The sequence below is a fragment of the Octopus bimaculoides genome, chromosome 6 (genome assembly GCF_046866305.1).
Source record: "Octopus bimaculoides isolate indiv1 chromosome 6, ASM4686630v1, whole genome shotgun sequence".
Lineage (NCBI taxonomy): Eukaryota > Metazoa > Mollusca > Cephalopoda > Octopoda > Octopodidae > Octopus > Octopus bimaculoides.
Window position 1 is genome coordinate 9145377 of NC_142933.1, and position 144179 is coordinate 9289555.

Sequence of the window (144179 nt, forward strand, 5' to 3'; positions counted from 1 at the left end):
AAAGAAAGAGACCTCGATATTATGCAAATAGAGGAATTTATCTGTAAAAATATGTGACACTTATTCAGTAGCGATGATAAAACTCCGAGTTTCGGATGCCAGGGTGGGAGCCCACGCCAACATCTCTTCAGTTATCCGGATAACTCCCACCCTGGCATCCGAAACTCGGAGTTTTATCATCGCTACTGAATAAGTGTCACATATTTTTACAGATGTATATATAGTAGAAGGACCCGAACCCTTCAAACCCTTTAGCATCCGAGTTAATCTTGTGAATTTTCCGAAGTCCTCTCCACCATGCCCATTGCTTTCTGCACATTTTTGTTTTCAGATTCGTTTCCTGCGTGCGGGTGATGTAGAAAGATATCCATTTTCCTCAAAGTTACGAAGGAAAAACATTGCGTGTGTGTGTATATATATATATATACACACACACACACACACACATATATATAGTAGAAGTAAGGACCCAAACCCTTCAAAGGGATGTTTAACATCCAAGTTCCTGAGGAAAAGCCGAATTTGTGGTTTCAAAGGGATTATATTTTCCTCAAAGTTACGAGGGAAAAACTCGGATCTTGTGAATTTTCCGAAGTCCTCTCCCCACCCCCTCAGAAAAGATTTTCCCGGCAAAGCTCTTTATAATCGTAATCTATGACTGAGGACTGGTGGTGTATGTGGTTTTAGAGTCAAGTTTTGACTGCTATATCTAGCATGATAGTATCTTTTAGATACCCTTTATTATAATTATATATATATATATATATATATATATATAAGAAAGGTTGAGTTCAATTAGAACAGTTTTACTTTGTGGGGCCCAGAGTTAGATTTCTATTAAAGGTTCTTCATATTAAATTTGTAGCCTGCTATTGCAAGTATTTCATTAAAAATATAAAAATTATACAAGTATATGGCGTATTATGTGCATTTATAGAATACAGTCCTTTATAAACTCAAGAAAACTATTAAAGATTGAGAAGAAATATTAAGAGTTTGATAACATTTTAGTCCATGCATACGATCGTTTCAAATGGTAACAGCAACATGGAAGAGATTAAATTAATTATAATTAATTTAATTACATGTTACCATTCTCGTCAGTGCAAAAAAAACAAAGGAAACATGAGAAAAGTCGTAACAGAAGAAGAAATATGTTGTTACAGGATCCTGCATTAAGTCCGTCTCGGATAACTCATTCGGATGTTAATGAAAAAGAATTTGAAAGATGAAATATAAGATATAAAACTTGGGTGATTTTAGCCAACCAACAGACAGCGTGACATTAGCTGGAAGGCCACATTATTATAGTCGATTTTCAGATTTTTTACTGTCTTTTAAAGAAATGCATATTTTGCGAATGAAAAAACTAGATCCACTATTTCTGACGCTTGCCAAGGTTGCAGCCATTAACTTTGCAGTACTATTAACCTATTGCAAATAGCAGCGAAATCTCCCTCATTGATAGTGGCATTTTAAAAAGGGAACAGCACATTTGATAACGTAGATCTTGACGCGCAGAACAAAACTCTGGAATGGTATAATGGACGGCAGCGGAGAAATGAGGTGCTGTAATAATGTAAAATTAGCCTCATGAATATACAAATCATGCAGCAAGGCGAATTTAACAGTGACGGGGAAATAACTTCAGTCATACATAGGTACAGGTTCCACATGGTTCCGGGTTCAGTCCCACTGCGTAGCACCTTGAGCAAATGTCGTCTGCTATAGCTTCAGGTCGACTAAAGCCTTGTGAGTGGATTTCGTTGACGGAAACTGAAAAAAGCTCGTCGTATATATATGTATATACACACACACACACTTTGTGTGTCTTGTTTGTCCCCTCACCGTCGCTTGACAACCGCTGTTGGTGTGTTTACGTTCCCGTAATAAGTACTAGGCTTACAGAGAATAAGTCCTGGGTTAATTTGTTCGACTAAAGGCGGTGCTCCAGCATGGCCGCAGTCAAATGCCTGAAGAAAAGAAAAGAATACCGTAAATACGTGTAAGTTATTTCCCTTTATTATTTTAATGAAATAATCCACCGAGATTTGATAGTTTTATGTTGCTTTGCGCGTGAGGTAAGCCAGCTGACAAAATGCTTTTGGTGGCATTTCTTCCGTCTTAATGCTTTGAGTTCCAATTTCACCGAGGTCAACTTTGTCTTTCTTCCTTTCGGGATCGATGATGTAACTACCAGTGGAGTACTGCTGTTCATGTGATCGATTAGGTACATCTCCCCACAAAATTTCAGGCCTTTGGCCTATAATAGAAAGGATTTTAATACCCATCTCTACTTATAGAAAATGGCATACAGCGGGCTATAAAAACACCCATACAACTGAGGACAACCCAAAGAAGAAAAAGGAACAAGTCATGCCCTTTATAGTGACACATAACCCATGTCACCAGAATATCTTCAACATTGCCAAAGCAAACCTTCCGATCATTACTCAAAGTAATGAATTAAAAGATATAATCACATATCGAGCTGTGGTTCTTAGTAAAAGACAGCCTAAAACCTTGAAGAAATTATTAACAAAGGCAAAGCTTGACCTTAGCAATAAAGACCAATCATTCATTGTATCTGAATGCAATGATAGCCGATGTGGCATATACCGATTCATACATACCGGCCAATATATGAACACAAAAACCGGGAAAATATTCAGAAACGCAAATATGAACTGCAAAAGCGGGAATTTAATTTACTGCATCAAATGCCCGAATTGTGAAGAACTCTATGTAGGTTAGACTGGAAATGCACTATCAGAAGGTTCACGTGTGTACCGACAGCAAATTAGAGATCCAGATGTCCGTCAGATACCTTTTGAGTAACCATCTAGCAACATGTGGTCGGAAAATATATTTCCATTCTACAAACTACACAGTCCAAGTGAAATTGAGAGAAAAATCAGAGAAAAGAACTTTATTAATAAAATTCCAAGCCAAGCTAAATAAACAATAATACTAATACTTAGAAGCACTGTTTCTACTGCTACGACTACTACCACTAACAGCAACAACATTACTAAAGGTGCTCATGATGACGATAACAGGAAAATACTAGCTAAGGCAAGAGAAAAGTCAGTAAAAATAATCTTATTTGGGGGTTTAAAGTTCTATAACCACAGCTACTACTACCACCACTACCACCGACAACAACAACACAACAACAGCAATGAAAACTATAGTAAAGGAGATTATAATGGTGATGATGATAATTGAAATGTAAAAATCCCTGGGAAATGTTGTTTACAACATTTCTAAAAATAGCCCAACAATTACTGCTTTGGCCAGGGTCAAAATACAGGTCTCTTCAACAAAACGTGACGCCTAAACCAAACACCAATCAACTTAAGTAATTTAGTGAAGCCACACACTGATTGGTCAGAATACAGTTATCAAAAATTCACATTCTGGAGCCTATACAAATATATTTAAGGCACACATTTTAGCCATCTCACTACAGTTGTAAATTGTGAAGCATAACTGTCACCACTACTATATGAACCTGAAGATTGCATAGTTTAATGCATGAAAGTACTAGTGCAATCAGAATGGACATTTGATATTCTATCATTTCATTATATCATATTACCTTATAATATCTTATACTATATTATTATAAGTTTGTTTTGTAAATAAAACGTGAAAATCATACAAAGTTGGAATTTCTTTAAGTAATATACATACATACATGTCATTATTCAGTTTATTTCAAGATTTCTCACCAATAGAGAAAGAACCGGTTTCTAACGTAGATCCAAGGCTCCTTCATTGGAATTTCAACATCAACAACAGGATATTTTTATATGTATGTATGTATGTATGAGCATATTCATATGTTTTATTTATCTATACATATAGTTCTCATACATATAGTTACTATGTATCTATACATATACATTCTCATACATATAGTTACACATCTAGACATGCTCATATATATTTAAATGATAAACTTCTGGAAAGTTTTACAGATTTTTACAGTTCCTATGATGGATTGGATCTGTAGTTTTCGAATCAGCTTTCTCCTTTCTGGTTTTGAGAAGCCTAATTTCCCAAGGCCCTAATAATTACAGGTATAAACCTGAACTTGTAATCTGGATAGAGTAACTGCAGATTTCTCAATAGTTCAGCGTAGGTGTTTTCTTTTTCACTGATCTGCAGCTTTATGTTGACATCCGCTGGGCAGTTAATTTCCACAATTGTGCACAGTTTTTCTTCTCGTTCTCTCTAATTCGCAGATTGATTCTACTCAACAGGGTGTCATCAGAAGAAAGAGACGACCTGCAGAGCGTAGCAAAATGAATTCTATGATCAAATTATATAAAATTATGTAAATCTGCATCGTACAATGCAAATAACACTTAACTGGACATTATCAACATCGTTTTTTTAACGAGGTGTACATGTAATGTAAACAATCATACATACACATACGATTGAGTTGTTTTGACTCTTATTTCTAGCAATGCTGGTGCCGATTAGTGACAAATATATTTCTGCTATTAGGTTGTAAAATTGCAAATTAGCCGCCCATATTTTATGCAGCGATCGTGTTCAACTTGCATTGCCATGTTTAAACCGGTTTGAAGAGTGCCGGATATACAGCACCAGTTCCAGGCTTTTCTTGAAGAAATTGATTCTGAATTCTGTGACTTGCCTTATCACACAGCAGTGAGGTGAGTCAGCTGTGGTAAAGTCTTGTTTCATTTTTATAAACTCCGAAAAGAACAGAGCTGATCCACTTCTGTCAGATCCTACCTTGCCGTCAAAGCTGCCATTTTTGATTGACATCACATCCCTCATGAATGGATTAGACTTGAAACTTCTGGGAAAGGATAACCTTATCTGTGATCGCTACAGAACCACCAAAGGATTTCGAAAAACGCCATCATTGCTTGAAGCACAACTAGAAGGAGGAAACTTCTCTCATTTTCAGTGTTTTAAAGAGCTTCACGCTGGAATCACAGATGTCAACTTCGAGTTTCCGAAGAAGATTATTCGTGACTTAAATAAACATTTTTGCAAAAGATTTTCAGATTTCGACAGAATTGAGAGTGACATTCTTCTGTTCCAGAATCCGTCTGATTGTAACCTTGATGTCGTGCCACTGGAACTACAGTTGGAGCTCATTGATGTGCAAGCAAATGACTTGTTGAAAGAGAAGAACAGAGAAGGAAAACTTGTAGAAGTTTATCGCTGTTTACCTGATGATGAGTTTTCAAAGTTGAAAAAAATTTGCCTCTCTAATGGCATCAGTGATTGGAACAACTTATGTCTGTGAGCAAACATTTTCAAAAATGAAGAATGTGAAGTCAGTACACCGAACGAGGTTGACTGATGAACATCTGAAAGCAATTCTCTTTGTTGGATGCAACAATTCTAAAGCAAATATTGATATCTTAAAAGCTAGACACCAATTTCACAAACTTTTCTTACTGCTTAGTTTGTGAGATTCTGATGTGTGTGCACTGGGTGTGGTATAACTGTCTTATTACTAATGTCGCCTTCTTTGATAACTTTTTGGTAGACAAATATGTTGGTAGTCTTTATTTTATTGTGCATTCACTGTATTGTTTTGAACAAAGTGGTTATGTGGCCCGTGCTCGTCATTCTCTGTCATCTAGCCCGCTGTGAAAAAAGTTTGGTGACCTCTGAACTAGATGATAGTAGTTGGTTGCTAACTAAACTGGTTGAGTTTGTGATGATCCGAATTAGCCACCAGTGGATATTCTTTTACTCTAGGCACAAGGCCCGAAATTTTGGGGGAGGGAACCAGTCGATTAGATCAACCCCAGTGCGTAACCGGTACTTATTTAATCGACCCGGAAAGGATGAAAGGCAAAGACGACCTCGGCGGAATTTGAACTCAGAACGTAACGGCTGAGCATTTCGCACGACGTGCTAACGTTTCTTATTTCTTTACTACCCACAAGGGGCTAAACATAGAGGGGACAAACGGATTAAGTCGATTATATCGACTCCAGTGCATAACTGATACTTATTTAATCGACCCCAAAAGGATGAAAGGCAAAGTCGACCTCGGCGCAATTTGAACTCAGAACGTAGCGGCAGACGTAATACAGCTAAGCATTTCGCCCGGCGTGCTAACGTTTCTGCCAGCTCGCTGCCTTGCTACCTTTGGATATTGAATGTTAGCAGCTGTAAAGCATATATTACTGTAGAGTTACCTCCCTTGCACTTTGTTCCTTCAAATGGTAACGGATATTTTTCTAGGATATAAAAATCTTTTACCGAGACTAAGTGTAACTTTTGTAATGAGAGAAATGGTGAGGTGGTTTGAGTGTGTGACATACATGCCGTTCTTGAAACCGTTAACCGTTTCATGACGGGAAACCGAATTCCCGATCTCGAATCGCCTGTGACCCATTAGATTTTTCGATCAGTCTTTAAATATCAACCTAATGAAAAACAATAATAGTAGTAGTAGTAGTAACATCAGCAGATTTCAGCATCAAAAACTGTTGACCCTTTACCTTTTGCTTCATTCATTGGACTGCGACCATGCTGGGGCACAGAAGAATTTTTGCTCAATGAATCTACCCCAGTAATATTTTTTTTAAAGCTTAGCACTTACTGTATTGGCCTCTTTCGCCAACACCAACACCAGTTCTCAAGCAGTGGTAGAACACATACGTACACACATAAATATATATACACATACTAAGGGTTTCTAATTTCTTTATTGTCCACAAGGGGCTAAACATAGAGGGAACAAACAAGGACAGACAAAGGGGTTAAGTCGATTATATCGACCCCAGTGCGTAACTGGTACTTATTTAATCGACCCTGAAAGGATGAAAGGCAAAGTCGACCTCGGCGGAATTTGAACTTAGAACGTAGTGGCAGACGAAATACCGCTAAGCATTTCGCCAGGCACACTAACGTTTCTGCCAGCTCGCTGCCTTTTTGAGGCAGATTTTCTATGGTAGGATACTCTTCCTGTTGCCAACACTAATCCGTTTCCAAGTATAGTAATATTTTCCCCCAAAACAGACATCACCTGTATACACACATATATTTGAAAGGCTTCTTTCAGTTTTTGTTTTCCAGATATACTCCCAAAACTTTGGTTGGTTCAAGGCGAAACAGAAGACGATTGCTGAAGGTGCCATGCAGTGAGATTGAACTTGGGACCATGTTGTTGGAAAGCAAACATTTTATCACACAGCTACGCTTGCACTTAAATATATAAGAAAATAATCTTGACTGGGCTTGCAGTCCAATGGGAAGAAGGGTGTAACCGGGCATACAACTGGGAACGCACCAAGTAAAGGGGCCTTCTGTAGAATTGCAGGGAGAAGGGATGGCAGTCATGGTTTTTCCCAGTTGAGGTTTTCTGTAGGGGATTCCTTGCCCTGTTGGTATGGAGGGTGCTTACAGCCATTGGGATGAGAGGAAAAGAACAAAAGGAGACTGAGCACAGGATGGGAGAGGCAGCAGAAAGATTCTTATTGGTTATGGAGCAAGCGAGAGGAGTTAAGCTGGAGGCCTGGAAGAGATTATGAGCAGTGATTTGGCCATGTCGACTGACCCAGCGATGGGAGGGTGTTGAAACACCTGATGATCTTTGGATACTGTCTGATGATATCGATTCCTCTTGGCCAAAGCATCATTCACTTTGGCGAGTAGAAAAGAACCTTCTTCTAGGTATTATCAACAACACATCATCATGACTAACATCCGCCTTTCCATGTGTGCCGGCATGGGTCAGACAGATCTTAGACAAACAGCTTTTCTACAACCAGATGCTCTCCCTGTCACTAACACTCACCACTTTCCAACCTTCCAATCCTTTGAACAACAAACAGCAACAATGGTTGGATGTGTGTTAAAGGCCGGTTGTAAACACCATTGTACAACCAGTGACCTTCATTTTTATGCATACAAACAACATCAAGATGAAGGAATGCCTCACGCATATACAATGACCTTGTTAAACTTTGTCAATCAAAACCATCAATCACAAGCCATGGGTTCGTCTGAAGCCAAAATAAAAGACATCTAGTCATGGTACAATAAAGTGAGAATGTATCTGAAACTACATTTATTCCCAAAGCATGCAACTGTGGACAAGCATCAATTATGACCCTTGACTGACCAATGCATACAAACTATAACAATTGTATTGTATATTTTGTACATAGATCTTTTGCATAGTATCATCATCATCGTTTAACGTCCTCTTTCCATGCTAGCATGGGTTGGCCGATTTGACTGAGGACTGGTAAGCCAGAAGGCTGCACCAGGCTCCAATCTGATTTGGCAGAGTTTCTACAGCTGGATGTCCTTCCTAACGCCAACCACTCCGAGAGTGTAGTGGGTGCTTTTACGTGCCACTGGCATGAAGGCCAGTCAGGCGGTATTGGCAACGGCCACACTCAAAATGGTGTACTTTATGTGCCACCTGCGCAGGAGCCAGTCCAGCGGCACTGGCAACGATCTCGCTCGAATGTCTTTACACGTGCCAGGAAGATGACGCTGGGCACAGGTACCATCACAATTTTGCTTTCACTTGCCCCAACAGGCCTTCGCAAGCTGAGTTTCGTGTCCAATGAAGGAGATCTATACAAATCATTTCACTCTACGTCAGCCCTGATCTACAATGCCAAATGATCCGAGACATTCCAACTGTGACCATCTCATCTATTCAGATAGTGTATCAAGGTGACCTCACCTTTTTAAGACAGGTATGGTTTTATGGAGATCATCATCGTCGTTTTAACATCCATTTGCAGGAGTTGATCAGAGCTTACTGAGGCAAATTTTCTCTAGTTGGCTGCCCTTCCTGTTGCCAAACCTCACCTGTTTCCATGCAAGGTAATATTTCTAGTTGGCTGCCTTTCATGTTGCCAAACCTCACCCGTTTCCATGCAAGGTAATATTTCTAGTTGGCTGCCTTTCCTGTTGCCAAACCTCACCTGTTTCCATGCAAGGTAATATTTCCCCACAGCCAGACAGGTTTTCCCACACGACTGGCAATGAATGACACTGCCTGTATAACAGTGACACTCATTTACACCTATCACATGATGTTAAGACAGAAGCATATATGTACCCCACACACAATAGGCTTCTTACAGTTTCCATCTATCAAATCCACTCACAGGGCTTTGGTCAGGCTGGAGCTATAATAGAAGACACTCGTCTAAAGTGCCACACAGGCGACTGAAACTAGAATCTTGTGGTTGGCAGGCGAAGTTCTTAACAACACAGCTATGCCTGCACCTGGAGATATTTTAAGTAAACCATGATGTGGTCATATACAGGTCCCCATGTTGGCATTGCATGTTCTTGCACAAGTAGCAGCTCTTTACTTCTGGGTAAGACAAAAACAAATATTTTTTTTTTTTCAAAAAAATGTAATAACACACACATAAAACCTGAATTTTTAAAATATATTTCTGTAGTCTACATTAAAAGTAGATCACATATTTCCTTAATTTTTTAATCTTTTTGGGGTTTTCTTGTTTTTTCTTTATGGTTTAGGGAGAAGAGGAAAGGTAAAAGGACAATACCTATGACCTTTAGTGGAATCTGCTCTGTTGTTGAAAGCATTTGGGTCAGGTCCCATGTCTGAGGATAACTTCTCCGTTTCTTCTGCCAGTCTTGAAGGCCATAAAAACAGGTCATGGGGAAGTGATTGTGTTAAAACCAAGCACCAGATTAAGTCACCCACCTACAAACGGGAGTGACCTCCTTCAAACAGGTCTTCACACAGTTTTTGTCAACCAAATTTCCTTTACAAGGCTTTTAGTCAGCACAAGGCTGTGGTAGAAGATACTTAGCAGTGTAGTGGGTTTGATCCCCAAACCATGTAGCTATAAAGCAAACTTCTTAACCATAATGCCACGACTGGGATCGTACGAGAATCAAAAATACATATGGCCAACAAGGAGAGGTAACTGTGTAACATATAGAGTCCTGGTTTTATTTCAGGTGGCATGTTGCTAATTTGTACACCTGTAATTAATTGAATTGGCCCCAATGTGTTTAGAGAGATGTGAAAAGTGAAGTTAAACCTGGCAGAAATCTAACGCAGAACATAAATGTAACAAACTAAATATTATTTTGTGAGGAATTTAGCAGAGGACGTTACCGTTCCTCAACTTTCTTAATGAACTAATTAACAAACTTTGAAGAAATTATCCTTTGTTTGTTCTTTGAAGTGTTGTTATATGGTGACCATATATGACCATCCAAACATACATCTGTCCATATTATCACTACTATAGTGAGCAATTCAGCAGACATCTAACTAAAATTGCCGAACAAACAGCATTGTTGCTAAAATATCTGCCATTACAAAGCAAGAATTATTGCTGTGAGCAATGAAAGGAAATTATTTGAGTGAAAATGAACAAATTAAACAAAAAAAAAGTAACAACTAATTTAGGCCATTTCCACAGGAAGAGGAATTTTGCAAGGAATTCTGCAAGTCTGTAAGAGGTGCAGCTGTTGTCTCTGATGTTGTAGGCTTAAAGGGAGAATAATGTCATTGTTACAGAACTGTCTTCAGTGGAAAGCTTTATAGGGGAGAAAGGGGGAATAGCAATGAATTGCAGACGAATATAAGAAAATAGGGGGTCGACTGTTTATGTTGAAATTAATCAGGGGGGAAATTAAAACAGGGGAGGAGAGCAGGAATTTTGTTCTTTAATGCTGGGGATCTTTTTTTTTTGTTCATCAAAAATTTAAATAAATATATCTTCTCAAATAGTGAGAGGGGGTGGGGAGGAGGAGGAAGAGTAAACTGATAATTGTGTGGGAACACTTTTCAGCTTTTTTTTTTTAATGTTTTCATGGGCGGGGATGGGGGAGGGGGGGAGAGAATCTTTTTCATGGTACATTGTCAGTTTTTGATTGCATAGTTTGGTCAAACTGCAAGTAGTGGTGGTGGTGGGCATTATATAGTAGGTGTACACACACGTGTGTATATGTATATGTGTGTGTGTGTGTTTGTGTAATATGTGCATTTGTGAGATCTGTATAAAAATGCAAAATATGTGGATGTGTATATATAAGTGTGCATGTGTGTGTGTGTGTGATATGTATGTGTATACCTGTAAGTGTGTGTATGGATGTGTATGAAATTGGTCTGTATGGAAGATGTACAATGGCTTTATTACAGTGGAGACTTCATGATTTCAGTATGGGCCGCCCAAGACGACTGAAGACCCCACTGCTGTCACCATTGAGAAGTTCTGTGTCTTGTGGATCATCCGCAGTGGAGCTTACTTCTGAACATCGTTGGAGTCCAAGACGGGATTTGACGCCTGTTAATGAATAATAAAGCAAAAATTTGACGTTTGTTAATAATAATAATAAAAACTGGATTTTGCACATCATCATCATTTTAACATCCATGTTCCCATGCTTGAATGGAGAGGATGGAATTTACTGAAGCATATTTTCTACGGTCAGACGTCCATCCTGTCGCCAAACCTCACCTATTTCTAAGCAAGGAAACCTGTGTGTACTGGGTGCTTTTTCTGTGGTACCAGCACTGGTGAAGTCGTTCTGCAGCTTGCAAGTCAATAAAACCCTAAGAGGGGTGGGCACCCCTTATGTTAGATGGGGGTTTAAGGTGTGAGAGAAGAACTTGGTGTGGAACAGGCTCTTGTGGAAAAGCTACATGGCCATTCACATTTAAGGGACAGAGTGAGAATGAAACAACGATAGGGGGGGGGGGGGTCGAGGTAGCACCTTAAAGTATGAAGTGAGGAGTAGTGAGTGGGGACAGAGAAGCTAGGAGTGTGTATGGGTGTGAACTTGCCAGAGCAAAGGAGAGATAGGAGCAATTATAAGAGAGGAAGATAAGGCAACGTTTGAGAAGATTGGGAAGGGCTGAGGGGCAGATGGTTACAAAGATGGGAGATGCACAAGTTGGAGGAAGTAGAAGGGATGCTAGCAGCAGGACAGTAATGAAGATACAGTTGAAAGGGGGAGGGAAAGAGAGATGTGTTTGGGTAGGTTGCAGGGGCAGCGAGGGGCACAGTGCACGAGAAGAGATAATTTGGTGGCCCGAAGAGTTGTGGGACGGCTGTAATAATGAGTGGGTGTATTAATGGATGAAGAATGACTAACAAGTGAAATGATGCTGGATAGTAAGAGAGAGAGACATGGTATCAAGAGGGAGGGTGACTGTGTGGTTAAGAATCTTACTTCCCAACCCTGTGGTCTTGGGTTCAGTACCATAGTGTGACACCTTGGGCAAGTGTGTTGTACTAAGGTCCCAGACCAACCCATGCAAGCATAGAAAAGTGGATGTCAAAAGTGAACATTTATATCTTTAAGTTTGGCGAAATAAACAGGAAAAATACAATTCAAAACATGGATTTGGTAAATGCCAAAGCACAAAACTCCTGGTTCTTGAGTCCCTCAGCAACAAACAAACATCCGTCTGTCCATCCATCCATACCTTAGCATACAAACATGGCATTACATATGAATTTATAATGGACACAACAACTCCTGGAATAATATACTATCCAATAACATCATGAAACGATATACTGATTGGGTTATTGTGTTACTGAGTTAGTATAAAGTCGATACTACCACAAGAACAGAGCATCACAATTCAGAAAATACTTTATTGGGTCATTTCATGAAGAAGCACTAAGTCTAAACAGAACACAGCAATAAACCGGACTCAATATATTGTTTGTTTCTATGCGTGTATGTATGCAGATTTGTATGTATTCTCATGCATATAGTTGCATATCTAGACATGCTCATATATATTTAAATGATAAACTCCTGGAAAGTTTTACAGATTTTTACAGTTCCAGTGATGGATTGTATCTGTAGTCTTCAAATTAGCTTTCTCCTTTCTGCTTTTGAGAAGCCTATTTTCTCAAGATTGATATTAAGGCAGTGTGTTACATATCCTAGGGCTCCAATAATTACAGGTATGTATGTTTGTATGTGCAAATCTGTATGTTTTATGTCTCATGCATATAGTTGCATATCTAGACATGCTCATATATATTTAAATGGTAAACATTTTGAAAGTTTTACAGATTTTTACAGTTTCAGTGATGGATTGGATCTGTAGTTTTCGAATTAGCTTTCTCCTTTCAGGTTTTGAGAAGCCTAATTTCTCAAGATTGGTATTTAGGCAGTGTGTTACATATCTCAGGGCCCTAATAATTATAGGTATAAACCTGAACTTGTAATGTGTGTGTGTGTGTGTGTGTTTATGTATGCATGTATATATTTATGCTTATTTTCATGTCGAGTTCTATATATAAAACAATTTAGTATTAAACTGAAAAATTACACAATACTTTTAGTAGAATACATATTTATTAAATATTTACAAAGAAAACGTTGACAGTAACTTCAAAGTTTTGGCTTCCTTGCATTCATCAAACAGTTTGACAAAGGTAAGAAAGCCAAAACTCTAAAGTCACAGTGAAGCCTTTCCTTTTAAAAGTATATATATATATATATATATATATTGATTTAAAAGATCAATAAAGATCAGGGCACATCAAAGTGAAGCACACCACATTAATGACATTACTGATTATATGGTAAAACACAAATTAACAGGTAAACAATCCAGAAAGTCCACAGGTGGTGGTTGGTAATCTTCGATTTTAAGAGTATCCAATGCTGAAGAGAACTTCAGTGTAGTGGAGAATAACAAATGACTGGATTACATGGTATCACTACAATCATTTCTTTGGGAGATTTTGTTGTATTGTAACATCATACATGTATGAATTGCAACACCTATAATATACTGCAAAACGCAACAGAGAACCTCTCAAATCATCAGGCTACACCATGTTACGTAAGTGCAAATATTGATGTGCTGCTGGATAGCATAGCACCACAGACACAAAATGGAACGAGGTTATAATGAATGTAACAAGCCATCCTTAACTATTATAGTTTATTTATTTAAAATAAATGGTAGTCTTATGTCCACTTGACACCCCTCAACACTTTTAAGACCAATCCACGTGAGACCAACAGGTAATCTAAATTAAAACCTTCCTTCAACATTCTATCTTAATTTATGTTCCAAACACCAGCTGAATATTAATTATTTTACTAAATTCTTTATCATTTACAAAATTAATTGAAACAATGGCAATGTGTTTCGAATGGCAATGTGTTTCGACAGAAATATAGTAACAAAAGAATAAAACTAAATTAAAGTAAGTTAATAAAATTGAATAGCTATAGGTGCAGGAGTGGCTGTGTGGTAAGTAGCTTGCTTACCAACCACATGATTCCAGGTTCAGTCCCACTGCATGGCACCTTGGGCAAGTGTTTTTTAGAATAGCCTCAGGCCAACCAAAGCCTTGTGAGTGGATTTGGTGGATTTAGGTAGATGGAAACTGAAAGAAGCTTGTCGTATATTTATATTGAAAACTGGTGATGGTGTGTTTACATCCCTGTAACTTCACAGTTCAGCAAAAGAGACTGATAGAACAAGTACTAGGCTTACAAAGAATAAGTCCTGGGGGCAATTTATTCGACTAAAGGTGGTGCTCCAGCATGGCCACAGTCAAATGACTGAAACAAATAAAAGATGTTCTCTTTATAAATACTGCTTGTGGCACACTTCTATTTAGCGCCACTGAGAGTAATTAGTATATGCTTACTCTTTGCGATGTCACTACAGTCATTGAAAGTTTGAGATAAGAACTCCCTCTCATCTTTTCTCTATTCTTTCCCTTTTGTTTTTTATTTTCTAATTAATAATATTTCATCACCAGTTCCTTGCACATCTGACCCTGCCTTTTTCCGACAGCCTAACCGAACTACATATCCTTCCAATTGTCCTGTAACATTCCAGCCTCTTTCCATTTATGCACATCACCAGCAGTTCCATGCTGGCATGGGTTACGAAGCTCTGTTCCAAGAGAGAATCTCACCAAATGTTGCCCTCGTCAGCTTTATGAGGTTCGAAACTCTGAAATTAGCTTTCACCACTTCTTCCTTGGCCTTATTTCTCTGTAGGGCTCTTTCAGTTGGACCATTTGACCCTTTGTCATCGAACTGTTAGCCATCAACACAACACACCTGTGTGTCAGCATATGATAATACTCTTTTTAGAAATAATACATTTCTAAATATCTCAAAGAGATTTATGCAGTAGAGATACGATGAAGTAGTTGTATGCTATCAACTTAATGTGACAGTCCCCTGAAGGGAATAATACTACTGTTGGTTAAACCTAGGAAGCTGCACCACTTCCTGTCGGCCTTGACACATTTCCCGTGTCCTTATGTTTACAAGGGGGAGACAAGCACCTCTACCCAGCTACGTCTGCATCCAGAGACATGCTTCTGAGTCTTTGCTCATCATCAGTCTCAAAGACTCAGAAACATGTCTCTGGATGCAGACTTAGCTGGGTAGAGGTGCTTGTCTCCCCCTTGTAAACATAAGGACACAAGAAATGTGTCAAGGCCGACAGGAAGTGGTGCAGCTTCCTAGGTTTAACCAACAGTAGTATTATTCCCTTCAGGGGACTGCCACATTAAGTTGACAGCATACAACTACTTCATGTGATAATACTATTGTTAATAAGAGCAAGCAGATTCTAAAATGTCAATATCTTAGTAAAATGTGAGCCATGACACAATAAACCAGCAATTTATTAGGAATGGCAATATCTTAGCAATACTACATTCCAATATCATAGCAATATTTCATTCCAATAATACAGCAAAACTACATTCCAATATTATTTCCTGTTCACATGATATACTTACTGAAATTAAAACCAGAGACTAAGAGACTGAAAGTAAAAAACACATAAATAAAATAAAATAACAATAATAATAATAATAATAATAATAATAATAATAATTATAATTTCTGCTGTAGGCACAAGGCCTGGAATTTGTGGGGAGGGGGATAGTCGATTACATCAACCCCAGTACTTGACTGGTACTTAATTTATCGACCCTGAAAGGACGAAAGACAAAGTCAACCTGGGTGGAATTTGAACTCAGAATGTGCAGATGGACGAAATGCCACTAACCATTTTACCTGGTGTGCTAATGATTCTGCCAGCTTTCAAGTTTTGGCACAAGGCCACCATAATTAACGATAATAATAATAATAATAATAATATCGTAGCTATGGCCAGTTCCCACTGACTGGTTCCCGTGCCGGTGGCATGTAAAAAGCACCATCCGAACGTGGTCGATGCCAGGTCTGCTTGACTGGCTCCTGTGCCGGTGGGATGTAAAAAGCACCAATTGAACATGACCGATGCCAGTACCCACTGACTGGCCCCTGTGCCAGTGGCACGTAAAAAGTACCCACTACACTCTCGGAGTGGCTGGTGCTAGGAAGGGCATCCAGCTGTAGAAACATTACCAGATCAGAATGGAACCTGGTGCAACCACTGGCTCTCCAGACCTCAGTCAAACCGTCCAACCCATGCCAGCTTGGAAAACAGACGTTAAATGATGAATGATAATAATAATAATAATAATAATAATAATGCTTTCAAGTTTTGGCACATTGGCACAAGGGCAGCAATTTTGCGGGAGGAGATGAGTCAATTACATCAAATCCCAGTACACAACTGGTACTATTTTATCGAGCCAACCCCACCAAAAAAAAGCTGAAAGGCAAAGTCGACCTCAGTGGAATTTGAACTCATAATGTAAAGATGGATGAAACTTTGCTAAGCATTTTACCTGGTGTGCTAATGATTCTTCCAGCTTGCTGCCTTACAACAACAACAAGAACAATAATAATCCTTTCTACTACAAGGGGAAGGCAGAGGACATTGGTACAAGTGTGAAGGTAGAACATCTACAAAAATCAGCATTACTTGGAACTGCAAGAGTTCTTCGCAGAGTTCTTGAATCGTGACCAGTAAAACAAGTGTCACCTTAGTCTGCTGGCTGAGGAGAGCTGACACTTTCCATCCTAAGCTGAGAGGTTTCATCAAATAATAATCCTTTCTACTACAAGCAGGAAACCTGAAATTATTATTTTTTTTTGGGGGGGGGGGTCTAGTTGATTACATTGACCCCAGATTGTAAGGGAAGGTGCCATACTTAATGACTGATGTAGCAGCATTACAAGGGTAAAAGAGATACCTTACATAGATGTAATTATAAAGGTATCAAATTGCTAATTAAAGAAATATAGAGGTATCAAATTGCTAATTAAAGAAATATAGAGGTATCAAATTGCTAATTAAAGTGATTACAGAGGTATCAAATTGCTAATTAAAGAAGTGATTATAGGGGTATAAAATTGACCAGGTCCTGTAAGTTACAGAGAGTTACAGTCCAATTAGTTTGAAAGAGGATTAGACAAAATGAAATACAGTTTGGTCTTGTGCAAGAGAGAAGTACCACCGATGCCCTCTTTCGAGTAAATGGCAAATGCAGGAGAAATATTTAGCTAAAAGTAAACCATTGTATTTCACATGATCAATTTGGAGAAAGCCTTCGAAAAGAGACTCTCACTCTGTGATCTGGGGAAGGTAGAAGATGAATGTCTTGCGAGAGCCAAACATGCCATGTACAAGGGTTATGCCAGTAAGGTGAGAGTCACCCATGCGTACAGCAGCAAAAACAAGGACCAAACTTATAGAAATAAATACAGGGGTCAATTTGTTTGACTCAACTCTTCAAGGCAGTGCTGCAGCTTGGCCACAGTCCAACAACCAAAACAAGTAAAATGAAGATGACTCAAATTATTTCGAAAAGGACATTATTTAGTCTCATCTGATCCCTGAAAAAAAAAAAAACCCCACATTTTTAAACTAAACAATAAATTTTACCTTTTTTTGATAAAACATCAGAAGATTCTGATTTTTCAAAATTTTTTTTGGATGTCGTACTTGTTGCCGGCGCTGTGGTAATCTTGCCTAGTCTTTGTTTCACACTCACAGATTCCAAAGGTTTGGCATCAGGTGATAGAATGCCAGCTGTTGTTATTGGAGTATCCAGACTAGAAGAAGCTAGGGAAAACAAAAACAAAACAATAAAAAAATATATAGAAAAAGAAAATGAATAAATTATTGATTTGGTTAACTTTTTTGTGACTATATTTCCTTTTGAAGAGGAGACAACCTGTGTGTGTGTCAATTAATTTTAAAACTAATTAAAATTTTATCGTTAACTTATAATATAGATGCAGGCATGGCTGAGCAGATGGAAAGTGCACTTTGCAACCATGTTTCTTGTTCAATCCCGCTGTGCAGCACCTGTTTGGACAATAAATTTTGCTTGCGAAAACCTGTTCAGGCAAGTGAAATCAAAATTGCTGACATGGCTGATGACAGTATCGCCTGATTGGCATTCATGCCAGTGGAATGTTAAAAGCACCATCTGAGCATGATCGTTGCCAGGACCGCTTACAGCCTCCTGTGCCGGTGGCACGTAAAAAGCACCATTCGAGTGTGATCGTTGCCAGCGTCGCCCTACTGGCACATGTGCCGGTGGCACGTGAAAAACAACATTTGAGCATGGTTATTGCCAGTGCTACCGGACTGGCTTCCATGCAGGTAGTACAAAAAAACATCTTTTGAGCATGGTTGCTGCCAGTACCCGCCTGACTTGCCCTCATGCCGGTGGCATGTAAAAGCACCCATTACACTCTCGGAGTGGCTGGTGTTAGGAAGGGCATCCAGCTGTAGAAACTTTGCCTGATCAGATTGGAGACTGGTGCAGCCTTCTGGCTTGCCAGTCCTCAGTCAAACCGTCCAACCCATGCCAGCATGGAAAGCAGACGTTAAACAACGACGATGATGATGATGATGATAAATGAACTGATTAGTGGACAGTGGCTGAATATTAAACTACATTGATATGGTATCTCTTCCTGAGAGCAAGATGAACTGAGGTTCTGCCCCCACCAAAACAACAAAGTCCTTAAAGCATAATGAGGGTATACGCGAACTTATGGTCTCTAAGTAAATAGTTCCATAGTTCAACCACCTAACCATGCTACCTAGATGGTACCTATTGACAGCTAAGTAGACTGAAACACCTGAGAGTGAAAATTCTAAACCATTATATAAAGTCAGCCTTTTCCTCTTGGTATTCAATGCATTGCTTTTCCCCCTCCTAGTGTTTTCAATCCGGGTTTTGTCCCTGTTAACAGGGGTGGTCAGATCTACCTCAATGCCATAGCAACCGAAGTAGCAAACCGTCCAACCCATGCCAGCATAGAAAGTGGACGTTAAATGATGATGATGATGATATGTATAATAAGCTTCTTTTAGTTTTTATCTATTCAAATCCATTCACAAGGCTTTGGTTGGCCTGAGGCTATAGTAGAAGGCCCTTGCTCAAGGTGCCATGCAGTGGGACTGAACCCAAAACCAAATGGTTGGAAAGCAAAACACTTCTTACCACACAACCACGTGTAAATATATATATATATACATATATATAATGTAGGCACAGGAGTGGCTGGGTGGTAAGTAGCTTGCTTACCAAACACATGTTTCCAGGTTCAGTCCCACAGTGTGACACCTTGAGCAAGTTTCTTCGAATACTATACCTTCGAGCTGACCAAAGCCTTGTGAGTGAATTTGGTAACTGAAAGAAGCCCATTGTATATATGTGTGTGCGTATCTGTGTCTGTCCCTCAACCATCGCTTGACAACCCAATGTTGGTGTGTTTACATCCTCAGCATGGCCGCACATGCCAGTGGAGCACTAACAGCACTGTCGAGTGTGTTCATTCCCAGAGCAGCTGTCTGGCTTCCGTGCTAGTGGCCCGCAAATGGCACCATTAGAGCATAATCGTTACCAGCGTTGCCTTCTAGCACCTGTGCTGGTGGCACGTTAGAAAATCATTCGAGCAAGGTCGTTGCCAGTACCGTGTGACTGGCCCTCGTGCCGGTGGCACATAAAAACACCCACTGCACTCTCGGAGTGGTTGGCATTAGGAAGGGCATCCAGCTGTAGAAACTCTGCCAGATCAGATTGGAACCTGGTGCAGTCCTCAGTCAAATCATCCAACCCATGCTAGCATGGAAAGCGGACGTTAAACGACGACGATGATGATGATGATATGTGTGTGTAGTGCCCCTGGACTGGCTCTTGTGCGGGTGGCACATAAAATACACCATTTTGAGCATGGCCGTTGCCAGTACCGCCTGACTGGCCGTCGTAGGATTTTCGAGCGAGATCGTTGCCAGTGCCCCTGGACTGGCTCTTGTGCAGGTGGCACATAACATGCACCATTTTGAGCATGGCCATTGCCAGTACCGCCTGACTGGCCTTCGTGCAGGTGACACGTAAAAGCACCCACTAGACTCTTGGAGTGGTTGGCGTTAGGAAGGGCATCCAGCTGTAGAAACTCTGCCAAATCAGATTGGAGCCTGGTGTAGCCATCTGGTTTCACCAGTCCTCAGTCAAATTGTCCAACCCATGCTAGCATGGAAAGCGGACGTTAAACGACGACGACGACGATATATATATATATATATATATATATATATATATATATATATATAAAGTGTAGTATATTGCCACTTAAGTGTGGCTGACCCCTAGGGGTGGATGTTACTGTTGCTTTTAGCCCCAGGAGGACATCTCCTCCAGCTGGCTTATCGACACACGACTGTGTCCTGTTTGCCAAGGGAAGTTATCCCTCTCACCTCGATCTGCAGCACGAACGTATCCGGATTTCAGGGTTATTTCCCTTCGTCGGCGTCCGACAGCTGATGACCTTGGTGAGAGAGACAAAAACCTGGCAAACTTATATCTTCTTTTCCAGTGAAATTCTTCACTGATATTGAAAAGGTGAAAACAAGCAATGTTAATTCTCTAAATGAAGTATTAACAGTAACTGCACGATAAAGTGTAGTATATTGCCACTTAAGTGTGGCTGACCCCTAGGGGTGGAGGTTACTGTTGCTTTTAGCCCCAGGAGGACATCTCCTCCAGCTGGCTTATCGACACACGACTGTGTCCTGTTTGCCAAGGGAAGTTATCCCTCTCACCTCGATCTGCAGCACGAACGTATCCGGATTTCAGGGTTATTTCCCTTCGTCGGCGTCCGACAGCTGATGACCTTGGTGAGAGAGACAAAAACCTGGCAAACTTATATCTTCTTTTCCAGTGAAATTCTTCACTGATATTGAAAAGGTGAAAACAAGCAATGTTAATTCTCTAAATGAAGTATTAACAGTAACTGCACGATAAAGTGTAGTATATTGCCACTTAAGTGTGGCTGACCCCTAGGGGTGGAGGTTACTGTTGCTTTTAGCCCCAGGAGGACATCTCCTCCAGCTGGCTTATCGACACACGACTGTGTCCTGTTTGCCAAGGGAAGTTATCCCTCTCACCTCGATCTGCAGCACGAACGTATCCGGATTTCAGGGTTATTTCCCTTCGTCGGCGTCCGACAGCTGATGACCTTGGTGAGAGAGACAAAAACCTGGCAAACTTATATCTTCTTTTCCAGTGAAATTCTTCACTGATATTGAAAAGGTGAAAACAAGCAATGTTAATTCTCTAAATGAAGTATTAACAGTAACTGCACGATAAAGTGTAGTATATTGCCACTTAAGTGTGGCTGACCCCTAGGGGTGGATGTTACTGTTGCTTTTAGCCCCAGGAGGACATCTCCTCCAGCTGGCTTATCGACACACCAAGGTCATCAGCTGTCGGACGCCGACGAAGGGAAATAACCCTGAAATCCGGATACGTTCGTGCTGCAGATCGAGGTGAGAGGGATAACTTCCCTTGGCAAACAGGACACAGTCGTGTGTCGATAAGCCAGCTGGAGGAGATGTCCTCCTGGGGCTAAAAGCAACAGTAACATCCACCCCTAGGAGTCAGCCTCACTTAAGTGGCAATATACTACACTTTATCGTGCAGTTACTGTTAATACTTCATTTAGAGAATTAACATTGCTTATATATATATATATATATATATATCTTAAACAAGAATACTGACAGCAACTTTGAAGTTTCAGCCAGCTAAGCCAACGATGATGGCTTATACACACACACGCGCGTGTGCACGCGATGGGTTTCATTCATTCATTAGGTGTACAAAAATGGCCATCAACTCTACTCACTGTTACATTTCTGTGAAAGAGAGACACTAGAGTTCGAAGAATTTGTCGTTGACACAGCAGCAGCACTTTTTAATTGAGACGTAATTTTCTTATACACAGCACCAGTCTTGTTAATAGATTTAGTTTGTTTCGCTTTTTTCGGTTTCGACTGACCAGATAAAGATTTTAAAATTCCAGCATATTCCAGCGGTGGGCCACTGACATTATCATCTCCGGATGTCGAACTTGCTGGGCGCTTGAGGGTCGGTTTGTCTCCAAGACGAGCAAAGACAGATGAAGGTGTGGAACCACCTGGAGGTGTTGTCGTCGATGATACCTGTGGAGAGAAGAGAGAGAGAGGGATACAAAAAAACCAGGTGTTGAAAACTAAAATATCACAAAAAAGATAAGGGAAATATTCCTTTTACATGTGGTTGTATTTTTTTTTTTTTTTTACCAGAACTGCAGAGATTGGCTGCCAGAAAGTAAAGAATTAATAAAATACTGTGTAGATGTGTAGAATTTAGATATGTAGGGTGTAGATGTGAATGCTTAAAAATATTATTCTTTTCTACTCTAGGCACAAGGTCTGAAATTTTTGGGGAGCCAGTCAATTAGATTGACCCCAGTATGCAACTCGTACTTAATTTATCACCCTGAAAGGATGAAAGGCAAAAGTCGATTTCAGCAGAATTTGAACTCAGAACATAAAGACTGATGAAATACCGCTAAGCGTTTTGCTTGGTGTGCTAACATCTTTTATTTCTTTACTGCCCACTAGGAGCTACACAGAGAAGGGACAAATAAGGACAGACAAACGGATTAAGTCGAGTATATCGACCGCAGTGCGTAACTGGTACTTATTTAATCGACCCCGAAAGGATGAAAGGCAAAGTCGATTTCGGTGGAATTTGAACTCAGAACATAGCGGCAGACGAAATACCACTAAGCATTTCGCCCGGCGTGCTAACGATTCTGCCAGCTCATCGCCTTCAAATACCGCTAAGCATTTTGCTCGGTGTGCTAACATTTCTGCCAATGTATATGTGAGGAACAAGAGTGATTGAATGTGTACAAATGTAAAAAACCAGATATTGATTGGGTAGATTATGAGGAAATCCATACTGACATTACAGCTGTGAGGAATTAGATGCCAGCTGTGTAGCTGGAGATGGAAACTGAAAGAAGCCCACCATCTGTGTGTCTGTGCATCTGTATGTCTAGATATCATATGATGGTTGAATATGAGCATCACTGTTATACAAATGAGGTTGGTTGTTTCCAGTCTTCCCTGAAAAACATGACTAGCCATGGAAAAATATTACCTTGTTTGGAAACAAGGGAGAGTGGACAACGGGAGCTGTAGGAAATCTGCTGCAACAAATTCCATCTGACCCATGCAAGCATGGAAAAATGGACGTTAAATGATGATAACAATGATGATAAAAGAGCCTAGTTGGGTCTCCTTCTTCCACAACATCCATCCCCTTTAAGTGATCAGCACTTCATTATCATCATTTAATGACCGTTGTCCAAGCTGGCATGGACTGGACGGTTTGATTGGGCTGGCACACTGGAAGGCTGCACCAGACTCCAGCCTGATTTGGCAAGGTTTTCTAGGGCTAGATGCCCTTCCTAACGCCAACCGCTCCGAGAGTGTAATGGGTGCTTTCATGCACCACCAGCACGGGTGCCATTTGTGTGCCACCAGGGTGCGTTTCCGTGCTACTGGCATGGGTGCCAATTTGCATGATACCAGTATCTGCCACGACTGCAATTTTGCTCGTCTTGATGAGTCTTGGTCATTGCCTACTTCTTTATGCAATTGTCCAAGCAATCGGCAAAAGTCCTTGTGATGGCTAAGACATCTTTGGTTTTTTTAAATAACATAGTATACCATTTCTATACCATGTCATATGAAGATTTAAACCATAAATGAACATAAGCAAAAATTTAGATATTGACCATAATAACATGAGGAATTAGGATGAATGACCACCAGGTACATGTGACTAAGGTGGAACATAAGTGACAGAGACATATAAACAAGAAATATATTTACAAACCTTTGAAGAACTCGTACTTCGGACAATGACATTACCGGAACCAGTAAGAGTAATTTTCGTAGACCCGGAACTGTTGTTGCTGCTACTGTTGATGCTGCTGCTACTGTCTCCAAGACGTTCAAACACAGATGACTTCCGTGAATTCTTCCATTCTATAAAAGAGGAAAGTGGAGGATCTTAGTTCACTGAGGACACTTTCTTTATAAAGTGTGTGTGCGCATGTGTGTGTAAAGGTTTTTGTGCAAGCGTGTGAGAGAATGTATTGCTATGTGTGATATGTATATGTATATGTCTATGTGGTGAATGTGGTCATGGCAATGTTGTATGAAGTTTACTTCCCAACCATATTGTTCTCAGTTCAGTCCCACTGCATGACACCTTGGGGAAGTGTCTTCTAATATAACCTTGGGCCAACTAAAGCTTTGTGAGTGGATTTAGTAATGTGGAAACTGAAAGAAGCCCATCATATACACAGTGTATTTGTCTACTAAAGCCACCACCACCACCACCACTTGACAACCGGTGTTGGTTTGTTTATGTCACTGTAACTTAGCAGTTTAGCAAACAGAGACCAATATAAGTACCAGATTTTGAAAAAAAAAAAAAAAGTGATGTGGTCAATTTGCTTGACTAAACTCTTCAGGGCGGTGCTTCAACATGGCTGCAGTCCAAAGACTGAAACAAATAAAAGAAAACAAATGGTGTCTGTGACTAATCTAGGCCTGTGCATGTGTTTGGCTCTGGAGATGGAAACGTGGTTGTGTCTGTGTGAGTGTGTGTATGGCAGACGACTGCGTTCTTCAGAGTCCAGGTGAGGAAGTGAGGTCAAATTGCAGAGTAGTTAAGGGATTAACCCATTTGTTACAAACCCACCTGAAACCACCCCTGGCTCTGTAGTACAAATGTCTTGTTTCCATAAGTTTTGAATTAAAATCTTCCACCAAACCTTAGTCACAATTTATGTTCCTTACATAAGCTGAATGATAACTAATTTATTTTACTAAATTCTTTGTTATATTTAAAATTAATTGAAAGAACACAGAGTACCTCAACAGAAATACAGCAACAAAAGGGTTAAAACGCATGACTCGTATAGTTTCATGAGAAATATGCTTTGCAGAAGTTTAACCCTTTCAATACCAACTTGGCTGAAACCACCCCTGGCTCTGTAGTACAAATGCCTTGTTTTCATAAGTTCTGAATTAAAATCTTCCACCAAACCTTAGTCACAATTTAGATTCCTAACATTAGCTTAATGATAGCTAAGTTATTTTACTAAATTCTTTGTTATACAGTTCTATATTTAAGAGATGAGGAATTATTTAAATTAGACAGATATTTGTCCTCATCTTGTGTGTTGATAATAACGTTTCAGCTGATGTACCCTCCAGCCTTCATCAAGTGTCTCCGGGAAATTTCGAACCTTGGTTCTTATTCCTAAGGTATTTTTCGGTTGTTGTTGTTGTTGTTGTTGTTGTTGTTGTTGTTGTTATTACTACTATTATTATTATTCAGGTCACTGCTTGGGATCGAACTCGGAATCTTGGGGTTAGTAGCCCGTGCTCTTAACCACTACACCAGGATATGAGGACAAATATCTGTCAAATGTAAATAATGTAAATAGTTCTTTGTTATATTTAAAATTAACTGAAAGAAACACAGAGCGTTTCAACAGAAATACGGTAACAAAACGGTTAAACTATCTTAGGTTGTCAGTTCAAATCCACTAAAGCTATTTCTTGTGTATTTAGACAGCATCCATAATTCTGCATGGTACCACATGACCACCAAGCCATGAGAAAAAGGCAGCAACAGGGGACCTGTGAGAAACAGGCACCACAAGATCTTCTGAGAAACTTACCGATGACAAATAAGAAGCATGGAAATGGAGCGAATCCCCTGCAGATTAATAATGTTGATGACAGAGAAGAGGGAAGCTTAGGAGGGTAGTTTAATTGTTAGAGTAAGTGATTTTGGTAGCCAAATGGATGGCCCTTGCTACTATTGACCATTCAGCCATGAAAAGAATTTGGACTTTTATACCAGCTAAAGCATAAGTACCAGGCTCAAAGGAACAAAATGGCTTAAATATAGAGGCACACACTGGCTAATGTAGTCCTAGAAACTTTATGCTTGAGAAAAGGACAAGATTGTCATAGCTGGCATGCCTTTGATCAAATATCTACACAATCCAGAGCTGACATGGGGCTAATAAATTAACAACACTTATGATATAACAATTATTCCAATAACAGATTATTAAGGTTACACTATATTCATTATGCACACCAAAAGTAGTATTAGTTTAAAACAGCCATCTGTGTATCATACTTAAAGCCAAATTAACAATGGAATTCATCCTGAGATAACATCTCATAGGGACATGCTCTGTTGAAAAAACATAGATATATATCAGTAGTGGACAAAGATCATCCAGCAGTGATAGTGGTATAGCTAGATGTGCATATCTGCCTTTGGGGTTTTGTCTGTAGCATGTACCCACTGATAATTATGAAATTAAGGAACTGACCATACAGTCACAAGTTACTGTATACATAACACTCTTCTACTGTCAGCATAGAGATATATACACATGCATCGTTGCATATATACGTCTGGCCATATAGCCTTCTTGTTTGTTCTCTCTGTTTCGTTTTCCTGTTTTGTTTTGTCCACCACTACATTCCTCCATGTTACAAATTTAATTTGAATTAAATTTAATTTAAATTTAATTTGTGGTCCGTGGGAAGAGCCGTTTTAACGATGCGCCTTGCCCTACTCTTCGAAACGCCTGTGATAGAATGGGGGCAGCTGATGAAGGAGATGTCCTCTATGTGTTTTCTGTACTCGTTTATCATTTTGTCTACGCTTTGTTTACAAGGTTCTGTACCCAGATATGCATCTATATATACAGGTAGATGTAAGTATGTACATACATGTATGTATATATGCATATACTCATTTATTATTTGTATTATATATATATATATATATATATATATATACACACATAAGGTAATACCTTGCCATATTGTGATTCACCTATCGCGGTTTATTTAAGCTTACATCGATTCCTCCATGGTGTTGTCTTGCATTTATAATAAAATAAATATATACAAATTATAATAATAATAAAAAATACACAGTACAGTACTGTTTCTACTTCATGGATTTTCACCTATCACGGGGGGTTTTGGAATGTAACACCTGCAATAGACGAGGGATTACTGTAGATCTAATTAGAGCAGATGAGAGAAAGGCAAATAAAAAATAAAAAAGCATTACTTTCTGATGAAGAGACATCATCGTAGAGTTTAGCTGGCTGCTGCTGATTCATAGGGACAGCGTTGGGATCTTTTCCTAAATAATAATCCACAATCCGACTTGCAGCTGGAATGAATAAAAAAAACAAAACAGAAGTTGCAGACTCAAAAATTTCAGTTCAAAATAAATACGTAACATGTCTGGAAAACACTACAACAAAACCACAACAAAAATACCACTAAAATAGCAATAAGAATCTTGCCAACTGTGTAATTTCTGTGACCTGATGTACTTTCGACAGCCTCATTAATGTCTCATAGTTATCTCCTGTCTCTTACTAATTACCTCCACCTTAACGAAGGCGGAGGTATTGTTTACAGTTGTGTTTGGTTGTTTGTCCGTGGACAAGATATCTCAAGAACCACTGGATGGATTCAGATGAAACTTTCAGGGATGTTTGGCCTCGTGACTGGCACGAACTGATTAGATTTTGGGACAAGTATTCTGGATTATTTTTGAGTTTGCCTTTTTTTTCTACTATATATCAAGACCTGTTGAGGCAAGTGAAATCGAAAACTAAATTTGACGACTGGTACCCATGCCAACGTTGTCTCCTTCATTGGACACGAAACTCGGCTTGCAAAGACCTGTTGGGGCAAGCGAAAGCGAAATCGTGATGGCACCTGTGCCCAGCGTCGCGTGCCGGTGGCACATGTAAAGACATTTGAGCAAGATCGTTGCCAGTGCCCCTGGACTGGCTCCTGTGTAGGTGGCATGTAAAATACACCATTTTGAGTGTGGCCGTTGACAGTACTGCCTGACTAGCCTTCGTGCCAGTGGCACGTAAAAGCATCCACTACACTCTCGGAGTGGTTGACATTAGGAAGGGCATCCAGCTGTAGAAGCTCTGCCAAATCAGATTGGAGCCTGGTGTAACCATCTGGTTCACCAGTCCTTAGTCAAATCGTCCAACACATGCCAGCATGGAAAGCGGACGTTAAATGATGATGATGATGATGATGGTATTGAACCATCAGATCAGTTATAAGGTAAGTATATCTCTATGTTGTATATATTTGAATTGAATTGCGCTTGGGCATAACAATTTTAATTTTTAAAAAAATGTTCCAGACTTTTGGCCATGACAGTATATATGTACGATAGGCTTCTTTTAGGTTCCATCTAACAAAACGATTCACAAGGGTTTGGTTGGGCCAAGGTTATATTAGAAGACACTTGTCCAGTGTAATGGAGTGGGACTGAACCCAAAAACCATGTGGCTGGGAAGCCACTTTCTTACCACACAGCCACGTCTGTGTATAAAAAGAAACTATAAAAATGCAAAAATGTAATTTATTAGGTTGCTAATAAAATTGGCAATGAAATTAAAAGGGAAAACAAATTAAAAGGAATCTCTGTGATGTGTAATGTTTTCTTACCTGTCGACCTCCGTGGAGTAGCAGGAGATGTCGTGCTATTACCAGTATTTGCTGAACATTTCAAAGCTTTATCACGTGCTTCCTAATGAAAGAAAATATAATTAAAGATAAAAGTAGTTTGTTAACGAGAGCAGAGCAGGTAGACATAAGGCGGTAGTAGTAATAGTAGTAGTAATGAAAGAAAATATAATTAACGATAAATCGAAATCGAACTAAATTCGACGACTGGTACCCATGCCAACGTCGTCTCCTTCATTGGACACTAAACTCGGCTTGTGAAGACCTGTTGGGGAAAGTGAAATCATGATGGCACCTGTGCCCAGCGTCGCCTTCCTGGCACTTGTGCTGGTGGCATGTGTAAAGACATTCGAGCAAGATTGTTGCCAGTGCCACTGGACTGGCTCCTGTGCAGGTGGCACATAAAATACACCATTTTGAGCGTGGCCGTTGCCAGTACTGCCTGACTGGCCTTCGTGCCAGTGGCACGTAAAAGCACCCACTACACTCTCGGAGTGGTTGGCGTTAGGAAGGGCATCCAGCTGTAGAAACTCTGCCAAATCAGATTGGAGCCTGGTGTAGCCATCTGGTTTCATCAGTCCTCAGTCAAATTGTCCAACCCATGCTAGCATGGAAAGCAGATGATGACGATGTTGATAAAAGTAGTTTGTTAACGAGAGCAGAGTAGGTAGACATAAGGAAGTAGTAGTAGTAGTAGTAGTGGGGAATGCACTGAAACAGCACAACTCTGCATCCACCATATGTTGGTGATCTCCTACCATTCCTGGTGGAAGATGCCTTTGCACCACTCAAGCAACGACCCTCCAACCCTTGGCTCTGTGGCTCTGTTTGGGTAGTCATTGATGGTAAGGGATTTATGAGGTCGGAGTGCAAATTCTACCTCAAACTCTTTCCATTGCCTTTTTATGACATGCAGAGGAAACGGGCCTATTCTTTGACATGCTGGTCCCCACACAGGAAGTAGGTCACAGAAAATAGAAATAACATCATAAGATATCGTTTAACCAAATCTTTTTCCAACATTAAACTCTCAAAGTCTTGCAGTGATTTCTTTAAATAATTCTCTCAACCCTCTAAAAAACTGGAGATTTTGATGAAAATACAGCTAGTCCAGTATAAAAATCCTCATATTTACGATCAGCTTCAATGTCTGTAAGTTTAGCGACATATATTTACAGGAAGAATAAAAAGAAAAAGCATTAAAAATATAAAAGATCAAAGGTCTGAAATTTATAGAGAAGGGGCCAGTCAATTAGATTGACCCCAGTATGCAACTAGTACTTAATTTATCGACCCCGAAAGGATGAAAAGCAAAGTCGACCTCAGCAGAATTTGAACTCAGAACGTCAAGACAGATGATATACCTCTAAGCATTTCACCCGGTGTGCTAACATTTCTGCCAGCTCACTGCCTTAATAATTGTAAATAATCTTTTCTACTTTAGCCACAAGGCCCAAAAAATTTTTGGGAGGGGGCCAGTTGATTAGATTGACCCCAGTATGCAACTGGTACTTAATTTATTGACCCCGGAAAGATGAAAGACAATGTCGACCTTGGCAGAATTTGAACTCAGAATGTAAAGACAGATGAAATACCGCTAAGCATTTTGCCCAGTGTACTAATGTTTCAGCCAGCATGCCGCATTATAAAAGATCAAATTATTGAGAAAAGAAATAACCTCCCAGAGCTATCTCACCAAGGAAACAGAAAAAAAAAACCAAAAACAGAGGGGGGGAGAGTTATAGGTTGCATACTCCAGAATAAATAATAATAACATAATAACAGAACTGAGCCAGACATAGTAACAGAACTGAGCCAGACAGTAACAGCACTGAGCTGGACATAGTAACAGAACTGAGCCAGACATAGTAACAGCACTGAGCCAGACATAGTAACAGCACTGAGCTGGACATAACAGAACTGAGCCAGACATAGTAATAGAACTGAGCTAGACATAACAGAACTGAGCCAGACATAGTAACAGCACTGAGCTAGACATAGTAACAGAACTGAGCTAGACACAACAGAACTGAGCCAGACATAGTAACAGCACTGAGCTAGACATAGTAACAGCACTGAGCTGGACATAACAGAACTGAGCCAGACATAGTAATAGAACTGAGCTAGACACAACAGAACTGAGCCAGACATAGTAATAGAACTGAGCTAGACACAACAGAACTGAGCCAGACATAGTAACAGCACTGAGCTAGACATAGTAACAGCACTGAGCTGGACATAACAGAACTGAGCCAGACATAGTAATAGAACTGAGCTAGACACAACAGAACTGAGCCAGACATAGTAATAGAACTGAGCTAGACATAACAGCACTGAGCTGGACATAGTAACAGCACTGAGCTAGACATAGTAACAGAACTGAGCTAGACATAGTAACAGAACTGAGCTGGACATAGTAACAGCACTGAGCTGGACATAGTAACAGCACTGAGCTAGACATAGTAACAGAACTGAGCTAGATATAGTAACAGCACTGAGCTGGACATAGTAACAGCACTGAGCTAGACATAGTAACAGCACTGAGCTGGACATAACAGAACTGAGCTAGACATAGTAACAGCACTGAGCTGGACATAGTAACAGCACTGAGCTAGACATAGTAACAGAACTGAGCTAGACATAGTAACAGAACTGAGCTGGACATAGTAACAGCACTGAGCTAGACATAGTAACAGAACTGAGCTGGACATAGTAACAGCACTGAGCTAGACATAACAGAACTGAGCCAGACATAGTAACAGCACTGAGCTGGACATAGTAACAGCACTGAGCTAGACATAGTAACAGCACTGAGCTAGACACAACAGAACTGAGCCAGACATAGTAACAGCACTGAGCTGGACATAACAGAACTGAGCCAGACATAGTAACAGCACTGAGCTAGACATAGTAACAGCACTGAGCTGGACATAGTAACAGCACTGAGCTAGACATAGTAACAGAACTGAGCTAGACATAGTAACAGAACTGAGCTGGACATAGTAACAGCACTGAGCTAGACATAGTAACAGAACTGAGCCAGACATAGTAACAGCACTGAGCCAGACATAGTAACAGCACTGAGCAAGACATAGTAACAGCACTGAGCTGGACATAATAACAGAACTGATCAAGACATAGTAACAGCACTGAGCCGGACATAGTAACAGCACTGAGCCAGACATAATAACAGCACTGAGCCAGACATAGTAACAGCACTGAGCAAGACATAGTAACAGCACTGAGCTGGACATAGTAACAGCACTGAGCTGGACATAGTAACAGCACTGAGCTGGACATAGTAACAGCACTGAGCTAGACATAGTAACAGAACTGAGCTAGATATAGTAACAGAACTGAGCCAGACATAGTAACAGCACTGAGCCAGACATAGTAACAGAACTGAGCCGGACATAGTAACAGCACTGAGCCAGACATAGTAACAGCACTGAGCAAGACATAGTAACAGCATTGAGCTGGACATAATAACAGAACTGAGCCAGACATAGTAACAGCACTGAGCCAGACATAGTAACAGCACTGAGCTGGACATAATAACAGAACTGAGCTAGACATAGTAACAGAACTGAGCTAGACATAGTAACAGCACTGAGCCAGACATAGTAACAGAACTGAGCTAGACATAATAACAGAACTGAGCCAGACATAATAACAGAACTGAGCTAGACATAATAACAGAACTGAGCCAGACATAGTAACAGAACTGAGCCAGACATAGTAACAGAACTGAGCCAGACATAGTAACAACACTGAGCCAGACATAGTAACAGCACTGAGCTGGACATAATAACAGAACTGAGCTAGACATAATAACAGAACTGAGCCAGACATAATAACAGAACTGAGCTAGACATAATAACAGAACTGAGCCAGACATAGTAACAGTACTGAGCTGGACATAATAACAGAACTGAGCTAGACATAGTAACAGCACTGAGCTGGACATAATAACAGAACTGAGATAGACATAGTAACAGAACTGAGCCAGACATAGTAACAGCACTGAGCTGGACATAATAACAGAACTGAGCTAGACATAGTAACAGAACTGAGCCAGACATAGTAACAGCACTGAGCCAGACATAGTAACAGCACTGAGCCAGACATAGTAACAGCACTGAGCTGGACATAGTAACAGCACTGAGCTGGACATAATAACAGAACTGAGCTAGACATAGTAACAGAACTGAGCCAGACATAGTAACAGCACTGAGCCAGACATAGTAACAGCACTGAGCTGGACATAATAACAGAACTGAGCTAGACATAGTAACAGAACTGAGCCAGACATAGTAACAGAACTGAGCTGGACATAGTAACAGAACTGAGCTAGACATAGTAACAGAACTGAGCTAGACATAGTAACAGAACTGAGCTAGACATAGTAACAGAACTGAGAACGAGCAGGAATCTGCAATTAATCCAAACTGAAATATCTTTTGGCACTGAAAAGAAAGATTAGTTTTGAGTTTCCGTTTTAGCTATGTCATATTTGTCGTATGATCAACAAGAAAGAAAAAAATGGTTTTACAAACCTGAGCATGGACTGATTTAGCATGACGCAAGATGGAGATGACATCACCCAGCAATGTGATCCCCATATCTTTGAGATATTCTTTTGTCAAGTCAAGCAGCATGTCCTTCTGTATGCGGTTGTCAGTGAAAGTTACAGCATAGTTCGTAGCTTCTCCAGGAGGAATTCCAGCATTCACAAAGAAGTTGAGCCAATATGGCATCTGAGAAGTTTCTGAACAAACAAAATCAAATACAGCAACTGAGTTTTAGAAATATCCATCCTACAGAAATATTTTACATAGGGGGAAAAAAACAAGAAACAAAAAAGCTAAAACGTCAAATGAATAAAGGAAACCCTTTGTGGTTGCTTGCCAAATCTCGTTCACATGAAACCTTAACAAAAGTAAAACAGGATGACTATTCACTATAATATAGTCATGTTGCTGTTGGCACTCCGTCGCTTACGACGTCGAGGGTTCCAGTTGATCCGATCAACGGAACAGCCTGCTCAAGAAATTAACGTGCATGTGAGCTGAGCACTCCACAAACACGTGTACCCTTAACGTAGTTCTCGGGGATATTCAGTGTGACACAGTGTGACAAGGCTGACCCTTTGAAATACAGGCACAACAGACACAGGAGGTAAGAATGAAAGAAAGTTGTGGTGAAAGAGTACAGCAGGGTTCGCCACCATCCCCTGCCGGAGCCTCGTGGAGCTTTTAGGTGTTTTCGTTCAATAAACACTCACAACGCCCGATCTGGGAATCGAAACCGCAATCCTATGACCGCGAGTCTGCTGCCCTAACCACTGGGCCATTGCGCCTCCACAATATAGTCATACACTTGGAACAAAGATAAATGGTCATGGCTGGAATACATTCAAGTATAAAGTTTGTTGCAACAGGCCTGACCTGGGGTTAAATGACGACTAACTTTAATAATAATTTAATTCATTTCACGTCCCTGAGAAGAAAGAGCAGATGGTAAAGCATCAAGAGACGAGGGGAGGCATAAGACCTGTTTAGACAAGAATGATAATGAATAGAAAGAGGCTTGAAGAGGGTTACATCGAAAAGTGGATTGCTATATCCTAAGACAAAGAGAAAATTGATAACATAAGATATGTTTCTGTGTTATTGGATCTCATCAGTAAACATAGTAGAACCCGGTTCAAACTTCATCACTCATACTGTACATATCTCTTGCACATCGTTTTTGCTGGCCTTAAAGGTGGGAAAATAAAAGTTTGAGAACACATTGTGCTTTTAAACTTTTACACCCATAATGAAATCTTGGTGTTTGTTGCTTGATTTTTTTAAAAGTTTACTTTAATTTCGCTTATTTAAGATAGCAATAAAAAAAGATTAAAAAAAAAACAAAATTATTTAAAATTCATCGGAGTGATTAAGGGTAATATACAAACAGCTGGGAATATATGAAATCAATTGAGGAGTTAATATTAATCATTTTTTGAAATAAAGTAAAAAATCTAAATATATGAAAAAAAAATCTGGATAAATTTTATATACTTTAAAACAGACAGAATGCAGTTAAAATACAATTGACAAGAGAAAGGAGTAGAAGAGATATAGAAATCACGAGTTTTACAAGATTAAACTCCATCCCTTTATGTTCTGAATTCAAGCTTATCTCACCTGGATCAATTTTGGTTTTCATACCTGGGGGGGTCGATAAATTTACCAATATAGATAGATTAAAGCGATTTATATTGAAGATCGTTTTTTTCTCTCTCTCTCTCTCTCTTTCTGTCCTCTGTAAAATATTTGTCTTCAAGTCAAACGAGAAAACCCTTTAAATAAAGTGGTCGCTCGACCGGGCGACCCGCCTGCCTAATAACGCCGTAAGTCAACTCAAAAGAAAATACAAACAGAAATCAGAATAACAGAATACAAACACGAATATTGTTATATTTTCTAAACAAACAAGAATCCAAACACGTAGAGTCAATCATGCTTACAGTATTATTATTTAAGTATAAATATATGTAATTTATATAATGTATATTTAACATGGTTATTTTTGTTTAATCTAACCTCGGATGTTTGTATGAAACAGATTATTTAATATACAAGTATTATTCTTTATTCCTTAAGAATATCTAATGATGTTCGTGTTTGTATTTTATTCTGTTATTCTGGTTTCTGTTTGTATTTACTGCTCAAAAAGCCATAATGGGAAGGATCGGTCACCGACCTGTTAGAAATAGCAGCGAATTCGTCGTCAAATCACACACTAATATCTTTTAAAAAAACCCACATCATATTCTTTAATGTAGTTCTGGGGTACACAATGACTAAAAATAAAAATGGGATGGTTACGACTGGAGTGCTTTTGAATATAGGTTTGCTCATTCAGAACTGATTTAGAGTTAAATAATAACATTTGTCTTGTGCCGAATCGGAACTATATTTATCTATCTACGTGCAGTTGGGGGTAAATGTTTTCAAGAAGCACCTGGATCTTCTGCTGTCCAAGATCCAAGATAAACCTATATCAATGCAACAATATCAAACTGGCTTATTCACTAAAAAAAAAGCCAACTATTTGAAAATGGCCATTGAAAAAAGTGATGAAATGGTAATGCCCCAGCAAGGCCACAACCTTTGGGTTGGAACACTCAAAGAAATATATATATATATTCTAACAAAACTGTCCGATGAACGAGAACGTGAAACTCCGAGTAACAGTCTTTTGTTATATTTCTGCTGCTTTTAAATAAAGTATATATATATATATATATATATATAGCAGTAGGGAGGCTCTCGTCTTTATGAAGCTAAAATATCTCTGGCTGTTTGTTGTTGACATTTTAATGTTATTGTTATTTTCCTTTCTTACTTATGCTTGGAGTTGTTTTTAGTAAAAAATCGTTTCTAACACAGACAGAAGGCAATAAATGTGAGATTAGGGAACAATTAATTCAATCGACTTCAGTAAATATTTATTAAACCCAGAAGGATGAACGAAGCAGAGGCGACTTTATGAGAAATATGAACGTAGAAGGAGACAAATATAACGAAATCTTGCAGTATAATTAAAATTAAGAATAATAATGTATATTTTTAGAATGTTATTTACGGTTTCTAAAGTATAATGAAGATAAACCTTCCACACCATTATAAATTAAATAATTAAAGCTAATTATAAATAAAAAATAGTTGGATGAGAAATAAATATTTTAAGCTATGAATAAAAACATTTGAGAAAGGTGAATGAAAAAAAGCTGACTTTTGGGCAAATACGAAATTCAATCGAAACATAACAACGTGGAGATTTGGAGATATTAGTAGGGTAAATAAGTGTGAGAAATAAAGAGCCATTTGGGTGGTTTATAAGCTGGGAAAATGTGGAAAATTAGAGAAAGTTGATAATTTTACCTCCAGCCATGTTGAAAGACGGATGCCGATTCTAATTGAGTTATAATTATGTGCAGCAGGAGATTGTAGACCAATGTGACAAAAGACCTTTAAATGAATACATTTCGTTGTTGTTTGATTTATGGAGGTATCATACCACACAAGGTTAATTTATTTTTACAAAGAGATCTCAAATTACTAATATTTAATCTAAGGGTCATGAAAGGATGAAGGGACAAGAAAATCGTCACAGTATTTAGACGTAGAATTATGTTAGGTTAAAATTAGTGACGTCTTTAGCTTATCTGACACTTGTACCACTTCTTTCTCTACTCAACATACGCGCATTGCTTTCTAAAACGTGGACACTAGAGAAATAAATATAAGATGGGATATAGATTTGGTGGAGTTGGAGAGGATACGTAGGTCGTGTGGGACTCAGAACATTCACAATTTAATTCTTTTCACACGTAGTAACGTATGTGTCAGGTGAATCGAGACGAACGACTGGATTTTGATCTTTCATTGTTGCAGGTTCAAATTATCGTATTTGAAGGCATATACGACACTTAAAAAACAAACAAAAAAAACTCTTGAAAAATCACTCCGGATCCGACATACGAAGTTTCTTTAAATATGGGGTTTACTGCACTAAAAATTTTTTTTTTTCCTGAGTACATGCTGCTGAAATTGGGGTTCGTTACGCTCCTCTGTTTTCTTTCTTGAATACATGCTTGTTCCTCTTTGGTAGGCAACGTCCTCTCCTTTCCAACATGGACTGGTTCCAACAGGGAGATGGATGAAGCTCTGTTACAGTGGAGAGAATACCGATCTTAACTTGAGGCCCAACACTCAAAAAGTGCTTTTAACACGCTACCGGTACGGGTGCCAATTATGTGACACCAGCATCAGTCACAACTGGTTGGCTTGACGGGTCTTCTCAATCATATTACTGAAAAATATTTATTACTCCATGGAATTTATATACTTGTTATCAATACTGCTCATTGAGTGCATTTATTTTTCTGTCAAATGCACTTTGTATTGTGGCAGAACTAACAAGCGGCATGGTATACTGGTCAACTAATTCTTCTGGATCCTATTGGAACAGCATCTTCATTTTACAATTTTTGAAATTACTCATTTAAACAAATATTCATTTTTCTCTAGCTCTGCTTCAAGAGGAAATTAGTCAAGCAAAAGTGTCGTAAGACCCCAGTGAAAATTTGAACTATAGCTGTCAGACTTACCCAATCTGCAATCATTGACTAATGTATCTCCATAAAAGGAAAAATGTTGCCATAAAAGTATTAATGCTTGTATAATAATATGACTTGACAAATCAGTATTAACTGATTTATTATAGCTAAGGTGGCAAACCTCAAAAGAAGCATGCAAGTTTTCCCACCAAACAGTTTGGATGAAGATTCTAGAACTTTTGGGCTGACAGTAATAAATAGGCAAGTGAATTCAACTTTAGGTAGTGCTATCCCTGACCCTATATGGTAGTCTTTCACCTATTTAAAACAGGACCACAGGCTAGAGAGTTACAAGCCATTAGTTGTCTCAGGGAGCTGTTCTCTCTTACCCTTTCCTTGTTTAACAAGATTATGTCATACTTAACAAAAAATACCAATCTTAACTTGTAATGTCAAGCAATGCACATTAATTATATGCAGCACTTTATATTCCTTGCAATACTTTCATAATATTATCCAGTAAGTTATATATTGAAGATGCAGACTGTATGACGCATGCGTACGAACAGCCATGCTACATGGCAGTGAAACATGGGCTGTAACTGCTGAGGACATACGTAAGCTCGCAAGGAATGAAGCCAGTATGCTCCGTTGGATGTGTAATGTCAATGTGAATACCCGTCAGAGTGTAAGTATCTTGAGAGAAAAGCTGAACATTAGAAGCATCAGTTGTGGTGTGCAAGAGAGACGATTGCGCTGGTATGGACATGTGGTGAGAATGGATGAGGATAGCTGCGTGAAAAAGTGCCACACCCTAACAGTTGAGGGAACCCGTGGAAGAGGTAGGCCCAGGAAGACCTGGGCTGAGGTGGTGAGGCAAGACCTTCGTACATTGGGCCTCACCCAGGCGATGACTACTGACCGAGACCTTTGGAAATGTGCTGTGCGTGAGAAGACCCGGCAAGCCAAGTAAGATCGTTGCCAGTGCCCCTGGACTGGCTCTTGTGCGGGTGGCACATGAGATGCACCATTTTGAGCATGGCCGTTGCCAGTACCGCCTGACTGGCTCCCGTAGGATTTTCGAGCGAGATCGTTGCCAGTGCCCCTGGATTGGCTTGTGCGGGTGGCACATAAAAGACACCATTTCGAGCGTGGCCGTTTTCGTGCGGGTGACACGTAAAAGCACCCACTACACTCTCTGAGTGGTTGGCGTTAGAAAGGGCATCCAGCTGTAGAAACTCTGCCAAATTAGACTGGAGCCTGGTGTTGCCATCCAGTTTCACCAGTCCTCAGTCAAATCGTCCAACCCATGCTAGCATGGAAAGCGGACGTTAAACGATGATGATGATGATTCCTAACAGTCGTGCTCATTGAATGCTGTTCCATTAACTGTACATACAACAATGCAGGTTAATAAGATAGTTGAAAACTCAATCAAACTTTAGTGTAGTCATTGTCTACACATGCAATCCACATAACATTGTGAACAGTCTAGACTGACCACACTAGTGTAGCTAGTTGGGGGAAGTAGGGGTGGTTCACCCTGAGCAGTACTTTTGGGTCTGCTGTAGGCAATATGTGCCTTTTGTTGGGTCTGGGGGTGGTAAACAGAAGGGCTGCCCCAGGTTATGCTAGTGACAGACTATCACACTTAAAAAATGAAAATGTTAACTGAAAATCAGTGTCTCATGAGGAAAGTGTGTGATTGTGTTTCTCAAACAATAGCAACAACCCATGATGATGGCAGTTATACTCACCAATTCTGTCATTAAGTAACTCCATCAACACCGCACCAGATATGTTGAAGAGGAAATGGAATGATAACAATTTCAGAGCCTTCAATAGAAACACCAACAATGATAGTATCAACAATGCCTCCACCAACACCATGGCAAATTATATTGCTGACACAAATGCTAATAATATTGGTTTCAAATTATGGCACAAAGCCAGCAATTTCAGGGAAGGGAGTAAGTTGGTTATATTAACTGTTATTTCCAACGATAACTCTACCTTGTTACTATTTAGTATTAGTTTTCACAACTTGTTGGAAATGAGTCACTTCCAATTTGTATCTGGGATCGAGGTTGTTTTGTTTTCAGAAAAAGAGGTGGGGTCCCTTTTGTGTCTGTCTACATCTCAGAAAACCTGCTGTCATCCCTGAATGTTCTTCTTCTTTGGTTATTTCATGTTCTTGTGAATGTGGCTTTGTACCAGTGTGACCGATTTTCTGCTGCTTCTAGAATCGACCCCAATTACAGGCACAACAAAAACAGAAAGTAAGAGCGAGAGAAAGTTGTGGTGGAAGAGTACAGCAGGGTTCACCACCATCCCCTGCTGGAGGCTCATGGAGCTTTAGGTGTTTTCGTTCAATAAACACTCACAACACCCGGTCTGGGAATCGAAACCGTGATCCTATGACTGCGAGTCCGCTGCCCTAACCACTGGGCCATTGCGCCTCCACAGAAGCATACACTAAGGCTGCAACAAAAGCAGAAATTCCTGGGTGAGAGAGCATAATTGTCATTTGTTGCACCTTATTTGTCTGGTTGAGTTGCATCCCAAGTCAAGCAAAGACATTCAGTTTTCTACTAGTTGGGCAATGCAACCAGTGGCACAGCAACCCTTGCTTTCTCTAGAGAGTTAATGACAGGTATGAGCAACAATATTCTTTTCTACTCTAGGCACAAAGCCTAAAATCTTTTTTTTTTGGGGGGTGGATTCGATTAGATCGACCCCAGTACGCAACTGGTACTTAATTTATCGAACCCGAAAGGATGAAAGGTAAAGTCGACCTTGGCGGAATTTGAACTCAGAACGTAAAAACAGATGAAATACTGCTAAGCATTTCACCTGGGGAGAATCTAAGCATCACTAAAGATCAACTGAACATCCTATTGTGGAAAACTTTCAGCCTGTGTGCCATGGGCAACTTCCAGAAATCTATGGTATTGCCGGTTTGGAATAGATTGTAAAGACACAGCAGTGCTATCTTTCAGGCCTGTTTCAGATGCAGACATGATGACAAAACTCTTATGTATGTACTTATTCCAGTATCCAAGCATTTCTGATTTGTGGAATTATGTCAAAGACTGTTGTGACATGTTGGATGGATCAATTCCATTTTGTGCATCACCTCACCACTTTCCTTTCATTCAATAGAGCAGGAAATTTACCTTTATCTGGTGGCCATGGCAAAAGTGATTATATGGTGGAACTTGTTTGGAGGAATGAAGGCAGTTACCTTCCTCTTCAAGTTACATTCCTCTTAAGTGGAACTTGAAAGAGTGGAGAGAGAGAGAGAGGGTTGGAGGGAGTGTAAGAGAGATACAATATCCTCTAGTGAACTTTCTCAAAAGTAGGTGAAGGAGATAAAAATGTCCTTCCTCTCAACATGTGCCTGTTACCCAGAGAACATGGCTGGAACTGAGCACTTACTCTTGAATATTAGCATGGGCTTTGATCAGTGGAATTCCTTGACTGACTATTGATTGGTTCCCTCCATTCCATTGGGAAGTTTCATTTCAGAAATTTGCATAATTTTGTTCTTCATGCCTCTCCCACTCACCTTTTTTTATATCTGGTTTTACAAAGCCCAAACTTTTTAATACCAGTAATTGTACTCTCTCTTGGCTAAAACAAAGAAGACAATATTATAACTAAATCACATTGATTGCAACTTTACCTTTCAAATTTCCGAGCAAGGCCTCTGCCAGGGGTGTAGCCAGCCCACTTATGCGTACCTTCCATCATGGACACTAAACTCCGTTTGTGAAGACCTGTGAAATCAAAATTGAACTAAATTCGATGACTGGCACCCATGCCAACGTCATCTCCTTCATTGGACACTAAACTCGGCTTGTGAAGACCTGTTGGGGGCAAGCGAAAGCGAAATCGTGATGGCACCTGTGCCCAGCGTCGCCTTCCTGGCACGTGTAAAGACATTTGAGCGAGATCATTGCCAGTGCCGCTGGACTGGCTTCTGTGCAAGTGGCACGTAAAATACACCATTTTGAGCATGACCATTGCCAGTACCGCCTGACTGGCCTTCGTGCCGGTGGCATGTAAAAGCACCCACTACACTCTCAGAGTGGTTGGCGTTAGGAAGGGCATCCAGCTGTAGAAACTCTGCCAGATCAGATTGGAGCCTGGTGTAGCCATCTGGTTCACCAGTCCTCAGTCAAATCGTTCAACCCATGCTAGCATGGAAAGCGGACGTTAAACAATGATGATGATGATGATGATGTTACTGTGATCTCATTTTACAATAATATGTGAATATGATGCGGTTCAAGACCAACAATAAGAGTTGCATGTAGAAGTGGATGCAATGAAATTTAAGACCAACAATAAGACTTGGCAACCAAAGTGAGATCGTAGTCACGTACGTCCAGCCCAGTTAAGAGTAGCTCTGATGTGTCGTGAGATATGATATGCTTGAGAAGATCTGTTGAGTCAAGTAAAACCAATATCGTAGATGTGGCCAGTGTCCCCTGATTGGCTCCCATGCTGGTGGCATGTAAAAGGTATCATCTGAAAGTGGTCGATGCCAGGTCCACTTGACTAGCTCCTGTGGTGGTGGCACATAAAAAGCACCATATGTACATGGTTGATGCCAGTACCCCTTGACTGGCCCCCATGCCAGTGGCACATAAAAAGCACTATCCAAACGTCGCCGAAGCCAGTACCCACTGACAGGCTCTTGTGCTGGTGGCACGCAAATAGCACTATCTGAACGTGGCTGATGCCAGTAACCCCTGACTGGCTCCCATGCCAGTGATATGTAAAAAGCACTATCTGAGCGTGATCGATGCCAGGCCCACCTGACTGGCTCCTGTGTTGGTGGCACATAAAAAGCACCCAGTACACTCTGTAAAGTGGTTGGCGTTAGGTAGAGCATCCAGCTGTAGAGACCATGCCAAAACTGACAATGGAACCTGGTGTGGCTCCTGTCTTTGTCAGCTACTGTCAAACCGTCCAATGCATGCCAGCAGTGTGGTGTGTGTGAGTTATGGCGCTTGAAAGTTTAAAAATATACATACATATCTTAACAATTTTGCCACCACTACAATAGTATGTGGCTCAGTTAATTCACTTATTGTTTGTTCTATATTCATTCGGTATAGATAACTTAGATAGGTTTCGGCCATTATCAGCCCAGGCCATGACAAACTCAATAGCACCACCTGGAAAAAGTCAATTAGTTAATTATTTCGGGACACCATAGACCACTTAAACAGAGCTGTTGTTGGTTGAGACGTATCCAGGTGTAGGTGATTTATCCGGTATTTCCTGGAGGAAGTTGTCCAGGTACCGTTTGGAAGTTGTGGGGTTTTCTTTTTCTACTTTAATTTCTTTCGGGATAACATTGAAAAGTGCAGGACCATTTGCAGTGAAGAAATTGTGTCGCAATGTTGTGATGTGATCTTGACTTTTGTAAGGGGATGCATTGCACAGGGGCCAAGTCTTGGGTGAATTGTAAACATAATACCGATATCATTTGGATAATATTGGTGGACAAGGATTATGTATATAGTTTGTGGCTAAGTTAATTCACATACTATTTATACCAACAGGAAAACATTATGTTGAAAGAATGCGATGTGGAAAAGTCATTTGTGATGAGAGCAGGGGAGAGAACTCTAAGAGTAAGAAGTTTGGTAGTTTGGGAAGTTGAAGTGAGCAGAACCTGACCAAATGCCAGATAACAATAAAACTGGTCCCTGCCAGCAGCTGGAACGATCCCTGTGGGTTTCATTTCAAGCTGAGAATAAATGTGTATGGATATGTGTATGCATATTGATATAGTAATACGTTGTTGTTGGCACGTCTTCGAAAACGACGTCGAGGGTTCCAGTTGATCCGATCAACGGAACAGCCTGCTCGTGAAATTAACGTGCAAGTGGCTGAGCACTTCACAGACACGTGTACCCTTAACGTAGTTCTCGGGGATATTCAGTGTGATACAGTGTGGCAAGGCTGACCCTTTGAATTACAGGTACAACAGAAACAGGAAGAAAGAGTGAGAGAAAGTTGTGGTGAAAGAGTACAGCAGGGTTCGCCACCATCCCCTGCCGGAGCCTCGTGGAGCTTTAGGTGTTTTCGCTCAATAAACACCCACAACGCCCGGTTTGGGAATCGAAACCGCGATCCTATGACCGCGTGTCCGCTGCCCAAAGCACTGGGCCATTGCGCCTCCACATAGTAATACGTAGAGTCTGAGGAAACTAATGATGTTCTGCTGTGTTGCGAAAGAATAAAGATAACAGTAATGCAAACTGGTAAATACATTGTATGTTGTGAAGAAACAGAAATAACAAAACATAAAACAACAAAGGCACAAAGAATGTTCACAGCAAACACACACACACGTACATAATATTCAAATTTACGAAACAATGTTGAATAAAGTAAATTTTTATCTTAAAAAATGTTTTTTTTTTAATATACAATGTTAAACTTTCCTTCAAAATATAATTTAGAAAACAAAGTATTTATCTTCAATTCCTGTAAGAGATTCAAGATTCCCCTATCAAAATCGAGGAGATTAAATTCTCATCTAATTTATCTAACGATGTACATCGCATTGGTAGGGTTTTCTGTTCGGGACATTTATAGTTTCCCTTCTTGAAAATAACCATATCGTCTTGAATGTCAACAGAATGAAGTCGACAGAGAGATTTAGTTAAGTCATCGTTGTCGATGTTTAATATTTGAGTTAGTTTATGGATAGGATACCTACATTGCTTACTGCTGTATGCCACAGACATGGTAACAAGTGCTTGTTTCCTGACAGGAAGGAAATGTTGATGCAGAGCACACCGAGATATCACATCGCTAAAACTCTGAAACTGACGAAACACACGAATATAATTGTTCAAGTGATAAGCAATACTCGTTTGATAAGCAATTTTTAAAGGTGCCTTATTCCTAATTTCTGAATCGAGTTCATAATAATGGTTCAACGCTTCTGAATGTCCGAGGTTGATGATTTGATACAGACTTTCGAATTCGACGCGATTACGGCAAGATTCCAGTGTTCCTTCTTCGTATAAGGACAGCAATCTTTTGAAGCATTCCAGTAAATGGGTATTATTGATGACAGGATCGAACTTCTGTCCTGCTTTCTCATCGCACAGACGATAAGCTGAGTAAACAAAGAATCGGACCATTTTCTCCAAAATGTCAACGGCCGGAGATCCGATGATGTTTTGTATAATCATATCTTGACGGACAGCACGTAAACGATCGAACACATATTCGTAAATATCAAGCCAGCAAGACCCAAACTTCAGCTCAGTTTCAATTAGGCTGCTCAGTAAATAATCTACGGTCTTCTGTAAAATTGGTGCCGGTCTGAGTTGGCAAGGTTTGTGGTCGGCTTTCCCTGCAGCGGCTCTTGAATACTCTTTCACCATCTTCGAACGTTCAGCGCGTAATATTCCACCATTAATATCACTGTCTCTCTTAGTTTCAAATCGATGTAACAATCTTTCTTTCTCTCTGAATATTATTTCCTTGTGGGGACACTTTGTAAGACAAGTCCCAACAATGTAATCACGCACCTCACTCCCCATTATGACACCAGAGGATGTTTTCTGTTTACGATTTGAACACTAACAACGTCACTTCCGGGGTGAAACTGAACAGTGAATATATATACACATATATACGTGCGTGTAGAGGCATAATGGCCCAGTGGTCAGAGCAGCAGACTCGCGATCATAGGATCGCGGTTTCGATTCCCAGACCGGGCGTTGTGAGTGTTTATTGAGCGAAAACACCTAAAGCTCCACGAGACAGGGGATGGTGGTGAACCCTGCTGTACTCTTCCACCACAACTTTCTCTCACTCTTACTTCCTGTTTCTGTTGTGCCTGTAATTCAAAGGGTCAGCCTTGTCACACTGTGTCACTGTGTCACGCTGAATATCCCACGTGTCTGTGGAATGCTCAGCCCCTTGAACGTTAATTTCACGAGCAGGCTGTCCCGTTGATCGGATCAACTGGAACACTCGTCGTCGCAACCGACGGAGTGCCAACAACGTTTATCGGTCAGTTTGGTCTTCACTTCCGGTCAGCCATAACACGCCTTTTAAAGAAGTTTGGAAGCAGACAGATCCTTTATACATATATTTATATACACACCCCTCCCTCTGCGTATATATATATATATATATATATATGTATGTATATGTGTATGATAGACGCACCTATGAGGACACGGTGTAGCATGAGAAAGTGTTAAAGAGGAGTGTTGAGGACATGTAAATTGCAAAAGGGTGTGATGATGTTGAGGTAAGTTAACTCTAGTTTAATGTATATAATTGTTGTTTAGTCTCGTGTAGGCTCTGATCCAGCAGACAAAGAATCGAACGTGTTCCTGTCTTAGCATTCCTTTTAACTGTATGTAAGTAGTGTATATATATTCTCAGGCCACTTTTATCTAATGTTATCCGTGCTGTTGCTGTTTTGTCCCATTTGTGTTGTGATCCAATAGACATAGAATCGAAATCGTTCCAGCTGTGATCATTAACCTTTTTTTATTTGCATAGAGTGTTTATCATAATGACGATCGGATGAGATTTAACTGCTGTTTCTAGCAGGTCAAGCAACCATGTAGAGACTCACTCGCTGGTTCCAGTAAATGTTGTCAGTTTAAACTTATAATTTCATAGTTATCTTGTGTGTTTTAACGATGCTTTGTGTATATATATCAGGAAAATGACTTTATCGATAGTGGTAGCTTTATAAGGCTGCTTATTTCACAATATTTTTCGAAATAATAACCTGTCTTCTTGCCGGGCACCATCTCGAATAAGGTCCTTGACAATCGATCCCTAATATTTATTCCAATCTGTTATTTTTTTAACGAATAGCTAAGTTACGTATCTGATATTAAAAAAAAAACCCAACTTGACATACTGTTTATGTGCTGGGTGAGAAAATGTGAGCTTCCGTACAGTTTCCGTCTCCCAGTATTCTATCTACTCAGTAGGTCTACACAAAGTTATTGTGGTAGAAGGGGAAGATTCTTGCCCAAGGTGCATTACTATATATATATTACATTATGCATTTTACGGTGTTCCCAAAGAAGAGAATCAGAAATTATTTTACCATTTAGTGTACGTAAAACCTTAATTTCTTCCGATGTTTGTTTTAAACATTGTAGGTTAAGAATTCCACCAAAAATAAATGAATAAAAATGAAAGGGGGGGGGGGTCCCGCTTTTCTGTAAGTGTCAAGTTTTGTTTTTTTCCTTATTTTTTTCTAAAAATTTATGTTATTCATATTTTTTTTTTAAGAATGTTAATCTAGAGTCTTTAAAACAATATCTTTTAATTGTTTCAATCATTGGACTGCGGCCATGCTGGAGCACCACCTGGAAGGGTTTTAGTCAAACAAATCGACTCCTTGTATTCTTTCTTTCATATTGTTATAATTTTTAGTCAATTCTATCTGTTTTTCTCTTTTTCTGCTTTTGCTAATTACTTGTATTGTGTATCATGTAACACACTAATAACTTTTATTAATTTAAATCATCATCATCATCGTTTAACGTCCGTTTTCCATGCTGGCATGGGTTAGACAGTTTGACAGATCTGGAGGGCCAGCATCTGCACCAGGCTCCAATCTGATCTGGCAATGTTTCTACAGCTGGATGCCCTTCCTAATGCTATCCACTCCGAGAGTGTAGTGGGTGCTTTTTACGTGCCACCAGCACAAGAGCCAGTCAGGTGGGCCTGGCATCGATCATGTTTGGATAGTGCTTTTTACGTGCCACTGGCACGGGGGCCAGTCAGTGGGAACTGGCATCGGCCACATTCGGTTGGTGCTTTTTACATGCCACCGGCATAGGAGCCAGTCAGGCAGGCCTGGCGTTGACCACATTCAGATAGTGTATTTTATGTGTCACTGGCACGAGGGCCACTCAGGGGGTACTGGTATCGGCCACATTCGGTTGGTGCTTTTTACATGCCACCGGCATAGGAGCCAGTCAGGCGGACCTGGCATCGATCACATTTGGATGGTGCTTTTTATGTTCCACCAGCACAGAATCGGAAACACTGATATAGTATAAATATGTTGATAAATTACACAGTTGAACACAGTATATTGATCACTTAGTGTGTATCATATATCACAACGATCACTTACATTGTGTAACATAACATAGTTATCACTTAGTGTCCTCATCCTCATCACTTAACACCTGTTTTCCATGCTGGCATGGGTTGGACGGTTTGACAGGATCTGACAAACCAGAGAACTGCACCAAGCTCTACTGTTGGCTTTGGCATGGTTTCTATAGCTGGATGCTCTTCCTTGTGCCAACCACTTTACAGAATAAGACAAAGTCCCCTCAACTGAGTTGGGGAGTGGTTTTTGAAGGAAGTGGCTTTGCCAGGTGATGAGAGGTTAAACTATGACAGACGGACAGAAACAGGTGTCTTGCTGTAGAGGAGATACATGTCTACCCTAGTTAGAGGAGAGAGAGAGAGAGAGAGGATGGTAGTGAAGATTTGCTAAGCCATACCCTCATGGTACAAAGAGGTGAATATAAGTGGAGTGGTACAGAAGATTGGACAGGGTGAGTGAGCAAGGAAGTTCACAAGAGTGTAAAAGGAGAGTGGGAGAGGGGGCAGGAAAAGGGAATGCAGTGATTGGTGCACACAATGACCATTTGGTGTGTGTAACAAAACACTATGAATACTTCTATTGTTTAACAGAATATACTGATTCCAAGTACTGTATTAATGTAATATAACACAGCGATCATTTAATGTGTGTAATAAAGTAATTACTTAATGTGTGTCACACAACACAGTGATTACTTATATTGTGTAACGAACTATACACATCACTTTTTATCTAAATCTTTTTCACCAGAGGTCAGTAAGTTGAGTTTTTGGCCTGCGAAAAGGGTTGTGGGTGCTGTCCTTCCTCCTATAATTAAGCCATTGAAAATAAATCTCCTTAGATATATGCACATACATATAAACACACACATACTAACTGCTAACTACACACCTTGTTGTAAGTTATCTGTTAATAATTTTTTTCTTTAATTTCAGAACATTTGTATTGACCAGTGGAATTCTGCCAAAAAGATGTCATAATTTGGCAGTGTTTACTGAAATGACCAGTTTTTACTAAAGGTGTCTGAGAGTAACGATATGATCTGAGACAAACCCATGTACAACACACAGTTATAATATGACTGCCAGTTGTGTTGGAAAGTCATTTCATTATAGGTGTATCTTAAATTGACACACACCAGTTCACAGGAGGGAACAGCTGACTAGTGAGACATTTCTTTTGAAGAATATTATACAATCAGCATCAACTGATTCAGTTTTGAAATCTGTTGGAAGGTTTTTTTTGTTTGAGAAAAAATTTTATTTTCATAGCAAGATTATTAAAAAAAAAAAGATTGTAAAGCAGAATTGTCTGTGAAATCTCTATTGTTTGGAAAATGTTAGAGACAGAGGAGAAACCTTACATATGTGATGTCTGTGGGAAAATATTCTCCCATGAAGACCACTTAACGATTCATGTTCGTATTCACACAGGTGAAAAGCCTTACCCATGTGATATTTGTGGGAAAGCGTTTTCTTGTAACAGTTACTTATCACATCATAAACGTATTCACAAAGAAAAAATACACCACTGTGAATTTTGTGGGAAATCATTTTCTCGTACAAGGGAATTAATTTATCACATACGTGTTCATACAAGAGAGAAACCATATGAGTGTGATATCTGTGGGAAGGCTTTTTCACGTAATAATAAATTATCAGATCATAAACGTGTTCACAGTGGGGAAAAACCATACCAATGTGAAATTTGTGGGAAAGCATTTTCTCAGAAGAGTACATTATCAAATCATAATTACATTCACACAGGAGAAAAACCATTTCAGTGTGACGTCTGTGGGAAAACATTATCGTCTAGCAGCACATTATCATGTCATAAACGTATTCATAAAGAAAAACTGTTTGCTTGCCAGATTTGTGATAGAAAGTTTTCTCGAAATAACGAACTAATTTATCACATACGTGTACACACTGGAGAAAAACCATACGAATGTGAAATCTGTGGGAAGGCTTTTTTACGAAACACCAAACTATCTGTTCATAAGCGTGTTCACACAGGAGAAAAACCATACCATTGTGAACTGTGCGGGCAGACATTTGCTTGGAATAGTCAGTTAAAAATACACAAACATGCTCACACCGGAGAAAAACCATACAAATGTCCAACCTGTGGAAAAGGATTTTCTTGCAGTAGTGGCTTATCAGATCATAAACGGGTTCACTCTGGAATCAGGCCATATAGCTGTGAATTTTGTGGGAAAGCATTTCCTCGAAATAGTGCATTAACAGATCACAGACGTATCCACACTGGTGAGAAACCTTACCACTGTGAGATCTGCGGTAAATCATTTTCAAGTAGCAGCAGTTTATCAGGTCATAGCCATATCCATTCTGCCGAGAAAGCATTTCAATGTGAAGTTTGTGGGAAAGGGTTTTCTCGGAAGAGAAACTTATTTTCTCATTATCGTGTTCACACAGGAAAATAACTACACTGCTGTAAAGTTTGTGATAATTTTTATCAAAACACAATATATTTTAGACCAGTGGTTCCCAAACTTTTGCAGGCTGCTGGCCCCTTGACACCCAGGCCACATTCCTAGCTCCCCCACCCCAATTAACCCTCACAAACATAGACCTCTTTCTGAAGCAAATCCAAAGCAACTATATTTCACAAATAAAACTTAACCTAAAGAACCCATTATTTTGTTGTTTTTTTTTACATGAATTGCTACCCCTTTATTGCCCCACTTTGAACCCCCCCTCTCCGGGGGGTGCAATACTGCCCACTTTGGGAACCACTGTTTTAGACTGAAGAAAAATGTAAATTGGATAATCGCTCTAAACTGCCTCTATTTAATATCTTTTATCTTTTACTTGTTTCAGTCATTGGACTGTGACCAAGCTGGAGCACCACCTTGAAGGGTTTTAGTGGAATAGATTGACCTCAGTGCTTAACATTTTAAAAGAAGTCTGGTGCTTATCCTGTCAGTCTCTTAGCTGAATGGCTAAGTTATGGGATGTAAACCAACCAACACTGGTTATAGAGCAGTGGTAGGAACAAACACAGGCACACACCCACACACAACAAATTTCCACATGGTTCCCATTGACCAAATTAGTTCACAAGGCATTAGTCAGCCCAAGGCTATAGTAGAAGACACGTGTCCAAGGTGCTGTGCTGTGGAACTGAACCCAAAACCACATGGTTGCAAAGTAGTCTCCTTAGCTACACACAGTCATGCCTGCACCTGTCTTTTTAATGGAATGTTAAGTTTCTAGAAATAACGAGTAAAGATAAAGTATAATTAAAAATATAAAAAATGTTTTAGATCATTCCCTGATTTTATATGGCATAGAATTTTATTAGAAAATTACTATTTTTAAATCTCACAACGAGAGATATTCAGCAACAGTACTTTGTAGTAAAGATTGTTTGCCAGCATAACATGGCAGTCCTGGTTTAGGACGAATGTTGCTGTAATTTAGCCCCAGGAGACATCGTCTCCAGCTGGCTATACAACATGATCTGTGTCCTTATATTTTCAAACAAGGGAATCTAGTACCCCCACTCAGCTCAAAACAATATCTGTGTATTGCGATTTCTGGGTTATTTCCCCTCATCAGCACAATAATTGTTCAGCTAAACCAGGACTGCCGTGTTATGTTGGCAAACAATCTTTACTACAATAGAATTTTATGTTGTTCCTCAGAACCTTGTAGAGGAGACACTGACTATATCTAGCCAGTAGTGTTTGGTTTTCCCCACTAGTTCCTGCTCTTTGCCCAGAAGTGTTGTGACAATCCAATTCCTGACCACTAACTGTTGTTCTCTCCAGGACTTGCTATGGGGTCCCAGGACACGCGTTCTTTGTGCTCCCACCCCACATCTCTCAGAACAAGATGCAGGCTTATTGCTGGTTGTACTAGCGTTGGGTGGAGACTGCAATATATTTTTTGAATGGACCCCTCTATCTATGATCTGAATATATTCCTAATTAACCCAGGACCCTATAGAGGCGATGCCTGAGAACTGTACCCCTACAGCCCTCTCAGGAATACTGGGTGGAGAAAATGGCTGGATGGATGGGTTTATCTATATACGGTAGTTCTGATAAAATAAGATTTCTGTCACCAAAACTCCAAGATATACATTCCAAGAATTGAAATCTTGGATTATATTTGCATTGAAACAAAATTATTTCTAAATGACTGACTGGTACTTATTTGTGTGTAGCATTTCCTAAAAAAAAAAATAGATAAATGTTATAGGTTCGGGTATGACTGTGTGGTTAAGAAGCTTGTGGGTTCAAGTTCAGTCCCACTGTGCACATCTACTATAGCTCTGGGTCAGTCAGTGACTAATCAATGAATTTGATTGAAAGAAACTATGGAAACCTATTGTGGGTGTGTGTGTATATATATATATATAAAGAAGAATAATAAATGGAGCAAAATGCATATAATCAATAAGTTCCATTTATTATTATTCTTCATATCTACTCAAAATACATCACTTTAACATGGTATTTCTACCTATTAAACGGGTATGATATCCTAGTTTTGTGTGATTTTTGCTACCCTGGTAACTATTAACATATTTACATTATCAAAGTTTTTTCAACCGAGATAATATTAATATATACATAGGAAACAACTTCTATCTCATTCCAGGGTGAAAAACTAGAGGTAGTCGATAGCTTCCGCTATCTGGGCGACCAAGTTAGTAGTGGGGGTGGGTGCGCTGAAAGTGTAGCTGCTAGAATAAGAATAGCCTGGGCAAAGTTTAGAGAGCTCTTACCCCTGCTGGCGACAAAGAGACTCTCACTCAGAGTAAAAGGCAGACTGTATGATGCATGCGTACGAACAACCATGCTACATGGCAGTGAAACATGGGCTGTAACTGCTGAGGACATATGTAAGCTCGCAAGGAATGAAGCCAGTATGCTCCGTTGGATGTGTAATGTCAATGTGAATACCCGTCAGAGTGTAAGTATCTTGAGAGAAAAGCTGAGCATTAGAAGCATCAGTTGTGGCGTGCAAGAGAGACGATTGCGCTGGTATGGACATGTGGTGAGAATGGAGGAGGATAGCTGCGTGAAAAAGTGCCACACCCTAACAGTTGAGGGAACCCGTGGAAGAGGTAGGCCCAGGAAGACCTGGGCTGAGGTGGTGAGGCAAGACCTTCGTACATTGGGCCTCACCGAGGCGATGACTACTGACCGAGACCTTTGGAAATGTGCTGTGCGTGAGAAGACCCGGCAAGCCAAGTAAGATCGTTGCCAGTGCCCCTGGACTGGTTCTTGTGCGGGTGGCACATGAGATGCACCATTTTGAGCGTGGCCGTTGCCAGTACCGCCTGACTGGCTCCTGTAGGATTTTTGAGCGAGATCGTTGCCAGTGCCCCTGGACTGGCTTGTGCGGGTGGCACATAAAAGACACCATTTCGAGCGTGGCCGTTTTCGTGCGGGTGACACGTAAAAGCACCTACTACACTCTCTGAGTGGTTGGCGTTAGGAAGGGCATCCAGCTGTAGAAACTCTGCCAAATCAGACTGGAGCCTGGTGTTGCCATCCGGTTTCACCAGTCCTCAGTCAAATCGTCCAACCCATGCTAGCATGGAAAGCGGACGTTAAACGATGATGATGATGATGATGATGATATATATGTGTGTGTGTGTGTGTGTATCTGTGTTTGTTTTGCCTCCCCACCTGTGCTTGCCAACCAGTGCTGGTTTGTTTACATCCCCCATAACTTACCAGAGACTGCTAGATAAGTACCAGAATTGAAAAAAAAGAAAAAAAAAAGTGAAACAACAGAATCGATTTGTTCAACTAACCTTCAAGGTGCCTAACCCCAGCATGGCTGCAGTCCAATGACGGAAACAAGTAAAAGATTAAAAAAAAGATGGATGATAAATCTTTCTGGTAAAAAAAAAATGTTATCAATTGGAAACTAATTTATAAGAAATGAAAAAAAAGAAAAAAACAAACAAACTCATGACCAATTTAATTGCTTACCTGTTTTAACTGCAAACAAATGATGTTTTATAAAAAAAAAAAAATACCATTTCGTGATGTATTTTGTATTTTATCTACAATCCATACTACATACACATGGCCACAGAAACATATTGACTCTGTAAATATTAGATATGAAGAGACCCTTGTTATTTTGGTATGGGACTTAACACCATTTTTACTTTGTTTAACCCTTTGGCATTCAGATTATTTTGTCAAATGCAATGAGTTTTCATTGACATTGTTTTTAGTTAATCATGCATTATTTTGTAGCTTTGAAATTTTAATGATGTCATAGTATATTTTATAATGGTATTGAAGGGTATGTGTGACAAGCAGGATCTGGCTGTTAGAACATTAAACAAGTAACATATTCAGGAAGGATATGGCTGGTTTGAATGCTAAGGGATTAAACACTGCATCAATACTTCAGCATTTAAACTGGCCATACCTGACTTAGATATTCAAAGCAGCCAGTTCTGACCTCTCTCATCTACCCTGCAATGCCATTCTAGAAATATACAATTACATCATCAAATTGTTGAAGCTTTGAGATTGTTGTTGGCACTCCGTCGCTTACGACGTCGAGGGTTCCAGTTGATCCGATCAACGGAACAGCCTGCTCGTGAAATTAACGTGCAAGTGGCTGAGCACTCCACAGACACGTGTACCCTTAACATAGTTCTCGGGGATATTCAACGTGACACAGTGTGACAAGGCTGACCCTTTGAATTACAGGCACAACAGAAACAGGAAGTAAGAGTGAGAGAAAGTTGTGGTGAAAGAGTACAGCAGGGTTCGCCACCATCCCCTGCCGGAGCCTCATGGAGCTTTAGGTGTTTTCGCTCAATAAACACTCACAACGCCCGGTCCGGGAATCGATACCGCGATCCTATGACCGCGAGTCCGCTGCCCTAACCACTGGGCCATTGCGCCTCCACAAAGCTTTGAGATAAATAAGAATTACATTTGATGGAGTAAGCTGAATGTTGAAAAAGTTAATTGTTTCATTAGCCTATAACTTTGGTAATTTACCATGCTGTCTCTTCTATTTTACATTATCACATGACAGCAGTAACACTAAAGTGTCAGTAATTATTTATGAAATATATTTCTGTTTCTTCAACAGTAACAAATGCTGAATGTATTTTCAAATAAAATAGCTAATTATTTCTTGAATACTTTATATTCAGTTACCTCTGGCTACTAATGTTTCTGCCAGCTCGTCGCCTTATAAATACTTTTCTACTCTAGGCACAAGGCCTGAAATTTTGCAGGAGGGAGCCAGTCGATTAGATCAACCTCAGTACACAACTGGTACTTAATTTATCCACCCCAAAAGGATGAAAGGCAAAGTTGACCTCGGCAGAATTTGAACTCAGAATGTAAAGACAGATGAAATATCGTTAAGCATTTCGCCTGACCTGCTGACATTTCTGCCAGTCTGCTACCTTCATCATCATCATCATCATCGTTTAACGTCCGTTTTCCATGCTGGCATGGGTTGGATAGTTTGACTGAGATCTGAAGAGCCAGATGGCTGCACCAGGCTCCAATCTGACCTGGCAATGTTTCTACAGCTGGATGTCCTTCCTAACACCAACCACTCTGAGAGTGTAGTGGGTGCTTTCACACGCCATCGGTACAGGAACCAGTTAGGTGGGCCTGGCATCGATCATGTTCAGATAGTGCTTTTTACGTGCCACTGGCACGGGTGCCAGTCAGGAGGTATTGACATCGGCCATGCTTTTCACATGCCACTGGCACAGGAGCCAGTCAGGCAGACCTGGCATTGACCATGTTCGGATGATGCATTTTATGTGCCACAGGAATGGGGGCTAGTCAGGGGGCACTGACCACAGCTACGATTTTGGTTTTACTTGACTCAACAGGCCTTCTCAAGCATATCATATCGCCCGACGCATCAAGGGTACTCTTAAATGGGCCAGATATGCAACACTGGCATCAACCACGGCTGCGATCTCACTTTAATTTCCGAGTCTTCTTAATCACAGCATATCTCCAAAGGTCTCGGCCCTTATGAGTCAAGCATGGCTTGAGAATGAACAAACAACAACAGCAACAGTGCCTAAACTTTTGTCAATCATGACCCCTTTTTTCATTATGAGATTTTTTGCGACCCCATGTATTAAATATGAAATAAAACATACAAATAAATACATAAATCATTGTTTTACTGAACAATATACATATAAAAAAAGGCGTTATATTATTTGTCAAAATAAAAGTAATTTTAGGATTTGTTTTAAATACAAAAAAAAAAAAAAAAGTAAAAACCAATATGGTGGATGTACTTGTTTTTTGTTGCATAGCAAATTAAACCTTGGTGTAATATTTGACACTGCTGGACGTAAAGCATCTTCTACGCTTTACAGCATTGAACGATATTTGGTTTTAATAAGGGTTAAAGCTGAAAAAGTTATTTCACATAAGGTTAGCTGCGATGAAAAAGTTATTTCACATAGGTATTTGGTACTAAATGACAAAAGAACATGTAATGTCATTTCAGAAATAATAAACTGAAATTATCATCATCGTTTAATGTCTGCTTTCCATGCTGGCATGGACTGGACAGTTTGACTGAGGACTGCTAAGCCAGAAGGCTGCACCAGGCTCCAATCTGATCTGGCAATGTTTCTACAGCTGGATGCCCTTCCTAATGCCAACCATTCCAAAAGTGTAGTGGGTGCTTTTTATGTGCCACAGGTATGGGAGCTAGTCAGGTGGCACTGGCATCGACGACATTTGAATGGTGCTTATTACATGCCACCAGCACGGGTGCCAGTCAGGCGGCACTGGCATAGACCATGACTATGATTTCACCTCGCTCAACAGGTCTTCTTAAGCACAGTGTATTGCCCGGCAGTTCTCCATGGTACACTTAAATGGGCTGGTTATGTGACACTAGTATCAGCTATGGCTGCGATCCTACTTGCTGGGTCTTCTCAATCACAGTATATCTCCAAAGGTTCATTTAAACTGAAATTTATGAAATAACATATAAACAGAAATTCAAGTGTTTGAATTTAATTTCCACGACTCCAAATTGAGTTGTGACCCATAGTTTAAGAAGTGCTGATATAATATGTTGTGACTGTGTTGTTAAGAAGTCTACTTCTCAACCATGGTTTTGGGTTCAGTTCCTCTGTGTGGCTTCTAAGTGTCTTCCACTATAACCCCTGGTTGACCAAAGCCATGTGAATGGATTTGGTAGACAGAAACTGAAAGAAGCCTGTTATATATATTAAAGAACTGTATTAATTTGTTTCTGTATCTTTTAAGTAAATTCATGTCCTTTACTTTTCTTCATTTAAACTAACCAAAATATTCTGTTTTACGCTCAGACTAGCCAGATCTGGCTTTTCACACCAACCCTATAATAGCCTTCTAAAAATTAACAGATAGCTCATTAAAATCTCAAAGCTATTAACTACTGCATGATTAATTCAAAACAATGTGAATAAATAAGGATTACTGTGATAATCTGCATGCTAAAGGATTAATTTTCATCTTATAGACATAGTTTTATTTTTCAAAATTAAGATTAACAAAGTTCTTTTTAAATCTAAAATTTACTCTCCTTCATTTTCTACAATGCTCTTCCCTCTATCTGGTAGACTTGCAAGGCCCCTCTCCTAAAATTCACTTGCCCATGATGAAAAATACTCCTCCAGTACTGTTCTAACCTCATCTACAAATTCATATTTTTTCCGTCCAAATGATTTTCAAGATTGCAGAATAAATAATAATCAGATGAGGCAATTTCCGGAGAATATGGTGGGTGGGGCATCATTCTCCATTCAAACTGCTCCAGCCTTTGGAATGTCATCCTCGCTGTATGTGGCTGAGAATTATCCTGATGGAAGAATGCCTTTCATCTTGAAACCAAAGATGGTCATTTTACTTCTATCACTGACTTGAATGACCAAATCCAAGCTTCTCTCCAAGTTCCTCAACAGTTGCAATGGAATTTTGTTCCACCAGGGTTTGCAGGATGTCCTTGTCGAGCTCTACAGATCTTCCAGGATGAAGCTCGTCTTCTAGGCTGTAGTTTCCGGCTCGGAATTTCTGGAACCACAGTTGACTCTGGCTTCTGCTTATTGTCTGATCCCCATATACCGCATTAATATTTCTTGCATGTTCTGTTGCATTTATTGAACTCATAAATCAAAATATGCCGAATCTGCTTCTTTGTCACTTCCATTATAGCTTTGAAAAAAATAACTGTTAAAATCGAACTGCACTCTTCAAAACCTGCCCTAAGTATGTTGTTGTTGTTGTTGGCACTCCGTCGCTTACGACTACGAGGGTTCCAGTTGATCCGATCAACGGAACAGCCTGCTCGTGAAATTAACGTGCAAGTAGCTGAGCACTCCACAGACACATGTACTGTTAACGTAGTTCTCGGGGATATTCAGCATGACACAAAGGCTGACCCTTTGAATTACAGGTACAACAGAAACAGGAAGTAAGAGTGAGAGAAAGTTGTGGTGAAAGAGTATAGCAGGGTTCACCACCAGCCCCTGCTGGAGCCTCGTGGAGCTTTTAGGTGTTTTCGCTCAATAAACACTCACAACGCCCGGTCTGGGAATCGAAACCGCGATCCTATGACCGCGAGTCCGCTGCTCTAACCACTGGGCCTCCACTGCACTAAGAATAAAAACAAGGTAGAATTACTACCTGCTTTTATAGGAAGTTGATGCAGGTAGTTTATCCTGTCCCCCTCTGACTGTTATTCCATGCAATTGAAACCAACTGCATTATTCATGGAATGACCCACCACTTTAAGTGGACCAATAAACAGGTATGCAATAGTTTGGTCAATACAATGATAGACCTTTGGACTGACCGAGACCTTTGGAAATGTGCTGTGTGGACTACTGACCGAGACCTTTGGAAATGTGCTGTGCGTGAGAAGACCCGGCAAGCCAAGTGAGATCGTTGCCAGGGCCCCTGGACTGGCTCTTGTGCGGGTGGCACATAAGATATACCATCCTGAGCGTGACCGTTGCCAGTACCGCCTGACTGGCCTTGTAGGGTTTTCGAGCGAGATCATTGCCAGTGCCCCTGGACTGGCTCTTGTGCGGGTGGCACATAAAAGACACCATTTCGAGCCTGGCCGTTTTCGTGCGGGTGACACGTAAAAGCACCCACTACACTCTCTGAGTGGTTGGCGTTAGGAAGGGCATCCAGCTGTAGAAACTCTGCCAAATTAGATTGGAGCCTGGTGTAGCCATCCGGTTGCACCAATCTTCAGTCAAATCGTCCAACCCATGCTAGCATGGAAAGCGGACGTTAAACGATGATGATGATGATAGACATATTTTACTTTTTTCAGGTTTCAGGTCGTGGAGTCTTGACTATGCTGGGGGCAGCCCATTGAAGGGTTTAGGCAGTCAAATTGTTGACCCAGTACTTATTTTATTGCACTCTTCTTGCTGAACTGCTACATCATGGGGATGTAAGCACACCAACACCAGTTGTCAAGCAGTGGTGCGAGACAAACACAGAGAAAGAAGCACACACATATATATATTCAACAGGTTTCTTTCAGTTTCCGTCTGAGGCTATAGTAGAAGACACTTACCCAAGGTGCGATGCAGTGGGACTGAACCTGGAACCATGCAGTTGGAAAGCAAACTTTTGACCACACAGCCATGCCTGCACCTATATAATAACAACTTTACATTAAACTGAGCACAATAACACAATACTTTTTGTATAGGACATATTTATTATATTTTTACTTGAAGCATGGTAACAGTGGATTCAACCTTAGTTTGAAGGTTAGCAGGCTGAAACATTAAAGTTAATGTCACACTCTATTGGTATATATATCATCATCATCATTTAACGTCCATTGTCCATACCATGCTGGCAATGGGGTGTACAGTTTGACTGGGCTGATACGCTGGAAGGCTGTACCAGACACCTGTCTGATTTAGCATGGTTTTTTATGGTCGATGCCTTTCCTAACGCCAACCACTCCGAGAGTATAATGCTTTTATGTGCCATTTGTGTGACACCGGGGTGCCTTTACATGCCTCCGGTACGGGTGCCAATTTGCGTGACACTAGTATCTGTCACAACTGCGATTTTGCTTGGCTTCATAGGTCTTTTTTTCAAGCATGACATAATGCCAAAGGTCTTGGTCATTGCCTCTATGAGGTCCAACACTCAAAAGGAACTCAACCACCCTGCCTCCGTGAGGCCCAACATTCAAAAGATGTTCTTTACATGCCACCATAATGGGTACACTTCGCTTGATGAGTCCTCTCAAGCACAGCACATCGCCAAAGGTCTCGGTCACTAGTCATTGCCTCTGTGAGGCTCAAAGCTCATGCTTCACCACCACGTCCCATGTCTTCCTGGGTCTACCTCTACCACAGTTAGAGATCAGCACTTCTTTACACAACTATCCTCATCCATACGCATCACATGACCATTCCAGTGCAGTTGTCTCTCTCGCACACCACATCTAATTCCTCTTATGCCTAACTTTTCCCCTGGGATGCTTACACTCTGTCGAATATTATGCACGCTGACATCGCACATCCAGCGAAGCATACTGGCTTCATTACTTCCAAGCCTACACATGTCCTCGGCTGTCATACCCAATGTTTCACTGCCATGCAGCATAGCTGTTTGTACACAGGCATCAAACAATCTACCTTTCATACGTCCTAGGTTTGACAGGAACCGACCGGTCAGCCACGAGCATCGGCAACCTGCCTGACCTGTCTTGTAACACTGAGGAAAACGGACGTTAAACGATGATGATGATGATGATGATGATGAAGGTTTTTACCATCAATTTTACATTGATATGGCTTTGCTCCAGTTTCACCAATATTGTGTTTCATTAAATCATATTCACACCTGAAATGCTCCATTATAAAAGTCACAACAGTGTGGACTATCTTCTGCATAGATTTATATACTGTTGTCTTAAAGTCACAATTTATATAAGAATGTTTTACCACAAATTTCACAAAAAAAAGACAGAGAAAGAAAACTTCTTTATCAATAACTTTGTCACTTTAATGAACTTTGTCACAAATATCACATTTACCTAAACTGGAATAAAGCAGCCAAGAGGCTGACTGATGATCGTTACATCAGGTAGAATGCATCGTGGTATCTATCCTGGTTTTGCACACTGATTTCAAATCCAAACGAGGTAAAATTTACCTTTCATTCTTTCATGGACAATAAATAATGTACCAGCTCAGTGCAAGCCCCAACTCTTTCTCTCTCCAGATGTTACATACTGGATGTTCCATTAGATCATGAGTGGGAGATCCAAGAGAATGTCCACGTCTACATGGACACTTAAAGCAATCACCAAAAACCTGATACATGCTACCAATGGTCATCCTTGATGGCCACAGTTTTAATGACCCGGAATATGTTTAGGTAGCTACAAGATAACAATTTTGAAACACAGATTTCACACTATTGTGCTAATGCTTCTTTTCTGTGTTGTGTTTTATGTCTCTTTAAGCTACGGTCATGTGAAAATGATTTAATGCAGAGGTCACATTTATATGGTTTCTCGCTAACATGAATAATTTTATGATCTTTTAAAAGAGAATGACTTAAAAATGTCTTACTACAAACATTGCACTGGTGCGTCTCTTCTGCATGAGCATTATCATGCATAGTTAATCGGTCCTTTCTTGAGAACGCTTTACCACATGTCTTACATTTATAAGGTTTCTCTCCCTTATGTGTCACTTTATGCTTTTTCAAGTCACTATTATTTGTGAAAGTTTTATTACAAGTTTCACACTTGAATGGCTCTTCAACAATATGGAGCATTTTATGTATCTTTAAGTCACTATTGTACAAGAATATTTTACCACAGATATCACATTGGTGAGATTTCTCTCCAGTATGGACTATAATATGGCGCTGTAGTCTCTTCTTCACATAATATGCTTTCCCACAAATATCACATTCAAATGGTTTTTCTCCAGAGTGGATTACTTTATGATCTGTAACACTCTCTTTTCTTAAGAATGTTTTACCACAAATATCACATTGGTGTGGCTTCTCTTCCGAATGAACTATTCTATGTCTTTTTAAGATACTATTTAAATGGAATGATTTACCACAGATATCACAGATATATGGTCTCTTTCCAGTGTGCACCACCTTGTGGCGATTTGCATTGCTTTGTCTTGAAAATAATTTACCACAAATGTCACAGCTGTATGGTTTTTCTCCAGTATGAACCACTCGGTGCATACTGAGTTGTGAATTACGTGAAAATTTTCTATCACAAATTTCACAATGGAATTGTGTTTTCACTTTAACCTTTCTACCTTCCATTGAGCTCATGTGTCTCTCTACAATTCAACTAAAATATTCATAAAAGTATGATAGCTTGTAGCAGAAGTTACCAAAATTACAAAATTCTCATTGAAGTTCTCCTCATGTTTTTCACAATCAATATCTTTCAAAATTTTTGGTGTCAAAATTCCAATGAACACAGTTTCATAGTTTCAATATAATCATCTTCGTTTCAATATGCAGGAATATATTTTCATGATATGAGATTTCCTGAAATAAAATAAAACAAACATTAAAATAGAGTTAACTATATTATTTACATTATTTACATTTGACGGATATTAGTCCTCATCTTGTTCGTTGTTAACACATTTCGGCTGATATACCCTGCAGCCTTCATCAGGTGTCTGGAGGAAATTTCGAACCTGGGTTCTCATTCCTAAGGTATTTTTCAATGTTATTATTGTTATTATTATTATTCAGGTCACTGCCTGGAATCGAACTCGGAATCTTGGGGTTAATAGCCTGTGCTCTTAACCACTACGCCATCTTCTTTCAGTTTCTGTTTACCAAATCCACTAACAAGGCGAAAGGAGAAGACACTTGCCCAAGGTGTCATGCAGAGGGACTGAACTTGGAACCATGTGGTTGAAAAGCAAGCTTCTTACCACAAAGCTATGCCTAGTATCAGAACTGTGACCTCTCAGATCTGAAGTAGTAGTAGCTTGGCCTGGAAAAACTCCCTGATCACCAAGCTTTGCACCCTGTTGAGTGATGTTACTCTGGAGGTCCTTAGAGGAACCTCATTCCAGCTGCTTGTCTGATATAGAATCAAAAGAACTTATTCAGCAATGATACAAAGAATGGTTTCTCAGTGTGGCTGTATACTTTGCCTTCATCTTTTACTTCTTTCAGTCATTGAACTGTGGCCATACTGGAGCATCACTTTGGTGGGTTTTATTTGAACAAATCAAACCCAGGACTTTTTTTTTTTTTTTTTAAGCGTAGCACTTACTTTCACAGAATTGTTAAGTTACAGGAATGTAAACAAACCAACACTGGTTGTCAAGTGGTGGAATTACAAATACAAAGGCTCATATGATAGTAAATTGGTGTCGGCACCCCGTCGCTTACGACGTCGAGGGTGCCAGTCGATCCGATCAACGGAACAGCCTGCTCGTGAAATTAACGTGCAAGCAGCTGAGCACTCCACAGACACGTGTACCTTTAACGTAGTTCTCGGGGATATTCAGCGTGACATAGTGTGTGACAAGGCTGACCCTTTGAATTACAGGCACAACAGAAACAGGAAGTAAGAGTGAGAGAAAGTTGTGGTGGAAGAGTACAGCAGGGTTCGCCACCATCCCCTGCTGGAGCCTCGTGGAGCTTTTAGGTGCTTTCGCTCAATAAACACTCACAACGCCTGGTCTAGGAATCGAAACCGCGATCCTACGACTGCGAGTCCGCTGCCCTAACCAATGGGCCATTGCACCTCCCATAGTAAATTACACGATATAAAAAGACAAACCAGAGAATATAACATTTAAATAGGCCTTCATCACTAACTTGGTCTCAAATGCAGATTTGATGACAATAAGTGTGCCAGTGAGCCTATAGTCAAAAATTATATAGTTTGTCAAAAACGTTAATTCTTGGATTTACATGTTTTAAAGATCACAGATTACAATTTTGCGAAAAAAAAAAAAAAAAATTTCAAAAACTGAGTTTTAATAAAATTTTGCCTCTTTACTTTTCAGTTTTGACTTTTTTTTTTTTTAGGTAATTCTTTTTTCAGATTTAAGTTTTAAACACCTGAGATTGCGATTGATTATATTTTAAAAATCCACTTTTTCCCAATGCTCTCCCCTTCCTCTGTTTTTCGTCTGATTTGAGATTTTTTCAGGTTTATAAATCAGATAATTTCCTCTAATTCAGTTATTTAGTATCTCTTTTAAATCTCTCTCTCTCTCTCTCTCTCTCTATATATATATATATACATATATATATATATATATATACACACACAGACGTGAACAGGTAACAAAAGGAAAATAATTCTTTTGCAGAATCGTAATCTCCTCTGTTTAAAACATACAAATACGAAGATAATACGGTTTTCGGCGAACTACATAATTTCAGACTCTATTCTATAGGCTCAGCGAATATTATATATGTCTTGTAGTCTAGAACAACATTTAGTGCCAGATACAGATTTAGTACAATACCTACTTCAGAATTTTTCTAGGCATTCCGGGTGCTCAGCATGTCGTTTCTATGCGGTCTCTTCTGTTGTGTAGTGTGTGTGTGTGTGTGTGGGGGGGGGAGTCGTTGTTTACGTACGTGTTCGACAACTTTACCAAGATACCAACGCACATACAGAGACCCTCCCAGCATATTGGATCTATATGTGTGAGCCTTAGAAATGTGTTTCTGCTAATCACGAAAGATCAAGCAATGTTTATATAGTTTGTATTTGTTGTGTCATCAAGGTAAACAACGATTATTCTGCTGGAAAGGCTCTGCAACCAGCGAGGTTACTGTTAACAAAATACACGATATAAAATAATTAGACATAGCTAAACCTAATAATAAACAGCAAATTTGGAGTGGCTGTGTGGTAAGTAGCTTGCTTACCAACCACATGGTTCCGGGTTCAGTCGCACTGCGTGGCACCTTGGGCAAGTGTTTTTTTACTATAGCCTCGGGCCAACCAAAGCCTTGTGAGTGGATTTGGTAGACGGAAACTGAAAGAAGCCCGTCGTATATATGTATATATATATATATATATATATATGTATGTATGTGTGTGTATATGTTGCGTATCAGTGTTTGTCCCCCACCAACATTGCTTGGCAACCGATGCTGGTGTGTTTACGTCCCCGTAACTTAGCGGTTCGGCAAAAGAAACCGATAGTATAAGTACTGGGCTTGCAAAGAATAAGTCCTTGGGGTCGATTTGATTCGACTAAAGGCGGTGCTCCAGCATGGCCGCAGTGAAATGACTGAAACAAGTAAAATAAAAATAAAAGAAAAGATAAAAACTAACTTACTTCAACAAAACCATTTCTCTCTCTCTCTCTCTTTCTCTCTCTCTCTCGTTCTTCTAAGAATCTCCTTTAATGTTCAAGACACCTGCGATTCCACAGAAAACAATAACAATCGTCTACTGGGCATATCTTTGACTACCGCATGTATCGGCAGAAATGCAATGAATTAAAGATAAGCAAAGAGAATCGTGGATTCTGATAAATGAAAAAAAATTTGTTGAACTAAAATGAAACAAAAATAATAAACAAATTACGCAAAAATTGATCGAATTGGTTGATTTCCGGTGAAGCAGGAACTAGAACTCTTTTATAGGCGGAATGAAATACTGTGGAGAGTACTTCTTGTGGCTGATGTAAGGGAGCTCACTGGGTCTTAGTCGTGATGGGTCCGCTAGTGATAGAGTTATCCCGTGTGGAGGCGCAATGACCCATTGGTTAGGGCAGCGGACTCGCGGTCATCAGATCTCGGTTTCGATTCCCAGACCGGACGTTGTGAGTGTTTATTGAGCCAAAACACTTAAAGCTCCACGAGGCTCCGGCAGGGGATGGTGACGAACCCTGCTGTATTCTTTCACCACAACTTTCTCTCACTCTTTCTTCCTGTTTCTGTTGTACCTGTATTTCAAAGGGTCAGCCTTGTCACACTGTGTCACGCTGAATCTCCTCAAGAACTACGTTAAGGGTACACGTGTCTGTGGAGTGCTCAGCCACTTGCACGTTAATTTCACGAGCAGGCTGTTCCGTTGATCGGATCAACTGGAACCGTCGTTGTCGTAATCGACGGAGTGCCAACAACAACAGAATTATCCCGTAATATTCTTATAATTGTTACTTTCTTTTTTGTTTTACCATCATCATCACTATTATAGTAACTTCATAATGTGATTTTTATGTATATATCTTACTATTATGGGGTTGGTATACGCGCGGGTAATCTTCCAGTTTCGAGAGGTTAAAGAAGTAAATAAAATACAAGGGAAATAACTGAACGTCTTACCAGTAGTATCCGTACTACTTTGTATATAAATAAATCACGTGATTTGATTGACTTCAACTGTTTATATATAAAGCACACACGTGATTGAATATCATAGTTTCTTATGAGAAATCGAAAATGCCTCGTGGAAGACCGGCTGCACAACATCTAACCCTAAACTTTTATTAAAAAAAACATTTTAAACTTTTATGAAAAAAACATTTTAAACTTTTATTTAAAAAAATCCCGTCGCATGCTGTTTTAGAGAAAAAGTAGTACGGATAATACTGGTAATTCGTTCAGTTATTTCCCTTGAATATTTTTATTTATTTCTTTTACCTCTCGAAACTGGAAGATTGCCTATATATATATATATATATATATATATATATATATATATATATATATATATATATATAATTAAAAAGCAGCAAAAATATCACAAAAACTGTTACTCAGAGTTTCACGTTCCCGACGAACGGGAACATGAACCTCTGAGTAACAGTTTTTGTGATATTTTTGCTGCTTTTTAATAAAACATATTACTCTACCTCTGACATTCGAGTATTATTATTTTCCCTTTTTTTTTTCGCATCTATGTGCTTACTCTTGTGTATATATATATATTAATATTAGGGATAAAAATCCAAAACTACAGGTAAAAACGCAATTAAAATCAATTTATTAAAATTTAAAATTGAATTAGGTTTCACGGTATTAAATATACACACACACACATATATATATATATATATATATATAAACGATATATGAGTATATGCATATATATGTACATGTATGTATGTGTATATACACATATATATGTATATATGTGTGTGTGTATCAGTATGCATGTATATGTGTGTGTTTGTGTATGTGTATTTATGTATGCATGTACGCTCTCACACATTGATTGGTATGTGTTGTCCAACCCACTATCCGGCAGCGTCCAACTCTCTAACGGTTTTTTTCAAATGAATCAAGTTATGACCTTATCCATCTATTGTTTTCATAATCGGTCATAATGTCTTACGTTTAAGATGATTCCCATGCTTCCCCTGATGAGAAGGTTACAATTTTAATATCAAAGATCCCTATGGATCACACAGGTTGTAATCCTTTGAAACATATGTAGGAATAAAGTATGCAATTATAACATGCGTTTTCTCCAATCCTTAAATTCTTATTACCCCTGAAATAGAAATAGAAACTAAGACTATGGAGAGCATCCAGCAAATAGCTAACTCCATCCACCAGAGTATTAAAGTTACGATAGACTACCCTACTAAACACCCTAACCATAGATTACCTGTATTAGATACTGAACTCTGGCTAGAAACTAAGAACAATAAAACCAGAATCCTCCATTCACACTATACAAAACCTATGGCCTCCAAATACCTGATCCACCGGAACTCGGCTATTGCGGACAATGCCAAATTCAACATATTGATGGCAGACCTCATCAGAGTAATGCGAAATGTCTCCTGCATGTGCGACCCTACAGAATTAAAGAGACATATACGACATTTCATCCACCGCATGCAGTTCTCAGGTTACAGCCATAAAGAAAGGATCAGGGTATACAAAGGAGCTATGAAGAAGTTTGAAACAATCAAACGCAACGATAGGAATGGTATTTGCCCACTCTATAGGAGCAAATCATGGAACACCATAGAAAGGACTAAGAAGAAAATAGGGAAGGCAAGCTCATGGTACGATAGCCACAAGTACCAGAGCGTCATGTTCGTCGACACCACCCCTAGAGGCGAACTGGCGTACCGCTTTAGAAGGGCCCTAGACAAACTTAAGCTAAGAATTAAGGTTGTTGAAAGGCCAGGCAACCCTATTAAATCCCTTATCAGTAGAACATACCCTTTCAGTAGAACCCCCTGCACTGATAGGAACTGTATCGTATGTAGATTTAGCCCACAAACGAACTGCAAAACCAGAAATGTGGTCTATAGTATAAGATGTACAGAGGGACGATGCAGAAATAAGACAATGACATATGTAGGCGAAACAGCAAGGAGCATAGGGGAGCGGGCAAACGTACATTGGAGGGAACTTAAGGAAGGGAAGAACTCATCAGTTCTGTACCAGCACGCTGAGCAAGAACATAGAGGCTCAATCAACAACATAGAAATTAAAATCTTATCTACACATAGCAGTGATGCAGCACTTAGACAAATTACTGAAGCTACACACATAATAGAAGAGAAACCTAGCCTGAATAGGAAACTAGAATGGAACACTAACACACACCACTAACAAACCACAAACCACAGCATGTGACAACATGTTACCCATAAACCAATAATAATATGAACAAAGTATAATACAATACATAGATAAACAAATGGAATTAAATATTACATACGTTAACAAAATTTAATTAAACACAAAAAAAACAAAAACACACACATGAACAAATAAATAAATAAAAACAAATACAAACGAACACGTATTAACAGAGTATATAGGTGATACAGACACTCCCCATACACACATGCACTTACAAAAGACACAGGCACATTGAAAGACACGCATGCGTAGACACATACAATAGGAATACAAAATACAAAATGGCTGATATTTAGCAAGGTGAGACACACATAAGAAGGAAGGAAACAAAGGACCACTGATGAGGTCACAGAAGTGTGACGAAAGAACTCTGGCCGAAATAAGATTAAGATTAATGTAATATAAAGCTGAAGCAAATTAACACCAAATATACAGTGCGTGTGTTTTTATTGGCTAAACTGGCAATATGACCATCCCCAAGTACAACAACAACAATATATATATATATATATATATATATATATGTATGTGTGTGTGTGTTTGTGTGTCTGTGTTTGTCCCCCCACCATCGCTTGACAACCGATGGTGGTGTGTTTACGTCCCCGTAACTTAGCCGTTCGGCAAAAAGAGATCGATAGAATAAGTACTAGGCTTCCAAAGAATAAGTCCTGGGGTCGATTTGCTCGACTAAAGACAGTGCTCCAGCATGGCCGCAGTCAAATGACTGAAACAAGTAAAAGAGTAATAATATATATATATATATATATATATATATATATATATATATATATATATATATATATATATATATATATATATATATATATACATATATATATATATGAAAGAAGGTTTGAAAATGCACTTAACCGGTTTCACTTTTTTAGAAAAAGATTATCAAAAGTCTTTGAGAATAATAAAAAATGTTAAAAAACAGTTTGAGTATTAAAATACATATATACATTCTTTGATGATAATAAGAGGAATATATTTTAAGTATAAAGCTTTGTATGAACTTTGTAGTGTTACATACTGATTATCACACATTCTCTGATAATAAGATGAAAATGTTAAAAACAGTGTAAGTATGAAAATACATATATGGAAAAATACATATACACATTCTTTGATAATCGAATAGAGTTGAGGAGGAACTGACCTGGCTTTTTTCTCTTGTGTATATTGAGGGAATGTTTTGCTGTCTTAAGAGACAGTATGACTGGCTAGCTGGGGTGGGAGGGAAGAAGAGTTAAAATGGATTTTTTTTATTTTTGGTTGGTCTGTGACTTAGTCTGTCATGGTTCACTGGTTTTTGGGACTGGTTTTGTGCACATCTCTATGTGTGTGTGTATATATGTGTGTTTGTGTGCCGTTTTTATTGTTCCCAGAGTTTATTGTGGAATGTGTGTTTGAGTGTTTTTTGTGTCGGTGGGGATGTTAGGTGTGTGTACGTGAGAGTGTGCGTATATCTCTTTGTCTGAGTATGTATGTGTTGTTTTGATCGTCCTTGTGGTGTGTGTGTGTGAGAGAGAGCAACCGTATGTATGTGTGAGGGTGTGTACATATGTGTGCGTCTGTGTGTGTATGCATATGTGCATGTGTGTGTGTGCGTGGGAGTGTTTTTTGTGAGTGTGGGAGTGTGTGTGTGTCTCTCTCTGAGTGAGTGTGTTGTTTTAAATACCCTTGTGGTGTGTGTGTGTGTGTGTAAGCAACCGTATGTGTGTGTGATGGTTCATATGTATGTGTATGTCTGTATGTGTGCGTATGTCTATTTATGTTGTGTGTTGGTGGGGGTGTTATGTGTGTGTACGTGAGTTTGTGTGTGTCTCTAAGTATGTTTGTGTTTGAATTGTCATTGTGGTGCGTGTGTGTGTGAGGGAGCAACTGTATGTGTGTGCATGAGGGTGCATGTGTGTGTGAGCATGTATGTGTGTGTTGTATTTATTAGGTGTCCTTGTACGTTGGGTTTATCCAGGTGATGTGTATGTGTGTGCATGTGTGTTCCGTGTATGTTGCTACTGGGTATGCGTTTGTATGTGTGTGTATGTGTGTATGTGGGTATGGTTTGTGTAGTTTCCTGGTGTATATGTGTACATGTGTGTGTGCGCTGTCATTGTGAGTGATTAGTTTTGTCTGTATTGTTAGTACAGTATGTGTGTGTATACGTGTGGGTGTGTTTGTGTGAGTGCGTCTATGTGGCTTGTATTTGTCGGGGAGGTGTGTCATTGTGTGTGCATGCATGTGTACTTGTGAGTGTTTGTTGTGATTGTTGGGATTGTATTGTGTGTGTTTTTCTTTTGAGTGTGTGTGTGACATTTTTACTGGGGAACAGGCGTATGGTGTTTGTATGTGTGTGTACATATGTATGCAAATATGCGTGTGTGAATATGATTTGTGGTTGCCGGAGTGGTGTGTAGGTGTGTGCATGTACCTGTTTACATATGTGTGTATGGGTGTTGTTTGTGGTTGCTACAATTGTATTGTAAGTGTATATATGCATGTGTTTTTTCTTGAAATGTATGTGGGTTTGTGCTCTAGTGTGGAGATATTGTGATTGTGTGTGTGTGTATATATATGTGTGTAAGTGTGTTCGTGTCGGAGGTTTGCATTGTATTGGTGTGTGTGTGATTTTGCGTATCTGTGTGTCTTTGTTTTGGGCGTGCACCTGGGGAGGGGCTTATGTTAGAGTATGTTGAGCTGTGGTCTGTATTTTTGAATAAGATTATTTTCCCTATTCGTGTTTGGTCAGTGGTGTTGTCTGAGCATTGGTATAATGGGAAAACTAGGAATTTGGGGGACTTGTTTTGTGCACAGAGATCTAAGTGCCCACTGAGTGGTATCTGTCTTGTGGTGGGATCCCTCAATTGTTGGCGGTGGACTGTCATCCTTTCTATGAGAGTAAGGCTCGTTTGCCCTATGTATTCTTTGTGGCACCCTTCACACCTTATGGCATAAAGTAAATTTTTTGATGCGCAGGTGAAGTTATTTTTTATGACAAAAGTGTGTCCCGACTGGAATCTGTATATTGTTCCTTCCATGAGGTGGATGCAAGTCCTGACAGTCCACCGCCAACAATTGAGGGATCCCACCACAAGACAGATACCACTCAGTGGGCACTTAGATCTCTGTGCACAAAACAAGTCCCCCAAATTCCTAGTTTTCCCATTATACCAATGCTCAGACAACACCACTGACCATATATATATATATATATATATATATATATATATATATATATATATATATATATATATATATGCATATATACATACATACATGTACATACTTACATATATATGTATATACATATGCATATATGAGTACAGGACGTCAAAAAACGTAAACAACATGAAAAACGAGAACATGAAATACAAAAACATGGTAAACGAAATTTTTTGCGAACAACGAAAGAAACAAATAGAAAAGCGAGACAGGTAACATAAAAAAATAATTCCTTCGCCAGTTGTCCACTGTTTTATCTACTCATTTCGAGCGTTAGGACAAGATGCGTCTTCGTCAAAACAGTCGTTCCCGCAAAGCAAATTAAATAAAATTTGGGATTTGCGGAGGGTCAAAGTTGGTAATACATACAGAACATTTAAAACAAGCGGTAAGGACTGTTAAGCCATAACGAGGTGAAGTGGTGAACACTAGAGAAACAAGCTTTGACAGGAGTGTTTCTTTATTTCCTACAAGGGGCTAACAGTGAGGGGACAATACAAATACATGTGGGGACACATAACACGAAAAAACAAATAAAACTGAAAAATTTAAATTAAAGCGTATGATAACATGAATGATAATATGAAAATGAAAAATGAAGATGTGCAGCTTGCCCCACCTCAAGCAGCATCTCTTACTTCCGTTTGTTTTTTTTTGTACTACGAGTCTTTCAGAATATCCATGCCGTATGAGAAATTTCGGACGAGAAATGGTCCATCTGTATCGACATAAAAGAAAATACAGTTCTATATTTAAGAGATGAGGAATTATTTACATTATTTATATTTGACGGATATTTGTCCTCATCTTGTTTGTTGTTAACACAACCTTTCGGCTGATATACCCTCCAGCCTTCGTCAGGTGTCTTGGGGAAATTTCGAACCTGGGTTCTCATTCCTAACGATGTTACTATTATTATTATATTATTATTATTATTATTATTATTACTATTATTAATCAGGTCGCTGCCGTGAATCGAACTCGGAATCTTGGGGTTAGTAGCCCGCGCACTTAACCACTACGCCATATGCCCACGGGCATACTAACCCCAAGATTCCGAGTTCGATTCACGGCAGCGACCTGATTAATAATAGTAATAATAATAATAATATAATAATAATAGTAACATCGTTAGGAATGAGAACCCAGGTTCGAAATTTCCCCCAAGACACCTGACGAAGGCTGGAGGGTATATCAGCCGAAACGTTGTGTTAACAAACAAGATGAGGACAAATATCCGTCAAATGTAAATAATATAAAAGAAAATATTTCATGTTAATTGAAACCAACGATTTCAAGTGAAAGTCTTTCTGCCGCCAAAAAAAAAAAAAGTAATGATTACAGTCTGTAGACCACGTGACTCGAAGTGACCAATAGAATTCATATAACATCTGAGTTTCTCGCAAAACATTTAGCGAAGCTGAGTCGTTATGGCAAGTGCTATAAATGGTTTAGCAGCTGTTGTTTATAATTGATGCTAACAATGGGTAGCTATTCAGGAGAAGCAATATATTAAGGTAAGATAATGTTTATTTATCTATTGTTTGTTTGTGATTAAAATAGATAATTGTGGCGGAGGTAAAGACAATGGATCGCACCTGCTTTGGGAAGGGTTTTGTTTTTTGTTTTTGTTTTTGCAGGAACCCACTATATCGAGTGCAGAGATTCCGAATCTGCAAAAAAAAAAAAAAAAAAAAAAAAATCTGCATTTCAAAATTTTAATCCCCCACCCCTCAATTTGTTCAAAAATACGCAGAAAAATACGGAGATTATGATTCTGAAAAAAAAAAAATTGTAAAATTTCAATTTTTCAAAAAAAAAAAAAATGGTTATATTTACATATGTTTCTCTGGCCCGTTTCATTAGAATGTTTCGGGACCTTGTCACAAAAATGTCAAAAATTTACTAACTTAATCGATTTGTGACTAAACCTTCATTTAATTTCATTTTATGCTAACTTTATTATCAATTATAGGTACTACTAAAGCAGCACGGTCCCGAACGCGCAGTCACGCGTCCGCGCAAGCTAGTCTTGAGTGGTCGATCCTAACCCTAACCCGCGTGTGCAAATGAATACGTGTTTAGGGTTAGGGTTAGGATCCACCACTCACGACTAGCTAGCGCGGACGCGCGACTGCGCGTTCGGAACCGTGCTGCTTTAGTAGTACCTCAATTATATAGATAATTGCAATTATGGTCTGTAAAGAAAACTTGTTTATCTGGACATGTTCATAAATGTTTCACTTTTGCGATCAATGTTACAAGGATCGCAAAAGAGAGAGAGAGGGAGAGAGAGAGAGAGAGAGAGAGAGAGAGAGAGAGAGAAAGAAAAACTGTCCAGATGGACTATATGTAATCTGAACCTTTACCCCCTTATTTTTTTTTTATGGAATCCCACGTTTTAGGCTATGGAGATTCCGATTCTGAAAAAAAATTTTTTTAAATCTCAATTTCAAAATTTCGCCCCCCCCCCCCGGTTTTTATATAGATCCACAGGGTAAACCTAACCCTAACCCTGATCCTAACCCTAACCCTAACACTAGTTTTGTGAGATTTGGCTGTTATTTCTAGCATGTAAATAGCCTGCTTGGTGGTGGTGGTGGTGGTGGTGGGGGGGAATTGAAATTTTTTTTCAGAATCAGAATCTCCATAGCCTAAAACGTGGGATTCCGTAAAAAAAATTAATAAATAAGGGGGGGAAAGGTTCAGATTACATATAGTCCGTCTCTACCAGAAAAACAAATCCCAAAAGGGGTGCGGTCCATTGTCTTTATTTCCGCCGATAATTCTTTCCCATCCTGGGTCGATATAAAAGGCTTTCTCTTAATTAAGAGTCAACCCAATTAACTAACCTCTCCTATGTAAATTACTATTATTTATGTTTGATGTCGGCCGGTCTCTTAAACACTCGGCTGTCGTGGTTCTGTTTCCAAAGAATTAACCGGGCCGTGAACGGCCGTCTCCCCTTCCGTTTATCTGATTGCAGGAAAGAGAAATCGATTCCAGTTCTTGATTTGTACTTTGTTTATCGTCCCAGACAACATGACAAAGTAAACTGGTTAGATTTTAAAGTCGGTGACCTTAAATCCAGAATACATACACCGTTTTCGACTTTTCCAATTTACTGCCTTGTATACAGACTCTACAAATAATAGATACCTCTTATCTCATCAACGTCTTCCCATAGGACGCCCCAAGACTGTTTCCACATGTTTTCCCCATTCATCTCGATCTTCCATAATGGTCCTCAGCTCTTGTACCCCTTCCATACCAATATCCTCCAGCAAGTTGTCGATATAGGTCGTCTTCCTCTCTTGGTTCTTCCTTCTGTTGATTTCCAGAGCACTCGCTTGTTAGCAATTTCATCGATGTGTCTGATGCAGTATCCAGCTAGCCCCATCCTTCTATGCTGTACCTTCAATGTTACTTTTGATAGTCCCTGGTGTAAGTCGGCGTTTGTTGTATGACTCTTCTAGGAGACATTGAGTGCCATTCTAAGCATCCTCGTATAAGAACCGCCCAACTGCTTCCTCAATGCTTTAGTGAGCGTCCATGTTTCAGCCCCATATAGAAGAACAGACTTCACTGTTGTCTGAAACAACCTCACTTTCAATTTCCTTGCTAACTTAGAATTCCATGCCTTTCTCTATTTATGGCATGCACTCCAGGCAGTAGCTTTCCTTGCTATGATGTTTTTTTTCAGTACTTTGTGTTCACGCACCAAGGTATTTGAAATTTACAACTACCTTCAGCGACTTACCGTCTTTCACTTTCACTGACACAGGCATTTCGTGGTTGAATACTTGCAACGCTGTTTTGTTTGCGTTACGGTACAATCTTGCCTTCCCCGATTCCTGCTCTAATCTGCTCAGCACCTCCTGTGCCTGATTTGTCCTATCTGCTAGTAATGCCAGGACATCAGCATAATCTAGGTCAGTGTGTTTGAAAAACAGGACTGGTGTTGAGTTGAACCAAACCTTTCAAAGCATTACCCCAGCATGGCCACATTCCATTGACTGAAACAAGAAAAAGATTGATGGAATCTGTTCTATTTCAACTAAATCAAACACTAACTGTTACTATATTTCCATGACATTTTTCTGAGATTCTTAGACACATGATGATGATGAATATATTCGTCTCGTTGCAGGGATTTATGTAACATTTGTGTAATTGTCATTAGTATCTAATATTTATTTTATTTTATTTCAGGACATATTTCCATTTGAAAGAAGATTTTCTGCAGAGAATACTGCAAGTCTGCCGTGTGTGGGTACAGATTTATCAACCAATTAATGTCTTCATAGAGTGAAAGAATAAAACTAAAATTTAATGGAGAGAATGTTTCAGAAAATGAGCAAACGTTACAAATGCAGTATTTGTGGTAAATTACTTACTACAAAATCTAATTTAGCTATTCATAGGCGCACTCATACTGGGGAAAAGCCATACCACTGTGAAGTATGTGAGAAAGCATTCTCTGTAGAATCTTCTTTAACAGGACACAGACGTGTACACACAGGAGAGAAACCGTTTCACTGTGAAATATGTGGAAAATCATTTTCTACTAAAGGTTATATAAAGACACACAAACGTATTCACACTGGAGAGAAACCATACCACTGTGAAATCTGTGGCAAAACATTTTCACAGTTTAATGGTATAAGAATTCATCAGCTTATTCACACTGGAGAAAAACGATACCATTGTGAAATTTGTGGCAAAAGATTTTCTCAACTTGGTGATTTAACAAGACACAAACGTATTCACACTGGGGAGAAGCCATACAAGTGTGATGATTGTGGGAAAGCATTTTCTAATGTCAGTAACTTTGAAAGACACAGAAGTGTGCACTCAAAACCTTACCACTGTGAAATTTGTGATAAAGCATTTTCTGTAAAAGAGTCTTTAACAGTCCACAAACGAGTTCACACTGGAGAGAAGCCATATGATTGTGAAGTATGTGGGAAAGGATTTATAGGGAGTATTACCTTAAGAAGGCATAAACGTGTTCACACAGGGAAAATCGGACATGACTGTGAAATCTGTGGAAAAGCATTTCCTGAAAAATATCTTTTAACATTACACAAACGAATTCACACAGGAGAGAAACCATATCACTGTGAAGTTTGTGGAAAAAACTTTTCTGATAGGTGCGGCTTAAAGAAACACAATCGTATTCATACTGGAGAAAAACCACATCACTGTGAAATCTGTGGCAAAGCATTTTCTGAAACTGGTAGCTTAAAAAGTCACAGACGTATTCACACGGGAGAGAAACCATATCGCTGTTTAATATGTGGAAAAGAATTTTCACATAAGAGCAGCTTAACAGAACACACACGTATTCATACTGGAGAAAAGCCACACTAATATGATATATGTGGGAAAGCATTTTCTAAAAAGTTTGTGCTGTTAATTTATAAATGCACTCATACCGGAGAAAAACCACATCACTGTGAAGTTTGTGGCAAGAATTTTTCCAATAGTGGCAGCTTAAAAGGGCATATAAGTACACTCACTGGAGAGAAAGCACACCACTGTGGAATCTGTGACAAAACATTTTCTAACTTGAGGTGTTTAATAAGACACAATCATACTCATACTGGGGAAAAACCATACAGCTGTATTATTTGTGGTAAATCATTTACTTGTAGTGATTATATATCTACTCATAAATGTACTTTTAATGATGGAGACAAACCTGATATAAACCTTTATATGAATGTTATTAAATTACTATAAATGTTTCCGATATGTAAAGTGTTTTCTTGGAAATTGCAGTAAATTTATCTTTTTAATGTTACTTGTTAAGTCGCATGTATCATACAATATGGTTAGAGTGAGAAAACTATTGTTACTACTACTACTACTACTACTACTAGCAATGCAACAGAATTAGTGAGACAACTGCATGTACTTCTCTCGATACTGTCAAAAGGAGAGGATGAAAGTGTAGAAAGGAGCCAGGGCTAAATACAAGGCCATCATAGAGAATGATGCAACTTGGGATCTGTCCCCTATAGACAAGTAAATCCTGGAATAGCATGGAAAGGATGAAGATCGATAGGTAAGGCCAACTAACTCATGGTATGATAAGTAAAACTATGAAAGTATTATGTTCGTTGATGCTATTCGTGTAGGTGAACAAGCATATGCTTTTGGGAAATAGATGAATCTATGGATTAAAGTAGTAGAAAGGCCAGGGACCTCCATAAAATACCAGATCAGTAGAGCATATCTATTTGAAAAAAACACCTATAAGGAGAGCAACTGTATAGTGTGTAGGATGAACCCTCGGATAAATAGTAAAAATTGGAATGTAGCATATAGTGTAAGGTGTAATGAGGTATGGAAGAGAAACAGGACAACAACATACATTGCTGGAAGCTGAAAGAGGAGAGAAGCTCATCAGTGCTCTACCAACATGCTCAATTATGATAGGAAGGCTTGGTGAATAGCATTGATTTTAAGATGTTAGAAGATATTATCACATAGACCAGACATGAGACTCAGACAGATTATAGAGGCCACAGATATAGTAGTGGGTGGACTGAACCTCAGAAGGAAACACGAATGGTTTAACACCATCACCCTTACTCCATCACACTGCACATGATGACTAAAGATAAATACAGTATAATACATAAATCCAAACACACACACATGACATGTCAAAGAAGAAAAATAAAATAAAAAACAGGTACACACAATGTAGTAAGCATACACATATGCACACAAAATATACACCCAGATACAGATGCAAATTGTTGTGCATATATGGATGCATAGCAGAGAAAGACAAAATGGAATAAGCAGAACAAGAAGAGACATGGGATAGAGAGTTACTGAAGAGGTCACAGGATGTGGGATGAAAGAACTTTAAGAAAGAAACTAGAATAATGATATAGCATTAATATATATTAATCTTTATATCTTTCTCATCCTGCAGACCCAACCCATAGAGTTATCTTTGCACTTCTTAAGTCAACTGATCACCTTTTTTTTTATCATCAGAATAACCTGAACCTCCAAGGAGCTGATGTAAGCTGAATAGCCAAAGCTCCATTAGTTGTGTTAAATTACCCTGGTGTCAGGTTTCACTGTTGATCCATCAGAAAGATCAAGGCTGGTGACTGCACTGATCCTTTTAGGCATGTCCATCCATGACCCACACGGCCCCGAATGCTTTACTCATAGCATCACTACAGCCGTTCAGACACAAAACAACAACTACAATGCTTGAACCTAACCACGCATCCCTGCAAAGTAGATAATCCTTACCCAGTTCCTAAACTCCATCTGATCCTTGTATACCAAAAGGATCACTACTGACTATGAACAATCCTTGTTCCCTTCATCTCTCAAACAATGTTGTTCTCAGAGTAGTTCTGTGGAAAAGGCTCTGCAACCAATTCCATTGTATAAACCGTTTCTTCCCATTCCACCATGCACACACACACAGAGGCTAAGACCTAAAATATCTCTGTTTGCTGCAAACATACCAAGGGCAATAACTCTAACAAAGTCCCTTGAGTTACTTTCTATCACAACCTCACTGAAATATTCCGTTTTCACCAAACTATTCCCTTCAAATCTTTTTCTCTCTCTATCTTTCTGCATGTATCCTGATTAATGTTTAACTTTCTGATCCTGATGATAAGCAACTACTTCTGAAAGGAAAACTCCAACCTATTACCACTTCTCCAATGCTCAGACATGTGCTGAGAGCTGCCAAACTTTGGTTACAACTAATTGAATGATGCTTCTTTATTGTGAGCCTTCTCTTGATCTAATTTACCTTCTAACCACTTTCTTAACCCAGTATCAATTTGTACTAACTCTCTAACTACACTTCTGTTTTCAAAAGGTTTCCTACAGCCTTAACTACTCATGTGCACAATCTTCTCATAATGAACTAGCCACCTCGATAGGTGTTTAAAGTTTTCTAATCAACAACAAAACTCCAATAGTATTAATTAACCTGTTGTAAAGACAGGATCCACTTCACTTGTACATTTTCCATATTTCCCAAAGATTTCAATTTGATCTTAATGGAAAGAAATTGTCTGTTGTTTTCATCAATATTCCATCCTTTGATACAGGGACTTTACGTGAAGATGAATCTCTCCAAATTTAATTTTAGTCCTGAAAAGCTCTGTCACAATACTAGTACAGATTCTCTTGTGTGGAAACTAAAGGTTTTACACACCAAATGTGATAGTCTGGAGCGACACTTATGAACTCTTTGCATCAAATGTAGCCAGATGAATAAACTGTGATAATATTTAAAAATCTTTATTCCCTTCAGTGTGAACATTCATAGATTTACGAGTCGTTTAGTATGTAGACGTCTTGTTTAATGTGGATTTCCCCATTATCCTAACATAGCAAGCGATATTTTCCTCATAATTATGGTAAGTTGGTTAAACGTGCATGTACTTTACTAGGCTAGACCTCTGGATTCACTTTAATGGTATGCCTATCTGTTCAACCTACTATTAGAATTTTGACTTGAAAGTCGCACGGATAATCGACGACTTCTATTCGAGGATATGGCCTACGAATATATTGTACTACTATTTCCAAAACCCAAAACGCGCCAGCTCCTAAGGGATTCCGGCAAGAAATGGTATATCTGTATCGGCACAATAAGCAACACAGAAAATATTTCACACTACTCGAAGGAAATTTGGGTCTGTAGACCACGTGACTTGAAGTGACCAATGGATTTCATCTATAACACCGCCATTACACTTAGCGAAGCCGATTCCTCGTTGATGGCGATATAATTATTTGTCAGTTGTTGTTTCTGATTGATACTAAGAATGGCTAGTTATTCAGGAGAAGAAGAAATGTATTAAGGTAAGATAACTTTCATTTATCTATTGGGTAATCTTTCAGTATCTGGTGATTAAAGAAGCGGGAGATAATTAAGTTGTCGTTCTTCCACCGAAATCCTTCTGCAAACTTGGCGGTGTTGATAGAAATGGGCAACGACGAGCTGTAAAGTAAATGTTTTTCATGGAAAGTGCCATTGCGGTGAGTGGTGCCCTGGAAAGGGATTTCCTGATTCTACCGTTACAGACTTGCTCTATTCTGCCAGGGAGTCACATTGTGAGTGATGCTAATAGCAATATTGGATGCTTCTTAGATGACGTTCTGTTCTCTCACGAAATGATTGTGCATCAAGAGGAGTTTGTAGATCCGACGAATAAGGACGTCCACACGCAAAATGTGGAGAATATTTGGATGCGGGTAAAAAGAAAATTACGACGTCAGACAATATTGTTTCATATTGACACAAACTTATATGGAGGAATTCCGGACCAAAGAGAATGCACTATACTAGGCCTGTGGGTTCACTTTAATGGTATGCTTATCTGTTCAACCTATTTTTTGCTGCCTATTGCCAAATCAACGTTGTTTAACAGTCAGTTGAATTATTTTCTCTTCAATTTCTATTTCTTTTATCACAAGATACTGAAAGATTATCATCTATTGTTTCTATGTACACAATGGGCATAACTACAGGGTTTTACCCCCCAGACTTTGGGAGGTCATAACTTTCAGAAAAATGAATATTTTTTAATGAAATTTGCTATGCATATAGTATTTACTATGTAGAATCCGATTAATCCCAACAAAATAACATAACCACCTTTAAAGTGAAACAAAAAAAACAAAACCGACGTATACGACAGGTGTGTAAAATATATTTGTGTACTTTTTCTGTTTATTCTTAATCTTCGTGTTTTTGCACGATTGAAATAAAAGTTTCGGAAAGCTAACATTTTAAAATTCTTCGAGAAGCGACACTGTGATAGTTTCTATATTTAACCGTGCGTGTATATTCCTATTTTTGCTCCTGTTCTCTTCTACTTCTCTACTAGAAACGTTTACTTTGGAATTTACTTCTATTGAGAAAAAAAAATCGTGTGCATGTTATTTTTAACGAAAGTTTTCTTATGACGGCTTCTCTTTACTGTCTAGAAATCTACGGATGCACATACGCACATAATAGGGAAAAATGAAGCAAATATGGACGACTTGCTCCGAAACACCACCGAGTGGGGAACGCTTCTCAAAAATAACCTGCAGTTGTTTCCTTCAAAATTCCTACATGCTCGAAATGTACATGCATCAAGGTATATTTGTAGAAAATTTCACGAAAAATTTTTAATTTTCCTGGAAGTTAAGAAGAATTTAAGTGGACTCTGTTGGAATTTCCGAAAATTGTCCCCCACCCCCATTCCAAAACACTTTCACCGGATTCTGCATAGTAAATACTATATGCATAGCAAATTTCATTAAAAAATATTCATTTTTCTGAAAGTTATGACCTCCCAAAGTCTGGTGGGTAAAACCCTGTAGCAAATTTCATTGAAAAATATTCATTTTTCTGAAAGTTATGACCTCCCAAAGTCTGGAGGGTAAAACCCTGTAGTTATGCCTACACAATGGACATATTAGTTTTGCATCCTGTGTCAATATAAAAGGCTTTCTGTTAATCAAGGGTCAACCCTATTAACTAAGCACCCCCCCCCTCCGTAAAGTACTTTTATTCATGTTTGTGGGATCAAGTTTGTTTCATTCGCAAAATATACTTTCTGTAGAAGACAGTAAAAAATTTGAAAATGGCTTTAATAATGTAGCATTCTACTCACGTTGTTGTGAAGGTATGATGCTATGGAGAAGAAAAAGTCGGAGAAAACAGTTACAGGTTTATAAATGTAAGAAACTGGGTATTTTTAGCAAGACAGAATTTTTCTGTGTTTAATGGAGCGGTGTCAACTTTAAGGATGTACCCTGTGAAATGTTGTAGCGTCTGTACTGTTCCTTCTGTTTTTTTTTTAATGCTTCGATTTGTTAACTACGATAAGAATAACACTGGTCAGCAAAGAACTTGTCCCAAGGGAAAGAATACCTGTATCTTATAAGTTGTGATTCGCTGATCTATGATTACGAGATATTGATGATAATAGTGCCAGGTTTCTGACACTGACAAGGTTACCAATTATGTGACACCGGCATCGACCGCGACAATGTTTATATATATATATATATATATATATATATATATATATATAGTAGACTTACTTGTAAAATAGGACGTGTGCGTTCAATAATGTAATAATACAAAGAATATATATACATGTATACACACATATATGTACATACTTACATCTACATGTGTATATACATGCATATCAGGGTACAGGACGTTAGAACAATACACTACAGACAACGGAACGAACTGTTTTCACTGTCCATTTTTTCCTGTCTTGGTTTGTGTTTGCCACCTTGGAATCCTCTGTGTAGTTGGTTGATCCACTACTCAGGAAGAGACTATTCTAGAGTACGTCCTGTCTGGTCTTCGAAACGTCTAGATAGAATAGAGACAGCTGATGAAGGGATATTCCAAGGGGCTTTCCGTTTTCCTATGTGTTCGTTCCGTTGTCTGTAGTTTATTGTTCTAACGTCCTGTACCCTGATATGCATGTATATACACATGTAAATGTAAGTATGTACATATATGTGTGTATACATGTATATATATTCTTTGTATTATGTACATATATATATATATATATATATATATATGTGTGTGTGTGTGTGTCTGTCTTTTCTATTAGTTCCTCACTATCACATGACAGCCAGTGTTGGTTTGTTTATGTCACCATAACTTCCACTTCCACTAAAGAAACCAAGAAGATAAATACTAGTTTTTAAAAAACCGTACTGGTGTTGTGTTGAACCAAACCTTTCGAAGCATTACCCCAGCATGGCCACATTCCACTGATGGAAACAAGAAAAAAATTAATGGAATCGGTTCTATTTCAACTAAAACAAACAATAACTGTTCCTATATTTCCCTGACATTTTTCTGAGGTTCTGAGACACATATGAATAGTTAAGGACAAATATATTCGTCTTGTTAGATGGATTTAAATGTAATGTTTGAAACTTTGCTGACTATAATTATGTGAAACATTAATACTGAATGGAAATAATCCAGTGACCATGGGCCCATGACACTACCTCCAAGAGAGTATTATTTAAACACTGTCCCAAACAGCAGGAATGGTTTTTTGGTAATTCTTCAGTATCAAGTATATCTATAACAATGATTTGATTCTTTACACATATCATGTTTTCTTCTCATCTCTCTTTCATCAGGAGACTGAGGAAGGAAACGGATTTCATTCTGAAGAAGATTTGCATTTTTTCTGTTTTCCAAATAACAAAAAGCAATGACTTCAGATTTTGGCAAAAGGCCAGCAATTTGAGGGATTTACATGAATAAAAGTATTCAGCTGGTATTTATTTCATTGACCGAGAAGAATGAAAGGCAAAGTTGACCTTGTCGGAATGTGAAGATGGATAAAATGTCACTAAGGGTTTAGCCAGGTACACTCAGGATTCATTGAAAGGTGGTAATGGAAGAATTCTGCATATTTCTTATGAAGCTACTTGTGACCATGTGAAATGAAAACTTCTGTTTATCTAATTCTGCCGAGTTTGAATCTTATGAACAATTGATCAGTTTGTTTAATCACAGACATATTTAAACAGGTGAAAGAAGCAGACTCTGAAATTTGTAGGAAAAGCATTGTTAATTATTGCTGTGAAATAAGATAACAACACTCTCACCTACAACAAATGAGGGAAAGCATTTATTTGAAATGTTTACTTAGAGGAGAATATGTTATACACTCTGGAAAGTGGTTTGCATTAGGAAGGGCATCCAGCTGTAGAAACCATGCCAAAACAGACAATGGAGACTGTTGGGGGCCCTGCTGGTTCCCATCAAACTGTTCGACTCTCGCCAGCATCAAAAACGGATATTAAATAATAGCAATATCAAAGGAAGGTCAACTAGGAAGTTAGTTTTTGTTTGCAGCAGATGTTCTGGAGCTATAAATACTGGGAATGTGCAGAAAACAACTTCTGCCACATTCCAGGGAGAAAAACTAGAAGTGGTTGATAGCTTCCGCTATCTTGGTGATCAAATTTGCAGTGGAGGTGGGTGCGCTGAAAGCGTAGCTGCTAGAATTAGAATAGCCTGGGCAAAGTTCAGAGAGCTCTTACCTCTGCTGGCGACAAAGGGTCTCTCTCAGAGTAAAAGGCAGATTGTAAGATGCATGTGTACGAACAGCCATGCTTCATGGCAGTGAAACATGGGCCGTGACTGCTGAGGACATGCGTAGGCACGCAAGGAATGAAGCCAGTATGCTCCGATGGATGTGTAATGTCAGTGTGCATACTAGACAGAGTATCAGTACCTTGAGAGAAAAGTTGAACTTACGAAGCATCAGTTGTGGTGTGCAAGAGAGACGACTGCGCTGGTATGGTCATGTAGCGAGAATAGATGAGGATAGCTGTGTGAAAAAGTGCCACACCTTAGCAGTTGAGGGAACCTGTGGACACAAAACCCCACTTGCGAAGACCTGTTGAGGCAAGTGAAATAGAAATAAATCGTTGCCGGTGCCCCTGAACTGGCTCTTGTGCGGGGCCGTCGTAGGATTTTCGAGCGAGATCGTTTCCAGTGCCCCTGGACTGGCTCATGTGCGGGCGGCACATGAAATCTTTTGAGCGGGATCGTTGCCGGTGCCCCTGGGCTGGCTCTTGTGTGGGTGACACATGAGGTTTTTTGAGTGAGATCGTTGCCGGTGCCCCTGGACTGGCTCATGTGCAGGCGACACAAATCTTTCGAGTGGGATTGTTGCCAGTGCCCCTGGACTGGCTCATGTGCGGGCGACACATGAAATCGTTCGAGCGGGATTGTTGCCAGTGCACCTGGACTGGCTCATGTGCGGGCGACACATGAAATCTTTCGAGCAGGATCGTTGCCGGTGCCCCTGAGCTGGCTCTTGTGACGGTAACACATGAGGTTTTTCGAGCGAGATCGTTGCCGGTGCCCCTGAACTGGCTCGTGTGGGGCCATCGTAGGATTTTCGAGCGAGATCGTTGCCAGTGCCCCTGGACTGGCTCATGTGCAGGCGACACATGAAATCTTTCGAGTGAGATCGTTACCAGTGCCCCTGAACTGGCTCATATGCGGGGCCGTCGTAGGATTTTCGAGCGAGATCGTTGCCGGTGCCCCTGGACTGGCTCTTGTGCGGGTGACACATGAAGTTTTTCAAGCGACATGAGCGTGGCCGTTGCCAGTACCGCCTGACTGGCCTTCGTGCAGGTGACACGTAAAAGCACCCACTACACTCTCTGAGTGGTTGGCGTTAGGAAGGGCATCCAGCTGTAGAAACTCTGCCAAATCAGATTGGAGCCTGGTGTAGCCATCTGGTTTCACCAGTCCTCAGTCAAATCGTCCAACACATGCTAGCATGGAAAGCGGACGTTAAACGACGACGACGAATGATGAGGACTTTGGGAATCTTCTATTAATCCTGAACAGAGACAACATAAATAAAAGTTGTGATTCGCTGATCTATGATTATGAGATATTGTTGAGAATAGTCAATCACAAACAGCCACTCATTTCACAACTTTTTGGTTGTTAGTATCTAATATTTATTTTATTTTATTTCAGGACGTATTTCCATTTGAAAGAAGATTATCTGCAGAGGATACTGCAAGTCTACTGTGTTTGGATAGAGATTTATCAACCAATTAATGTCTTCAGAATGAAAGAATAAAACTGTAAAATACAACTGAGAGAATGTTTCAGAAAGTGAGCAAATGTTACAAGTGTGATATTTGTGGTAAATTACTTACTACTAAATGTAATTTAGCTATTCATAGGCGCACTCATACTGGGGAAAAGCCATACCGCTGTGAAGTATGTGAGAAAGCATTTTCTACAAAAGCTTATTTAACAGAACACAAGCGTACACACACTGGAGAGAAGCCATTTCACTGTGAAATATGTGGAAAATCATTTTCTTATAAAGGTTACATAAAGATACACAAACGTGTTCACACAGGAGAGAAACCATTTCATTGTGAAATCTGTGGCAAAGCATTTTCACTGTTTAATAGTTTAAGAATTCATCAGTTTATTCACACTGGAGAAAAACGATATGATTGTGAAATATGTGGAAAATCATTTTCTAATCAAGGTTACATAAAGATACACAAACGTACTCACACTGGAGAGAAACCATTTCATTGTGAAATCTGTGGCAAAGCATTTTCACTCTTTCATACTGCAAGAATTCATCAGCTTACTCACACTGGAGAAAAACAATTCCATTGTGAAATATGTGGCAAAAGATTTTCTCGAGTTAGTAATTTATCAAGACATAAACGTACTCACACTGGGGAGAAGCCATACAGGTGTGATGATTGTGGGAAAGCATTTTCTAATTTGAGTGAATGTGAAACACACAGAGGTGTGCATTCGAAGCCTTTCCACTGTGAAATCTGTGATAAAGTATTTTCTACAAAAGAGATTTTAACAGTACACAAACGTATTCATACTGGAGAGGAGCCATATCATTGTGAAGTATGTGGGAAAGGATTTACAAGTGGTGGCAACTTAATAAGGCATAGACGTACTCACACAGGGGAAAAGCGACACTGCTGTGAAATCTGTGGAAAAGCATTTCCTGAAAAATATGTTTTAACATTACACAAACGAATTCACACAGGAGAGCAACCATATCACTGTGAAGTTTGTGGAAAAAACTTTTCTGGTAGGTGTGGCTTAAATAAACACAAATGTGTTCATACTGGAGAAAAACGTCATCACTGTGAAATCTGTGGCAAAGCATTTTCTGAAAGTTGTACTTTACAAAGACACAGACGTATTCACACAGGAGAGAAACCATATCGCTGTTTAATATGTGGAAAAGAATTTTCACTTAAGAACAACTTAACAGAACACACACGTATTCATACTGGAGAAATGCCATAACTAATGTGAAATATGTGGGAAAGCATTTTCTGAAAAATCTGTTGTGTTAATTCATAAATGCACTCATACTGGAGAAAAACCACACCACTGGAGTTAGTGGCAAGGAATTTTCCAATAGTGGCAGCTTAAAAGGGCATATACGTACACACACTGGAGAGAAAGCACACTACTGTGGAATCTGTGGCAAAACATTTTCTAATTTGAGGTGTTTAATAAGACACAATCGTGCTCATACTAGGGAAAAACTGTTATTTTGGGGACATTATGCATTCGTATGATTATATATCTACTCATAAATGTACTGTTAATGATAGAGATTAACCTGACTTTTGTAGGAAAGTATAATATAAAACCATATTGTGATATTTGTATTAAAGAATGTATTTATAAGAATGTTATTAAAGTGCTATAAATGTTTATAATATGTTTTGTGTATCCTTTGGAAATTGTAGTAAATTTATCTTTTTAATGTTACTTGTTAGGTCACATGTGTCATACAATATGGTTAGAGTGAGAAAATTGTTGTTACTACTACTAATACTGTTAGCAAAGCAACAGAATTAGGGAGACACAGAATACTCCATCCACTGCACACAGTTACCTAGCTGCTGTCGAAGAGATAGTATTAAAGTGTAGAAAGCCAGGGCTAAATACAAGGCCATCATAGAGAATGATGCAAATTGGGATCTGTCCCCTATAGACAAGTAAATCCTGGAATAGCATGGAAAGGATGAAGATCGATAGGTAAGGCCAACTAACTCATGGTATGATACCTAAAACTACCAGAGTATTATGGTCGTAGATGATACCCCTGTAAGTGAACTAGCATGTTTTTCGGAAAACCTTAGATAAAATGAATCTCTGGCTTGAAAAAGTAGAAAGGCCAGGGACCTGCATAAAATACCAGATCTGTGAAACGTATGCATTTGAATGAACCACCTGTAAGGAGAGCAACTCTATAGTGTTTCGGATGAACCCACAGATTAAACTGTAAAGTGAGGAATGTAGCTTATAATATGAAGTGTAGTGAGGTATGGTAGAGAAATAGGACGACAACATACACTGCTGGAAGCCGAAGGAGGAAATCTTATCAATGCTCTACCAACATGCTCAATGAGGACATGAAGGCGTGGTTAATAACATCGATGTTAATCTATTTTCACATTGATCAGACATATGGCGGCCGCACATACAGTAGTAGAAAGACAGAAAACATGAATAGAATAACATCAGCTCCACTCCACCACACTGCACAACCTGATGTTGAGAGAGCGAATGAGAAGGAAAACTGAAGGAGTTCCATCTCTTAAACATTGTAATTCTCAGAGTAGTTCTGTGGAAATATCTCTACAAACCTTTTCTTCCCATTCCACATGCACACATACAGGCCGAGACCTAAAATACTTCAGTTTGCTGGAAACTTACCAAGGGCAATAACTCTAACAAAGTCGATTCAGTTACCTTCTGTCAGTGCCGCACACAAATGTTTCTGCTGCTGTTATTTCTGTCAATATTATTTTTCAAGCCTCTGACTGGGGTTGAACTTAGAATCTGAGGGTTAGTAGCTTGTGCTCTTATCCACTATGCTATTTGCCTCATCCCAAAATATACAACAGTATTACCTATGATAATATTTAAAATCTTTATTCCTTTTAGTGCGAATATTCATAGCTTTACTAGTTGTTTGGTATGGCCTATGAATATATTGTACTACTATTTCCAAAATCCAAAACGTGCCTGCTCCTAAGCGTTTCGGACGTCAAATGGTATATCTGTATCAACACAGAAAATATTTTACTCTAATTGAAACTAGTGATTTCATGTGAAACTCTTCTGGCGGATAAAGAAATGAAGAAAATTACTACAGTAGACCATGTCACTTGACGTTACAAATAGAAATTGTATTTCATCACCATCTTAGTTTCTTAGAAAACATTTCTGTAAATTAAGGGTCAATCCAATTGATAACCCCCCGCTTCTCTCTCCGGCTGGGTAACCTTGAACTTCTACAGCAAGACACTTCTGTCTCACTATAACCTTTCATCATCTGACAATGCCCCCTCCCCTCTTGTAGGTTTTTGTTTTTGTCTTGCAAGTACGTGTTAACACTTTCAGTGTAGGTGCCACTTAAAAGTACCGGATCTATACTGTGAAGTGGTTGGTATTAAGAAGGGCATCTAGCTGTAAAAGCCTTACCAAAAGTGACCTCACCTGTGCTTCTGCCACATAAAAAGCACAAAGACCACTCTGCTGAATGGTTGGTGTCAGGAAGGGCATCCAGCTGTAAAAATCCTGCTAAAACAATCACAGAAATCTGGTGCAAGCTTCTGCCTAGCTAGCTCTTGTGAAACCATCTCGCCCATGCTAGCACAGAAGTTAAACAATAATGATGATAATCAATTGGTCATTTTCTTTAATCACAGATGTATTGAAACAGGTGATAAAAGCAGACTCTGAAATATGTAGGAAAAGCATTGTTAATTATTGCTGTGAAATAAGATAATAACACTCTCATCCAAAACAAATGGGGAAAGTATTTATTTGAAATGTATACTTAGAGGAGAATACGTTATACACTCTGGAAAGTGGTTTGCATTAGGAAGGGCATCCAGCTGTAGAAACCATGCCAAAACAGACAATGGAGACTGTTGGGGGCCCTCCTGGTTCCCGTCAAACTGTCCGACTCTCGCCAGCATCAAAAACGGATATTAAATAATAATGATGAGGACTTTGGGAATATTCTATTAATCCTGAACAGAGACAACATAGATAAAGGTTGTGGCTCGCTGATCTATGATTATGAGATATTGTTGAGAATAGCCAATCACATACCACACAAACAGCCACTCATTTCACAACTTTTTGGTTGTTAGTATCTAATATTTATTTTATTTTATTTCAGGACGTATTTCCATTTGAAAGAAGATTTTCTGCAGAGGATACTGCAAGTCTACTGTGTTTGGATAAAGATTTATCAACCAATTAATGTCTTCAGAATTAAAGAATAAAACTGTAAAATTTAACTGAGAGAATGTTTCAGAAAGTGAGCAAATGTTACAAGTGTGATATTTGTGGTAAATTACTTACTACTAAATGTAATTTAGCTATTCATAGGCGCACTCATACTGGGGAAAAGCCATACCACTGTGAAGTATGTGAGAAAGCATTTTCTACAAAAGCTTATTTAACAGAACACAAGCATACACACACAGGAGAGAAGCCATTTCACTGTGAAATATGTGGAAAATCATTTTCTTATAAAGGTTACATAAAGATACACAAACGTGTTCACACAGGAGAGAAACCATTTCATTGTGAAATCTGTGGCAAAGCATTTTCACTGTTTAATAGTTTAAGAATTCATCAGTTTATTCACACTGGAGAAAAACGATATGATTGTGAAATATGTGGAAAATCATTTTCTAATCAAGGTTACATAAAGATACACAAACGTACTCACACTGGAGAGAAACCATTTCATTGTGAAATCTGTGGCAAAGCATTTTCACTCTTTCATACTGCAAGAATTCATCAGCTTACTCACACTGGAGAAAAACAATTCCATTGTGAAATATGTGGCAAAAGATTTACTCAAGCTAGTAATTTATCAAGACATAAACGTACTCACACTGGGGAGAAGCCATACAGGTGTGATGATTGTGGGAAAGCATTTTCTAATTTGAGTGAATGTGAAACACACAGAGGTGTGCATTCGAAGCCTTTCCACTGTGAAATTTGTGATAAAGTATTTTCTGCAAAACAGTCTTTAAAAGTACACAAACGTATTCATACTGGAGAGGAGCCATATCATTGTGAAGTATGTGGGGAAGGATTTACAAGTAGTGGTACCTTAATAAGGCATAGACGTACTCACACAGGGGAAAAGCGACACCGCTGTGAAATCTGTGGAAAAGTATTTCCTGAAAAATATGTTTTAACATTACACAAACGGATTCACACAGGAGAGAAACCATATCACTGTGAAGTTTGTGGAAAGGACTTTTCTGGTAGCTGCAACTTGGTAAATCACAAGCGTATTCATACTGGAGAAAAACCGTACCCCTGTGAAATCTGTGGCAAAGCATTTTCTGAAAATAGTAGTTTAAAAAGACACAGACGTATTCACACAGGAGAGAAACCATATCGCTGTTTAATATGTGGAAAAGAATTTTCACATAAGAGCAGCTTAACAAAACATAACCGTATTCATACAGGAGAAAAGCCATAACTAATGTGAAATATGTGGGAAAGCATTTCTGAAGAATCTGTCCTATTAGTTCATAAACACACTCATACTGGTGAGTTTGTAGGAAAGGATTTACAAACAGAGGTACCTTAATAAGGCATAAACGTGGTCACCCAGGGGAAAAACGACACCAATGTGAAATCTGTGGGAAAGCATTTCCTGAAAAATTTAGTCTAACATTACACATATCACTGTGAAGTTTGTGGGAAGAAATTTTCCAATAGTGGAAGCTTAAAAAACAAAGAGACCTATACACTGGAAATCTGCAAAATCTGTGGCAAAATATTTTCTAACTTGAGGTGTTTAATAAGACACAATCATACTCATACGGGGGAAAAACCATACAGCTGTGTTACTTGTGGTAAATCATTTAGTTGCAGTGATTATATATCTACTCATAAATGTACTTTTAATGATGGAGACAAACCTTTCCACTGACTTAAGTATAGTATAAAAGCATCTTGATGTGATATTTGGATTAAAGAATCTATGTATATGAATGTCATTAAAGTGCTGTACATGTTTATAACATGTTTAATGTATTCTTGGAAATTGCAGTAAATTTTTCTTTTTAATGTTACTTGTTGAGTCACATGTATCATATGATATGGTTAGGGTTAGGAAACTGTTGTTACTACTACTACTAGTAATACAACAGAATTAGGGAGACATAGAACACTTCATCCACTGCATGCAGTTCTCTGGCTGCTATCAAAGTGTAGAAAGGAGCCAGGGCTAAATACAAGGCCATCATAGAGAATGATGCAACTTGGGATCTGTCCCCTATAGACAAGTAAATCCTGCAATATCATGGAAAGGACAAAGAAGATAGATAAGGCCAACTAACTCATGGTATGATAAGTAAAACTATTAGAGTATTATTATTATTTTTTTTTCTGTTGACTGAATTCCAGTGACCTAATATGCTACAAAACCCTTTTTTCTATCTAGAAGACGGGGTGGGGGTGGAACCTGCGGAAATTTCACCTCCACCCTCATTTTGAAATATTTTTCGCTACTTCTTTCTTTACCCATAATTTTAGATAACATATTGCAGAAATACATTTTCAAGAGATTGTGGATTACATTAGATTGAAAATTCAAAAAAGTTTGAAATGAATAAGTGAAGATGCAGAGGTTATAGAAGTTAGCAGAGACAGAGGATAAATTCATCTTAACAACAAAGATTAATTTTCCCATCCACCTTTTTTCCGAACAAAAATAAGGAGTTTGCAGCATATTAGGAGGTCAGAGTGCTTGATTCCACACAAAAAATCTGATTTTTTTTTTTCTTAGTGAAAATCGTGCTGGTGAAAGGATCAAATGATACCAGAAAAAGACTTTTGTTCACTTTTTGCTGGTTATTGCCAATGTCACAACTTTTTTATCACCAGATACTGAAAGATTACCATCTATCGTTTCTATGTACCTAATATAATCCAGTGACCATGGGCCCATGACACTACCTCCAACAGAGTATTATTTAAACACTGTCCCAAACAGCAGGAATGGTTTTTTGGTAATTCTTCAGTATCAAGTATATCTATAACAATGATTTGTTTCTTTACACATGTCATGTTTTCTTCTCATCTCTCTTTCATCAGGAGACTGAGGAAGGAAACAGATTTCGTCCTGAAGAAGATTTGTGTATTTTCTGTTCTCAAAATAACAAAAAGCATTGATTTCAGATTTTGGCAAAAGGCCAGCAATTTGATGGGAGGGGCCAGTGGATTTACATGAATGCAAGTATTCACCTGGTATTTATTTCATTTACCGAAAAGAATGAAAGGTGTGATGTAAAGGAAGAAAAAGATGGAAGAGGGAATTACAGTAGTCTAACCAGTCGGACCAGAAAACAATGGTCACTTTCAACGTCTCCCTGTTCTATCTCAATCTGCAAGGTTCACTCCATGTCCACGTTGCTATCCGTCGCTGTCTGCTCTGATGTGCTGTCCGTCATAAACTGCCCATCGTGTTTCACTGACCCCGCATGCCTGCTGTGGCACTTCTGGTGTAATCCACAGACCCCACTTCTGGCAGAACATACCTACATACCTACTCCCTCACTTCTAATCCTGAAGAGAGACAACATAAAAGTTGTGGCTCGCTGATCTATGATTACGAAATATCATAGTGTTGAGAATAGCCAATCACATACCACACAAACAGCCACTCATTTCACAACTTTTTGGTTGTTAGTATCTAATATTTATTTTATTTTATTTCAGGACGTATTTCCATTTGAAAGAAGATTTTCTGCAGAGGATACTGCAAGTCTACTGTGTTTGGATAGAGATTTATCAACCAATTAATGTCTTCAGAATTAAAGAAGAAAACTAAAATTTAACCGAGAGAATGTTTCAGAAAATGAGCAAACGTTACAAATGCAGTATTTGTGGTAAAGTACTTCCTACAAAATGCCATTTAGCTATTCATAGGCGCACTCATACTGGGGAAAAGCCATACCACTGTGAAATATGTGAGAAAGCATTCTCTCAAAAAGGAAATTTAACAGAACACAAACGGACACACACAGGGGAGAAACCGTTTCACTGTGAAATATGTGGAAAATCATTTTCTTATAAAGGTTACATAAACACACACAAACGTACACACACAGGAGAGAAACCATACCACTGTGAAATCTGTGGCAAAACATTTTCAGGGTGTAGCAGTGCAAAAAGTCACCAACTCATTCACACTGGAGAAAAACGATACCGTTGTGAAATTTGTGGCAAATCATTTTCTCAAGTTGGTAATTTAACAAGACATAAACATACTCACACTGGAGAGGAGCCACACAAGTGTGATGATTGTGGGAAAGCATTTTCTAATGTCAGTAACTTTGAAAGACACAGAAGTGTGCACTCAAAACCTTACCACTGTGAAATCTGTGATAAAGTATTTTCTGTGAAAGAGTCTTTAACAGTCCACAAACGTGTTCATACTGGAGAGAAGCCATATCATTGTGAAGTATGTGGGAAAGGATTTACAAGTAGTGGTACCTTAATAAGGCACAATCGTTCTCACACAGGGGAAAAGCGACATCACTGTGAAATCTGTGGAAAAGCATTTCCTGAAAAATATGTTCTAACATTACACAAACGAATTCACACAGGAGAGAAACCATATCACTGTGAAGTTTGTGGAAAAGACTTTTCTGGTAGCTGCAACTTGGTAAATCACAAACGTATTCATACTGGAGAAAAACCACATCACTGTGAAGTCTGTGGCAAAGCATTTTCTCAAAATGGTAGTTTAGTAAGACACAGACGTATTCACACAGGAGAGAAACCATATCACTGTTTAATATGTGGAAAAGAATTTTCACTTAAGACCAGCTTAACAACACATAACCGTATTCATAGAGGAGAAAAGTCACTGTAATATGAAATATGTGGGAAATCTGAAAAATCTGTCCTATTGGTTCATAAACTTACTCATAGTGGAGAAAAACCACATCACTGTGAAGTTTGTGGCAAGGAATTTTCCTATAGTGGCAGCTTAAAAAGACATATACGTACACACACTGGAGAGAAAGCACACCACTGTGGAATCTGTGGTAAATATATATTCTAATTTGAGGTGTTTAATAAGACACAATCGTACTCATACTGGGGAAAAAGCATACAGCTGTGTTATTTGTGGTAAATCATTTACTCATAGTATATCTACTCATAAATGTACTTTTAATGATGGAAATAAACCTTGCCACTGACTTTTCTAGGAAAGTATATTATAAAAACCATATTGTTGTGATATTTGTATTAAGGAATTTATGTATATGAATGTTATTAAAGTGCTATAAATGTTTATATCATGTTCAGTGTATTCTTTGGAAATTGTAGTAAATTTTTCTTTTTCAAAGCATCCAGCTATAGAAACTTTGCCAAATCAGATTGGAGCCTGGTGTAGCCATCTGGTTCACCAGTCCTTAGTCAAATCGTCCAACCCATGCTAGCATGGAAAGCGGATGTTAAATATCATTAATATATATTAATCTTTATATCTTTCTCATCCTGCAGACCCAACCCATAGAGTTATCTTTGCACTTCTTAAGTCAACTGATCACCTTTTTTTTTATCATCAGAATAACCTGAACCTCCAAGGAGCTGAAGTAAGCTGAATAGCCAAAGCTCCATTAGTTGTGTTAAATTACCCTGGTGTCAGGTTTCACTGTTGATCCATCAGAAAGATCAAGGCTGGTGACTGCACTGATCCTTTTAGGCATGTCCATCCATGACCCACACGGCCCCGAATGCTTTACTCATAGCATCACTACAGCCGTTCAGACACAAAACAACAACTACAATGCTTGAACCTAACCACGCATCCCTGCAAAGTAGATAATCCTTACCCAGTTCCTAAATTCCATCTGATCCTTGTATACCAAAAGGATCACTACTGACTATGAACAATCCTTGTTCCCTTCATCTCTCAAACAATGTTGTTCTCAGAGTAGTTCTGTGGAAAAGGCTCTGCAACCAATTCCATTGTATAAACCGTTTCTTCCCATTCCACCATGCACACACACACAGAGGCTAAGACCTAAAATATCTCTGTTTGCTGCAAACATACCAAGGGCAATAACTCTAACAAAGTCCCTTGAGTTACTTTCTATCACAACCTCACTGAAATATTCCGTTTTCACCAAACTATTCCCTTCAAATCTTTTTCTCTCTCTATCTTTCTGCATGTATCCTGATTAATGTTTAACTTTCTGATCCTGATGATAAGCAACTACTTCTGAAAGGAAAACTCCAACCTATTACCACTTCTCCAATGCTCAGACATGTGCTGAGAGCTGCCAAACTTTGGTTACAACTAATTGAATGATGCTTCTTTATTGTGAGCCTTCTCTTGATCTAATGTATCTTCTAAACACTTTGGTAACCCTGCATCAATTTGTACTATGTACACTTCTGTTTTCAAAAGGCTTTCTACATTCTGAACAAGGCATAAAAATATTTACAGCAAGTCATGTGCACAATTCTCTAGCAATGAACTGGTCACCTCTTCAGGTGTTTAAAATTTCAAAGCAACAACAAAACTCCAATAGTATTAATTAACCTGTTGTAAAGACAGGATCCACTTCACTTGTACATTTTCCATATTTCCCAAAGATTTCAATTTGATCTTAATGGAAAGAAATTGTCTGTTGCTTTCATCAATATTCCATATTTTGATAAAAGACCTTCACGTGAAAATGAATCTCTCCAAATTTAATTTTAGCAATGAAAAGCTGTTACACTGCAAGTACAGAATCTTTTATGAGAAAACTGAAGGTTTTTCGCACCAAAGATTGCATATAACACCAAATATGGTCGCTTGGAGTTACACCATTCATTCTTTGCATCAAATATAGTCAGACGAATAAACTGTGATAATATTTAAAATTTTTATTTCGTTCAGTGTGAACATTCATAGATTTACCAGTCGTTTGGTATGTAGACGTCTTGTTTGTTGTGGATTTCCCCATTACCCTAAGCAAACAAGTCATATTTTGCTCTTAATTATGGTAAGTTGGTTAAAACTTACATGCACTTTACTATGCCTGTTAGTTCACTGTAATGGTATGCTTATCTGTTCAACCTATGAAAAGGATTTGACTTGAAAGTCGCACGGGATAATCGACGACTTCTATTCGAGGATATGGCCTACGAATATATTGTACTACTATTTCCAAAACGCGCCAGCTCCTAAGGGATTCCGGCAAGAAATGGTATATCTGTATCGGCACAATAAGCAACATAGAAAATATTTCACACTACTCGAATCCAGCAACTTCAGGTGAAACCCTTCCGTTATATAAAGAACGAAAGGAAATTTGGGTCTGTAGACCACGTGACTTGAAGTGACCAATGGATTTCATCTATAACACCGCCATTACACTTAGCGAAGCCGATTCCTCGTTGATGGCGATATAATTATTTGTCAGTTGTTGTTTCTGATTGATACTAAGAATGGCTAGTTATTCAGGAGAAGAAGAAATGTATTAAGGTAAGATAACTTTCATTTATCTATTGGGTAATCTTTCAGTATCTGGTGATTAAAGAAGCGGGAGATAATTAAGTTGTCGTTCTTCCACCGAAATCCTTCTGCAAACTTGGCGGTGTTGATAGAAATGGGCAACGACGAGCTGTAAAGTAAATGTTTTTCATGGAAAGTGCCATTGCGGTGAGTGGTGCCCTGGAAAGGGATTTCCTGATTCTACCGTTACAGACTTGCTCTATTCTGCCAGGGAGTCACATTGTGAGTGATGCTAATAGCAATATTGGATGCTTCTTAGATGACGTTCTGTTCTCTCACGAAATGATTGTGCATCAAGAGGAGTTTGTAGATCCGACGAATAAGGACGTCCACACGCAAAATGTGGAGAATATTTGGATGCGGGTAAAAAGAAAATTACGACGTCAGACAATATTGTTTCATATTGACACAAACTTATATGGAGGAATTCCGGACCAAAGAGAATGCACTATACTAGGCCTGTGGGTTCACTTTAATGGTATGCTTATCTGTTCAACCTATTTTTTGCTGCCTATTGCCAAATCAACGTTGTTTAACAGTCAGTTGAATTATTTTCTCTTCAATTTCTATTTCTTTTATCACAAGATACTGAAAAATTATCATCTATTGTTTCTATGTACACAATGGGCATAACTACAGGGTTTTTAGTTTTGCATCCTGTGTTGATATAAAAGGCTGTTAATTAAGGATCAACCCTATTAATTAACCTCTCCTCTGTAAATTACTGTTATTCATGTTTGTGTAATGTCGTCTGGTTTCTTCAACACTTGACTGTCGTGGATAGGTCTGATGGTTCTGTGTCCAAAGTCGGTGCCCTTAAATCCAGTGGACTAATGCAGAATCGCAGCTCTCCTGGAAAATGCATTAAAAAGGTTTTTTCCTTTTTTTCGGATTCCCAAGTTTTAGATGTCGGAGATTACGAATATGCAAAGAAAAAAAATGTTGGTAAATTTTTAGAGTAACACCCGCACGATTTTTTCACGAAAAAAAAAAAAAATCGGATTTTTTTGCGTGAAATCAAGTACCCTAATCTCCTAATATGCTGCAAATCCCTTATTTTTGTTCGGAAAAAGTGGGGTGACGAGGGGAGAACCCCTCCATCCCGGAATCATTGGAAATTTTTTTTTCTTTCGTATGCTACAAATATAAAGATTTCACTCTGGGGCAGAAGAAATAACAAACCAGCCTGCTGAGTGTTAACAAGTATGTAGAAAACGAATATGGAAAAAAAAAAAAATGCGTGCTGATGACCCTAGGGACTTTCGGAAAATTCACAAGATGCGATTTTTCCGTCATAACTTCCGGTAAAATGGATATATATTGATTTTTTTTTTTATAGAATAGTACGTTTTTGGTTATGTAGGTCCCTATTGCTGAAAAAAGAATTCCAAAAATCGCACTTTCTAAATTTGAAGGTCCATATTTCGGATTGAGTATGTTATCTCAGTTTTGTGAGATTTGGCTGTTACTTCAAGTATGTGGATAGCCTGCTTGAAGGCCTGAGTGGATGACATGCTGAACCTCTACAGCTCACTATAGGTCTTAATAGAATACTATCCTTGTGAATCTTAGGAAGACCATACATGTGTGGTAGTTTACTGTAGTACTGAGTCAGTTGTCTGTACTTCATTGGTGTAAAGTGATCCTTGTTCTTGATCAAGATCTGTGACAACTTCCTCTCTGTTTTCAGAGTTGGTTCTTTTCTTTGCTGTAGCTACCATCACTCATAAGACTTGCCAACTTTTCAGAGTAGTCATGTCATCCACTGAGCCGCTTCCTTGTGGATATAATCAGTCCATTAGCAGGAAAGTCAACATTGTAGGTGAGGAATTCCACCCACTTCACAGAATTGATCAAGGATATCCCCATTGAATCCAACCAGATGGTGAGTCTAGATGTGATAAGCCTGTTCACCAAAGTCCCAACTGGTGAAGCACTCTTGGTGATACAAGAAAAACTAGTGACAAACACCCATCTAAAAGAACGCACTAGTATACCAATAAGAAACTTGATGGAAATGTTGACGTTCTGTGTAGAAATTACCTTCTTCAGTATGGACACTGATGTATATCGACAAGAGAAGGGTTTAGCTATGGGTTGGTCATTTTCACCGGTAATAGCCAATATATACATGGAATACTTTGAGAATTTGGCTTTAGGATCAACACCACTAAAACCAACCCTATGGCCGCGATATGTTGATGACACCTTTATACTCTGGCCCCACCAGGAAGCTAGATCATGTGAACTCAATAAAGCCATCCATACAGTTCACAATGGAAAAGGAAAAAGACAATCTGCTGGCATTCCTGGACGTATTAATAACACGCACCAAGTATGGATTCAGGACATCCGTATACCACAAGCTGACCTTTACTGGACAATACCTCAACTTCAATTCCCACCATCCATACAGTGTAAAGAGAGGGATTACTCAGTGCCTAAAACATTGTGCATAGAATATAAGTATCGATCGTGATACACACCACAAAGAAATGATCAAGCTCAACAATGATCTGTTAAGCAACAACTACCCCCAAAGCATACTATCCACTCCAATTATGAAGAAGAGAGTGGACGAGACCAATAAACTGTCCACAGTCTGTCTACCCTATGTGAAAGACCTCTCTGAAAAGATATAAAAGATATGCAGCCCATATGACATCAGGACAGTATTCAAGAGTAATACAACACTTCACAAATATCTCCTTCGAGTGAAACCACCAATAGAAGAGAATATGACCAAAGACTGCATGTACTCCATCCCATGCAGCTGTGGTAGGTTATACAAAGGCGAAAAATGTCGCCCTCTCATAATAAGGGTAGATGAACATTGCAAAGCTATGACACGAGGAGCTATTGATAAATCGGGTAAAGCTGATCGTGTATGGAAACATGGAGACCACCTCCCCATGTGGGATGAAGTGAAAATAATAGACAAAGAACACCACTGGAAAATACGAAAACTAAGAGAAGGAGCACATATGCTAGATCACAACAACCTCTCCTAAGCAGACCAAGTGCAGATATGAATAGCATATAGGAACCAGTATTAAGGAAGGATAGAAAAATATTAGATTTATAAGCCCTAAAATTCACTCCATAATTGCTCACGGGCATATAGCGTAGTGGTTAAGAGCATGGGCTACTAACCCCAAGATTCTGAGTTCGATTCCAAGCAGTGACCTGAACAATAATAATATTATCAAGAAATAGCTTAGCAATGAGAACCCAGGTTTGAAATTTCCCCAAGACACCTGAAGAAGGCTGGAGGATATATCAGCCGAAACGTTGTGTTAACAACAAACAAGTGGAGGACAAATATCTGTTGAATGTAAATAATGTACATAATTCCACATCTCTTAAATATAGAACTAATATCCAGTTAATGCTGAAATATTGTGTTGTTGAGAATAGTCAATCACATACCACACAAACAGCCACTCATTTCACAACCTTTTGGTTGTTAGTATCTAATATTTATTTTATTTTATTTCAGGACATATTTCCATTTGAAAGAAGATTTTCTGCAGAGGATACTGCAAGTCTGCCGTGTTAGGTTAGAGATTTATCAACCAATTAATGTCTTCAGAATTAAAGAATAAAACTGTAAAATTTAATGGAGAGAATGTTTCAGAAAGTGAGCAAACGTTACAAGTGTGATATTTGTGGTAAAGTACTGACTACAAAATCTAATTTAGCTATTCATCGGTGCACTCATACTGGGGAAAAGCCATACAACTGTGAAGTATGTGAGAAAGCATTCTCTGTAAAAGCTTATTTAACAGAACACAAGCGTACACACACCGGAGAGAAGCCATTTCACTGTGAAATATGTGGAAAATCATTTTCTAGTAAAGGTTATATAAAGACACACAAACGTGTCCACACTGGAGAGAAACCATACCATTGTGAAATCTGTGGCAAAGCATTTTCAGAGTTCAGTAGTGCAAGAAGTCATCAACTTATTCACACTGGAGAAAAACGATACCGTTGTGAAATTTGTGGCAAATCCTTTTATCAAGTTAATAATTTAACAAGACATAAACGTATTCACACTGGGGAGGAACCATTCAAGTGTGATTATTGTGGGAAAGCGTTTTCTAATGTCAGTAACTTTGAAACACACAGAGGTGTGCATTCGAAGCCTTTCCACTGTGAAATCTGTGATAAAGTATTTTCTGTAAAGGAGTCTTTGACAGTCCACAAACGTGTTCATACTGGAGAGAAGCCATATCATTGTGAAGTATGTGGGGAAGGATTTAGAACTAGTGGTACCTTAATAAGGCATAAACGTACTCACACAGGGGAAAAGCGACACCGCTGTGAAATCTGTGGAAAAGCATTTCCTGAAAAATATGTTTTAACATTACACAAACGTATTCACACAGGAGAGAAACCATATCACTGTGAAGTTTGTGGAAGAGACTTTTCTGGCAGGTGCAACTTAGTACATCACAAACGTATTCATACTGGAGAAAAACCATATCACTGTGAAGTGTGTAGCAAAGCATTTTCTCAAAATGGTAGTTTAGTAAGACACAGACGTATTCACACAGGAGAGAAACCATATCGCTGCTTAATATGTGGAAAAGAATTTTCACTTAAGACCAGCTTAACAACACATAACCGTATTCATAGAGGAGAAAAGCCATAACTAATAGAGGAGAAAAGCTATAACTAATGTGAAATATGCGGGAAAGCATTTCTGAAAAATCTGTCCTGTTAGTTTGTAATAATTCGACCGTGCGAACCAAAGGAGATGGTGACGTTGACGGAAAAGGCTCCTTTTTACCATGTCGCACGGTCGAACACAAAACAAGATATATAAGATAGAAGGCTCGTCGTGAGAGATATACGAGCCATAGTGCCAGTAAAAGAACTTAGGACAGACAACTGATATATATATATTGAGAGTAAGTTTATTAACATAGTGAAACTGTTTGTGTCTGTGTGCATGCATGTGACATATATAAATAACACAGTAGATAAGTCAGGCCTTCGTGTACAAGAGAATGTATACAACAATGTGAAGTAACGGACAGTCGTATAAGCAATATTGTGTGTACAATATGTGAGAGTACAATATGTGTGAGAGTGAGAGGAACACAGATCATAGAAAGAGTGTCTGTAACATAGACTGTAAAAAGTCTTTAAACACTGAGATAGAGTAAACCAGTTCGTATTAGAGTTACACAAGATTTGGAATGTTCATACGCAGGAAGTTGTGGCCAAGTAGCAGAGCTGTGGTATCACAATATGTGTTGAGCGTCGAATGCTGTGACCGTTTACCTGATACGGAATATTCTTGCTGGTTAGTTCTGACTGTTGCTTGTGGTGGAAACAATCCACTCAAACAGTGTTGATATAAAACCGAGTGTGTTGATATTGGTGTGTACCTGGTGGTGGGGTTGCTAGCACACGACATTGTGGTAGACAGTACATAGGTGGTGAAGACGTCTGCGCTGGAACTGGCTGTAGCTGTGTTCTGTATGTGTGTGTGTGGTCAGCGACCAGACCAGTGAGAGATCTGAAATTGAAGACGACTACCGTCGTTGGATCGGGCTTATTTATAGCTGAAATAGGGCTCACCGGAAACCCAGAAAAACTCTCTCTCACGTGACTTTATCTGAAAACCATGATTGGACGTAATCCACCCTTAGCAAGCAGAACATGGGGACAATTGCCGCGCAAATAAGAACCAATCAGAGTGGTGGACAGAAGGGTCCAAGGCAGCCTAAGGCTAGATGTTAGCAGCTTTGTTATCATTTATGATTGAATGCCCGAGAGAGAGGTTTCACTACAAGTTCATAAACTTACTCATAGTGGAGAAAAACCACACCACTGGAGTTAGTGGGAAGGAATTTTCCAATAGTGGCAGCTTAAAAGGGCATATATGTACACACACTGGAGAGAAAGCACACCACTGTGGAATCTGGCAAAACATTTTCTAATTTGAGGTGTTTAATAAGACACAATCGTGCTCATACTGGGGAAAAACCATACAGCTGTATTATTTGTGGTAAATCATTTACTCGTAGTGATTATATATCTACTCATAAATGTACTTTTAATGATGGCGATAAACCTTACCACTGACTTTTGTAGGAAAGTATATTATAAAAACCATATTGTTGTGATATTTGTATTAAGGAATTTATGTATATGAATGTTATTAAATTACTATAAATGTTTATAACATGTTCAGTGTATTCTTTGGAAATTGTAGTGAATTTTTCTTTTTAATGTTACTTGTTAAGTCACATGTATCATGTGATATGGTTAGAGTGAGGAAACTGTTGTTACTACTACTACTAGTAATACAACAGAATTAGGGAGACATAGAACACACCATCTACTGCATGCAGTTGTCTGGTCTCTGTCAAAGGGGCAGGATCAAAGTGTAGAAAGGAGCCAGGACTAAATACAAGGCCATCATAGAGAATGATGCAAATTGGTGTCTGCCCCTTTTACACAAATAAAACTTGGAAAGGACAAAGAAGATAGATATGGCCAACTAACTCATGGTATGATAAGTAAAACTATTAGAGTATCATTGCTTGTTGATACTATTCCTGTTGGTGAACAAGCATATAATATTGGGAAAACCTTAGGTAAAACAGATCTATGGATTAAAGTTGTAGAAAGAACAAGGATCTCCATGAAATCCCAGATCAGGAGAGCAACTGTATAGTGTTTAGGATGAACCCACAGATAAACAGTAGAGTTTGGAATGTAGCATATTGTGTAACGTGTAGTGAGGCATAGTAGAGAAACAGGATGATGATATACACCTGCCGGAAGCTGAAGCAGGATAGAAGCTCATCAGTGCTCAATTTGAGTATGAAGGCTTGGTTAATAAGTAGATGTTAAGACTTTATCACATAGACCATACATGACACTCAGATCATGGAAGGTCCACATGCACAGTATTTGATGAACTGAGCCTGAAGGGAAAATCTGAATGGTTTAACAACATCACCCCCCACTCCATCACACTGCACAGCCTGATGACTAAAGACAGATACAGTATAATACATGAACCCATATACACACACACAAGACATAGTAAATGGAAGGAGAAAAGAAAAAAAGAAAAGACCCACATACAAACAATGTAGTAACGAAACGCATATGCACACAAAACACACTCAGATACAGATGCAAATTGTTGCGCATATATGGATGCATAGCAGAGAAAGACAAAATGGAATAAGCAGAACAAGAAGAGACATGGGATAGAGAGTTACTGAGGAGGTCACAGGAGGTGAGATGAAAGAAACTAGAATAATGATAAAGCTGAGGAGAAGACCAAATATATAGTGTGTTATTTCTTTACAACCCACAAGGGGCTACACACAGAGGGGACAAACAAGAACAGACAAATGGATTAAGTTGATTATATCGATCCCAGTGCATAACTGGTACTTATTTAATCGACCCCGAAAGGATGAAAGGCAAAGTCAACCTCGGCGGAATTTGAACTCAGAACGTAGCAACAGATGAAATACCGCTAAGCATTTCGCCGACGTGCTAACGCTTCTGCAAGTGTGTGTTTAATTGGCAATATATGTATGTTAATATACCAAATTTTAAAATTTTCGGTAAAGTTTAATTTTTAGCTGTTTGGCAAAAGAGACCGATAGAATAAGTACTAGGCATCCAAAGAATAAGTCCTGGGGTCGATTTACTCGACTAAAGGCGGTGCATCAGCATGGCCACAGTCAAATGACTGAAACAAGTAAAAGAGTAAAAAGAAAGCAAAAAGGAAAAGATCCTTAGGATCTATTTTAAAACGGGGGCGCCAGTATTTTCTTAACGAAACACTTTGAAACTTGGGACACTGGTAGAATGTGTCATATAAAACATCTTTTACTCTTAGTCTTCTTAACAAAAAAAAAAGGAATTCGCAAGTTATTCCATGTTAAAGTTGTCGTATTTCTGTAATTTCAACCAATCACTGACGTCTATTCAGTTCAATAGAGTTACTGCTGGGCGGTCATAAAAATGTTATTCCCTGTGACATATTTCATCCGTAATTTATACGCATATATTGTTTATATAATAAATTACGCTGTGCGTATCTATGTGTGTAACAATTTTAGAGTTAGGGTTAGGGGATTAATACGATATACACCGTTACAGCGCTAACTGTTTTCAACTGATTAGACGTGATTAGTAGAAATTATCGAAATAAAACAATTTTTTTACATGAAATAAATTCGAATACAAAAATATTTTTCTGTTCTATAACACAAAATAGATAAGTATACGAAGTTTGAAAGTCTTTCCGTACCAAAAACACTACATAAAACATAAATGAAAACTGGCGGCCCCGTTTTAAAATAGATCCGATCCTTACATTCGAAAACGTAAGTGCTCCTAATGGTGTCGGATGAGAAATGGTGTATCGGTATCAGCATGATAGCAACATAGAATATATCTCGTTTTAATTAAAACCAACGATTTCACTTGAAACGTCGTTGTCCAAAGGAAAAAAAAAAAGAGATAATAGAGAATTACCCTCCGTAGACCACGTGACCATATAACAGCGCCATCTTTGTTTCCCAGAAAACATTTAAAATTATTTAACTGCTCGCGTGTATGAGTTACATTAACAATGGGTAGTTATTGTGGAGAAACACTATATTAAGGTAAGGCAATGTTTATTCATCTTTTGTTTGTATGTATTTAATTTAGATAATTATTTCCCATTCTGGGTCGATATAAAAGGCTTTCTCTTAATTAAGGGCCAACCCAGTTTAACTAACCACGCTTTCGTAACTGACTGTGTTTTATGTTTGTGTAGTGTCGATTGGTCTCTTATACACTCGGCTGTCGTGGATCGGTGTGGAGGTTCCGTGTCCAGAGGAATTAACCGAGCCACGAACGATAGTTTCCTCTTTTAAATGGATTCCAGTTCTTGTTTGGTTCTTTGTTTACCGTTCCAGGAGACATGTCACGCAAAGTCGGTGCCTTTAAATCCAGAATACATACACCGCTTATGGTTTTCAAAATAAATACACTTATAGTTCATAAGAATTGTTGGTTGTTGGCACTCCGTCGCTCCGATCAACGGAACAGCCTGCTCGTGAAATTAACGTGCAAGTGGCTGAGCACTCCACAGACGTGTACCCTTAACATAGTTCTCGGGGATATTCAGCGTGACACAGTGTGACAAGGCTGACCCTTTGAATTACAGGCACAACAGAAACAGGAAGTAAGAGTGAGAGAAAGTTGTGGTGAAAGAGTACAGCAGGGTTCGCCACCATCCCCTGCCGAAGCCTGACGTTTTAGGCTATGGAGATTCCGATTCTGAAAAAAAAATTTTCAAAATTTCGACCCCCCCCCCCCCCGGTTTTTATATAGATCCACAGGGTAAACCTAACCCTAACCCTAACACTAGTTTTGAGATTTGGCTGTTATTTCTAGCATGTAAATAGCCTGCGTGGTGGTGGGGGGAATTGAAATTTTTCAAACAATTTTTTTTCAGAATCGGAATCTCCATAGCCTAAAACGTGGGATTCCGTTAAAAAAAAATTAATAAATAAGGGGGGAAAAGGTTCAGATTACATATAGTCCGTCTCTACCAAAAAAAAAAACAAAAAAACTTTGTAGTATTCGTTTCAAACTTGTACGTTCTGAGTTCAAATCCTACCATGGTCAACTTCGCCTTTTATCATTCCGGTGTAGATTTGATCGCGGAACCCCTTCATACTCTAAATTGCTGGCATTGTTCCTAAACGAAAAAACATTTAATTGCATCGTCTTGAACCATTTAGCTGTAAAGAAGTTTATATTTTCCATGTGCATGCATGGCTGTGTGGTTAGCAAGCTGGGTTTACAACCACCTGGTTTCATGTTCAGTCCCACTGCACGGTACTTTAGGCAAGTGTCTTCTACTACAGAACCAGATCAACAAATACCTTGTGATTGAATTTCGTAAACGGATAGTGTATGGAAGACTCGTGTTGAACCGTGAATCCCTACACATCTTTTGGTAAGACTTCCTTTTGTACCCCCTCACCTTTCATCATCATCATCATCGTTTAACGTCCGCTTTCCATGCTAGCATGGGTTAGACGATTTGACTGAGGACTGGCAAGCCAGAAGGCTGCACCAAGCTCCAATCTAATCTAGCAGAGTTTCTACAGTTGCATGCCCTTCCTAACGCCAACCACTCCGAGAGTGTAGTTCGTGCTTTTACGTGCCACCGGCACGAGGGCCAGTCCAGCGGCACTGGCAACGGCCACGTTCTAAAAGGTGTTTTTTACGTGCCACCTGCACGGGAGCCAGTCCAGCGGCACTGGCAACGATCTTGCTCGAATGATTTTCTAAACGTGCCACCAGCACAAGTGCTAGGAGGTAACGATTACGCTCTAATGGTGCCATTTACGGGCCACTAGCACGGAAGCCAGACAGCTGCTCTGGCAATGAACAAGCTCGACAGTGTTGTTAGTGTTCCACTGGCGCGGTGACCAGTCATCGAGTTTATTATTAATATTATTATTATTATTTTTTGACACAAACCCCCTTTTTGGCTACGGAGAATACGAATCTGCAAAAAAAATATTGGCAAAAATTGGAATTCTGAAATTACCCCACCCCCTAATTTTTTCAGGAATTAAAAAATAAAAATGTGGAAAAATACGGAGATTATGATTGATTCTGAAAAAAATTTCCAAGAATTTTTGTAGTTAGAGTTAGGGAATAAAGTGAAAAAGTAAGAAGGCAGGGGGCGAAATTTCAAAATGCCGATATTTGGCAATTTTCCAGAATCTCCGTATCCGAAAATGAGGGTTTTTAGCAAAAACATTTTTTTTTCTTTCTCACTTCATTTTTTCCCTCTCATCCTTTTCTGTCGAAGAGGGTAGGCTCTAAATGTAAAAGTCTCTTCCATTCTTTCCAAGTGTCAAGCTAATACACCTTCTTGTTTTTCCCCCTCACCTGTCTTCGTTGTTTGCATTCCGTGAATTTGAACTATGCATATATACATACATACATCCATATATATATTGTGTATAACAGCGTACGGGATGGTATTTGAACTTCAAAAGAATCACCCTCAAACTAGGAGTCGTCTTATATACCTAGTTTAAAATTTGAACCTTAACTTCCTGTGGTTCAAAGTGGCACCTATGTCAATGGAAAAAAGTGTAAAGTAGTTGCATAGATCCTATAGTATTTTCTTAACGAAACACTAACGAAACACTTTGAAACTTGGGACACTGGTAGAATGTGTCATATAAAACATCTTTTACTCTTAGTCTTCTTAACAAAAAAAAGGAATTCGCAAGTTATTCCATGTTAAAGTTGTTGGATTTCTGTAATTTCAACCAATCACTGACGTCTATTCAGTTCAATAGAGTTACTGCTGGGCGGTCATAAAAATGTTATTCCCTGTGACATATTTCATCCGGTTTAATCATAATTTATACGCATATATTGTTTATATAATAAATTACGCTGTGCGTATCTAGTTCGGATTCTAGAGTTAGGGTTACGGTTACGGTTAACAGTCTAGTTAGGGTTAGGGTTAGGGGATTAATACGATATACACCGTTACAGCGCTAACTGTTTTCAACTGAATAGACGTCAGTGATTAGTAGAAATTATCGAAATAAGACAATTTTTTACATGAAATAAATTTGAATACAAAAATATTTTTCTGTTCTATAACACAAAATAGATAAGTATACGAAGTTTGAAAGTCTTTCGGTACCAAAAACACTACATAAAACATAAATGAAAACTGTGGCTCCCGTTTTAAAATAGATCCGTATTTTCTTTGTGGTTCTACAACTCAGTATTTTCTACTGATACTCACACATATGTTTGGGAAGCTGGGTCAATAGTAAGGTTATATTAAAATGACAGCACAGAGAACTTAGTGGTCAGACACTGGTCATCATGTGCAACAGCTGACAAATAGCAAATGTTACAATTCAGCCGGGTCCCAGGGTCTGTTCTGTTTACACTGCCTCAGAGTGCTCTCTCATACAGCGCTGAGCCAGTTGAGGGTTTTCAGGACAAGTGTAGTTTATAGTGACTAATCTACCTGTTATGGCAGATTAGAAGCATGATCTGGGACCTTCTGTGATTGGCCAGTTCGTGTTTGTCAGATCAATCACAATAAACCTTACAATTATCTGTTATTTTTAAACACTTACAGACAGAGTTTCTTGAAAAGGCTTGAGTGATCGCTCTTCCAGAAGCAGCAATACTCTCATTGAGTGATCATCAATTTCCAGCAACTGTAAAACCCCCTCATGGCTCCAAGTGACAAATAAAAGACATATGAAGCTGGTTTTAGCTAAAAGTGGTAACATACGCCAAGTCCCACAACAAGTGTGCTGCTACGAGAGAATAATGGTGAAACCAAAAAGACAGTAAGAGTTTGGAGATTAAAATCAGACTTGTTAAGGAGTATTATAATAGGTAATTTACAATATTTGGACACTTTTTGAAAAAAAAAACTGGATAAATTTTAAACAACCAAAACTGCAGAGTTGTTGCATACAAAGTTTACTGATTGAAACTTAGTTAAAATGCTATTGAAATTCAAGAAAAGCAGAGACTTCAGAGACCATTTGGAAAGCTAGAACTCACCTTTAGCTATGAACCTCGCACCTATGGCGCTCGAACAATTTCCCACGAAAACTTGGGGTAGTCTTGTAGTATAGCTCAAAACTCACTTTTTAAATGGAAATCCTGAGGGTTGTCTTGTACATCCAGTCGTATTATATGCCAGTATGTATGGTATATCATCATTATCGTCAACTTTTACTGTCCGTTGCCCATGAGCTGCATGGTTTGACTAGGGCTGGTAAGTTGAGGAGCTGCACCAGACTCCAGTCTGACTTGGCATGGTTTCTATGACTGGACACCCTTCCTAATGGTTGCTTTTATGTGCCACTGAGATGGGTGCCAGTTGCATGACACCAGCATCCACTATGACTACAATTTCACAGGGTTTGATGGGTCTTCTTCTCAAACACAACATATTGCCAAGTCTCCTGACCATTCCTCATTGCCGCTGTAAGGCCCAATGCTTCGCCACTGGTATGGGTGCCGGTTATGCAACACCAGCATCGGTCACATTGTCTCTGTGAGGCCCACGGCTCATCAGGTGCTTTTTACATGGTACTGGCATTGGCCACATTGCCTTCGTTATGCCCAGTGCTCAATTGGTACTTTTTGTGTGCCACTGGCACAGGTGCCAGGTTGTTGACACAGGCTTCGACCACATTGCCTCCATGCAGCCCATCACTCGAAAGATGCTTTCTATGTGCCAATTATGTGATACACATCACCCATGACTACGATTATCATCACCATCATCATCATCCTCATCGTTTAACATCTGCTTTCCATGGGCTGGATGGTTTGACTGAGAATTGGTAAGCTGGGTGGTTGCACCAGGCTCGAATCTGATTTAGCAAGGTTTCTATAGCTGGATGCCCTTCCTAATGCCAACCACTCCAAGAGTGTAGTGGGAGCTTTTTACATGACACCGGCACTAGAACCAGTTAGGCAGCATAGGCATTAGGCTCTCTCAGGTGGTGCTTCTTTATGTGCGCATGTGTGTGTGCGTCTTGTATTACCTCCTCCTCACTATTACTTGACAACCAGTGTTGGTTTGTTTATGTCACCATAACTTACATTCCCACGATAGAAACCAAGTGAATATATACTAGATTTGAGAAACGGTACTGTGTTCGAGTTGCACCAAACCTTTCGAGGCATTACCCCAGCATGGCCACATTCCACTGATGGAAACAAGAAAAAAATTAATGGAATCAGTTCTATTTCAACTAAAACAAACAATAACTGTTCCTATATTTCCCTGACATTTTTCTGAGGTTCTGAGACACATGAATAGTTAAGGACAAATATATTTGTCTTGTTAGACGGATTTAAATGTAATGTTTGAAACTTTGCTGACTATAATTATGTGAAACATTAATACTGAATGGAAATAATCCAGTGACCATGGGCCCATGACACTACCTCCAACAGAGTATTATTTAAACACTGTCCCAAATAGCAGGAATGGTTTTTTGGTAATTCTTCAGTATCAAGTATATCTATAACAATGATTTGATTCTTTACACATATCATGTTTTCTTCTCATCTCTCTTTCATCAGGAGACTGAGGAAGGAAACAGATTTCGTCCTGAAGAAGATTTGCGTATTTTCTGTTCTCAAAATAACAAAAAGCATTCATTTCAGATTTTGGCAAAAGGCCAGCAATTTGAGGGGAGGGGCCAGTGGATTTACATGAATAAAAGTATTCAGCTGGTATTTATTTCATTGATGGAAAAGAATGAAAGGCAAAGTTGACCTTGTCGGAATGTGAAGATAGATGAAATGTAACTAAGCGTTTAGCCAGGTACACTCAGGATTCATTGAAAGGTGGTAATGGAAGAATTCTGCATATTTCTTATGAAGCTACTTGTGACCATGTGAAATGAAAACTTCTGTTCATCTAATTCTGCCGAGTTTGAATCTTATGAACAATTGATCAGTTTGTTTAATCACAGACATAAACAGGTGATAGAAGCAGACTCTGAAATATGTAGGAAAAGCATTGTTAATTATTGCTGTGAAATAAGATAACAACACTCTCACCTACAACAAATGAGGGAAAGCATTTATTAGAAATGTTTACTTGGAGGAGAATACGTTATACACTCTGGAAAGTGGTTTGCATTAGGAAGGGCATCCAGCTGTAGAAACCATGCCAAAACAGACAATGGAGACTGTTGGGGGCCCTGCTGGTTCCCGTCAAACTGTTCGACTCTCGCCAGCATCAAAAACGGATATTAAATAATAATAATGAGGACTTTGGGAATCTTCTATTAATCCTGAACAGAGACAACATAAATAAAAGTTGTGATTCGCTGATCTATGATTATGAGATATTGTTGAGAATAGTCAATCACAAACAGCCACTCATTTCACAACTTTTTGGTTGTTAGTATCTAATATTTATTTTATTTTATTTCAGGACGTATTTCCATTTGAAAGAAGATTTTCTGCAGAGGATACTGCAAGTCTACTGTGTTTGGATAGAGATTTATCAACCAATTAATGTCTTCAGAATTAAAGAATAAAACTGTAAAATATAACTGAGAGAATGTTTCAGAAAGTGAGCAAACGTTACAAATGCAGTATTTGTGGTAAAATACTTACTACTAAATGTAATTTAGCTATTCATAGGCGCACTCATACTGGGGAAAAGCCATACCACTGTGAAGTATGTGAGAAAGCATTTTCTACAAAAGCTTATTTAACAGAACACAAACGTACACATACAGGGGAAAAACCATTTCACTGTGAAATATGTGGAAAATCATTTTCTAGTAAAGGTTATATAAAGACACACAAACGTGTCCACACTGGAGAGAAACCATACCATTGTGAAATCTGTGGCAAAGCATTTTCAGAGGTCAGTAGTGCAAGAAGTCATCAACTTACTCACACTGGAGAAAAACGATACCGTTGTGAAATTTGTGGCAAAAGATTTACTCAAGTTAGTAATTTATCAAGACATAAACGTACTCACACTGGGGAGAAGCCATACAGGTGTGATGATTGTGGGAAAGCATTTTCTAATTTGAGTGAATGTGAAACACACAGAGGTGTGCATTCGAAGCCTTTCCACTGTGAAATCTGTGATAAAGTATTTTCTACAAAACACTCTTTAAAAGTACACAAACGTATTCATACTGGAGAGGAGCCATATCATTGTGAAGTATGTGGGGAAAGATTTAGAACTAGTGGTACCTTAATAAGGCACAATCGTTCTCACACAGGGGAAAAGCGACACCGCTGTGAAATCTGTGGAAAAGCATTTGCTGAAAAATATCTTTTAACATTACACAAACGAATTCACACAGGAGAGAAACCATATCACTGTGAAGTTTGTGGAAAAGACTTTTCTGATCGCAGCAGCTTAAGAAATCACAAACGTATTCATACTGGAGAAAAACCACATCACTGTGAAGTCTGTGGCAAAGCATTTTCTGTAAATGGTAGTTTAAAAAGACACAGACGTATTCACACAGGAGAGAAACCATATCGCTGTTTAATATGTGGAAAAGAATTTTCACATAAGAGCAGCTTAACAAAACATAACCGTATTCATACAGGAGAAAAGCCATAACTAATGTGAAATATGTGGGAAAGCATTTCTGAAGAATCTGTCCTATTAGTTCATAAACACACTCATACTGGTGAGTTTGTGGGAAAGGATTTACAAACAGAGGTACCTTAATAAGGCATAAACGTGGTCACCCAGGGGAAAAACGACACCAATGTGAAATCTGCGGGAAAGCATTTCCTGAAAAATTTGGTCTAACATTACACATATCACTGTGAAGTTTGTGGGAAGAAATTTTCCAATAGTGGAAGCTTAAAAAACAAAGAGACCTGCACACTGGAAATTTGCAAAATCTGTGGCAAAATATTTTCTAACTTGAGGTGTTTAATAAGACACAATCATACTCATACGGGGGAAAAACCATACAGCTGTGTTATTTGTGGTAAATCATTTAGTTGCAGTGATTATATATCTACTCATAAATGTACTGTTAATGATGGAGACAAACCTTTCCACTGACTTTTGTAGGAAAGCATATTATAAGAAAGAATTTTATTCCAAAATATCATCAGACTATGGATGACTAAATTACAACAGATATATAGCCCATTGTTTTTATTGTAGTGCATTGATGTACCATTCAAAACTTTTTATTCTTTAAAGAATTTATGTATATGAATGTTATTAAAGTGCTGTAAATGTCTATAAAATGTTTTGTGTATTCTTTGGAAGTTGTAAATTTTTCATTTTTGATGTTACTTGTTAGGTCACATGTATCATACAATATGGTTAGAGTGAGAAAATTGTTGTTACTACTACTAATACTATTAGCAAAGCAACAGAATTAGGGAGACACAGAATACTCCATCCACTGCACACAGTTACCTAGCTGCTGTCGAAGAGATAGTATTAAAGTGTAGAAAGGAGCCAGGGCTAAATACAAGGCCATCATAGAGAATGATGCAAATTGGGATCTGTCCCCTATAGACAAGTAAATCCTGGAATAGCATGGAAAGGATGAAGATCGATAGGTAAGGCCAACTAACTCATGGTATGATACCTAAAACTACCAGAGTATTATGGTCGTAGATGATATCCTTGTAGGTGAACTAGCATATGTTTTTGGGAAAACCTTAGATAAAATGAATCTATGGATTAAAGTAGTAAAAAGGCCAGAGACCTCCATAAAATACCAGATCTGTGAAACGTATGCATTTGAATGAACCACCTGTAAGGAGAGCAACTGTATAGTGTGTAGGATGAACCCACAGATAAAGTGTAAAGTTAGGGGTGTAGCGTATAGTATAAGGTGTAGTGAGGTATGGAAGAGAAACATGACGACTATATACTGGTGGAAGGTGAAGGAGGAGAAAAGCTAATCATCAATAAGTGGAAAGTCGTGTTTCACTGTTGATCCATCAGAAAGATCAAAGCTGGTGACTGCACTCATTCTTTTAGGTGTATGTCCATCCCTATCCCACATGGCCCTGAAAGCTTTTTACCCATAGCATCACTACAGCCGTTCAGACACAACAACTAGAATGCTTGAACCAAACCACCCGTCCCTGCAAACTAGATAATCCTTACTCAGTTTCTAAACTCCGCCATGCACACGCACACAGGCCTAGTCCTAAAATATCTGTTTACTGCAAATTTACCAAGTCCAATAACTCTGACAAAGTGTCCCTTCAGTTACCTTCTGCCAGTACCCCACACAAATATACCCCATTCTCAATCTTCAATTCTCACCAAACTTTACCTTTTCAATCTTCAATTCCACCATGCACACACAAAGACGATGGCCCGGAGTACCATAGTTTCCCCGCAAACATGCCAAGGGCAATAACTCTAACAAAGTCCCTTTCAGTTACTTCCAGTCACAACCACAGAAATATTCCCTTTTTCTCTCGCCCTGTTTTTATGAATTTATCTTTAATTAATGTTTACATTTCTAATGATAAGCAACTTCTGAAAGGACAACTCCGAAATATTTCCACTTCTCAAATGCTCAGACATGTGCAGAGAGCTACCAAATTTTGGTTACAATCGAAATGATGCTTCTATATTCTGTACAAATGAGCCTCCTCTTGATCTAATTTTACCTTCTAAACACTTTGTTAACCCTATATCAATTTGTACTCAATCTAAGTACGCTTTTGTTTCCAAAAGGCTTCCTACAGTCTTAACTAGTCAGGAAAATATCTTCAGCAATCACGTGCACAATTTTCTACCAACAAACAGGCCAACTCTAGAGGTGTTTAAGGTTTAAAAGCAACCAGAAATCTTTGATAATATCTTTAACTAATTTTAAAGTCGACGTGCATTTTCCGTATTTCCCAAAAATTTCAATTTGATCTTAATGGGAAAAAAGTGTCTGTTTTTTTCATTGATATTCCATATTTTGATAAAAGAACTTCGCGTGAAGAGGAATCTCTCCAAATTCAATTTTAGCCCTGAAAAGATGGGATGCAATACAAGTGTAGAATGAATATCTTCTGTGAAAACTGAAGGTTTTTCACGCCAAAGATTACGTTCCAGTCGATCCGATCAACAGAACAGCCTGCTCGTGCGATTAACGTGCAAGTGGCTGAGCACTTCACAGACACGTGTACCCTTAACGTAGTTCTCGGGGATATTCAGCGTGACACAGTGTGACAAGGCTGACCCTTTGAATTACAGGCACAACAGAAACAGGAAGTAAGAGTGAGAGAAAGTTGTGGTGAAAATGTACAGCAGGGTTCACCACCATCCCCTGCCGGAGCCTCGTGGAGCTTTTAGGTGTTTTCTCTCAATAAACACTCACAACGCCCGGTCTGGGAATCGAATCCGCGATCCTATGACCATGAGTCCACTGCCCTAACCACTGGGCCATTGCGCCTCCACCAATACAACAGCTATACAACAGAAAATATTCCACGCTAACCGTTGCCGGTTACTTCAAGTGAAACTCTTCTGACAAATAAAGAACGTAAGAAAGTTTAGTCTGCAGATCACGTGACTTGAAGTGACCAATAGAATTCATATAACACCGCCGTCGTAATCTATTTCAGAAGATTTACCGAAGCTGAGTCGTTATGGCAAGTGCTATAAATGGTTTAGCAGCTGTTGTCTATGTTTGATGTTAACAATGGGTTGTTATTCAGGAGAAGCAATGTATTAAGGTAAGAGAACGTTTGTATGTGTTTAATATAGGATAATTGCTTTGCATCGTGGTTCGATGTAAAAGGCTTTCCTTTAATTAAGAGTCAACCCAATTAACGCGCCCTTTCCCTTGTAAATTGCTGTTATTTCGTTTGTTTGATGTTGTCTCGCCTCTGACGTGGATAGGTGTGATGGTTCTGTGACCAGGTACACATTTGCTGGTAAATATCAGAAACTTTCCCGTGACTGGAGAGTTGTTTCAAAAAATTTACTTGGCCGTGAACGGCCGTTCCTTCGATGTAACTCGACAAAACCAAAACAAACACTCGACTGTTTCCGTGACAACTCGACAATTCACTTTGGATATCTCCCTGACGGCTAAGCACGAACCACGCACACACAACCCACTACCTTTCTCCTCCTCGTTCCATTTCAGTAACACTCACGAAGACATTCGAAGTGAATTGTCGAATTGTCATGGAAACAGCCGAGTGTTTGTTTTGGTTTTGTCGAGTTATATCGAAGGATTACCCCCTTTCGTTTATCTGATCGCTGGAAAGAGAAATCGATACCAGTTCTTGGTACTTAGGAGATATGATAGGCACAGTAATCTAGCTAGATTTTTGAGTCGGTGTCCTTAAATCCAGAATATATACACCGCTTACAATTTTTCTAATTCACTGCCTTCTAAACAGACATGAAAATATATACGTATTAGGCAGTATATCTAGTTTCTAGTACACTGGTGTATTACGAAATTGTTTTCAAAATAAATACTTGACGGTTCTATTGACTTACAGTTTATCAAAATGATGCAGTAGTATTCAACGAATGCTTTTATCTGTCAGAAAATATTTCTCTTATTGGAGGGATTTAATGTAATGTTTGAAACTTTGCTGCCTAGAATTATGTGAAACATTGATACTGAGCGGAAATAATCGAGTCACCCTGGGCCCATGACACTACCTCCAACAGGGTATTATTTAAACACTGTCCCAAACAGCAGGAATGGGTTTTTGGTAATTCTTCAGTATCAAGTATATCTATAACAATGATTTGATTCTTTACACATGTCATGTTTTCTTCTCATCTCTCTTTCATCTGGAGACTGAGGAAGGAAACAGATTTCGTCCTGAAGAAGATTTGCGTATTTTCTGTTCTCAAAATAACAAAAAGCATTCATTTCAGATTTTGGCAAAAGGCCAGCAATTTGAGGGGAGGGGCCAGTGGATTTACATGAATAAAAGTATTCAGCTGGTGTTTATTTCATTGATGGAAAAGAATGAAAGGCAAAGTTGACCTTGTCGGAATGTGAAGATGGATAAAATGTCACTAAGCGTTTAGCCAGGTACACTCAGGATTCATTGAAAGGTGGTAATGGAAGAATTCTGCATATTTCTTATGAAGCTACTTGTGACCATGTGAAATGAAAACTTCTGTTCATCTAATTCTGCCGAGTTTGAATCTTATGAACAATTGATCAGTTTGTTTAATCACAGACATAAACAGGTGATAGAAGCAGACTCTGAAATATGTAGGAAAAGCATTGTTAATTATTGCTGTGAAATAAGATAACAACACTCTCACCTACAACAAATGAGGGAAAGCATTTATTTGAAATGTTTACTTGGAGGAGAATACGTTATACACTCTGGAAAGTGGTTTGCATTAGGAATGGCATCCAGCTGTAGAAACCATGCCAAAACAGACAATGGAGACTGTTGGTGGCCCTGCTGGTTCCCGTCAAACTGTTCGACTCTCGCCAGCATCAAAAACGGATATTAAATAATAATAATGAGGACTTTGGGAATCTTCTATTAATCCTGAACAGAGACAACATAGATAAAGGTTGTGGCTCGCTGATCTATGATTATGAGATATTGTTGAGAATAATGAATCACATACCACATAAACAGCTATTCATTTCACAACTTTTTGGTTGTTAGTATCTAACATTTATTTTCTTTTTCTTTCAGTACATATATCCATTTGAAAGAAGATTTTCTGCAGAGGATACTGCAAGTCTACTGTGTTTGGATAGAGATTTATCAACCAATTAATGTCTTCAGAATTAAAGAATAAACCTGTAAAATATAACTGAGAGAATGTTTCAGAAAATGAGCAAACGTTACAAATGCAGTATTTGTGGCAAACTACTTACTACTAAATGTAATTTAGCTATTCATAGGCGCACTCATACTGGGGAAAAGCCATACAACTGTGAAGTGTGTGAGAAAGCATTCACTCAGAAAGCGAATTTAATAGAACACAAACGGACACACACAGGGGAGAAACCTTTTCACTGTGAAATCTGTGGAAAATCATTTTCTAATCAAGGTTATATAAAGAAACACAAACGTACACACACAGGAGAGAAACCATTTCACTGCGAAATTTGTGGCAAAGCATTTTCACAGTTCAATAGCGTAAGAAGTCACCGGCTTATTCACACTGGAGAAAAACGATACCATTGTGAAATTTGTGGCAAAACATTTTCTCAAGTTAATAATTTAACAAGACACAAACGTACTCACACCGGGGAGGAACCATACAAATGTGATGATTGTGGGAAAGCATTTTCTAATGTCAGTAACTTTGAAAGACACAGAGGTGTGCATTCGAAGCCTTTCCACTGTGAAATTTGTGGTAAAACATTTTCTGTGAAAGAATCTTTGACAGTCCACAAACGAGTTCATACTGGAGAGAAGCCATATGATTGTGAAGTATGTGGGAAAGGATTTACAATTAGTCGTACCTTAATAAGGCATAAACGTACTCACACAGGGGAAAAGCGACACCGCTGTGAAATTTGTGGAAAAGCATTTCCTGAAAAATATGTTTTAACATTACACAAACGTATTCACACAGGAGAGAAACCATATCACTGTGAAGTTTGTGGAAAGGACTTTTCTGGTAGGTGCAGCTTAAGAAATCACAAACGTGTTCATACTGGGGAAAAACCACATCACTGTGAAATCTGTGGTGAAGCATTTTCTGTAAATGGTAGTTTAATAAGACACAGACGTATTCACACAGGAGAGAAACCATTTCATTGTATAGTATGTGGAAAAGAATTTTCACTTAAGACCAGCTTAACAAGACATAAACGTGTTCATACTGGAGAATAATCACACTAATGTGAAATATTTGGGGAAGGATTTTCTGAAAAATCCGTCCTATTCATAAATGTACTAATACTGGAGAAAAACCATATCACTGAAGTTTGTGGGAAGGAATTTTCCAATAGTGGCAGCTTAAAAGGGCATATACGTACACACACTGGAGAGAAAGCACACCACTGTGGAATCTGTGGCAAAACATTTTCTAACTTGAGGTGTTTAATAAGACACAATCGTACTCATACTGGGGAAAAACCATACAACTGTATTATTTGTGGTAAATCATTTACTTGTAGTGATTATATATCTACTCATAAATGTACTTTTAATGATGGAGATAAACCTTTCCACTGACTTTTCTACGAAAACATGATATAAAAGCATCTTATTATGATATTTGTATTAAAGAATGTATTTATAAGAATGTTATTAAAGTGCTATAAATGTTTATAACATGTTTTGTGTATCCTTTGGAAATTGTAGTAAATTCTTCATTTTTAATGTTACATATATTAAAAACATAGGTCACATATATCATATGATATGGGTAGAGTGAAAAAACTTGTAACTACTAATACTACTACTAGTAATCCAACTGAATTAGTAAGACATACATCTGATCTTTGTATACCAAAAGGATCACTACTGACTACCTACCTACCTATCTGTCTATCCCTACATACACATATCTATATGCTTATTGAATTGAAAATTTTGAAAACGTGGTTTCTTGCATATTCGGAATCTCCGTCATCGAAAACATTGGGGAAAAAATTTCGAAGAAGTTCAAAATTTTAAATGAGGAGGGAAGTGGTGGTGGGTATTTTTTTTCTTTTTTTTTGCATATTCGTAATCTCCGACATATAAAACGTAGGAATCCGAAAAAATTTATTTTCAAAGAGAGGTGCAAAACTGCATTAGCCCCGAAATTAATTTTTTTTTTTCCCATATTCTTAATCTCCATATTTTCCCACGAAGATTGAAAAAAAGTTAAAATGTAAAAATTTGGGATGGGGAGGAGGTAATTTAAAATTTTGAAACACATGGTTTTTGGCATATTGAGAATCTCCTTAACCGAAAACAAGTATCCGCTGAAAAATTTTCAAAAAAAAGAAAAAGGTTGATTTTTTTCGTGCCAGTGTACTTGTAAACATTAACCATATATTGTACTACTATTTCTAAAATCAAAAGCAGCACCTTGTATCTCACATTATCCGGTATCGTTTTTAGATCAGCATTTACCTTCCAACATTTCTACCCTTTCTTAAATTTCATTATTTCTTCTTTTTGACTTTCTGTCACCATCATGCACAAATGCCATCCTATTATGTTTGTACAACCTTCTACGTTAATAAATTCAGCAGTCTTCCACTTTGATATCTTGTTAAGCAATTCCTTGTCTATATCCTTCGTCATCATACATGCGTAACAATTATCACTGGAAGGGGAATTTTGAGCATTTTCGTCTGTTTTTCTTTTTTTTTTCTTTTGCTCTATGTAGGAGGGGAATGGGTGGGGTGGGTATGGTTTGGAGTTCTACTTCACACTGTCCTTTCTTCCGCTTCCTTTTTCTTTCTTCTGCTACTGTCCATTCTTCTTCATTTTTCTTTTTTTCCTCTTGTACCTCATCCCGCTCCTTCTCCGGCTCCTTTCCCTTTTCTTCCTGACCTCCTTGCTTCTGTAGAGGGCAGTGTGCTCTAATGTGGCCTTTTTGGCCACATTTAAAACAACGAGGGATTCTGCCCTCTACCCACACTCTCAAAATCATTTCTCCGATTGTTACTGTCTCCACCAAACTTTCCAGTGTTTTCACTGTAGCCTGTATAATCAGGTCCATTGTTTTGCTTTTCCAAATCGAATTTACTGTTTCTGTGACATGGAGGACGGCTATTTCTTCCTTACTTTCTAGAAGAACAGCCGCCGCAACCCAAGCCACATCTATGTCCAGCAGGATTCCTTCTACCCTAATCTTGGAAGTTCTTCCAAGATAAGTGGGTAGAAGGACTACTTTTTCCGATTTCACTGTGGTTTTGGCATGTTCTTTCACTTGTGATTCTGTCTTAAAATGGACCACAGTAGTTCCATATTTGTTGCCTCTCGCCAGATATGTTATATCTTGCCTTATTGTGCATAATGCCTTTTCTATTTCTTCAGCCTCCATGTGTACTCATTTCTTTTTCTTTCCCAGAATATGCCTTGTAGACGATGTTTTTTTTGTCCATTGCTTCCAATATCTTTTGGGGTGGTGACAACTTAACGTCACCCCCTACTCTGTGAGCCGTTCTTCCATACTTTTCTATATTTGTTAAGTCCACTTCCTTTTTATAAATCTTTCGTCACACATCTGTGACCTCTTCATTTTCTACCCTCTTCCTTTCTTTTCTCTCTTCTATTCACTCACTCACAACCCCTATCTGCCTATCATGATGTCTATCTCTTTCACATTATACACCCCCGTGGATCATTTTCATACAAGCTAATATCCCTTAATTCATTCCTTCAATCTGAAAGCATCATTCAAAATACTCCCTGGATCTACCTGCGATTATACTTTAGGGCCAATACCTTCAGCGCCTCTCCCAACTGAAGAAATCTAACACCACTTTTGACCCAAATCATGCAAAATTCTTGTGGGGCTCATAACGCCTACTCAAGTTTTTACCAAACTGTTAATGTAAAGCAGAAGCAGTATATCTCAAATTTCAGCTTTCAAGTTTAAGAAGTTTAGGAGTTGTAGAGTTTTTAATTTGTTACCACTTAGGCTCTACTTTAAGAAATACCTTCTTCCTTTCCATTTTATTTCTGTGACACTAAAAGCTTTGACTATATGAACTGTTTTTCAGAATTGTGGGCTTATACAACTAGAGTATCTAAAATAATGTCTCATAAGAGAAGTGCTTGTGTCATTAAAAGAAAATCTGGACGAAGAATCTCGTGCGATTTCAAGACTCACATAGGAAAGAAAGACTTGTTCCTCTAGAAGAGCATTCTTTGGAAAACAATTGCAGGATACCAATGAAACTTCAAATTGTTGTTCGCTACCTGTTCCTTGGATGTACCATCAAAGGAAGGGAAGAAAAAACAAAGGAAATCGACACAGGAGCAAAACTTCAGCGTGATCCCAGCATCGGCAAGGGACCTCCGTTACGGAAAGCGATGCCAGCCCTAAACGGCTGCTAACGGCTCCACAATCGACGAGTATAGTCGCTACGTTCTCTTTCCACATCGGCTCACAAGTATACACGTGGGCATTCACCGTCGATGGTGTCCATCAATCCATTATAGGAGCGGACCTCGGACACACTCTCTGCTGGTCGATCTTCAGGGGAAACGACTCATCAACAACAACACGTTTGCTGCTGTTTCTCTTGCAACGTCTACACATGCCGCCCCTCGCATAGTAGCCGTCTCACAGACCAAAATGAATTCTCGAATCTCCTTGTGAGCCACTTGAATCTTGTTACCCTGACATTCTACAACCTGCCATGGGGTGAAGCACCACATCCCCACTACTGGCCCTCGAGTGCACAACTGCATGCGTCGTTTATCATGAGACAGACCTGCGAAGGTTGAGTTTGATAATATGAAAGCTTTGGGTATCGTTCGCCGATCAAGCACCCTCTGGGTACCATGTTGGGGTCAGCAGATATAGCGGACAGATGTGAGTGTATATCGGAGTTACTAAGTGTAGTGGTAAGATGTGAAGGGCCACCAAATGCAGATAGTCAAAATTAAGGTAATGATTGAAAACAAAACATTATTTGTTGCTGTTATGTTTGATGAAACTACGTACAGGTCTTCAAACGAAACCGCAATCGTCACATACTTTGTGATTTGTTGATGAGATGGAAAAGCCTCAAGAAAGGTTTTTGGGATACGTCGATTGCTGACAAGTTCGAAAATTTGTTTATGAATTCAACTGTGGCCAAAAGTTCATCAAACAAATTTATGATGGTTGAGCATTTGAACAGAATGCAAACAAGAATAAACGAAGAATTGAACTGATTCGCAATTAAATTCTAAGTAGGTCATTATTTGTAGTTTCTATTATTTTCTAAAATTTCTCTTGTAACCAATTACAGTCACCATGGCAGGCCTGTCATCAGGGTATTGTTAGTGGGGTACCATCAAGTCCACTAGAGAAGAGGATCAAGCCCGAAGCGTAGTCTCTTGGTAGAAGTTCATGTTCTCACATTAAAATTAGTTTATATCACAATCACAGATAGAGTGAGTGGGGGGGAGATAGCATTTGGTGAAGGGGAGAGTAAGGCTCTACTGTCCCATTTTCTGCCTTGGTGACTGGCCTGCACTATGGACTGCATGCTTTTGTAGAGAAACGACCGTGCGAACCAAAGGAGAATGGTGACGAAATGGAACAGGCTCCTTTTTAACGCGTCGCACAGTCGACACAAAAATATATTATAATACTATAACATAGAGAACTCACATGTGAAATGCGAGGAAATTTGCCAGCAAGGAAAAGATAGAGACTCAACCGGTAAAGATGTATAACAGTAAGGTTTATTGGTTGTCAACTAGAATGTCTGTGTGAGTGTGAATGCGACATAATAAAACACAATATAGGACAGGCCGTCATGTAAACAAAAGAGTGTATGTATACAAATATATGTATGTGAATGCAAGAGATACAGAGCATAGAAAAGAGTCTGTAACACGGATAAGAAATACCAGTTCTCAGTTAAGGTACACAGTAGTTTGAAAGTCTGTATATAAGAGGTTGAGGCATTGAGGCAGAGCTAAGTCACTTGTCGTGCAGTTGAGGCTTCTATGCCGAGCCAGGCTACTTGATACAGGGGTTTCTCGCAGGTGTCGAATTCTGGCTGTTATTTCGTGGTAAAACAATTCACACAAACAGTAGTGTTGAGAGAAGCTGCGGTTGCTGTTGGTAGCTTGTGTACGTAGAGGCGTCGTGTTGACGTTGGGGACGAAGCTTGTAGTAAACAGTTGAACGATGGTGTTGATGTCGTCGCTGGAAACTGGCTGGTTGGTGTTACGTGGTCAACGACCAGACCTTAAAAGATCAGAAGCCGCGACAAACTGGCGGGGATAAAACAGGCTATTTATAGGTACAGAGAGGCTCCATAAACATTAGAAAAACACTCTCTCACGTGACCTTATTAGATGGCCACGATTGGTCGGTATGCACCCTGGCGCGAAACAGAACTGGAGACAAATGCCGCGCAAATGATAGTCAGTCAGGGTGATGGACACAGCAGGGTCCAAGGCGGGAGAGAGATAGATGTTACCCGCTACGTTCGCATTTGTAAATAAATAACCGAGAGAGGTGGTTTCACTACACTTTGGTTTCCAAGCAACGTCTTTTATATACTTCTACACCAAAGAACATTTAACATCCTATCTAATATTAAAAGATATGTAGTGAAACTACCTATCGCCATTAGATACAAAACTACTATCGCCATTACATACAATCGTCTCATTTAAATATAAACAAGCGCGGGCGTAGCGGAAAACACATTCCTTGTCATCACGTGACTGATTATTATTTGAAGCGGCAAATTCTTCGAACCGTTCACGCCAGAACGCAAACTGACCAATCACAGCCCTTAATAAGGTCACGTGATAGTGTTTTTCTACTACGGTCTTGGACCCCCTATTTTGTTTTAAATAGCTTTAATTCAGCGGCCAAATTCGTCTCGGTTCAGTTTCTCTATAGAGACTGTTCCGTGTACCACACAGCAGCAGCAGCAGTTCCAGCAACTACATCAACAGCTTCGTCCAACGATGACCACCAACGCCGTCGCCACACCAGCAACACGATTCTACGATTACTACTAACCAGCATCAATCTCCACCAGCGTCAACACGACTTACTATGTACACCAATCCAAACCACCGCGGCACATCTCTCTCTTCGATTCTGTTTGGTGACTCAGCTTCACCACGATAAATAAACAGACAAGAGTTTCAGCCAGCGACGAACATCTGTATAACAAGAATCTGGCCCGGCATGGAAGCCACGACATCACAACTAGTGATCAGCACTGCAACACACAGCCTCAACTCCTTTCACATACAGACTCATCCTATTGTGTACTCAAGAACTGGTATAAATGCTCACGTGTTACTGACTCTTTCTATCTGCTGTAATATCTCACATACACATACATGTATCACTCACACTCACTCTTTTCTTTGTATGACGGCCTGTCTTTTATTATGTTTTTATATGTCGCATTCACACTCACACACAGACATACATATTAACGACACAATAAATATCTCTGTTATTCATCTCATACGGTTGTGTTTATCATCTTCTATCGTCTTCCTTTTACTGGCCATATGTTATCGTAGTATAACATATTTGTATATCATCTTTGATATAATATTCTTGTGTTCGACCGTGTGACGCGTACTAAATAAAAGGAGTCCTGTTTTTCCATTCGTCACCATTTCTCTTTTTTGAGTCCGAACGGTCGTTCTTACAGATACTCCACTGTTATATTCTATTCACTTAACTCCAATAATTTATCTATTTCAGGTTCATTTCATATAATCCACCCCACCTCCTTAGCAACCAAATTTCTGCGCATTTTCTTACTTCTACCCCACTTATTCCATATCCTTTTATAGGTAGGGTGTATATGTGCATGCATGCATGTACCTGTGTATGTATATGTATGTGTATGTATGTATGCGTATGCACGTGTGTGTGTGTAACGGGAGAAGTCAATTCGTAACGATTGTGATTAATTTGTAAACAATAATATGGAACGTCGAAGTCGTCACCAATTTCTAATGGTTAGTTCTTTGTTGAAGTCGAGGGTCACCAGTTTGTAATTGATGCCTGCTATGGTGCAACGCCGGCATCACCAATTGTAATGGTTTGTCGTTAGTTGATTGCCATTATGTAAAGATGAAAGAACAGTGATTGAAGTTGTAAAGAAAATATTTATTTACCGTTACATTGTATAATACTTTGCCTCGACGGGCAGGTGATAAAATCGCAAAGCATGCGAAGTAAAGAGAGATGTCGTAGATTTTTCTTGTATAGTTTGTGTTTGTGTTCTCATCATTGTGTAGTAGTAATTACAGATAGAGATGGAGTGATGGTGTAAGAGAAAGTAAAGTGAGCCAGTAAGAGTGAAGTTGTGTCTCATAGTTAGCTGATTGTAACCTTCTTTCTCCCTCTGGCCGTTTGTCTTTAGTCGCAGCCTGCTTGTGGCCATGACTCTAGTTGGTCTCTGTTCACTAACTGATGGTTGCTCTCACCAACTGCGTTCTCACCAACCGGGTTCTCACTAACTTTTGCTTACGGAGTTCTTGTTTTTATAACTATCCAAGATTAGTCAGAATGATGGACACATTGTTGATAACAATAGATTTCATTAGAGGTCTGTGATATCTCTATTCGAGCTATTGGTGAAATAGAAGAGGTTAGAAAGGTCAAGTGACAAAGACATTATTCCGGCCTAGCGAAGGCATGTAGCAAATGTAAATGCTGTTACTCACAGAAAAATTATCGTTTTACCGTGAGAAAAGTGCTGTTGAACTGTTAATTGAAATTTGACTATCGAGGATCGAATCCACACTATGCCTGCATGATTCACAACACACACACACACATATGCTTTTGTGTGTGTGTTATGCATATGTATATATGTATATGTAGGTATACATATATGTAATACATGTAAATATATATATATATATATATATATATATATACATACATGTCTGTTGTATATATACATGTGTATGTGTGTTTGTATGCATACGTGTGTTATATATATATATATATATATAACGCACGTTGCCAGAGCACCAGCTGCCTGGCTTTGTGCCGGTGGCACGTAAATAGCACCATTTGAGCGTGACCGTTACCAACGTCGCCTTCCTGGCACTTGTGCCAGTAGCATGTGAAAAGACATTCAAGCGATGTCATTGCCAGTGCCACTGGACTGGCTTTTGTGCAGATAGCATGTAAAATACACCATTTCGAGCGTGGCCGTTGCCAATACTCTATAAAAGTTAGCTCAAATTTCTGCCAACAGAAGCAGAAAAAGCAGTCAAACCACCTTCAAATCCCAACTACTGACTTAAAGAAAGGATGGACATGTCATGGCATGTTGTTGAGCCAATGTTGCTATGGTAGCTGGTTGTTTGCTGTGCTGTGGTCGAATTGGCAAATGAAAATATGTTTCTTGAGCTGCATCAAAAGATAACTGAATTAACACCCACAAACCTTTGGAAATATGCAGTGCGTGAGAAGACCTGGCAAGCCGAGTGAGACCATAATCCGTAGCCTCTGCCAGAAGTGTAGCCAGCTCACTTATTCATATCTTTCCTTCATTGGACACTAAACTCTGCTTGCGAAGACCTGTTGAGGCAAGTGAAATCGAAATCGAACCAAATTCGACGACTGGCACCCATGCCAACCTCTCCTTCATAGGACACTAAACTCTGCTTGCGAAAACCTGTTGGGGCAAGTGAAATCGAAATCGAAATCGTAATTGAACCATATTCGATGACTGGCACCTGTACCAGTGGAGCACTAACAGCACTGTCCGAGCGTAATCATTGCCAGAGCAGCTGACTGGCTTCTATGCCAGTGGCACGAAAATAGCACCATTTGAGCATGATCATTACCAGCGTCGCCTTACTGGCACTTGTGCTGGTGATGTCGTTGCCAGTGCCGCTGGACTGGCTCCTGTGCAGGTGACACGTAGAAAACACCATTTTGAGCGTGGCCATTGCCAGTACCGCCTGACCGGCCCTCGTGCCGGTGGCACGTAAAAGCACCCACTACACTCCCGGAGTCGTTAGTGTTACGAAGGGCATCCAGCTGTGGAAACTGCCAAATCAGATTGGAGCCTGGTGCAGCCATCCGATTCACCAGTCCTCAGTCAAATCGTCCAACCCATGCTAGCATGGAAAGCGGACGTTAAACGATGACGATGATGATGATGATGATGATGAAACATTTCACAGATGTGTTTATTGTTGCACAGGAAGACAATCTGCGTTGGCCATTTACTGTTAACAACACAGCAATAATTACAGTCTGGGTGAGAGGTACTGCCCTGAGATTACAGAAAGCTATTGGTACGACAACATGTGGCTAGCTCAACATATCTGAAATGAACTGTGATATTTTTGTGGCGCTAGAGGCTCTTGGTCATCTGTGTTGGTTGAGACATATATCGCTCACCTGCCTTCAACATTCTGCAAAGTGTTTAGGTGCTAAAAGCAGTCTTTTACAGAGTACAAGAAGAATACTCAACAACAGTGCTTTTTTTTCTAGCACCCCTATTTTAAGTAGTTATTATGCCTAGTGCCCACCGAAGTGGCAAGTAAGACATCATGACTAAACTCACTTAACATGGTCGATAGTTTATAAATCTTACTCTAAAAATGGATTGTATAAGCTTTTAACAATGAAATTATTAAGAAATTAATTAAGACAAAATTTGTAAATTTATTTTAAATATTGCAAGTTAATGTCTTCCCTGTGCCTCATGAGATCTCTTTTTATTTTAATTACCATCGCTAGGTTTATCATGTATAATATAATTACTAGCTTGAATATAATTAGAGCTTGAAAAACATATCCTTTTATACACCACGAGGCGACAAGTTTGTGCTGTAATGACTAATTATTGGTAAAATTTAGTATGTTAATTATATTACTTCACTGCCCCCTAATGTCCCCTTTGACATGCCCAGTTCCCCCTGGAGGAGGAGGAGCATACCATCTATGTTGAGAACCTCTGATCTAGAAGATTAAATCACACCATGGATTGATGCTGATTGATACCTTAATAGATCAATCACATGAAGCTTTAATGATTCAGTCATGATGTCTGATCACATATCAAGTAATCTAGTTTCAAATTGCCACTACAGATATATTGGATACATCTGCGGTGAAAATAAAAATGGTATGATTATAACCAGATTTTATAAAGGGTTGGTTCTGCTTCTATTGGTGGTTCAGAAAAGTGGGACCCATACCTATTTGCCAGGTACACACTTAAAAAAAATAAAACGTATGGCGGTGCTTCAGCATGGCCACAGTAATTGGACTGAAACATATAAAAGAATAAAAGAATATCCTGCATAACTTGAAATTTGAAAGGGCACCACCACTGCTGCCACCTACCATGCCTGGAATGCAATCTTTCTTTTATCAGGTCACTCTGTCTTTCTCAGAAGACCTACTCATTTCACGCATATATTTTATCAGAGTTTATGATTAAAATGAATCATAAATAAATAAATTGATAATGCTTTTCTAAGAAAGCTAAAGCTTTCACCACGAAACTTGTTATATTTTGAATTTTGTCTGTAATTCGTTCATTGCACAATGGGTTCCTCTGCATCCACTTCATCAGGTAAGCATCTTTTAAATGATATATCTTTTATTTTTCAATTTTTCACTGTGGCCAGGTTGGGGCACTGCCTTGTAGAAATTTTAGTCAAATGAATCAATCTCAGAACTTATGTTATTTTTTAAAGCCTATATATTGGGTTGGTGCGTAATTATTGCAGTTTTTTTTTTCAACAAATTTTATTCAACAAAAACGATAACAACAGGTAATAGAAACATCTTTAAATGATTATTCTGGAGCATATTCATCATCTAATTTAATTACTGCTTCTCATTTGCTTGGCAGACGGTCAGACCGTGATTTAAAGATGTTTTTGTTAAATATTGTTATTGTTTTTGTTGAATAAAATTTGTTACAAAAAGGCTGCAATAATTATGCACCAACTCAATATATATATATATATATATATATATATATATATATATATATATATCATTCACCATACATTTTTTTTTCTTTCTGTGGAAAAGTGTAGGCTCAAAATGTTTGTAGAACGACCGTGCGAACCAAAGGAGAATGGTGACGAATGGAGACAGGCTCCTTTTAAACGCGTCGCACAGTCGACACAAAAATATATATGTTATAATACTATAACATAGAGAACTAAGAAGTGCCAGTAAGGAACAGATAGAAACGCAACCGGTAAAGATGAATAACAGTAAGATTCATTAGAGCATTAAACTGTATGTCTCTGTGTGTGTGAACGCGACATAATAAAACACAATATAAGACAGGCCGTCATGTAAACAAAGTGGTCTACGTGTACAAATATATGTATGTGAATGCAAGAGATACAGAGTATAGATAAGAGTCAGTAACACGGATAAGAATATATCAGTTCTGTTGAGGTACACAGTTAGATTGTAGGTCTGTATGTAAGAGGTTAAGGTTGAGGCAGAGCTAAGTCACTTGTCGTGCAGTTGAGGCTTCGATGCCGGGCCGGATTCTTGATACAGATGTTCTTCGCAGGTTGAGTTCTGGCTGTTAATTTCGTGGTGAGACGATTCACACAAACAGGGTTGAGAAGAGAAGCTGCGGTTGCTTGTGTACGTGGAGAAATCATGTTGACGTTGGCGACGATGCTTGTAATACGTAGTTGAACGATGCTGGTGATGTCGTCGCTGGAAACTGGCTGGCTGTGTTACGTGTGTGGTCTACGACCAGATCTTAGAAGATCTGTAGCCGCGACAAAGTGATGCGTATAAATTAGGCTATTTATAGGTACAGAATAGGTTCCAGAAAGCATCAGAAAAACACTCTCTCACGTGACCTTACGGTTGGTCGGTTTGCGTCCTGGCGCGAACGGGCTGGAGGCAAATGCCGCGAAAATAAAAGTCAGTCAGGTGATGACACAGTAAGGCGGGAAAGAGCTGTTACCTGCTACGTTCTCATTTGTGAATAAATAACCGTGAGAGAGGTGGTTTCACTACACGTTTAAGACTTTTTCAATTCCCGAGCATTATACTAATACATCTGTTTGTTTTCTACACCACCTGTCTTCGTCTTTTGTTTGTTTTTTTTTTGTAAATTCTCCCTATATATATACACTAGCAGAGGCACCCCGCGTTGCTCGGGAATGAAATTGTTGCTTATATACTGGATGAAAAAAAGCAAAATATGCTGTATAGAAATTTGAGGACATTCTGTAGATGGACTCTCAGATGAATGATGGCTGGGCGCCTCTCATGAATGGGAAAATTGAAGATGCGCCAAAAAGCCTCATTGGTACTTGGAAACTTTTACGAAAATTAAAGTGGGGATTAAATGAAAAAAATGATTTACGTCAATATCTTCACAAGAGTAATTGAAATAAATGGCGATTGTGGAACCCCCCACGCACGCACGCACGCACACACACACACAGAGTATCACACATCAGATGAAATGGACGTGTGTGTGTGTGTGACAGAGAGAGAGAGAGAGAGGTCATGTATACGTACATGCATAAATATGCATAGATCTTTGTGTGCGTGTGTATGAAAGAGAGAGAGAGAGAGAGAGAGAGAGAGTAAATACTATATGCACGCTACGTCAATACCGCAAGTTGACATTGAGGAACCTTTTTTAAAGAAGTGAATCATAAATATAAAGCAATATTATTTATTTTTGATAAAAAAAATCAAATGAAGAGCCTAACATTTATCCGAGGTCAAATTATTCATGCATCACAAGTATGGAAGTAAATGGTGAAGCCGTTTTCACATGATAAGCGAATACACACACATCTCTATTTTATATATTAGAGATAAATATATATTATTGTGTCTGGGGAGAGACATTCTCTTTTAGTAAATAAGTAAATGAGTGGAAATTGCATCAGTGAGTGTGTTGAATAATAAGGCACTAAAAGAGAATGACTTCTCCCAGACACAATAAAATATGCTCTAACACACGAATGCACATATAAATCTGGCAAACTAAATACAAAAACGAAATATTGAATTCTTCCAATTGCAAGTTTTCTTTTCAGGTACACGACACTGCTTTTCCCCTTCCCAGGCTACAGGCCCACACCCCCAACACCCATACTGTTAGGATTGGCACTCTCAACGTCGGCACGCTGAAAGGTAGATCTGGTGAAATTGTTGAGATGCTTGAACGGAGATGCGTAGATATGTGCTGCATCCAGGAAGTAAGATGGAGAGGAGGTTCTGCAAGGTTCCTCACAGGCAAAGAACACAGGTACAAGATTTTCTGGGCAGGGAACACTGACGGGGTCGGGGGCGTAGGAATACTTCTAGCGGAGAAATGGGTGGATAAGGTAATCGAGGTCGTTAGAGTAAGTGACAGAGTACTTAAGATCAGACTAGTGCTTCATCATAGATTAGCTACTGTCATCTCAGCCTATGCACCTCAACCTGGGCTACCAGATGGTCTGAAAGACCAATTCTATGACACCCTCTTGCAAACTACCTCGTCGACGAGTGACAGGGACCTTCTCTTTGTGGCTGGAGACTTCAACGGTCATGTCGGACGTCGTGCTGGGGGCTTCCATGGCATACATGGAGGCTATGGCTTCGGTTCCCGCAACGAGGAGGGAACCAGACTGCTGGAGTTCTGTGATGCAACCAATCTTATGGTCTGCAATACCAACTTCAGGAAACCTGCCAGTCACCTAGTCACCTACCGCTCCGGCAGACACTCTAGCCAAATCGACTACATCCTCGCCAGAAATAGGGAAAGAGGGCGGCTTATAAATGCCAAAACCTACCCTGGCGAAGAATGTACCCCACAACATAGATTAGTAGTTAGCGACTTTGGGATCAAGGCAAAATGGGTGCCCAGAATTAGACAGGCTTGGAGAAGAAGGGTGTGGAAGCTTAAAGACCCTGCAAACGGACAGAGACTTAGAGACAAGTTACTTGAAGCATTTAACGAAATAGAAGGGGATATAGCATCATACAACGTGGAAGACAATTGGAGATTTCTGCGGGACAACCTGTTGAAAGCCACCGACCAGATTTGTGGGTGGTGTAAGGTCCCCTCCCAACCCAGAGTAACGTGGTGGTGGAACAAGGAGGTAGACAGGGCTATTAGACAAAAGAAACAAGCTTGGAAGGACTGGAAGAACGGTGGTAGCAGGGAATTGTACCAATGTGCCAGAAGGGAGGCTAGGCGACAGGTTTATTTAGCCAGAGGGGAAGCAGATAAGGAAAGATTTGCCAATGTTCTGCGCCGTGAGGACCAAAGACTCGAGGTATTTCGTGTTGCAAGACAGTGTAGGAGAGAGAATAGTGATGTTGTAGGAGAGAAATGTGTTCGCATGGATGATGGTACGCTTGCATTAAATGAGGATGCAAAGAAAGAGGTCTGGAGATGCCACTACGATAGATTGCTTAATAAAGAGAATGAATGGGAGAAAGAGAGCCTGCCTTATGTCGACCCAATAGAGGGACCAGCTATCCGAGTTGATAGTACCAGGGTAGATAAAGCAATTAAGAGTATGAAGACCGGGAAAGCCCCCGGCCCATCAGGAATCACTGCAGAGATGCTCAAAATATCTGGCAGTGTTGGCTATAGCCTAGTCACCCGTATTACGAACCAGGTGATACACGAAGGAGTCATACCCTATGACTGGTGTAGCAGCATCATAGTCAACTGCTACAAAGGTAAAGGGGACGCTTTAGATACAAATAATTACAGAGGCATCAAGCTGTTAGATCAGGTTATGAAAGTTACAGAGAGGGTCATAGCCCAACTAATTAGGGAGCGAATCAATTTAGATGAGATGCAGTTTGGGTTCGTGCCAGGTAAAAGCACTACTGATGCCTTATTTCTAGTGAGACAGTTGCAAGAGAAATACCTAGCCAAGGATAAACCTCTGTACCTGGCTTTCGTTGACATGGAGAAAGCCTTTGACAGGGTCCCCCGATCCCTTATCTGGTGGTCAATGAGGAAACTTGGGATAGAAGAATGGCTAGTGAGAGCTGTGCGAGCCATGTACAGAGATGCGGCCAGTAAGGTGAGGGTTGGAAATGAGTACAGCAATGAATTCCGGGTAGAGGTAGGGGTCCACCAAGGTTCCGTCCTCAGCCCCCTATTATTTACCATAGTCCTCCAGGCAATCACAGAGGAGTTCAAGACAGGTTGCCCCTGGGAGCTCCTCTATGCTGATGACCTTGCCCTAATTGCGGAGTCACTATCAGAACTAGAGGAGAAGTTTCAGGTGTGGAAGCAAGGTCTAGAATTGAAGGGCCTTAGAGTCAACCTAGCTAAAACCAAAATCCTAATAAGTAGGAAGGTAGATAAAACACAAACCCCTTCAGGTAGATGGCCCTGCTCAGTATGTAGAAAAGGAGTAGGTAGTAACTCTATAAGATGTACCCGGTGCAAGCTATGGACACATAAGAGGTGCAGCAACATCAAAGGCAGGTTAACTAGCAAGTTAGTTTTTGTTTGTGGCAGATGTTCAGGTGCAATAAAGACTGCAAACAAACAGGAAACAACTTCTATCTCATTCCAGGGTGAAAAACTAGAGGTAGTCGATAGCTTCCGCTATCTGGGCGACCAAGTTAGTAGTGGGGGTGGGTGCGCTGAAAGTGTAGCTGCTAGAATAAGAATAGCCTGGGCAAAGTTTAGAGAGCTCTTACCCCTGCTGGCGACAAAGGGACTCTCACTCAGAGTAAAAGGCAGACTGTATGACGCATGCGTACGAACAACCATGCTACATGGCAGTGAAACATGGGCTGTAACTGCTGAGGACATACGTAAGCTCGCAAGGAATGAAGCCAGTATGCTCCGTTGGATGTGTAATGTCAATGTGAATACCCGTCAGAGTGTAAGTATCTTGAGAGAAAAGCTGAACATTAGAAGCATCAGTTGTGGCGTGCAAGAGAGACGATTGCGCTGGTATGGACATGTGGTGAGAATGGAGGAGGATAGCTGCGTGAAAAAGTGCCACACCCTAACAGTTGAGGGAACCCGTGGAAGAGGTAGGCCCAGGAAGACCTGGGCTGAGGTGGTGAGGCAAGACCTTCGTACATTGGGCCTCACCGAGGCGATGACTACGGACCGAGACCTTTGGAAATGGGCTGTGCGTGAGAAGACCCGGCAAGCCAAGTAAGATCGTTGCCAGTGCCCCTGGACTGGTTCTTGTGCGGGTGGCACATGAGATGCACCATTTTGAGCGTGGCCGTTGCCAGTACCGCCTGACTGGCTCCTGTAGGATTTTCGAGCGAGATCGTTGCCAGTGCCCCTGGACTGGCTTGTGCGGGTGGCACATAAAAGACACCATTTCGAGCGTGGCCGTTTTCGTGCGGGTGACACGTAAAAGCACCCACTACACTCTCTGAGTGGTTGGCGTTAGGAAGGGCATCCAGCTGTAGAAACTCTGCCAAATCAGACTGGAGCCTGGTGTTGCCATCCGGTTTCACCAGTCCTCAGTCAAATCGTCCAACCCATGCTAGCATGGAAAGCGGACGTTAAACGATGATGATGATGATGATGATATATATATATATATATATATATATATATGTATGTATGTATGCCAAATGAAAGACAGAAGATGGAATATACGAGCTGTAGACCATTTGATTTATTATCTAATATATATATATATATATATATATATAAATAAATTTAGATTCAAAGTGAATATGGTACTTAAGTTTAGGCACCAGAATTTAGCATGGTATTATCCAAACAATTCCAAAAAACAAGGTGATCAAAAATCAAAATAGAATTAATTACCAGCCTGTTTGCTTTGGCTAAGTCAAAATGTTTTTTTATATTCTTCCTTCCCATTTGGATTGTTTAAATGTAGTTACAACAGTAATATGTCCTTCAGTTGAAATGAAATTTCAGTAAATTTTCTGTATCTTTGTGCAGCTGAAGATTGCTCTGCATTTTACATTTAATGTAATGTTCGCATTGCTTAAATAATTGGAGTCACATGAAACGATCGTACTGCAGTAACCTTGAATAATCTTGTTGCTTATTTTGATTTATATATATATATATATATATATATATATATATATATATATATATATATATATATATATATATATATATATATATATATATATGCGAGTAGAAATAAATACAAAAAAAGGGTTTTTTTTGTATGATTGTGTATAGAGGAATATATTATTTTGTTTAAAAGAGTTACAACACTGTCTGTTTTTTATGTTTTATTTATATTCCTGCAAAACCAATGTGGGATATAGAATATGGAATATACAATATATAATATAATATACAATATATAATATAAAATAAAAATGGATGGTACTATGAAATAAAGTATTGAATGTCTTATTGAATATATGGAATATGTCTTATTGAATATATGGAATATGTCTTATTGAATATATGGAATATGTCTTATTGAATATATGAAATATTGAGTGTTCAATATAAAGGATTAAATATATAAATATATAAAGGCGAATATTTTCTATACCTTGTGGTATTTCATCATGGCCGGTATGACAGACTTTAACAGACTGTCTGTTAAAGTCTGTCATACCGGCCATGATGAAATACCACAAGGTATAGAAAATATGAAATACCACAAGGTATAGAAAATATGAAATACCACAAGGTATAGAAAATATTCGCCTTTATATATTTATATATTTAATCCTTTATATTGAACACTCAATATTTCATCTATTCAATAAGACATATTCCATATATTCAATAAGACATTCAATACTTTATTTCATAGTACCATCCATTTTTATTTTATATTATATATTGTATATTATATTATATATTGTATATTCCATATTCTATATCCCACATTGGTGTTGCAGGAATATAAATAAAACATAAAAAACAGACAGTGTTGGAACTCTTTTAAACAAAATAATATATATATATATATATATATATATATATATATATATATATATATATATATATATATATATATATATATATATATGGGAGAGTTACAGAGTTTAATTGTGTTGTTTGATGCCTTAAAATATTAATGTAACATAAAAATCCTAAAGAAAACACGAAATGCTCTATTAGGAATTATACATATGGATACCAATATGTTTCATGTAATAATTCCCTTAACTAATAACCGTCAAATTAGTGTTGTATAATTTCTGGTTTGGTAGATAAGTCAGAGATGGAAGACAGAAAAAAACGTCACTTATTAAAGTAACATTAGTGAAGGCATTGGAGAAGAAGTAGTGGATTATCTATATATATAAAAATGAGAATGTGTGTGTCTGTGTGAATCCCTAAAACTCGAGAACTACACAACCAATTTCATTCAAATTTTACACATGCCTTACTTAGGGCCCCGGTTGTGTTTTAGTCAAAAGAATGTTTAACTTCTTGCATAGTTCGAGCCCACGGCAACATAATATCTCCTCCACTATTTAGTATTACGTCTCAAAAGTGAAGCAAAAACACTCATGTCAAATACTTTCACTTTAAAAATGAAACTATTCCACTAACTGAAGCAACCACATTTCGATACTGTAATGACAGATACTTTCACTTTAATGGTGTATATATATATATGTATATATATATATATATATATATAGAGAGAGAGAGAGAGAGAGTGAGAGAGAAAGAGAGAGAGAGAGAGATGTATATGTATGCATATAGATGTATATGTACACGTATATGTATAGATATATATATAGATATGTATACATATATGTAGATGTATATATATAGATGTACATGTAATATGTACACATATACATATATATACATGCATACAGATATCTATACATATATACACCCATCACACACACATACACATACACACAAACTCACACATTAGTAATTTGTCTTCTTATCCAAAACTACGTCAAAAGTACTGAATGGATCTTTATGAAATTTGGAAATTATATTCTATGCATAACGGCCATAACCCCCATGAAAATTCATATATTTTTGATGTTGATGAAATTTTAACTATACATATTACACACAAATAAAGTAATGTTTCTAAAATTTCTTCTAAGCAAAGACGAATACAGTTGTACCATTGGAAGCTATAGGGTCACCCGAACATAACAGATGAGCATTATTTGTAATTCAACGGTACAACAGTGTAAGACTATCCTTTCAGGTATATTTACATTGTGATTTCTGCAATGTGGTGCATAAATTGTCAAGTAAATGAGACGCATCTTTGCCTCCACTGATTCACTTGCAAAGCGTTGAGTAAAACTATTTCGTTGCAGACCTCCTTTGAGTCTTTTTATTATCACTACGACACACATAGTCCCCAGTTGATAACATTGATTTCAAGGCCTTCCCAGATGAGTGACTGGTTGTTCTAAGACATTTATCGATTATAAATTTTTCCGCACAGTTACCTATCGGTATAGTGGTCATTTGCAAACTCTAGAGGTGACACTTTCATTTCCCTTTACTCCAAGCGTCACACGTTGTTATTTCAATTGGGTCATGCCCTTCCAATTGCTATAGATCCGTAATGCATCTTGCAGCTGTGCCTGTCACCTGTATGGTGAGGAATCCTACATTAGGGAGTAGTAACAACTAGGCTAGGGTAGCTGACTGATTATCATGATCATTCGTCTTTTGGTTTCCTGTAGCTTTGCTCTCTTTTACAAACCCAGTGTTACGTGTCAAAAGTGAAACAATAACATCACTCTACTGTAATGTCAGATATTTTCACTTTAACACTGAAACTATTCCACTATTTCAGTATTACCTGTCAAAAGTGAAACAGTAACATGTCGCTACTGTAATTTCAAATACTTTCAATTTCATACTGAAACTATTAAAGTGAAACTATACTCTCACATATATACAAGCGTACTATAAGACCCAAGTTAAAACCATTCCTAACAATTCAACTTCTCTGGTTGACATTAACACCCCCACCCCCAATAGGGGCCTTCATTCCTACATTTTAGAACTCCATGAGCTCTATTTTTCAGGAGCAAAATCCTTTTTACAGGTTCCAGAAAACTGAAATTTTGGAATATGCACATAAAGATCAATAGTATGGGATACATGTCTCATGATTAGAATTTTTTAGGGTGTGTAAAGAGGGAAAGAACCCTCATGTGCAATTTTCATGAAATTCGAATCATATGTATTCCAGTTCCTTACACAAAATATAACAGAAAAGTCTCATTCTTCAATTGCATGTAACACGGGCAATGCCGGGTATCTCTGCTAGTATTGATATATTTGGACACAGATGGAATATTGAATGCTACTGTTGTGTTGTAAATGTTTCAAATCATATTTTATAAATGAAATTATAACATCTCTGGCTTTTTTAAAATGAATGCATCTTTGCTGGAATAGTGACGATGAAGGCCTTGGTGAACGGACAGTATTGAAGCAGTGGGGAAAACATCAGTCAATGAGCTTCAATGATGGAGATAAGAAAGGAACAAACATTAATGTTTACACAATGCTTAAATATTCCTGTGAAATAGTTGAAGAAATGAAATCTGAAATGTGATCTACAATTGAATATTGTATGTCTTTCTCTCTTTCATAACACAATTCATTGCTTACAAGATTTGTCAAGCTACTTTGGAAATTTCACTAAGCAATGCTGATATTATAAAAGTGTTGTCTACCATAAGTAAAGATAATGACCTCTATCTTAAACCCAAGAATTCTATAAATGCTTCTATGTTATATGGAATGATAACTATCATTCTGGGAGCATTACTAGGAATCCATGGTCTTCTTATTGGTAAGTAATCAATATTTATATTTTCATTTTGGCAAGAGCTTACATTATATGAAAATGTTTCTTATTGTTTACTATTGATATATTTTCTTGGTTTGTAATAATTCAATTGACATTACTTATGTGGCTTCAAGATTGCTGTCTTGATTTTGTCTCCTCAGTATCATTCACATGAGAGAGAGAGAGAGAGAAAGAGAGAGAGAGAGAGAGAAAGGCATTTTCTAGAGTTTCCAAAGACCTTTTCTATGAATACATTGTTACTGGTTCAATATGACATGTTATTTTGTGTAGGTCACACATTATGTGCTTGTTACAAATTGTAACTGTAGACATTCAGGAAGTTTCCCACTCAAGTATGATTTGATAGATGTATATACATACATGTGAATGAGTGGGTCTGTATGTGCAATAGCTGTCAAATAAGCATCCCCACCCCATCATATAAGCAATGTCACACATTTTGAATCTCATGAAATAGGTCTGGCCATAGGAAAATATTAAATTACTTGGAAATAGGTGAGGGTTGGTGACATGAAGGTCATGTGGACATAGAAAATTTGTCTCAACTGATTCTGCCTGACCCATGTGAGAATGGAAAAGTGGAAATTAAAAGCATGAAGGTGATGAAAATAATATATATGCTCTAATTAAATGAAATAGGTGTAAACTTAATTTAAATTGGTATCATATAAGAATGTTAGATTCATATTTGAGAAATGTCCAGATAAGTGCAGGAGTGTCCATGTGGTAAGAAGCTTGCTTTTCAACCACATGGTTCCAGGTTCAGTCCCACTGTGTAGCACCTTGGGTAAGTGTCTTCTACTATAGTCTTGGGCTGACCAAGGCCTTGTGAGTGGATTTGGTAGATGGAAACTGAAAGAAGACTGTGATATATATATATATATATATATATATATATATATATATATATATAAAAATTATTATTTATATATTTGTGAAATTTTCTGGAGAACATTATTTTTCTTTGTGGTTGGGTCATTGACGACCTCTTTCTAGCATATTGGATGTCCACTTGGTTGGTCATCCCTTCTTATATATATATATATATATATATATATATATATATATATATAGGGAGAATTCACAAAAAAAAAAAAAACGAAAGACGAAGACAGGTCGTGTAGACAACAAACAGATGTATTAGTTTAATGCTCAGGAAGTGAAAAAGTCTTTAACGTTTCGGGCCTACGCTCTTCAATTGAAAGGAACACAGAAAGAAATAAGGAGAGAAAATAAAGAATGTGTAGTGGATAGCGATCTATCATGGCAAATGATTTATATAACCTTTCATATATTCCTGTTTTCCACATAGATCATAATCCTACACCCCCCCCCCCCCCCATCCGTTCTTTATTATCTATCTATTTCTTTACCATGTAAACATCGCCCGCTGGCTCACGGTATGCCCACTCCGCCCCCTCCACCAGTACCGGAAGTTCTTATCCTCTGTCATCCTTGGTTGTCTCCTGCGAACACTTCTAAGGGCCTAATACCATCCCCTCCCCTACCTAGGGTTTTATTGATCATGTAGCGCATAAAGATGGTGTAGTGTATGCAGGCTGTAGGTATTGTTTGTTTATGAATTCTGCCAAATGCAAGCTTTCTTTTCAGGTACAGGACACTGCTGTCCCCCATCCCAGGGTCTCACAGGCCCACACCTCCCACACCATCAGAATTGGCACTCTCAACGTCAGCACACTGAAAGGTAGGTCTGGTAAGATTGTTGAGATGCTTGAGCGGAGACATGTAGATTTGTGCTGCATCCAAAAAGTAAGGTGGAGAGGAGGTTCTGCAAGGTTCCTCACAGGCAAAGAACACAGGTATAAGATTTTCTGGGCAGGGAACACTGACGGGGTAGGGGGCGTGGGAATACTTCTTGCAGAGAAATGGGTTGATAAGGTAATCGAGGTAGTCAGAGTATGTGACAGAGTACTTAAGATTAGACTAGTGCTTCACCATAGGGTAGCTACCGTTATCTCAGCCTATGCCCCTCAACCGGGGCTACTGGATAGGCAGAAAGACCAATTCTATGATACCTTCTTGCAAACTACCTCGTCGACGAATGACAGGGACCTTCTCTTTGTAGCTGGTGATTTCAACGGTCATGTAGGACGTCATGCAGGGGGCTTCCATGGCATTCATGGAGGCTATGGCTTCGGTTCCCGCAATGAGGAGGGAACCAGACTGCTGGAGTTCTGTGATGCAAATGAGCTTATGGTTTGCAACACCAACTTCAAGAAACTTGTGTATCACCTAGTCACCTACTGTTCCAGCAAACACTCTAGCCAAATTGACTACATCCTCATCAGAAATAGGGAAAGAGAACTGCTTATAAATGCTAAAACTTTCCCAGGCGAAGAATGTACCCCTCAACACAGATTAGTAGTTAGCGATTCGGCAAAAGTGACCGATAGAATATGTATTCGGCTTACAACGAATAAGTCCTGGGGTCAGTTTGTTTGATTAAAGTTGGTGCTCCAGCATAGCCACAGTGAAATGACTGAAACAAGCTAAAGTATAAAAGAGTAAAAGACTATATTTTAAATATGTCTCAGTAACATTGCTTTAATATTTAACTAAAAATTTCGACTAAATAATTGTATTTATGTTTCTTTTTTAGGTTTTTTTGTGCACTTCATAGGAATACAATATGAGAAAAATAATTATAAACCAGTTTCAGAAATTTTGTATGGATTCTCTGATGAGAAGAAGGAATTACTATGCAGCAAGATTAAAAAAATATTAAAACGCAGTACCTTTACAGATACTTCTCAGCTCTTGAAGAGCAGTAAATCTGATAACAACTACTACTATGATATTCGAGATAAGATGATTGCATTTTTGGCTTTAGAATATAATCTGATTTCAAAACCTAAACCTAATAACAAGTAATGTGCAACTACTTACAAAATCTGTTGTTATATTAAAATAACACTTTGTAACATAATTTGTTTTTTCCAAGTATTCCATCTAATTATATATTATTATTAAGGCGTCGAGCTGGCAGAATCGTTAGCACGCCGGGTAAAATGTTTAATGGTATTTCGTCTGCCGTTACGTTCTGAGTTCAAATTCCGCCGAGGTTGACTTCGCCTTTCATTCTTTCGGGGTCGATAAATTAAGGACCATTTACGCACTGGGGTCGATGTAATCGACTTAATCGCTTTGTCTGTCCTTGT

General features: G+C 38.9%; 13 protein-coding genes and 1 pseudogene across 21 annotated transcripts in view; 11 read left to right on the forward strand and 3 right to left on the reverse strand.

Moving 5' to 3' along the window:
* Window positions 1–4813: 4813 nt before the first annotated feature.
* Window positions 4814–5293, forward strand: LOC149134927 (general transcription factor II-I repeat domain-containing protein 2B-like). Its single transcript, XM_089353285.1, has one exon. The coding sequence runs from the start codon at window positions 4814–4816 to the stop codon at window positions 5291–5293; it is 480 nt and encodes a 159-aa protein (XP_089209411.1).
* Window positions 5294–9414: 4121 nt separating this feature from the next.
* On the reverse strand, window positions 9415–37608 carry LOC106867987 (uncharacterized). Of its 3 annotated transcripts, XM_089353382.1 has the most exons (9): window positions 36769–37039; window positions 33391–33602; window positions 28817–28898; window positions 27399–27503; window positions 24114–24265; window positions 22069–22384; window positions 17807–17986; window positions 15768–15793; window positions 9415–11306 (listed from the first exon to the last, which is right to left on the reverse strand). In XM_089353382.1, exons 1-8 carry the CDS (start codon window positions 36776–36778, stop codon window positions 15786–15788), a joined length of 1065 nt encoding a protein of 354 aa, XP_089209508.1. In that variant the 5' UTR covers window positions 36779–37039; the 3' UTR covers window positions 9415–11306; window positions 15768–15785. The 3 variants fall into 3 exon arrangements, with proteins under 3 accessions (XP_089209508.1, XP_014768558.1, XP_014768557.1); XM_014913072.3 differs by lacking the exon at window positions 15768–15793 and having other exon boundaries at window positions 36769–37608; XM_014913071.3 differs by lacking the exons at window positions 15768–15793; window positions 36769–37039 and adding an exon at window positions 35026–35150.
* Window positions 37609–44347: 6739 nt separating this feature from the next.
* On the reverse strand, window positions 44348–45646 carry LOC106867986 (SAC3 domain-containing protein 1). The gene has a single exon (XM_014913070.3). It carries the CDS (start codon window positions 45521–45523, stop codon window positions 44465–44467), a length of 1059 nt encoding a protein of 352 aa, XP_014768556.1. The 5' UTR covers window positions 45524–45646; the 3' UTR covers window positions 44348–44464.
* LOC106867981 (uncharacterized) lies at window positions 45574–50737 on the forward strand. Its single transcript, XM_052968504.2, has 2 exons — window positions 45574–46242; window positions 49020–50737. Exon 2 carries the CDS (start codon window positions 49421–49423, stop codon window positions 50525–50527), a length of 1107 nt encoding a protein of 368 aa, XP_052824464.2. The 5' UTR covers window positions 45574–46242; window positions 49020–49420; the 3' UTR covers window positions 50528–50737.
* Window positions 50738–59793: 9056 nt separating this feature from the next.
* LOC106867979 (uncharacterized) lies at window positions 59794–65814 on the reverse strand. 3 transcript variants are annotated; one of them, XM_014913062.3, is made up of 2 exons: window positions 65676–65814; window positions 59794–62644 (listed from the first exon to the last, which is right to left on the reverse strand). In XM_014913062.3, the coding sequence occupies exon 2, from the start codon at window positions 62420–62422 to the stop codon at window positions 61535–61537; it is 888 nt and encodes a 295-aa protein (XP_014768548.1). In that variant the 5' UTR covers window positions 62423–62644; window positions 65676–65814; the 3' UTR covers window positions 59794–61534. The 3 variants fall into 3 exon arrangements, with proteins under 3 accessions (XP_014768548.1, XP_014768545.1, XP_014768546.1); XM_014913059.3 differs by having other exon boundaries at window positions 65425–65751; XM_014913060.3 differs by lacking the exon at window positions 65676–65814 and adding an exon at window positions 64604–64911.
* Window positions 65815–73000: 7186 nt separating this feature from the next.
* LOC149134928 (uncharacterized) lies at window positions 73001–77686 on the forward strand. Its single transcript, XM_089353388.1, has 2 exons — window positions 73001–73440; window positions 76136–77686. Exon 2 carries the CDS (start codon window positions 76256–76258, stop codon window positions 77294–77296), a length of 1041 nt encoding a protein of 346 aa, XP_089209514.1. The 5' UTR covers window positions 73001–73440; window positions 76136–76255; the 3' UTR covers window positions 77297–77686.
* Window positions 77687–80650: 2964 nt separating this feature from the next.
* LOC149134929 (uncharacterized) lies at window positions 80651–88217 on the forward strand. Of its 3 annotated transcripts, XM_089353384.1 has the most exons (3): window positions 80663–80788; window positions 81917–82071; window positions 86475–88217. In XM_089353384.1, exon 3 carries the CDS (start codon window positions 86604–86606, stop codon window positions 87798–87800), a length of 1197 nt encoding a protein of 398 aa, XP_089209510.1. In that variant the 5' UTR covers window positions 80663–80788; window positions 81917–82071; window positions 86475–86603; the 3' UTR covers window positions 87801–88217. The 3 variants fall into 3 exon arrangements, with proteins under 3 accessions (XP_089209509.1, XP_089209510.1, XP_089209511.1); XM_089353383.1 differs by lacking the exon at window positions 81917–82071 and having other exon boundaries at window positions 80651–80788; XM_089353385.1 differs by lacking the exons at window positions 80663–80788; window positions 81917–82071 and adding an exon at window positions 81163–81296.
* Window positions 80667–92598, forward strand: LOC149134930 (uncharacterized). Of its 2 annotated transcripts, none has more exons than XM_089353386.1 (2): window positions 80667–80788; window positions 90703–92598. In XM_089353386.1, exon 2 carries the CDS (start codon window positions 90832–90834, stop codon window positions 92026–92028), a length of 1197 nt encoding a protein of 398 aa, XP_089209512.1. In that variant the 5' UTR covers window positions 80667–80788; window positions 90703–90831; the 3' UTR covers window positions 92029–92598. The 2 variants fall into 2 exon arrangements, with proteins under 2 accessions (XP_089209512.1, XP_089209513.1); XM_089353387.1 differs by lacking the exon at window positions 80667–80788 and adding an exon at window positions 81176–81296.
* LOC106867983 (uncharacterized) lies at window positions 80704–95861 on the forward strand. Its single transcript, XM_089353390.1, has 2 exons — window positions 80704–80788; window positions 94275–95861. The coding sequence occupies exon 2, from the start codon at window positions 94402–94404 to the stop codon at window positions 95431–95433; it is 1032 nt and encodes a 343-aa protein (XP_089209516.1). The 5' UTR covers window positions 80704–80788; window positions 94275–94401; the 3' UTR covers window positions 95434–95861.
* Window positions 95862–96244: 383 nt separating this feature from the next.
* Window positions 96245–104270, forward strand: LOC106867977 (uncharacterized). 2 transcript variants are annotated; one of them, XM_089353389.1, is made up of 2 exons: window positions 96245–98046; window positions 101576–104270. In XM_089353389.1, the coding sequence occupies exon 2, from the start codon at window positions 101696–101698 to the stop codon at window positions 102731–102733; it is 1038 nt and encodes a 345-aa protein (XP_089209515.1). In that variant the 5' UTR covers window positions 96245–98046; window positions 101576–101695; the 3' UTR covers window positions 102734–104270. The 2 variants fall into 2 exon arrangements, with proteins under 2 accessions (XP_089209515.1, XP_014768542.1); XM_014913056.3 differs by lacking the exon at window positions 96245–98046 and adding an exon at window positions 98067–98554.
* Window positions 98561–101569, forward strand: LOC149134931 (uncharacterized; annotated as a pseudogene).
* A 2304-nt stretch (window positions 104271–106574) lies between the features above and the next one.
* Window positions 106575–144179, forward strand: part of LOC149134932 (uncharacterized) — a 39415-nt gene continuing 1810 nt past the window's right edge. The window contains exons 1-2 of the mRNA XM_089353391.1: window positions 106575–106730; window positions 113087–117342. Of these exons, the coding sequence (XP_089209517.1) occupies window positions 113216–114244 (1029 nt within the window). The 5' untranslated portion in view covers window positions 106575–106730; window positions 113087–113215 and the 3' untranslated portion in view covers window positions 114245–117342. The remainder of the gene's footprint in view (window positions 106731–113086; window positions 117343–144179) is intronic.
* On the forward strand, window positions 117210–120889 carry LOC106867978 (uncharacterized). Its single transcript, XM_014913057.3, has 2 exons — window positions 117210–117342; window positions 119299–120889. Exon 2 carries the CDS (start codon window positions 119428–119430, stop codon window positions 120448–120450), a length of 1023 nt encoding a protein of 340 aa, XP_014768543.1. The 5' UTR covers window positions 117210–117342; window positions 119299–119427; the 3' UTR covers window positions 120451–120889.
* The window catches only part of LOC106870773 (uncharacterized), a 7146-nt gene continuing 1810 nt past the window's right edge, over window positions 138844–144179 (forward strand). The window contains exons 1-2 of the mRNA XM_014916971.3: window positions 138844–140982; window positions 143621–144179. The exon at window positions 143621–144179 is cut by the window's right edge and continues 1810 nt beyond it. Coding sequence (XP_014772457.1) covers window positions 140919–140982; window positions 143621–143892 — 336 coding nt within the window. The 5' untranslated portion in view covers window positions 138844–140918 and the 3' untranslated portion in view covers window positions 143893–144179. The remainder of the gene's footprint in view (window positions 140983–143620) is intronic.

What these genes read in the sequence shown, in the direction of transcription:
- LOC149134927 (XM_089353285.1), top strand. Translation starts at nt 4,814, where the DNA reads ATGAATGGATTAGACTTGAAACTTCTGGGAAAGGATAACCTTATCTGT.
- LOC106867987 (XM_014913071.3), bottom strand. Translation starts at nt 35,047, where the DNA reads ATGAAAACCAAAATTGATCCAG. An exon ending in CTAAATCAGTCCATGCTCAG is followed by an intron (nt 28,899 to 33,390) that starts GTTTGTAAAACC and finishes TTCTTTCATTAG; the next exon opens with GAAGCACGTGATAAAGCTTT. An exon ending in GAAGTACGAGTTCTTCAAAG is followed by an intron (nt 22,385 to 24,113) that starts GTTTGTAAATAT and finishes TTCTCTCCACAG; the next exon opens with GTATCATCGACGACAACACC.
- LOC106867986 (XM_014913070.3), bottom strand. Translation starts at nt 45,523, where the DNA reads ATGGGGAGTGAGGTGCGTGATTACATTGTTGGGACTTGTCTTACAAAG.
- LOC106867981 (XM_052968504.2), top strand. Translation starts at nt 49,421, where the DNA reads ATGTTAGAGACAGAGGAGAAACCTTACATATGTGATGTCTGTGGGAAA.
- LOC106867979 (XM_014913062.3), bottom strand. Translation starts at nt 62,422, where the DNA reads ATGAGCTCAATGGAAGGTAGAAAGGTTAAAGTGAAAACACAATTCCAT.
- LOC149134928 (XM_089353388.1), top strand. Translation starts at nt 76,256, where the DNA reads ATGGAGAGAATGTTTCAGAAAATGAGCAAACGTTACAAATGCAGTATT.
- LOC149134929 (XM_089353383.1), top strand. Translation starts at nt 86,604, where the DNA reads ATGTTTCAGAAAGTGAGCAAATGTTACAAGTGTGATATTTGTGGTAAA.
- LOC149134930 (XM_089353386.1), top strand. Translation starts at nt 90,832, where the DNA reads ATGTTTCAGAAAGTGAGCAAATGTTACAAGTGTGATATTTGTGGTAAA.
- LOC106867983 (XM_089353390.1), top strand. Translation starts at nt 94,402, where the DNA reads ATGTTTCAGAAAATGAGCAAACGTTACAAATGCAGTATTTGTGGTAAA.
- LOC106867977 (XM_089353389.1), top strand. Translation starts at nt 101,696, where the DNA reads ATGGAGAGAATGTTTCAGAAAGTGAGCAAACGTTACAAGTGTGATATT.
- LOC106867978 (XM_014913057.3), top strand. Translation starts at nt 119,428, where the DNA reads ATGTTTCAGAAAATGAGCAAACGTTACAAATGCAGTATTTGTGGCAAA.